The sequence below is a fragment of the Pinus tabuliformis genome, chromosome 2_2 (assembly GCF_031772625.1).
Source record: "Pinus tabuliformis cultivar Carrire ecotype Pingquan chromosome 2_2, CPIR1, whole genome shotgun sequence".
NCBI lineage: Eukaryota > Viridiplantae > Streptophyta > Pinopsida > Pinales > Pinaceae > Pinus > Pinus tabuliformis.
The window spans coordinates 309530492-309674670 of record NC_142300.1 but is presented as its reverse complement, the minus strand read 5'-3'; the positions used below and the strand labels follow the sequence as shown (position 1 = coordinate 309674670).

Below are 144179 nucleotides of genomic sequence, written 5' to 3'. Positions count from 1 at the left end.
ATATGGGTTGAACATCGCACAAGAACTATCTTGATGGTTGGTTCTATTCCTGTTCTAGCATGTATAAGGAAATACCACTTATAAGTTTATCAAGGAATGATCATGTGTGACTGAGTGACTTTGACACGTAAACATATCACAAACATCAATCGACCATGGAATGACAAATTGTAGGATCCTCTGTAAGTTACAAAATTCACGTGTAGATTTTTTTCAAGTGTGTTGATCATACGGTCAAAATTAGGATAAGGGAAGCCAACATTATTCAATAGAACTAGTAATAATCGGATGTTGTTGATTACCTTGTTTGCTCAAACTTCACAAATCTACAAGTTGATGATTCGATGATAAATGTAGTTGGTATGCATCATACATCTAAGAAAATATGTTAAATTAATCCTATATAAATTGACCTAGTGGGTATGAATATTTTAGTGAAAACACATATTAAATCTAATGAGTTAAGTCCCTTATGGACATAGGGTGCCTTTGTTGTCATGGCTAAATAAAAATTTCGATATCATTTTGAATTTGTTTGCATTACAATGTGTTTAACCAACAAAATTTTCTGTGATTGACTTCAATTTATTAATGTTTCATAATTATTGCGAATTGGATACATATGCATAAATGAAATGTCATTTCTCATGAATTAAAATTGTTTCAATTGGAAATGATCAGATTAGAATGCTTATATGTTTAAAGAGGTCTTATTTCCCTTAATTGTTGTTTTGGAAAACAACTTGCTGGGAAATTTATTTTCATTTTCTTATATATAGTATGGAAGAGGTATTCTAATTCTCTATGATTTCTCTTAAATGCATGAAATTGGTTATGAAAAAGAAATAGTACCCATACCTTTATACTATGTTGAAATAATGAGAACATTGATGGATGTGCAAAGTTAAATTGACAAGATGTTTTGAAAACAACAATATTTTGTAGAAGCTATGGTTTTATCTAAAGTAGTGGTGACTAATGTTTCTAGTGTGATTAAGGAGGGGTAGCTTAATGACGTCACTAAGATTCTAGTAACATGATATATAAGAACGAGTGAAAGGTAAAACGTTGCAATGTGATTTGCAATTACAAATACTAAGGTATAATTTTTACCATTATGACATTAATCCTTTTCTAAATTTCATGTTGATTATTATGTGGAAATTTTCAGATGAATGCCACCTGTATGACATGAGATTTCATTCATGGTTTCATGTAAAATATACTTTTACATAATATGGGGCCCTTATTGAGGGTAAAGTATGAATACATGATGTATATGAATATTCCTTATCTTTAATTTTGATGTGCATATGGTCGGTTATTCAAATTACAGTGAGAAAAGATGCTAAAGAGAATTTCACATCCAAGACAGTTATATGACAATTGGGAAAGGCCCAAGGAGGTATATGGGAAAAGGTATTTCTTTCCCTAATTTCATATCCCTAGAGATAGATGATATTAGTAAGTGAAAAATGTTTTCCAAGAAGGTGAGAGGCAAAATCGTAAGGCAGCCGTGTTGGTTTTGGATCATGTTGGAGGAGGACGAAAAGAGTTAGTTGTTGATATAAAATTCCTCAAGACAAGGAATTGTTAGAGGAATAGGTAGGATGTTGCAAAGATGAATCCTATGTTGGACCAAGTGTGGTCAATATTAGGGAATTGTATTGGATGGAAATTTGGCTCTATTTGGTTAGTGGAAAACAATTCCTATGGATTGGGAGGAGCATTTTTTCCCCAGTATTTTTTTCTTAGTAGAACAAGTTAACAAAATAGATAAGTGATGTGTTAAAATGAACTTTTTATATGATTGTATAAGAATTTTCCATATATCATGACAAGAAAGGATCCTAGTGCTCGGGATGGAAATATTGGAAGTGTAGTCCCATTATTGTATTACCAATCTTGTGGATGTCTTTAGGAGGGCCTAAGAAAATATGCACTTTGTGTAGTTATGATGACCATGATCATTATGATGATTAGAGAGCTAGGTTCTCTTTGAGTACTTGTAAAGTTACTATGATAAATAATTGATAGTCAAAAATATTGTGAATATCATTTGATTGAAAATGCTATGATAAAACAAAATGTGATTATGATTGAAAGGTACTAATTGGATATGTTGGTCATACAGATTGGGGTGATTTCCATGGAGGTTGTTAAACCATCCAAGGTTCTTATTATTGGGTGTTGGAAACAATACTGAGAGGGGGGATGAATCAGTATAATCAGACCAATAATTTAATTTTCAAATTGATTTGTATACGCTACTTCAGCTTAATGAACTAGCATGTATACACAACTCTACTTAATGCAACCAGCGTATATGCAGAGATCTTTTGATTTACCCAAATTATCATATATTAAACTTTAACCAGTGTATCAGGAGTTCATTAGATAGTGCAGTAAAAGCATAATAAAGCATCACAAATAGGCGACACACATGAACACCAAGATATAAGGTGGTAACCCAATGTGGGTGAAAACCACATGCTGCTGTCGTCTCTGTCTTCTTTTAATAATAAGAAAATTATGTTTACAATTTTGTACTGGTGCAGTTTTATACCAGTATGCAAGCTTCTACCTACAGAATGCTACAACCTTCTCTCACTCTCCAGCTTCTACTGGAAGGGAGCTACAACCCCCTAGCTCTTGTACTAGCTGATATGTTTACAAGTATGTAGGTGCTGGCCTAGAGAAGGCTACAACCTTCTCTTTTCTTCCAGGGACCATGTTTCATAAATTTTCAAACTGGATCCATCAACAACATCATTCAATCATCAAATATATCTACATCAACAAATCTCCCTTTGAACCAAGCACAACCGAATCAATCAATCACTTTGACAACCCATCAATTTGATCTTTCAGAATGCTGTCACCAGAATATAGTAACCAGAACCCAAGCCAGAACCCAGAACACTGCAGCAGCAAACAGAAGCAACTAAAACATATTTTATAAGGTATACGCTACTTGCATGTGTCGAACTTACGTGTACACATGCTTTTCTCAAAGCCAACCAGCGTATACATCTGCAAAAGTAAATTCAGAGTTATGCAGCTATTCCAAACTTTAGTTATACCCAAATCATATTATTTACATAATAATATATGCGTCAGTGTTCAGATATAGAATATACATGAGCTTCAACAAAAAAGATAGTTCATTTTACACCTTAAGTTCCCAATTCATCATTAGATTTGATTCCTCATTATTAGCTAAGGTTCATCCTTGGTTCAGATCCAGCCATGCATCATAACCCAATAACTTGCATACTAGGTCTCACACTTCATCAGATGTTCGATACTTGCACACCTTGGCCTAATGATCTTCTCCCCCTTTTATTGTTTGTAGGCCTTTCTTAATACCATGGACCAAAACCACTTAGGACCAATACCTTGGACCAAATATCTATGGTCAATACCTCAGACCTGATACCTTGGACCAATACCATTGTCAAAATACCATGGACCAAATACTTTGGACCAAAAAGCTTACTTTTCAAAGGTATACGCGCTTTTCTTTTTGTGAAAGTGTGTGTGTACATATACGTGACTTGTATATAGTGAACCTGCATGTATACGGGGCTTGGCCAATGGTGAACCTGCGTATACCTCTCTTTCTTCATTTTGCGAAGTCTGATTTGTGACTCCGTGCTGTTAAGATGTTGTACTGTGATATGTCGTCTGAGTGAGTTGCCATCAAGGACAACACCTGTGTCATAATTCCAACAATCTCCCCCTTTGGGCTTGATGTCAACATCAAGTCACTATCCCCCTTTGACATCAAGAGTAAAAGGTCATTTTGCCCCTGAGTACATGCTGAAATCTCTGATATGCTGGACTCTGTTGGTTGAGCTCCCATGATCGAGTCCATGATCCCCCTGAACATAAGCAAAATTCTACAAAAAGATGTTCTAAAAGAATAACATGACTCTATACATACATCTCCAATGACCTTCCTATCACCAATGGCTCATACATACATCCATCTCCTAACCAAGTGGGGATATACCAATTGTTTACACATGATAAAAACAAGAAATGTTACATCATTCCTCCCATGCATAGTGGGGTTACAAATTAGGTCTTTTCATGACCTTTACATTAAATGATAGACATGACATATATAACTGAGCCCAAATATCTGAAACAAGACCATGATAGTCATCAAAAACTATCATACACCATGTATGATCTGCTCCATAAGCATCTGTCAACAGCATCTAGACCAGCAACCTGTATATGTCCATCAAAAGAATCACCTGAATCAAAAACAACTATGTGGATACCAAATGCCAACAATGCATTATTAGAAGCATATGCTCCCCCTGAACCTGTGCCAGATGTTCACTGTCAGATCTGATCATTGCATATATCAGAAGAGTTATCAAGGCATCATCATCAATCAGACATACATCAAGTTATCAACAACTTATGAGAGCCAACATATTTCCACATGTCATCAACAGATTGTAATCATCATCAAGCAGAGCAGATAATTCACTGAACCATATCAGACCCCTTTCTCCTGAGTCTGGCTCACTTATTTTCTACAAACCAACATATACCTGATTTTACCCATAGAAGCCAACGTATATATGCGACTACGCTTCATGAAACTCACGTATACCAACCTTTCTTAAAAAAATGGATTTTAACAGCAGGATGATGCAGCAACTACTCCCAGCTTTTGTCCTAGATATTCAAATGTCTCTCTAGGCAATGGTTTAGTGAATATATCAACAACCTGTTCTTTGGAGGGAACATACTCCAATTTGACCTCTTGTTCAAGCACTTTTTCACATAGAAAATCATATTTGATGGGTATGTGCTTGGTCTTGGAGTGCATGGCTAGATTCATTGAAACACTGATGGTACTTGTATTATCACATATAATGGAGATGGGTGGAGTACATGTGATCTGAAGGTCTTGCAATGTTTGCATCATACAAAGTAGTTGTGTGCAGCAAGATGAAACAACCACGTATTCTGCTTCAGCTGTAGATAATTCAATTGAAGTTTGTTTCTTGCTGAACCAAGACACTAACCTAGAACCCATATAGAATGCACCACCACTAGTTCTTTTTCTATCATCAACACTTCCTGCCCAATCTGCATCTGTATATGCATGAAGTTTAAGATATGTATCTCTAGGATACCATACACCAAAGTTTTGTGTTCCTTGAAGATACTTGAAAATCCTTTTGACTGCCTGAAGGTGAGATTCCTTTGGATTTTCTTGAAATCTTCCAACTATTCCCACTGCATGCATGATGTCAGGTTGCGTACCTGTTAGATAAAGTAGACTGCCAATCATGGATCTGTAAGTTGGTTGATGTACTGCTACTGATTCATCATTTGAGCTAAGATTGCATCTTGTTACCATTGGGGTACATACTGGTTTAGAATCTTCCATGCCGTACTTTTTCAGGATCTGTTTGAGATATTTGGTTTGTGAGAGAAAAATGCCATATTTATTTGTTGAACTTGTAGACCAAGAAAATAGGTGAGCTCACCAAGCAAGGACATTTCAAATTCTTGCTGCATTACTGAAGAAAATTTCTGACTCATGGATTCTTCATTGCCACCAACAATGATATCATCAACATAGACAACAATTATTAGCAATTTACTAGTGTCAATCTTTGTATATAGATTGTTATCTGCTAACCCTTTTGAAAAACCCTGTTGGTGGAGATATTTGTCAAGACGGTAATACCAGGCCCTTAAAGCGTGTTTTAGACCATAGAGAACCTTTCTGAGTTTGCATACAAGTTTTGCATCATTTCCAAAAATGAATCCTTCCAGATGTTCAATATAGACTTCTTCTTCCAAGTCTCCATTAAGAAAGGCAGATTTTACATCCATTTGGTATACTTTGAATTTCTGAAAACTAGAAAGAGCAAGAAACATTCTTATGGCTTCAAGTTTAGCAACAGGTGCAAAAGTTTCCTCAAAATCTATACCTTCTTGTTGAGCATATCCTTTACAAACATGTCTGGCCTTGTTTCTAATGACTTCTCCATTTTCATTCACCTTGTTTTTGAATATCCATTTAGTTCCTATGATGTTCTTATCATGAGGTCTAGGCACTAATTCCCAAGTATTATTCTTTTTAATTTGCTCAAGTTCTTCATTCATGGCCTTGACCCAACATTCATCTTTACATGCTTCATTTACATTTTGAGGTTCGGTTGAAGATAATAATGCTAGATAGCTTGAGGCTTCTACAATAGTTCTTCTTATCTGCACACCTGCCCCTTTTCCCCTAAACTTTGAGTTTCTGGATGATCTTTCTGAACATACCTAGATGGAGTCTTTTCTTCTACCATTATCTCTTCCTCTAGTGCTTCATTGGTTTCTTCTTCAGAATTAGTGTGATTCGATGTGGGAAAATAATCCTCATATTTTTCATTGTCATAATCTTTGGTTTTTATTTGTTTTAGATTTTTGCATGTTTCATCAACCACAACATCAATACTTTCAATAATTTTCCCAAGTCTTTTATTATAACGTTTATATCCTTTACTTCAGGAAGAGTAACCAAGAAGAATACCTTCATCTGCTTTGGGTTCAAGCTTACCAAGTTTTTCATCAGTCCTTTTGATGTAACATTTGCTTCCAAAACTTTGAAGTATTTTACAGTAGGAGTCTTACCATAACAAAGTTCATGTGGAGTTTGAGTGTTGTTTACCCGAACATTTTCTTGGTTGAGAATAGTGACGGCGGCGAATGCATCTTCACCCCAGAAGGTTGCAGGAGTTCCAAATTCATCTAGCATAGCTCGAGCCATTTGTTGAATAGTTCTATTCATTCTTTCTACCACTCCATTCTGTTGAGGAGTCCTTGTAGTGGAGAACTGCCTTTTTATTCCATGTTGTTCACAAAAGTCAAAGAACTCATCAAAGGTAAATTCCCCTCCTCGATTAGATCTGAGGCATTTGATTTTACGATCTGATTCATTTTCAACCAAAGCTTTGAAGGATTTGAATTTTTCAAATGCTTCATATTTATGCTTTAGAAGACCTATCCAACACATTCTAGAAAAATCATCAATGAACAATATAAAGTATTCTTCTCCACGAGGTGACTTTTTCCTTGATGGTCCTGTTGGGTCCCTATAATACTAGTGATTACCCCATTACTATTGTAGTTATACCCCTTATTTATATTGTTGTGCCCCTATTACCCCCATATTGCTATTTCTGTGCCCCATAGAATCCCTCTATTGTTATTTTTGTGGCTTTATATTATTATTGTTAGGTCGGCTGGATTATATTGTGACTCCTTAGACTCCTATATATAGAAAGGAGGTTTTGTCATTTGTATCATCCAAGAATTGTTCATTTATGTAATGTAAAGGAGGTTTCCCCCTCGAAGAGGCTGAATTCTAAGGCGTTGATCTATCTTTTCTATCTTTTCTTGAGCTGGTTTCATAACATTTGGTATCAGAGCTTTGGATTCTAGGGTTTCGCTGCTCCAAACAGGTCATCGTGGCATTTTCGCTATAACTTTTTTTCTGTGACGTTTCAGAAGTCGCAAAAAAAACCCATTTGAGAAGAAATCGCGCTGAACCTTGGGTCCGAATTTCAGAGCTTTTCGCGCGATATTTGCGGAGATATGATCTGAGGAAGTTGGTCTTTTTGCAGACTCCTGAATTACATTCAAAACAGGTGACCTGGGGAAAATCGTCATAACTTTCTCTCTGGGGATCAGATTGAAATTTTGTAAGAAGGTACAGAAAGAGGACGGACTGTAGTTTCTTGTGTGTGTGTTTTAGATTCAAAGGTTGAAACAGTGACTCGTTGCATGTCGTACAAGTTCGCTCTACTGAACCAGTCTAAAAGCAAGTCACTGTGGGAGATTTCACATAACTCTTCCTTGGAGAATCCAATTTGGCTCAGACTTGTGGCATTGGAAAGAGGACACAGAAGGCTACTACAGGTAGCAATTTTAGAACTGGATGATTCGAAATTACAGAGATACATCAGATTCAATATCAGGCTTCTATAAAGTGAAAAAAGGTGTGTAGTTTTTTTTTAAATTTTTGTGTAAGCTTGGTTTAACAGAATTCAAAGGGCATAGTAAAGCATTATTATCGGTAACTGATGCCCCGAGGAAAGAAAATGCAAACACCTAGTAAGGAACCTGAAAGCTCTAGCATGACTCATGAAGAAGAGGAAGAAATGCTACATGATATATCAAAATTACAAGAACAAGTGCAACAAATGTCACGCTCACAAAAGCTAACAGAAGCTAAGATAAGTGGCGTGGAATCTAAGGTAAATGGCGTGGAATCTAAGATAAAGGGCATGGAAGCTAAGATGGATGATTTGAAGATAGATTTGAAGACAGACATGGAAGAATTGAAGAAGTTGCTACAAGAAAGGGTCACTAATGGTGAAAAGGTAGTAAAGGAAACTCATGATGAGAACAAAAGAAATGTTAATCATGATTCCATAGACGCTAATGTTGGATCGAAGAGTCACCATATTCCAAAAATCGATATGAGGAAGTTTGATGGCAAGGATCCCGCCACATGGATATTACAGATGGAGCAATTCTTCGATCTCAATAATGTGCAAAACACACAAAAGGTACGTATGGAAACTGTATATTTAGAACCAAATCAGTTTGTATGGTATCAATGGCTTTGCTCTCGTAAACAATTTATCACTTGGGCAATTTTTACGGAAGAATTGATAGCACATTATGAAGATACAAAAAGCAACACTTTTTTTAGCCAATTGATAAGTCTCAAACAAAAGGGTTCAATAATGGAGCACATTGAGGAGTTCCAAAAATTGAACATAAGGGTAAAAGATATTCCAGAGGAGCATAGGATTGATGTGTTCATAGGGTCTTTAAAGGATAATATCCAACATGATGTTCGCCTTTGGGAACCTGATTCATTAGAGAAGGCATTCAGGTTAGCAAGAAAAATGGAAAGCAAAATTATGGCAACCAGGAAGCATACCACTCACAACTATAAAGACGGAAGTGTTGTTGCCCCTAGTCTTCCACAACCTATAAGGTTGACACCACAACAATTGGAAGAAAAAAGAGCAAAAGGGCTTTGTTACAGTTGTGATAGCAAATACACTAAAGGTCATAAGTGTGCTGAGAAGAAATTATTCTACATAGATTGTGAAGAGGAAGAAGAAAAGGAGCAAGAAAGGTCAAAAGAAGAAGATATACTCCAGGAACAAAGCCTAGATGAAGAACAAATAAATCCGACCATATCTTGTAATGCATTGGCGGGAATTACCACTCCTCAAACCATCAAGATAGAAGGACAAATCAAGAAGAAAAAGGTAATAGTGTTGATTGATTCAGGAAGCACCCACAATTTTATTCATTGTAGGGTAGCAAAAGAATTGAATTGCTTCCTATATCCAGCACCAGAGTGTCAAGTGATGATTGCAAATGGAGGAACAATAAATTGCTCTGGAAAGTGCCATAATATCAAGCTATCCATGGGAGAATATGTATTGACTAGCCCAATGCTTTCCATTCCAATGGGAGGTGCTGATGTTGTACTAGGAGTCCAATGGCTACAATCCTTGGGTACAATAGCTTTTAATTTTCAAGAACTTTTCATCAAATTTTCTACGGAAGGAAAGGAAGTTGAATTAAGGGGTATTGCAGGGAAACCAGGAAAGATAATCAGCTCTAATGGCATGACAAAGCTTCTAAAAAAGGAGCAAAGAGGTGTAATTGCACAATTATGTTCGCTAGATGTTTCCACATTGGAATCATCTATTTCTCCAGATCTCCAAAAAGTCCTGGACAATCATTCCAAGGTATTTGAGACTCCCAAAGGTCTCCCACCTATGCGTGATCATGATCATGCTATTCATCTGATTCCAGGAAGTGTTCCTCCAAACATCAGGCCGTACAGATATCCCTATGTCCAAAAAAGTGAAATTGAACGTATGGTTGCAGAAATGCTAGAGGCTGGTATAATTCAACCGAGTCAAAGTTCTTTCTCAGCTCCAGTAGTATTGGTGCACAAGAAGGATGGATCATGGCGCATGTGTCTGGATTATAGGGAGCTCAACAAGCTCACTATTAAAGATAAGTTCCCCATTCCTGTTATTGATGAATTACTGGATGAATTGCATGGATCAATTTACTTCACCAAGTTGGATCTTCGTTCGGGATATCATCAAATCAGAATGAAGATTGAAGACATTCCGAAAACGGCATTTAGAACTCATGAGGGTCATTATGAATTTTTGGTCATGCCTTTTGGCCTTACCAATGCACCTTCAACATTTCAAGGTTTGATGAATTCAATTTTCAAACCATTCCTTAGAAAATTTGTGTTAGTATTTTTTGATGATATACTAATCTACAGCAAGTCTTGGAAGGATCATGTTGAACATGTTGACAGGGTGCTACAACTATTGGAGGAGAAACAATTATATGCAAAAAGATCCAAATGTTTCTTTGGAGTCCAGGAGGTGGAATATTTGGGTCATATTGTATCTCATGAAGGAGTTAAGGTAGACCCTAGCAAAATTAAAGCCATTAAGGAATGGAAAATCCCCACATCCATAAAGCATCTGCGAGGATTTCTTGGGTTGACAGGGTATTATCGCAAGTTTGTTAAGAATTATGGGAGAATAGCAGCACCTCTAACAACATTATTGAAGAAAGATTCATTTTCATGGACTCCGGAAGCAACAAAGGCCTTTGAACATCTTAAAGAGGCAATGTGCCAAGCACCGGTCTTAGCTACACCGGACTTCACAAAAACCTTTATTGTGGAATGTGATGCTTCAGGAAATGGAATTGGTGCTGTTCTAATGCAAGATGAAAGACCCATTGCTTTTGAAAGTCGTCCAATCAAGGGAAAGTTTTTAAGCAAAGCTATTTATGAGAAGGAAATGTTGGCAATACTCCATGCACTTAAGAAATGGCGACCCTACCTAATGGGAAGACACTTCAAGGTAAAAACGGATCATGATAGCCTTAAATACTTTTTAGAACAAAGATTATCCTCTGAAGAGCAACAAAAGTGGGTCACAAAGATGTTGGGTTATGACTTTGAAATCATCTACAAAAAAGGGAAGCAAAATGTGGTGGCAGATGCACTCTCAAGAAAGGATGAGGATGTGGAAGCATTGTTGTGTGCCATTTCTATTATCCAACCAGATTGGATAAACGAAGCAAGGGAGGAATGGAAGAATGACGAAGAAGTGTGGGCACTTATTCGAAAGCTACAACAAGATTCCAGTACTTCTGATACATTTAGCTGGCAAAATGATTCGTTATGGTACAAAGATCGCTTATACCTCTGTAAGAATTCCCAGCTAAAACAAAAGATTCTTATGGAATTGCACACTTCTCCCTTAGGAGGGCACTCAGGATTTTTAAAAACTTACCACAGGGTTAAGAAGGAATTTTTTTGGGATGGCCTTAAATCAGATATTCAAAAGTTTGTGGCGGAATGTTTGGTTTGCCAGCAAAATAAAGTTGAAACAATTAAGACACCAGGTCTATTACAACCTTTATCCATTCCAAGCCAACGTTGGGAGGAGGTTTCAATGGATTTTATCACAGGTTTACCCAAGTCTGAGGGAAAGAGTGTCATCATGGTGGTAGTTGACAGACTTACCAAGTATGCACACTTTTGTGCATTATCACATCCATTTAAAGCCAGTACAGTTTCTACTGCATTTATGGAAACAGTTCAAAAGCTACATGGAAACCCAAAGATTATTGTAAGTGACAGAGATCCCATTTTCACTGGAAATTTTTGGACAAAATTATTTTCTTGTCTTGGTACTCAGTTAGCTCATAGCTCATCTTATCATCCTCAATCTGATGGGCAAACTGAGATAGTAAACAAATGTTTGGAAGGATATCTTCGTTGCTTTGTATCTGATAAACAGACACAATGGGTCAAATGGTTGCCTCTGGCTGAATGGTGGTATAACACTTCCTTCCATACAGCAACAAAAATGACCCCATTTATGGCACTTTATGGGTATCAACCACCATCCATCACATCATATTTAAGAGAAAATTCTAAGGTTCAGGCAGTGGAACATCACATCGAACATCAACAACAAGTCCTCCAACTCTTAAAGGATAACCTCGTGTTGGCACAAAATAGAATGAAACAACAGGCAGATCAACATCGCAGTGAAAGAAGTTTTGATGTAGGTGATTGGGTATTCCTACGGCTACAACCATATAAGCAAATGTCCCTAAAGCAAGCTAAGAAGGATAATAAATTATCACCAAAGTATTATGGTCCGTACAAGGTGTTGCAAAAGATTGGTACTATGGCATACAAATTGGAGCTTCCTGCAGCTTCTCGATTGCACCCAGTTTTCCATGTTTCATGTTTAAAGAAGGTTATAGGTGACAAGCTCCCAATTCAAACAATATTGCCAGAACTTGACGAGGAAGGAAAAATTATATTGGAACCGGAAGCAGTCACAGAAACAAGAACTCGACAGCTACGAAATCGATCAATTTCAGAGTATCTTATCAAGTGGAAGAACTTATCCGCTGAAGATTCCACATGGGAGGATGAGAATTTTATGCAGAAGTATCCAGAACTACTCAAGCATTGAGGACAACACTTTTTTGAAGGAGAGGGGCATGTTGGGTCCCTATAATACTAGTGATTACCCCATTACTATTGTAGTTATACCCCTTATTTATATTGTTGTGCCCCTATTACCCCCATATTGTTATTTCTGTGCCCCATAGAATCCCTCTATTGTTATTTTTGTGGCTTTATATTATTATTGTTAGGTCGGCTGGATTATATTGTGACTCCTTAGACTCCTATATATAGAAAGGAGGTTTTGTCATTTGTATCATCCAAGAATTGTTCATTTATGTAATGTAAAGGAGGTTTCCCCCTCGAAGAGGCTGAATTCTAAGGCGTTGATCTATCCTTTCTATCTTTTCTTGAGCTGGTTTCATAACAGGTCCACATAAATCAGTATGAACAAGTTCAAGAGGCTTACTAGTTGATCCTTCCTTTTCAGGGAAGTGCGATCTGGTTTCCTTACCGAATTGACATGATTTGCATATTGTATTTTCAGGAATTCTAATATCAAGAAGGTCACGAATAGCCTGGAATCTGCATTCTTTTCTTATTTGAGAAAAGCTTAGATGCCCCAATCTTCTGTGCCACAGCTAGCGTTCATCATTTTTTCTTAGATAGCATTTTTTTTGTCCTCCCTTGAGTATGTATAAGTTGTTTGGAGTTCTTGTACCTTTGATCATGGTTTCTCTTGTATCAAGCTCACGAACAACACATTCATTTGAATGAAATACTACTTCATTTCCTTGATCAGACATTTGACTGACACTCAACAGGTTATGCTTTAGACCACCAACATACATAACATTCCCAGCTTTAACATTTTCTTTTAAGAAAACAGAGCCTTTACCTTTTATGACAGCAGGAGTGTCATTTCCAAATGAGACATTTTTTTCCTTTTCTAAGGTAGTATATGAGTGAAGCTTTTCATTGTCACCTGTCATGTGTTTTGAGCATTCACTGTCGATGTACAACTGATTTTCTTGTCCTTCTGCATACAAGGCTATGCCACATCTTTCTGTTTGTAGTTCTTTCTTTCTCCATATTTTGGGATTTAATGGAGTTTGCTCCTTTTGAGATATTTGTCGAAATTTACTCCCGCATTTAGATTCTTCATGGCCAAAGTTGTTACAAATTGAGCATTCTATTTCATTTTCAAGAAGAGGAAAGTTATTATAGGAACCTTTCTTGATCCCTGTCACATTCCTTTGATTTTGTGCTTCTCTAGTCATGATGGTTTTGTAAGCAACACATTGAGCAGCTTTGTGTCCAAAATTATGACATGAGAAACATTGACCATTAAAGAATTTTCTGTGATTATCGAATCTACTGACACGGTGATTGTATTTTCTATTGATATTCATTTTTGAAGCAAATTGAGTATGATTTACTTGAGGTTGGTTGTGGCTTCTGTTCATCCTTGAAGTAAATGGAGCCTGATTTACCTCGTGATTTGCTTTATGCCTTTGCTGACGATTGTCAAATTGTTCACTGCTCTTTGCTACATCAAGATAGCTTTTAGTGGAGGTTGACAGCTTTTGTGCTTGAGATGCTTCTTCAATATATCCAAGACCTGTCTTTATCAGAGGAGAATGCTGCACTTTGATAATTTCATTTAACTTTTCTGATCCTTTAGCAAATTTAATATTGAGAGCTTTTGTTTTCTCAAGATCCTTTCTTAGACCCACAATTTCACATTCTAGTTTTTCATTGTGTTTTTCTCTTTCAACAAGTTGGAATGTCAAGGTATCTATAATCATATTCTTTTCTTCTAAATAGATTTTGAGTTTAAAGATTTCTTCATAAAGGTCATCTTCATCTAAAGCATCCAAAAAATCATCATCTTCATAAGCCATCAGAAGTCTATAGTCATTACTATTTTCATCTTTATCACTAATTGATAAACCATCGTTATCTTCAAGAGTATAATAGCTCTTCTTACTTAGACATTGTTTTCTATTCCATTTTGCAGATTCCTTCCTTTATCATATTTATCTTTATGAGGACATTTGGCAGCATAATGACCAACTCTACCACAAGAAAAACATTTGAAAGGTAGTTTACCTCTGAATCTTCCGGAACCCCGTTGAAGCTTCTTGACAAAGTTTACTACCTCTTCTTCTTCTTAAAGATGTCCTGATTCATTGAGTTCTTCTTTTCCTTTTGTTGAAGCTTTAAATGTGGCTTCTCTCGTATCTAATGGACCTCATTTTCTCATCTCAAAAACAGTTAAGATTCCATGCAGCTGTGTCATAGTAATAGTCTGTATATCCTGCTTTTCTTCTATGGCAGATACTTTTGATTCAAACTTAGCATACAAAGATCTTAAAACTTTTTCAACTAAGGTAACTTCCTTTATCTCTTCACCCAGATTCTTCATGTAATTAACAATCTCATCTATACGAAAGAAGTAACTAGCTATACTTTCATGATTGTGCATCTTGAGAGTTTCATATTGAATTTTGAGAGTTTGCAGTTTAGCACGTTTTACCTGAGAGTCTCCTTCGTAGCTTAGAATGATCTCATCCCATATTTCTTTGGCGGATTTTAGTTGCATAACTTTGACAAACTCTGATTGTGACAGACTTCCCAATAATGTATTGACAACCTTGGCATTGTTTTCATATTGCTTTTTACCTGTCGTGTCTATAGGAATTGCTGATGGAAAGGTATATCCTCCTTCCACGATTTCCTAGACATCTGTTCCAAGTGATTGAAGATATGTTGTGGTTCTTGCCTTCCAATAAAAAAAGTTGCTCTCATCAAATATTGGCAGTCTAATGGATCCCCTGCTTTCTTGATTACTCATGATGATGGATCTTACTTCAAGTGATCAATCTTCTTCTGAATGACCTACTCTAATAGCAATTGTTCGAAATAATACTGAGAGGGGGGGTGAATTAGTATTATCAGATCAATAATTTAATTTTCAAAACTTATTTGTATACGCTACTTCAGCTTAATGAACTAGCGTGTATACACAACTCTATTTAATGAAACCAGCGAGATCTTTTGATTTACCCAAATTATCATATATTGAACTTTAACCAGTGTATCAGGAATTCATTAGATAGTGCAGTAAAAGAAAAATAAAGCATCACACATAGGAAACACACATGAACACCAAGATATAAGGTGGAAACCCAATGTGGGTGAAAACCACCTGTTGTTGTCGTCTCTGTCTTCTTTTAATAATAAGAAAATTCTGTTTACAATTTTGTACTAGTGCAGTCTTATACTAGTATGCAAGCTTCTACCTACAGAAGGCTACAACCTTCTTTCATTCTCCAGCTTCTACTAGAAGGGAGCTACAACCCCGTAGCTCTTGTATTAGCTAATACGTTTACTAGTACATAGGTGCCGGCCTAGAGAAGACTACAACCTTCTCTTTTATTCTAGGGACCACGTTTCATAAATTTTCGGACTAGATCCATCAACAACATTGTTCAAGCATCAAATATATCTACATCAACAAATATCCCTTTGAACCAACCACAACCGAATCAATCAATCACTTTGAAAACCCATCAATCTGATCTTTCAGAATGCTTTCACCAAAATACAGTAACCAGAACCTAAGCCAGAACCCAGAACACTGCAGCAATAGACAGAAGTAACTAAAACATATTTTATAAGGTATACGCTACTTCCATGTGTCAAACCTAGATGTACACGTGCTTTTATCAAAGCCAACCGGCGTATACATTTGCAAATGTAAATTCAGAGTTCTGTAGCTATTCCAAACTTTAGTTATACCCAGACCATATTATTTACAGAATAATATATGCGTCAGTATTTAGATGTAGAATATACATGAGCTTCAACACAGAAGATAGCTCATTTTGTACCTTAATATCTCGATTCATCATTAGATCTGATTCCTCATCATTAACTAAGGTTCATCCTTGTTTTAGATCCAGTTATGCATCATGACCCAATTAATTTGCATACTAGACCTCACACTTCATCAGATATTCGATACTTGCACACCTTGGCCTAATGATCTTCTCCTCCTTTTATAGTTTGTAGGCCTTTCTCAATACCATGGACCAAAATCACTTAAGACCAATACCTTGGACCAAATACCTAGGGTCAATACCTCGGACCAATACCTTGGACCAATACCATGGATCAAAATACCATGGACCAAATACTTCGAGCCAAAAAACTTAGTTTTCCAAGGCATACGCGCTTTTCGTTTTGTGAAAGTGCATGTGTACATATACAGGAGTTGTACATAGTGAACATACGTGTATACGTGGCTTGGCCAATGCTGAACCTGCATATACCTCTCATTCTTCATTTTGTGAAGTCTGATCTATAACTCTAAGTTGTTAACCTCCTGTACTATGATCTGTCATCTGAGTGAGTTGCCATCAAGGACAACACCTGAGTGATAATGCCAACATTGGGGTGATAAACCACTCTTAGAGTGATTTCCACACCTAATAAAAAACCTATAATAAAAAGTATTGCATGATGCAACCATAATTTACAAGAGTAATTGGAAAGTAACAATAAGTTTCTATAAAAAAATTTATTTTATAAAATTGAACAATATCCAAATGATTGAAATTTTTTTTGAATATATTTGTAACTGTAAAGGCTTATGATTATTAATAAAACATTATTTTTTTACTTGTTGGTATTTCCTAGAAATAAAATCCTTCATTTTGAGGGGGAAGTATCACATTTTTTTATTGTTCCCAGTTAGATGGCATGATTCAAAGATGACCTAAAAAGTAGATTGTGGAATATAAAAGCAATCTAAATGAAATTATAGTTCTAGTGGGAGATAAATGTTGGGAAAAAACATAATAATGATGAAATAAAGAAGATATGACCACTAAGGAAAGTGTTATATTTAAGGTGGCGAGTATGTAATATCCCAACTATCTCATATGCAAGTTCAAGTTAAAATGTATATAACTCAATATGTTTCCTCAATTTTAAATTTCCATGGGCGTCTATGATCTGAATTGGATCACTATATTATTTTTCATCCATCTCAATGCATTTGGAGTGGAAAAAGTTGAGGAATCAACTCATGAGACCATGTTTAGCGATGGGACCAAGTTTAATGAAATGAGGTTTAAAACCTTCAGGGAGCGTTTTGAGGTAACAATCGATGTTTTATGGGATTTAACGTGCACCATCTATGACATTAGATATTATAGGATACGTAACTATTGGATCACCTGTAGGTCACGATAAATTCAGGATTTTCTCGTACAATGTTCCATGTTGGGTGTAGACTAAGTCTAAATACAGTAAAGAAGAAATTACCTACTCTTTTGTGATGACATGTCCGTTAGCAACATCCTCAATAATAACAGGAAGAAGTGACTTTGTAAACAATGCAACTAAAATATGATCTGAAATAAAAACTTTGACTAGATGAAGGTTATGTATTCATTCATTTATATGATCAAAAATATCAGTCGAGTTTGCTTGTTTTAAAGAATTCAATAGTTCAGTGCCAGTATCATATCGAATTGGTTGCTGGAAATTGGTTAAAAATGTTTTTTCTCGAGATTTAGAGTTATGAAAAGATACGTGAAGTAGCTCAATGTACCATTTGGTTGACAAAGCATATAAAGTTCATTGGAAAAGGAAAACATGGATAGAATCACTGATTAAAAAATTGGATGCACACCAAAGATGATATGTCTTCACATGATTGGATGGGTCTTCTCCCAATTTGCATTCAAATTTAGGTATGTCACTTTGTAACTTGGTAGGAACCACTCACCAATAATGATAATAATAAATGGGACTGTTTATTAATCGTGATAAATAAGGTAAATCTCGAGTTTCAATAAATGATAATTTTTGTTAGGGACTTGCGGTAAAGTTATATAAACTTGTGGGTTAATACCAACCCTTAGAGGAGGCTACCAAGGATATGCTGAAATAGCCTCTCTAGTTGGAATTGGAATTCCACGAGCTTAACTACGGTGAACAATATGAGGTTGAGGTTGAACATGGACTTAATAAGTATGGCCATGGTATAGTTGACTTTGGAAATGTTGGTATTGACCCATTTTAACTAAGTATATTGCCCCTGTACAGGTTGAACGTGAAAAGGTAGACTTTGAACGAATTGACTTTGAATAGGTTGACTTTGAATAAATTGACCTAGAAAAAGTGGGTTTTGGAAAGTTTGACCTTGGAAAGGTGGACTTTGAAATACTTTTCCTTGAAAATGTGGAAACTGATAAGCTTGACCTTGGAATGGTGGTCTTTCAAAACCTTGACCTTGTGAAGTTGTTTTCATTGTTCCTATAGTAGATTTCCTCATAGGAATCTAGTGTATAGAATGGATTGTAGGAACGATTTGATAATCAATAACCCGAGGGATTGCATGAGTTATTTGAGGAACAATTATTTGAGTGGTAACTAGGACAACGATACTCTTGGTATAGGTGTCTGAGGAGAACTTGGAACCAACTGCAAAACAAGTGTTTGAACATGTGTTTGTGGTGCACTCTGAACAAGTTGTTGAATCGATTGTTGAACAGGTGTTTGAGGAATTCCTTAGGGAGGTCGTTGAATAACTGTTTGTGGAATCCCCTAAATAGGATACTAGATAAGTATGATGATACTTGGAATATGTATTTGAGGAATAGGTTGTCGAGTAGGTTGAACAATTCCTAAAGTGGCACTTGTGGAACAACTAGACCAAACTGTTGAGTAAAATCAGGATTCCAAATAATGTTCATCCCAGGGTAAGAATTACCAAGAAAAGGTTAAGTTACACCAGGTTGACCTATACTTGGTTGAGGTATCTGACCATAAGTTATGGTAAAAGGTTTACCCTGAATGGTAGAATATGAGCTGACAACGTGTTTTCCTCGAGGTGGAATATAAGGTGGTTCCCCCCAGGCAGGTAATAAACACTAGTTGGGGTTACTTGAGGGTTACTTGAGCTACCAGATACCATGTGAATTTGTTGGTTTGATGTCATAGGTGGTTCAAGCATGGATGTCATGATATTAACATTATATGTAGATAAACTGAATAAGCAAGTACAATGTTGACGAGAAGAAGCAACGTGTGAAAAATTCCCTGTAAGTGACTGGTCTCTAGGAGGAACTAATGGACCACCATAAAATAGTGATTTCGGGGAGATGGTAAACATAGATGAATCAATGGGTTGTCCCCAAATAGGAATTTTTACATATTTCTTTCTTTTGAATAAAAGGCAATGTGTGATGGTGACAAATTCTAACCTAAAAGTCTCAATGTGGTAGAATGCGAAGGGTTACGTCGGAAAGGAGAGAAAGGAACTCTTGGGTCAAAATATTAACTACTGGTAAATGGAAAATGAGGTGTTTCTGTCTATTTATTTCCAATAATATATTCAATGATAATTAACGGAGGAGCTAATCTAGTTGTAATTATCAACCTCCTTCGAGGTGAAGGTGGGTCATGAGTAGGAGCTATAACAACATAAGGTGATCGAGGTTGAGAAATTTTAGACTCAAGTTCTTCTACATGTAGTTCAGTTAGTTAAGTATCTGAAACTTCACCAGTATCATATTCAGTCTAAACTACTTCGGTAATCTCTGGGCCACAGTGAACTACACCTAATTCTGCTTCTTATGTTGGATTCACTTCAGTTTCTTCTGTGTTAGATTTTAAAATTATCAATTTTTTTGGTTCTTCTGAGGCTTTAGATCAGGTTGAATTTGACCTTTCAGTTTTTATCTTTTCCAATTCAATAGGTGTGTATTTAGGAGGTTTGCGTTGGATTCTACGTGACTGCCTTCTTGATTCAACCAAGATGGAAATTTATCATAAAATCAAACAGTAGTCACAATCCAATCCTAAGTTCTCTAAAAAGTAAAAACAAACAATTAACACATGCTAAAAAATCTATGAATTTGAAACCATGCAAACAAGCTTGTCAAAATGAGATCACTAGTTCATGATGAAATCCAACGTTGTAAAAATCAAAGTGAAAAGTGGCTATTGATAGAGAAGGTAAAACCAATTATGTTGAAAACCTGATTAATTTACATGATCTAATGCAAGTAAACTTCATTTATTCCATCTTGAATCAATAATACCCTCTAGAAATTTCCAGGTGAGTCTAGCCAATGTGTGTTATCAGTACAATAGAGACTTCCCCTCTACCATCACCTCAGGTAAAAGGCGTAAGCATACGGTCACTAAGGGTTGAGTAACAAATCTCAATCCCCTTGAAAGTTTCTCAACATGGTTAATATGAGGTTTACTTCCAAGTGACTCCAAAGTACATTTTAACACCATTCTTAGTTCGTGTAAATCACTCTACTGTACTAGGTCTGATATGATCTCATTCTTGACTCCTTTGTAAGGGCATATTTCGGAAGAAAAATTATAGTAAATGGATTTTTCTCCCTATCACAAGATGCTAATGTTTGCTTATAGCTTTGGAAAGTTAACTCACTTTCCTATTCCAAAGCCCTACAACACGGTCTACTTTAGGTAGAAAAGAGCCCTAAAAATAAAACTTTCTAGATGATTTTACTAACATTGATTTTAAGAGTTCCTATTCACTCAAACGTAATGGATGTGAAACTGATGAAATTATGACTTGATGCAAATCCTAATGTAGTAAAAAAAGAAAATGTAGTCTTTTCATTTCAATGAAAACCTATCTCAACTAAGGAAAGAGTCTTTCACTTTTTCCACTGAAATGTAAAAAAAACTCTAAATCCCACTATATCCCTTTTCCTAAAATGCAAATATCCAATTTCAAATCACCCAAATATTGAAAATAATTTCAAACTTTCACTTTGCCTGATAACACAAGAAATTAAGAAATCTATCTTTTCATACAATCACTCAGAAATTCACCAAATGCAATAAGAAACCAATAATCACTACAAATGATTTTCCCTAATTGAATGTTATGAATTTAGTTGCAGCAAAATTACAGTTCATGAACACTTTAGCAATAGAAGGAAAAATGACTTTTCATTTCAAAACTAGCGCAAGAAGTATTTTCCACAAAAAATTTTGAGTCTTGTAAATTGTTGATTTTGACACACAAAATAAATTTTCACAAAACTAAAAACTTGACTCGAAACATTATCTAATCGAAAGAAGAGAGATAGATAGTCAACATACAATACCAATAGATATCTCTATTAATAGATCGAACATTCATCATATGAGACTTTACGCTAATTTAGAAAAACAATACAATCACAAGCAAATCTTAACATAACACTGGTCAAGAATGACAATCATTCAAATAATGTACAAACAAGTGTAAATTATTAGGAAAAAACAAAAAATTTGGACTAGATGAGGAAACTAGTGTGCATACACTCTATTATTAAAATATGGGTGCCTATATATGTGAACTATACCTAAAACCTAAGTGCGCACAACAAGGGCGTTTGGAAAATATAAAAGACAAGTCAAATCCAACCCAAAATCCAAAATTTTAAGATTTTTGAACACTCGAGAAAGGCTTGTATAGAAGGTTCAAAAGTTCAAACAAGAAATCTAGTGTAGAGTGAGATGAATCCCTATTGGAATTGCCAATTTGTTGTGTGGTCTTATACCTCTTGGGAACAAGAGCAATCTCCCTAGACTTCAAAGAAACCTAGTAACAAACAAACATGAACTGCTATGATTAGGTGAAATAAATTCTATGATGGAGGCCACTTACTGTTTAAATGAAATGATTAATGAATTCCCCTTCAAATATTTTGCCATTTTCTCCATGATGTTTTATGGATCGTCCCATCACTCCCCACAACTTCACCATGATGTCCTGAAGGAGATCTGTATAGACATAAATAAACAAGAGATCAAAGCATCAAGTATATAAAATAAGAGATAAATGGAATAATTAACCAAACTTATCAATATGGAATCACAATCTGTCTACGTGGTTAAGGAATCCTACAAGTTATATCAACAAGGATGTAATTAAGAAACAACATTTCCCTTTATATTAATAAATTGGAGAATAACCTTACAACCATTTAGCATTGCGATTGCAGGTCCCTTCCCAAAATCTCCAACCCTCTCCTTGAATGAATATCCTTCCAACATTATTCTTGCATCATAAGCCTACTTCCAATAATCCTCCTCAGTCCTTATGCCTGAGTTAGGTTTAGAGTCCAACAGTGGGAATTTTGGGATCCATTTTCCAAGGGATGAGATCCACTAATGGTGGGATAGGGATTCCACAAAGAGATTGAGCTTCTACATGTTGGGATGGATCATGATTGAATATGGAACCATTTGAATCTTGATGGTTGGGATAGATGCTACCAATAATGCTTCTATACTTTATTTTTTATTTTTGCATGTGTTAAGTCATGTTCATAGGTCATAGTGTAATATAATACATACTTATTCATGGTTCCTAATGGACTCTTTTGCATATGTGCATAAATTGACTAGGGAAATGTGCAGGCAGCCAAAAACATGGCTTTGTACCATGGGATCCATGAATCCCACTTTCTTTGGGATATTTTGGATTCCTATTTTTCAGGGGAATGCTTTGGGACATGTTTGTGGATAGCGAAAGATCCAAATCGGTTGTAATTTTCCTAGTGCAACAAAATGACGTATAACAATTTTGTTCTATAGATGAGAAAAGATAGCCAGGAGAGATAGGAGGTAGGGAAAACACAATGGATTTGTGCACTAAAGTAGGCGACAGGTCACATCCATTACTTATTTGTACCTGCAACCATATTTCCAGGTAAAGAAAGAGAGAGAAGTGGCCTCACATTCCAACTCTGTTTTCCCCCAAAAGGGTTTCCCAAAGAGCATATCTTGTGTATTATATGTTTCTGTGTGTGAGCTTATTTTTTTGTTTTCTACTTTTCTTCGTAATCTCCATTCACATGCATGCAATAATTACAGTACAATCTACAGATCTAGAAGTTTCATAAAACTATAATAATGTAAAACTATGGTATTTTAATATATTATTATGATATCTCTTGTGACAAACAGTCCAAATGAATATCCATAGTAGTTTACGAATCATTTGTCAAACATACATATCACATTTCCTGTTTTTCCAAATGGTTAACATCATGAATTAGTTATATCCATGATTTGTAGAACCTGTGAGAATCAAAGAACTGTGAAAATAACATTTTTTTATGTCAGTGGGGTGGTTGTCCTACCATATACAAAATCTATTTCAAATCTTGATAAGATGAGATTACAGTTGGTGAGGATTTGAGGTGAAAGCACATGACACAGTTTGGTTCATTGTGTATGTGAGTTATGTGAGAGGTTGTTGCCAAAAGTGGAGGTTGTGAACTCTCTCTTTAGGCAAAGGGATCAGATCATGTGGATATGTTTTTTTCATGTTAAGGATTCTTAAGAGATAAAGTTATCAATGCTAGATCTCTAGAATTATGGTTCCTCAATCTTAGATAAGAACCTAGTTCATTGGTCTCTTAGATGTGACCATGTGATTGTCCATTGACCCATCCATCTCAGATTTACTTTAGAATAGAAGAGAATTCCCTTCATAATCTCTCACCAAAATACCGATAGAAATGATTGAGAGATCTTAGATGTTTCATGTGTAGTAGCAGTTGGTTAATTGAAATGTTAGAGAAAGTGAAAAATAAGTTATTTGTGCATTAAATTCTTCAAAATATTGCATGGATATATTAATTGTGTTAATTGCATGGTTTATGTGCATGAAAATTTAAGATTATCTTGTTATTGTCTTAAAAATGTTTTCTTGGTTTTTAGGATACAAGCTTGGTTAACTTTGATATTTTCTTGAAAAGAATGCACAAGAACCTTCCACATAAAAAGATAGAGAAACCATGTTATTTTTTTGAAAAATATTGTATGAGAATCATGTGCATGGAAGGAAAAATGGCCATGTTTTACTTGAAAATAATATGTAATTATTTTACTGGTTTCTTGAAAAAGAATATGTGTTTATACATGCATAAATAATAGTTATTTTGCTAAATTTCTTAGAAAATAATATGCGATCGGGTGCACAAAAAAATATCTATCATGTTATTTTTCTTGAAGAGAATATGATTAGATGGACAAATATAATGGTTGTTAGGCTAGTTTTTGTTGGATAAACATTATGTATTTTCATGTGTAAGGGTAATTGTTATTGTGTTAGTTTTTCTTAAAAACAATATGTGTAGTTGCAATGGTTTTTTTTTATGGAAACCAATGTCTAGTGTGCAAATAAATAATATTTATTGTGATATTTATCTTTTGAAAAGTTTTCCCTCTTCTTGTGTGAAGAGATAATGATCACAATCGAGTTTCTTTTAAATATTATCATTGTACTTGTGGGAAGTAGTATGTAATTATTCCCCTTTCTTATGACACATGTGAATAAGGGATAAATGAGTATGCCTTAGTGATATTTCTGAAATTTACTTTATGCATGGTGGATTTGGATGGTTAGATATGTTGCATAACCATACACATTCATGAATAAATAGACATGTTTTTTATTTATATGTTTTTCATTAATAAATGTGTGATATCAATAAAAATGCATGCCTCGATACTCATTATACATTTTTTTTATGTATGTGTTAGAAATAGGTTATGCACTTGAGGGTGCATGTAGAGGAAAATATCAAATACATGTTTTAACGTTATTATGCATGTGCAAGAAAGTGGAACATGAAAATATGTTTAAAGCATAACTTGGAAAGATTCATTATTTGGGCTTGATAAATTGATATTATATATAATCATGATGTTAGAATTTGTTGACAGTAGTAATTGGAGGAAAGGATTATGACTTATGCGAAATACAAATTATATTTGACATTATGGAAGACAATGAACTAATGGCCCATGAATATTGAGGGATCATCAAACATAGGATAATCTGCTGCATGAAACAATCAGGTCACAAAGACACATTGATCTAGGAATTGTGGGGTAAATGATATCATGATTAATGTAATAGAATATAGCTTGTTATGTTCAAATTTAAGATGATATTTCTCTATAAAAAAATTAGCAATGGTCAAGGGATGGACTCCCTTGCAGCAATTGAGTGAGGGTTGAACACCCTCATGAAACATTTAATAAAATAAGTGTTTGTTGGTTTCTCCCTTGAGGTTTTACATTATATATCAGTTTTCAATGATGCATTTTCCTATTATTTCATTATGATGATATTGCTTCCTTGCATGAAATTGACACATACATCATAAAATATTTAATTAACTAGCCTAATTAACTTAACAATGATAATGATGTAAGGATACAACATAGAGATTTATGTTAATATGTTGCAACAATGGTTGTTACATTATGTGACATGTTATTCCATTTCTAAAGTAATATTATGTAATGAAAATTATTTTATCTAATGGGAAATTAAGGAATATTGAATAAGTGATTGGGAATATTACATGCTAGTGAATTCCATTAAAAAAATTATATTCCTACATATTTTTATAAGAGATTCTCTGAGGGATGTTATAGATATTAGATGAAGATATGTACGATGTTATATGTGATCAAAGAATATGGAAGAGTTGAAAGAGAGGAAAATACTTTTATTAAGAAGGAAAACATATCCATGTTAAGTCTCCATCTACAAAAAGCCCACATGAATTAAATTTCTCATGATGGAAACCATTCTTCAAGTTTTGTACTAAAAAAATATGTTTGTTTTGAGAGAACTGATATCGCTCCGAGCTTGGAACATATAGAGTTATGATAAATCCTTACTAATATATATATTTTTTTCACTTGATATAAATTGAAAAATATTTTTTTAAGAACTCATTTTAATTTGAAGATTATTAAATACAACAATATATTTATATATTTCACTCTTTCTCTTTAAATCTTCAAATTTATGTATAACTCAATTCAGATGGAAAATAATTTTATTTGCATCTATATATTGAGAATAATTTAAAATTTTTATACTCATTATTATCATTTACTGTAATGAAAATCATTTTCATTTTGCATTCCTATTATCATTAATTTTAAACTTTTCATTTTTATTAATATCATTTATTAATATTTTTGTTTCTCTACTAACATTTTTGTGTAAGGAAAAATTATCTTCTCTTCATTTAATTAAATTTCCACATTTTTCTTTACTTAGTCAAAATTTTAAAATTTTATTGAATGAATTGGACCATAGGCTTTATAATATATTACACATATAAATAACTCGCAACATCTTTAAGATATTTTATGGTCCCAATAGTTTTATTAAGCCTTATTATACCCTGAGTATGGTATGAAGATTTGTTTATATATACTCCTAATATATTTTTATGAACTTACTTATTTCATTTCTAATAAAAAGTTAATTGAAATGTGAAACAGTATATCGAATGAGTTAATATCATTTACTATATGAAATAGTTCGAATAATCGATTTCAAATTTATTAATTCTATAATTATAATGAATTAGACCAATAAAAAATTCCTGAAAAAATATTTAATAATATTAATTTAATCATGTCCATCAATATAATATCTTTTATCCGGGTTAACATTCAATAATAACACTTCATCAATATCATTGCATTTTATTAAATGACACTTCTATTAAAATGTCTCGATATCATAGGTCTTAATATCATAGTTTATTACTAGATGACATCATTACTCTTTATTAATATGCTTTATTATATATTAAAAGTTAAATTATTTATTAGGTTGATAGTTGTAAATTTAGGTTGACTTTTGGTTATTAAAGGAGAAGGTGGGGGGCAGGAGAAGTAGGTTGAAGTGTCCATAGCTTAAAATCAACGATATATTGATGAGGTGTAAATCACAAAACAAAAATGACAATTAGTCACTCATGAAAGTGCAGAATAACATTCTCTTCCAATGAAATATGGCTGAAAATTCTTTTATCTAAATATCAAAACCACAAAATTAAGAATGACCATTACAATCTAAATATCAAAACCACAAAATTAAGAATGGTCATTATAATATTAACTCATGAAAGTGAATAGTGATATTCCTTCCAAATCAAATATAGATGAAAATTATCTTATTAGTCCTTACTTAAGGAATTGCAGAGACTATAGCGATCACTCTAACATTGATCATAGATTAATTCATCGTTTGACCAAAAAAAATCACTAAATTTTTCTCTTCAACCAAAGTTCACGATTAGCAAATTCCTTCAATGAAATTTTTAACGAATGTTTTTAGTTTTTCCTCTTATTGCAAACATCACATCGCCCGAGGTTATTTGAGATGGGCCAAGTTATTTTATCCAAAGTAGTATTTTAAACAAACTTTGGAAAGTTCTTTTGATCCAAAGTTCGTTCATATTATTTACTTAAAAATTGTATCGAATGTTTTATTCAAATGTTTGGTATCTTTTTTATCTAAAGTAGATGGATATCCCATTTATTTTAGTTGACATCCCACCTCTTCCTGGCAAGCTACATGTAATTGCATTGGCAGAGCCTCGGCCACTTTGAAATAAATATAATAGTGGTTTTGATTAGGGTTTTAATGCCAAACAAATGGGGTTTTTCTCTGAGTTTAAATATTGTATCATCATTTTGCTGTGTTTAAAAACACTATGGATTTTTGTGTTTCCTTTTTTCTAAAAGATTAGTTACGTGGAAATTATTTCACTTAAATATTTTCCTTGTTTGCTAGCACTCACAATGTGATTATATTCTTTTTTTAATTTTTTCTTTTTCGAGTTACTCTCTGCACAAAACCCTTGTTAAAGAACGATACTAACTTTCTACTTGCACTTATTTTTGGTTTCCTATTATTCCTGTAACTCTACAAGGGTTCACTAGGATAGTATACAGTGCACCTAAGGATTGTACCAATCGGTTGGTCCCTTCAGGTACTAACCCTAAGTGCACCTTCGTTCACATTAAGGATACTTTATCTATGTGGGTCTGAATATATATATAAAAAAATTTAACATTTCCCATCGCAAGCAATATCAATTTTATCATTCTTATAGATAGATGAATCATTCCATTTCTATCTTAACACAATTATCATTGTAGTTTTATTAACACTTATATGAGTCAACCGAGTCTTACCAAGAAAATTGCATATTTGGGGTGATTACACAAACGCCACTATTCAATGAGTCCTTACTCTGGTAACGAAAGGGCGCACACGATTCTTTCTTTTTCATTTTTCTTTTGTCTTTGAGTGGAAAAAAATATAATCTCTTAAATAAAACTTTGAGATCATGGTACCCAAACCTCTCTCTGTATCTTCTGATTGTCATCTTTCAGTGAAAATCCAACTTCTAGATGGAGTTTGGTACAGTGTCCTCTATAAATGTGCGCACTTCTTCTGCAACTAGCAGTATATATTTTTTTTCATTCTTACTCTCAAAATTTTAGCTTAGTCAATCTAAGATTTCTCCTCTAACTATATAAAATTTCGTTGGTCATAACCCATGAAATTACGTTCATGAAATTGTTTCCATTTGTTCTATTGAACAAAGTACGCGCATAATATGTTGTTTTTGGTAACTTAAGATTGGTTGGTGGTGGTTATAATGATCTTTGCTCCAATTTTCCTTTCTTTAAACTTAACATCTAAATTTTCAGTTGTTGGTTTTAGAAATATACATTTAAGTTTCCTTACTTACCAATTTCCAGAAATCGTTAACTCAAACTAAATTCTTCCATAATTAGATTAGAGATACTAGTAACGAGTATTCCATTTCAAACGTTGACGACTTTCATGATGTAGTATTGCATATTTACTTGGTCCCCAAATCATCTAAATCGTATTCGTAGCGTTCATGAATATTTCTCCTATGGATTTGTATGTAGACACCTTATGATATTGGTGCTGTTCTTGCAATCTACGATTGAGAGATTTTCTATATAAATATGGATATTCCTTTAGAAAAAAATTCCTTCACAAATAATAATAACAAGTGCGATTAAATAATAATAACAGGCACGATTAACCATGCACGCATGTAAAATTTTATATGGTAAAATTTAGTCTCCCATACATACATATGGGAATTCATACTCATAATCATTTACAAATAAAGGAGAAATTAAAACTTGTATTTAGCTTATACTATAGGATACTATATACAGATACGCATCACTTTACCTAATCACAGTTAGCCCATATTATTGCATGTTAGTGTACCATTTAGATTTCAACAATAATACATAAACAAGAGTTCAATACTAACCATAACTAATTCTTAAGAAGTATTCGGGAGTGAAACACATTCCGCACAACCTTGAATTAGGTTCTACATTCGCCCCGGAGCCAAGATATTCTTGCCTCCCCGAAATCCCCTCCCATTCTTGTGTGGTTTTTTTTACTTATATATTTTTCTTATCCGAACAGATTTTAGCGCCATCTTTGTTTAAATGATGCCAACATTTTTCTTATGACTTTTGGTTTTAGTTTTTTAGAAAATATATTTTTATTTTTCTATAAAGCGTTATTTTCTCTCTCTTGCTCTATTCCACACCACTTAGTATTTCTTTCCAATTAAGAGATCAACATAACTTTTCTATCCTATTATGTTGATTTTATTTTATTCTTTTCCTAAAGATTTGTTTGGAGACCTCTAGAGGAAGGTCTATCATGTGGATTTGACCACCACAGGTTTTAGGACCAAAATTCTTATACACTCTAGTGCTCCTCCTCAATATTCCCAAATAATTTATTTATTAAATTAATACAATTTCATCACAACCTAAGTCTCTCCATGGCCTCCCTTGTCATTAAACCCCATAATACTTCAATGTTTAGAGACAGTAACTATCTAAAAAGAAAATCCGTAGGGTTATTAGATAAGTCTATAGGCCATAGAAAACTTTGTAGACTCCTGCAATTGGGTTTTTGTATACGATACCTACAAAGCCACTATTAAATATGAGCAAGGATTTCTTGCATTCAAAGGTCGATGAGATTTTTTTTTTTGTCCCCGACATGTAAGCATGTTAACCTTGTTTCAATCTCTAATACTTACTCTAGTTACCACTTATTTCATGCTTTGAAATTCTAAGAGCATGTGTCCTTGTGTAGGCAAATATATATGTATTCTAGGTTTAATTACAATTCTACTAAACCCCTTTCTTTATTTTTGGTTTTATGTTAGAGTATTGACTCACTCTAGTTTCTCAAAGAAGAATTAGTGTTGCTCGCTCTTGCTTCTCGTTCCGTGGATTGTATTTTTTAAAAGAGAGATACCTAAAGTCTAAAATTTTAGAGAATATCCTCGAGTTTCCTCTGTATGATTTCTCTAGTTTTGATGTCGTATTCAGTATACAAACACATATATATCTTTCACAAAGAAGAACAATGTTAAACAAGGTGACTCTAACTCATTAATAAGGAACAACTTAAATAATACTCACTCTGACACAATAAACAAAATATTTTTATTTCACACAATTCTCATTCTGGTTCATACCTCAATCTTAAACTAACTTTGAGACCTCACATACTTAATATAAAATCATAGCTAACTCAAATACTTATCTGAAATTTATGATAAGATAATAAAATCAACTGCATTCCCCAACCATTGTGAAGGTGAGGTAGCTTCCTACTAGTTCTAGGCACATGTCCCGCTTTTATCTCCCATTGTTTTTTAATTTAGAGTCTCTTTTTGTCCTACAATATTCCTATAAAACATCTTCCATGGATTACATTTATCTCCTGTGATTATAGCTCTAGTGGTGAGAATGACTAAAGTAGGTCATGTACCTTGACCCTAGTCAGAGCAATATGTGCGTTGACGCTGTCAAACACAAATTTCTCAAATTCTGCATTTCAACGCATCCCACCTCTATCTTGAAACACGCTGATGGTCGTTTTACAAGCGAATCAATTTTCAAAGGTGTTGACACAGAGTTTAACAAAGGGAACATTTTTCAAAGGTGTTGTGTGCTGTAAGTCGTAGTGATGTGTCTCTTAAGTCATTCTTTAATTCCCTAACAAACGATCGGTGTTTTATTTAAAAATTCAAATTCAAAGTACTATTCATTACTTGTTATTCATTGAAGTTAAAAAAAAACGTGAATTCCAATACTTCAAAGTTTTTGGAATAAGACTTTATTACTATGTATTAAAGAAAAAAGGGAATTTCATATTTACAAGTGTGGCTCAACTTAAATATGTATTCAACGGTTTAAGTGGCATGAAGATAAATAAAATCTTTACTTTATTATGCATATGTGAGATGTGCAGATTAAAAGGTGCATATGAGATATTATGCAAGTTTGGTAAGTATGCATAAATTTGTATCCCTTAGATTATAATATAAATTTAATATAAATTTGTAAGATTAAATCTTTTTTGGGCCTTTAAGTGGTAAAGATGAATCTATGTTAGGTTTTTCAGTGACTATTGTTGCATGTCATCACCATGAGTCATAATTACAACTATTATTGTTAGAACTAGAAGTTACAACATAGAAGTGGTTATGTTTGTAATTGAATTTGTTTATTGAGGCACAATAAATGGGAAAAGTCAAGGGGCTAAGAATGTTGAAGAAACAACTAGAGGTGTATGAAGCTTATTTGAAAGAGTAAGAAGTGAAAAGGTAAAAGGATGTCTTTGCATTGAAATTCATAAAATAATTTGTAGATGACATCATTATTCCTATGATTTGAGATCCCAAGACATCCAAGGAGGCCTAGGATACGCTTGAAAGGTGTTTTGGTGTAAGGGGGAGCATTGAAGTTGAAGCTGAAGGTGGATCCATAGCAGTAGATGTACAATGAGATGAAAAGTTTGTTAAATCCCACTATGTTCAGCCAAAAGTGCATGGTGTCTATGAATATTTTGCACAAGAAGTAGACAAGGGGTACATAGATGCTTGTGAATAGTGTGCACAACCATAAGTTGACCAAGATTTGGTGAATCTAGCAACAAAACTTTCGGATGACAATTTGGTGAATCAAGAAATTAATGTTTCTCGAGTTAAATTTGGTGAAGACTTATTACCTCACGATTTATTGTTGTAGATAATGCAACCAAAACATAATATCGACATGATGTTATTTGGTGAGAGAAACCCACTTGAATAAGTGGAACACAACCTATATGCATGTATTACCCTTGTGTTTCTACATAAATCACCCCTGTGTTTCTACATAAATATTTTTTGAGTTTTAGAAATTCATAGTGGATTTGACTTGAATAAACAATAAAATATAATAATGTAATAAATGAGTTTTTATTAATAAAAATAGAAAGTGAAAATTGTTTGTCAAAGAAACACTAGAGTAACAAATTCTTTGCCCCATGTGGTCGATAAGATCAAGCTCATTTTTCCCTTAAATCACTAAGATGTCAAAAATTAGTAAGGAAGAATAAAATACTATGGGAGATAAAAGAAGTCTTTAAAGTAAAGGAACAACAAAAAAAACCTAGGCTAGTGGGCTGGCATACACATGAAAACGGCTAAAGAAAAATATAATGGGGAAATAATCTATAAAATACATTGATTCCAGAGGTTGTTGATTCCAGGCAAGTACATCTCAGCTTGGGCGAACTAAAGGATTCACTTCAAGGTTAGGTGGAAACTCTTTTGTCATGTGAATTTTAAAGACAACAATCGGTTAGAAATTTCCTTTATTTCTGCAGTAATAATTTTGTATTTAGGAAATCTGATGAATAAATAAAGGGCTAGAATTTTATTGACTTCTGGTAATATAGATTTAGGGTGTGTGCGTAGTTAAATGAATCTCCTTTATTGATTACTATTAATTTAGATCTGGGGTGCAAGCATAGTTAAATGAATTTGCGCAATGGAAGAAATTTCAACGATTATTATATGTATAGTATTTTATCTGTATATGTATTTAAAAATAAAGTGTGTAATGTTCCTTGATGATAGAATAATATTTGGACGCAATATGTGAAATCGTGTTATTGTGAGTCATCTCTTAGTGAGTAGATCCCTTACATGCAAGGATGGAGATATTCCTGATAGTTCCAGATGAATGAACGTGTGGACATTTTAGTGAGTTATTGAGCCTAATTTATTACACCAAATTTTCTTTAGTATATACGTCGACGCTCAGATCTAGTTAAAGAAGATAGCACATCATAGATAAGATGAAATTAAAAGGAAACCATTCTCGAGAAAAGTATAACACGACAATTGACAATTCAATAGTGCGCTGGTGATAAACTATTATGGTGGTTGTAGATTAAGGGTAGTAAATCGAGTTGGTCATGGTAGCATACAAATTTCTTATGGAGATAAATTCCAGAAGAAATGGGAGGATTCGATTGGAACACAACGAAGGGGATTTACGGTAAATCCCAACACATTATGCCTAGAGAGACTTTAAGCTCGTGAAGGATGCGGTGCTGGGTTATTAACATGGATATCAAAACTACAAATTACCCTACGACAGATAGTTTAGACCGAAAGTAATTATCCTATGATAGACATTTTAGACCGAAAGTAATTACCGAACAACATATTATTCACTACCTGCAATCTAAGTAGAAGACTAAAGATAAGTATAATAAGGTCAAGTTAGGATAAAGGGGTTACTTTAGTTCTTAGAAAATAATATTATCAACCACTAGGTGGAATGAGTATGGGCCCTCAACAAAACCTTTAAATGGTGTAATTATAGTGAACTCATAAGTCTTAAATCTTAAAAATCTACTGTGAAACCATAACCTGATCTACCCACTAACGCATAATAAGTGTAGAAACTATGACAAGGTATATTCTTCTTTAATCAGTAGAAAGGAGAAAACAATTATAGAAGAAATCAGAATTATATATACCATAATTCAAAATGGAAGAAGCAAGAGTAAAACAAAAATATTCCCATTTAAAAAGCTAATGCTATTGATTGACTCGAAGTTATTATATGTAAATCATATATAGAGACAGTCATGACCTATTATATCTCCATAACACACCAGAATAATTAGACATCAAGAAGCATTGGTGGTAAGTGAACTATCCAACTTATTAAAAATTAACAATTAAACCACTATAAATCAATAAGGATAAATAGAACCACGAACATTGGATGCTAGTAAACAATTATTGCCATAAGTCTAACCTAAATGGATAGAAAATGTAATGATAACTTATATATATATATATATATATATATAGACTTATACTTTGGAAATAAGTTAAGTACAGAAAAGTAAATATCCATAACCTTGGTTTTCATTTTGGAAAATATAACCACTATGAGAAAAACAAAACGAAACAAAAATGTAGGTTTTAACCCTGTACATAAATTACTTTTAAGCAAATTCTTAAAAAATAGAAAATATACAATGGCCATTACATAAATTAATTGCAAGCAAATTTTTAAAAATTGGAAAATATACAATGGTCAGAAACAAAAAACAAATACACAGAGATTTTCCCCTATATCCCAACAATGGAACTATTAGATCGATTTTTCATTATATTCCTTTCAATGTTACAACACATATATACATGCAGAAAAATTCATAAACCCCAATCCATTAACCATGGATTAGAACATAATTGTAGTTCCCTTAACCGGATCTACAAAATACCATGAGAAGAAAACCATCATGCCCAAAACCATGAGCGAAATCCATGCACAAAACCATAAGTAGTGATTTCCACCTAATATAAGGTCCAAAAAAAAAAATCCTCAAGGCATGTGCGGCTAGTCATGGAAAGAATAGTAGTTTTTAACCCCGTACAAAAATTACCTACATACAAATTATAGAAAACATAAAATAAATAATGACAAGAGCATAAAACATAAAATAGATATACATAGAGATTTTCCTGTGGATTCCAAAACCAAGACTACTAGATTGATTTTTCATTATATTCTTTTCAATGCTACAATACTTATATATACATGGTGAAGCATCCATAAACCCCAATCCATTAACCCTCGATTTGAACATAACCATAGTTCCCTTGAATCGATCTACAAAATACCATGGGGAAAGAAACATCATGCCAAAAACCATGTGTGAAAGCCATGCACAAGACCATAGGTGGGTCCGCCCACCTAATATCAGTTCCAAAAAATATTTCCCCATGGCGTTGCCCCAGATCCCATAGAGGGGGGCTACTGCCCCCTTCAAACTCCTCTACAAGGGGTCTTGTTGCCACCCTTATCACCCCTTCACTTCAACCGCCGCAATGAAGGGGGGCCTAGTCATTCCCCCTCTAGTCCCTCGGCTTCACTACTTAGGTTAGTCGTGGAAACAATATAACACACGCCCAACATTCTCCCACTTTTTGTTTTCTTTCCATAGGGGGCCATAGGAGAGCTTAGCTTTGGTCCAGCCCTACAACACCGAATATAACACACACCCAACATAAGGGTAGATTTTAAACAAAAAGAAGTTCCAGAGTATCACCCTATTGGGCTACAATGCCTAAAAATTAATTATCATGGTCATTTTAAGAATAAAACCCCATTCTCGAGTACTAAACACATTTATCAGTTTCCTCTCAATGCAACCATTACTCGGGAACATAGAAATAAAAACCCCTTATGGAATAGAAGAAAACAACTTCCGTAGACTCGATAACTCCAATTAGTGCTTCATTGCCCCAAACCACATGACGGCATGGCTTATTACCCAAGAAGATTCCTCTACGGGAAAGCATAGATCACCAACCTAGAGAGGGGTAATGTAAGCTAGGAATTGTCGAAAGCGTTGCGTGTAGTTAGCCAAGGGCTACCAACGGTGTAACAGGCATACCTAGAAAAGAAATTAAAAAGAGAGATTGAATTAGTTAATGAAAAATAAATATGAAAAATAAATGATGACTAAAAGGAATAATTTAAAACCCTAGGCATTGAGAAATAGAGAGTATTTACGTGAGTCATTTGGGCGCTATATTTGTTTCCACTCCTTTACATAGTGATAGGATGGTGGTTAGAAAGGAAAAATATACTCGAAGACAATGAAACCAATGACTCAGACTAAAACAAAGCTAAGGCCTATATTTTCTTGGAAAAATTCTTGTTGCTGGGTAAAAAACCACCAAGAATGTGAGAACAACTCCTTCCATTATGGGTTGCCTATAGAACAATGAGTTTCCCCACTATTGTTAATGAAACGATGGAATAATATCAAGATGTGTCTTTTTTTTTTTTGTAGGGAATCAAACCAGAAATAAAAATATATTGCTTCCATGATAGGGGAATAGGTAAGAAAATCTAGAACCTCACCTGAGGAAGGAAATGGGGAAAATTTTCCTCAACCAAGTCCGCTACTCTATCACCATATTATTAAACTTGAAACAAAAGTTACGATAGTAACTAGACTTTACCACATGAGGATTGAAAAGGATAAATAAGGAAAGGAATAGAACAAAATAAACTGAGAGGGTCAAGTGTACCTAACACAACTCCATTATTTCACCACGAGGCTAAGCGCTTCAATGATTTCGTCTAGGCGCTAGCAGTGGGAAGTCAAACCTCGCCAAGATTTCGCTGGAAGACACCTCCAATACTATTGTAGGTGCAAATGAGAAGGAGAAATGGATTTAGGACAATTTAGGGTTTGCAAACCTCAATAAACTCTTGGATCGATACGAAATAATCATGACCGTCCACATAGCCTGTTGGTACACAAATCATCCCCACATATGAATAAAATGAATATGCATTCACTAAGGACTAAAGAGTCCTCCTGCTTTAGGTGTTGTGGCTGACTTCCTATGCACCACAGGGGGTATCCCTGATCATCAATTATTTAATTTTCAATAAACAAATAATGTATAAGGTTAGATATATATATATATATATATATATATATATATATATATATATATATATATATATATATATATATATATATAGATATATATATATATATATATATATATATATCTATATATATATATATATATATCATTGTTCGTTGTAGTAAGGTAAGCCATTAACATAAGTGAATTATAACAATTTAATCGATAAAAATCTCATAATATGATCCTAGCAAGGCGGAGAACCTGATACACAAAATGAGAAAGGGCTAGGTTAAGAGTTTGGAGAAAGAAAATAAAAACAATAAAAATGAAAGTAAGATAAAAAGTACAAAATACCAAACGTTTCAGTATTAGATAATACATATGCAACAAGTAGATACATTCTTCTAATTCCACTCTGAATATTTCTATATAGATCTCCTCAATCGTAAATAGTGAAACTAAATTCACATGGACAAAGTAAAACTTTATGTTTTCTAAAATGTTACTACCATCACATAAAACAAAGCTAAGAACATAATATGTTCACAATTTCTAATGTAAAACACTAACCATCACTAAATCAAAGAAATCCTTTCAATTAACAACAAACAAGAAAGGTCATTCAACCCTAGATTCAATAATATATATATTGGAACTTTAGAGCTAAATGTGTAAATTTCTAGATGAGGACAAGCCTCTAACTAGTTTATGCAAGAGCGAACGAGGACTAACAATACATAGAGACACGAATCTTCCTCGAAATGCAAAGATCAATTTCAGAGATGAAAATCAAAATTGTGTAACATGTATAGGGAGTTCAGAAATATTAGAAAAGTTTACACTTTTGTTAACCACCCCCCCCATAATGGAAAACAAGGTTCTAAATAAGAATTTAAAGGTAATTATTTGGAAATTGTCTAAAGAGAAAATGATTCAAATTTAAAATGAAAATTAGATAAAGTAATTTTCAATGGAATGACTATTCATGGTGTCACCTTTGTGGTTTCGATAACTTGATTTTATTCTCCAAGCATGTAGGAGAGAATGAGTGATCCCCACACATCTCGACAACTCATGCTTGTGCAGTAATTAGAGGGATTTCGCTCCAGTCATATGTTTTTTCCATCACTAATTTCATCGACTACATGGGGTGGATAGCTTGCGACATGGAAGATACTTGCTCCCTCATAGTATATTGTTCAAAGTGTCTCTTCACCTTAGTGAATTTTTCCCAATCCATAGCACACAATGAGGGAACTTTCTTATACTTAGTAATTACAACTACTAGATGAGACCTAATTTAATATCATGCAGTTGGAAGGATTCGTATGATTTTATCAATCTTGCCCAAGATGATAAAATCTATACAGAGCTCGTTTACCACTATATATGAAGTGATACTTATTACCCTGCATAGGCAAACATCCCACGTCTCACTCTATGTTCTTTAGTTGCTCGCATAAATTTTCCCAAGATACCATCCAATTGTCATTTCCCCATAATTAAGGCATGCCAAACATGCCGAGATAATTCCAGTCAGTTCATAAATAATTCATTTATTTCAAGGCCTTGTTAAATTCTTCTTGCATTACTTTGATGGCTGTTGATTTCTCTCTTAGCACACAGAGGGAAATAATACAATTGTCCCTAAAAGGAAGGTCTACTTCTGCAAAGTTATCATATTCCAAGGTATTGATGAGGTCAATGAGGGAATCAACATCCTTTAGTCTTTCATCAAGTTTTCTGGTAATTCATTTTTCCTCTAGGCTTTCTTTCTTCATTATGCCCCTCTCATAGTATCAAAGGATATCTACATAGGGTTTATCTGTGGTAATTTTCTCCCACATCTCTCTCCATATATCATCCTTGCCATGTAAAAATATTTTCCTTCCCAGTACTAAAATTTGAAGCACTTCTTGAACGGACTTTACTTCATTATGCTCATTCTTCAAGGGATATTGCATCTATTCGATTTATGCATTCTTTCATTCTACTAAAATGACTTCCCTACATTCAACTCTTCCTTTCTCTTCTTGGGCCTAGTTTAGCTCGTGCTCCAGTTGAGTTAATTTAACATCTATCAATTTAGAATCTTCAATCTCTGATTTTGGGGAAGAATCAATAGCTTGATCAATCGAAGCCTTATATTTTTCCAATAGCTTCAGATAACATTCTTCTTTCTCACAATATTCCACTGTCAAAAACTCCATTCGCTTAAGAGCATCCTGTCATTCATATTCCTTGACACGTGAGGCCACTTCCATCTGCTGGAGGGAGGATTCAACCTATTCCTTCCTCTTAAAAGTCTAAATCAAAATGTGGGGATCATGATCAAGAATCTTAAGAATGTATTGAAGGGCTTTGATCTCTATATCCTTTTACTCTACCAAATTTTTTATAGGTGTTGTATCTTTGAGTTGGGCTGATTGCCGAATTATTATATCTTCTAGCTCTTTTATTTGATTAGTTTTTGCTTTTAATTCCATGTGTGCAACTTGTAGCTGTTCTGACACCTTTTCTAACCTCTCTTGCATTTTCCTGTTACCAGCCACTGAATCAAGTAATATTCTGGCCACAATTTCTCTTCTCTATCGATATAGGTTGATGACATCCATCTCCGACACTCATCCCAAGTTGATAGCGAGTGAAGAGGTGCCAGTGTGCAACATCTATTGGTATTCCTAAATATAAGGTTGGACGTCTGTAAGGTTTAAAACATTTGTATCAAAGTCAACAACAGAGCTAAATTGGGGACCATCCGTGTGAATCATATCTTTAACTGCTGAGGTGTAAACCAATTGAGATTCTTTTGAGAATAGTGCCATGTCGGCACCAGTTGTCTTTATATTCTCCTGCCCTGTAAATGTATCCTTGATGTCAAGGGTCTATATTCCTGAGTCTTTGGGTTTTATCTCCTCTATGGTCTCTTAGATTTGTTTTTCCAGATGTTGAATTTATTGCTCGACTACATCTGTGTCAACATTACCTACCGTCGGCTTCACCTAGCATGACATCTCGAATAGAATTAAGAACTCTGAATTTATCTTAGATGCAGTGGTAGCAGGCACAAAAAATATCCTGTCTCCATACCCTTCAAATATTTGGAGTGTCGTATGGCTCGAACCAACCTATGTAGTGATTTCTGTCATTTCCATAGATGTTGTTAAGTTTATAGAATGACTAACAAATGTTATGACATTGGCCAAAGTTTCTACTTCTTGCCTCCTTTCATGGACAAAGTCTGATTGCCAAGCACTACAACAAAACCTTGTGATTAACATCCATTTTTGCTTCATGTTTTTCATATGGAGCCCAATATTGGTTCTATTTGCATCCACTTATCAAATATGGTGCAAAACATGATGCAAAATTTGTACCAATTTTTGCACCAAGCCTTGCACAAAGTTTAGCACCAAGTGTTGCACCAGGTTTTGCACCAACATTTGTGCCAGGTTTTGCGTCAAGTTTGGAATCTATTTTTGTTTCACATACTTTTTCATCCTCTATTGCATCCACTTATTTGGGCCTACACTTGCATCAACTTTTGAATCATTTTTTGAATCCCCTTTTGCATCATTATTTGCTTCTTCTTTTGCATCATTTTTTCCATGCCCCTTTGTGCCAAGTTTTCTGTCGAGGTTTGTGCCTAGTTTTGCATCTACTTTTGTTGCATCCACACGTGTATCTTGTTTTGAATCCACATTTTAATCCTCTATTGCATCCACTATTACGTCCTTTATTGCATCGACTTTTGTTGTCCCAGAATTTGTGCCTAGTTTGGCCTCTACCTTTGAACCCACTTTTCCTTCTAATTTTGCATCCATGTTTCCATCCTCATTGGCATCTAAGTTTGCATTTACTTTTGCATCTATTTTTTTTTGTATCTAATTTTGTGTTTAGTTTTGCATATCATTTTGCATCTACTTTTGCATCGACTTTTGTTGCATCCAATTTTTCATCCAATTTTGGATTCAATATTGCTCCTATGTTTACATCCATTGTTTCATTCTTTTCACATCTTCTTTTGCATAAAAATTCACTTCATTTTTTGCTTCTATCATTGCACCCACTTTTGTTGTGTAATAATTTGCACCATGTTTGGCACATACTATTGTACCAACATTATCTTCCACTTTTTCATCCACATTTGCATCCTCTTTTACATCAAAATTTGCATCAAATGTTGCATCTTTTTTTTCATCCACTTTTATGTCGGGTTTATGCATCAAATTTTGTGTCTTGTTTTCTATCTACTTTTGCATCTACCTTCATTGCGTCCATTTTTGCATCGAATTTTGTGTCCATTGTTTCACCCATGTTTTCATCCACTTTTGATTCCTTTTTTGCATCCTTTTTTTGTCTACTATTGCATCTACTTTTGCATTCACTTTTGTTGCTCCGCAATTTGTGCCATATTTGTGACTACCATTGTAATCACATTTGGTTCTACTTTTGCATCCACGTTTGCATCCTCTTTTGTGTCCAAGTTTGCATAAAATATTGTGTATGTTTTTGCATCCCCTTTTTGATCTACTTTTACAACAGGTTTTGGATCAAGTTTTGTGTCTAATTTTACATATACTTTTGCACCTATTTCTATTGCATAAACTTTTTTATATAATTTTGTGCCCATTGTTGCACCCATGTTTGCGTCCATGTTTACATCATTTTTTGCATCTTATTTTACTTCCAAGTTTGCCTACCTTTTGCATGCAAGTTTGTGTCCTTTTTTGTGTCAATTGTTTCATCCAATTTTATTTCATCACAATTTGCACCAAGTTTTTCACCTACTATTGCACCCATGTTTGATTCCCCTTTTGCATCCATGTTTTCATCGTATTTTGTGTCCAAGTATTTATTGAATATTGCATCTATTTTTGCATCGAATTTTGTAACCAGTTTTACGTCCCTTGTTCCACCCATTTTTGTGTCTGCTTTTGCATCCATTTTCCATTACTCATCAATTTTTTTGCATTGATGACATTTCTTATGACATTTACATTTATTAACAACTGATGACAATGCCAATAATCATTATGAATATGATAATGAAGATGATGATGATGGCATGAATGGTGATTATGATGGTAATGAAAATGATGATAAAGATGATGGTGGTTACAATGACAATGATGATGATGATGATGATGATGATGATGAAAATGATTATGATGATAACAAGGTAATGACCATGGAATATCTTCCCAAATTTTAAATATTTTCATGATCATAATCATAATTATTATCATCAAAGTCACCATCATACGATCATCATTATTATGATTGTCATCTAGGTCATCATCAACAACAATAATGACATGAAAGATGATGAAAATTCCAATGATGATGATTTCAATGATGACTATGACAACAATGATGATATAAATTACATTAATGATTATGATGGGGACGATGACAATGATAATGAATGTCATGATGGTAGTGATGATAATCATCATCATCATCATCATATATAGTGTTGTTATTTCTCATGCATATATAACATGTGTCCTAAACAACCATTTTCTAACACTCAGAACAATTTTTGGGTTGATGATATTTCCTATGGCACCGATAATTATGAACACATAACGACAATGTCGATAATCATGGCGATGACAATGATGAAGATGATGATGATGACATGAATGATGATTATGATGATAATGGTAATGATGACAATAACGATATAAAGGATGGTGATGTTGATGATGATAATGAATATGATGGCAATGATTATGATGATGTCAATAACACTACAATATTATGGATTCGTGAACATACTAGTTTCAAGACCATATTTTGCATATGTATTACACACAATTTTCATGTATCTAAATTTAAGTACAAAAGAATATTTTGTAATATAGTATACAATAATCACTCTCCAGATGGGAAATACATGACTTATTTCTTGTATTTTCCTAGTCCCTTGCACATTTCATGGTCCTTAACATCTCCTTTTAACAAGTTTTCCTTCTGCTTCATGCTACATGCTATACATCTCCTCTTGTTCGAAGAAAGGTGATTCTCCATATGACTTTTTGATGTTTAACCAAAAAACCTTAGTTCATTTATGTTAGGCATATATGGTTTGATAACTTTCTCATACTATATGAATCCTTTTGATCTCATATAGTTGTTGGAAATATATCATATGATATAACACATGGCATTATAGCACACTTCCCACATTTATACATGATTAAGATGGCACATCACCCTTTTACCTTGGGTTGTGGTTTTTATGAAATAAGTGTGCACACATATTAGGGGTTCAATTTTTACTATGATGTGTTGCTATGTTTTGATTTTAGTTATTAATATATTGTTGACACCTAATCCTCCATGATTCAGAAAATATGGTGTAAATACGGAAATATAAAATAATAAAATGAAGAGACCTTGGAATGTGAATCCCAAGGGTCTCTCTCCTATGTGTATATATTAAAGTTCTTCTTAATAGAAAATTTAATATTATGGAGTTACCATATACCTAACTTGACATGGTATCAAAGCACAGGTTTGTAGGTGCCAAATTTAACATCCTTTTTCCTTTGTAACTCCTTTTGCATTAGTCTAGAATGTCCCTCTGCAATTTCTTGCCTTGGTAGAACCATTTTCATTGTGGAAAATTGAAATTCATCCACATGGACCTTAACAGATTCTCTTTTTGTTGCCTAACTATAATGCTTTCGTTGCCATTTTAAGCACTATACACACTCATCAAGGCCATCCTTCAGTTGATACACATTGTGCATGTTGTAACAAGGTTACAAACAACATTTCATCACTCAGTTCCAACTTGAAATGCCATGGTGGTACTTAACTAAACCTACATATACTTATATTTACACATCTTTGCATTTAACTGTGATTATTCGTTAGTGTTGGCATTGGTGTTAAGAATTGGTGTTGTGATGTTTGTTGAGTGTAATGTGAATTTTGGATATTGCATAAGGCAATATCTAGAGATGATTTGAATACTCCCTCAATATCACAACTTCCTTTATCATGAATTTTTGTGTAGGTATCACCAATAATATATGCTACATGTCGTTGAATTATAATTAAGAATTGGTCCATTCATATATGGAGTGATAGTCATTCCATAGTTTCAAAAAATATATAATGCTGAGAACATATGTAATCTATATATATTTTCATATTTGTGAATGGAAGACCACATTGTTTTATATTCTAATATTGTGAGCATTAATGAATAAGGGGAAGCCTCATCAAAGTACTCGATCTTCATCTTTAGATGTCCCTAAGAGACAAAAAAATTCCCAATGGTCATAGCTATTTCGAGGATATATATGGTTTTCATGGTAATTGTAATTTTGGTGTTGGTCGATTTATATCTACGTTGAATGCTCATTCGTGTGTTGAGTTGATTTATTTTAAATGAGAGTTGGCTTACATCAAAGTGGCTATTTGAGATCAAGAGGTAGCATCATTTTTTGGGTTATTTTGATTAAAGAGAATTGGGGAAAAGTTGTATGATGAGTCTCTATTGTTTGTAGAGATATATTACATTTTTTATCGAAGACTATTGTTGCAAGTATTTTGACTATTCAGGGCCCAACTTAGAATTTTACAAAGATTCTTTCAATCATCTCCATTGTTGGAGTAGTTCTCACTAACAAAGATAACTACAATGAATAGTCGAAAAACATAAAGCATACCCTCATTTTCAATGAATTATTGAAAGGATTATGTGAAGGATAAGATGATAATCTGTGTACAAAACCCACATCAGACAAAGAGCTTGCAATATGGGAGAACAAGAACAACAATTCCTATGACTTGATTCTTGCATCAATAAATGAATTGGTGAGTCATCGCATTGCACCAATTACATCCAATGCTTTTAATGACTTAAAGAATTTTAAAGACTTATATGACTCACACTCTGCTCTTAAGTTATTCCAACTAATGATCAAAATTTTCAACCTATAATTGAATGATGATGATCCCCTTTCCCCAGCCTCTTTAATCAAATCTATGTTGCATGATGTAGAAGCCACTAGAGTTAATATGGATGTTCCTCTCATAACGTTTTGAAGGAAATATATCCCACATATTCTCACTATCTTAAATCATTTGAAGTTAGTGTCCAACATGAAGAGATTATTTTTGACACTCTTATGGAGAAGTTTGTAGAAATAGAGAAATATTTTGGGAAGAGGAAGATAATTGTTGAGTCTTCTAAAGAAGTTGTGTGCCTTGCATAGAAAGAGAAGAATTAGACACAAGATTCTTCTAGAGGAAGAGGTGGTAGAAGAGGACATGGAAAGAATAATAATAGAGGCAAGGGGGACAAACATTACCAAAGAGGAAGACCTGATCTTGATTGTATATCCTGCAATAGAAATGGGTGTGATGCATCCACATGCAAGCTCTCTTCGGATATAACCAAACAAGAAGGATATGAAGAGAAATGTAAAACACTAGATCCAGGGAAAGGTAAAGCACCTGAATCTTCTCATTATGTTGTGGAACATTGCAATATTGGAGTAACTTAAGACATCTTTAATAATTGATTTGCTTCATGAAAAGATGCAAGGTTGTTTGATATAGGTGCAACCTGCAACATGACCTTTCACAAAGATATTTTTGAAGATTTTAGTGACAATGTAGATGGAGTAGTATATTTTCTAAAAAAAGTCAAAACTCAAGCCATATGGAATTTGTACCATCATTCTCAAACTCCCTCAACTCCGTGACTTTATTTTCCATGATGTTCTCTACGTACCATTGACGCAAAGAAACTTGTTTCCATTGGTTCATATTCACGAGTAAGGACACTCGATTCACATGTTTGATGGAAAATTTGAAGTGAGAAAACCATTAGACAACTCACTTGTCATGATAGGAATAGAAGAAGGAAGAATCTTCAAGCTGTAAGGAATGTCTGCTCGTGCAGAGAACTATGTATACAACTCTCAGTATAATGAAGGTACATTTCCATTTAGTATTTTATGGCATAGAAGATTTGGACATTTGAACTATGCCAATATTCATTTATTAAAGAAATGGTATTGTTACTGGTTTGTCAACCATTCCTAGGAAACTGAAGCAATGTGATGCTTATATCTTAGGAAAACATAACAAACAACCATTTCATGATTATGTTTCTAAAGCACATAGAAATATTGAACTGATTCATTCTGACTTGTGTGGCCCTAGGCTTACTCCTTATGCAAATGGAAATAAATATATGATGACTTTTATTGATGATTACAACAGAATGTCTTGGGTATATCTCTTGAAGAATAAATCTGAATCTTTTGAATCTTTAAAAAAAATCATGCATGGATTGAAAATTATACATAATATCGTATTGGCTCTATTTGTATTGATAATGGAAAATAATATACTTTAAACGACTTTGAAAACTATCTTCGCTAGCACGGGATTCAACATAAAACCACTATGCCTTATAATCCTCAATAGAATGGTGTAGCTAAAAGAATGAACATTAAAATCTTAAATATGGTTTGTTCAATGATGTGTTTCAAAAATGTAAAGTTGATGTTTTGGGTTGATGTAGTTCAATGTGTAGTGTATATTAAAAACAAATTCCCATATTATGCTCTCAAAAACAATAATCCTCATGAAATTTGTTAAGGCCACATTCCTTTAGTGAGGCATCTTAGGATATTTGGTTTCACTCTTATAGCTTTATTCCTAAGGAAAGGAGAAACAAACTTGGTGCAAGGATTCAAAAGTGAATCTTTGTGGTGTACTCAAATACATCCAAAGCGTGTCATCTTTATGACAAAGTAAATTAGAAGTTTATACTAAATTCCCTATCCTCTTAACTCCCAAGCCATAATCCCTTAACCCCTACACTCATAACACATAACTCATCAACCCCTTTACCCATTAAACCTTAAGCAACTAGCTCCTAACCTAGAATCTGTGAACCACCTAAGCCTTTGCCCTTTATCCTCTTAATTTTTGACCCTTAAACCTTAACCCCTATCATCCAAATTTAAACACAAACACAAAAAATTAGAGATATAACAGAGATGTAGTAGAAATAACACTTCATTCAATTAATAACATAATTGTCAAATATGACCATAAACATAATCGAAATAAACTAGCTTGGGTGATGGTAGCTTATCTCTGAGAAGAGATGTGGTGGCTACATGCCTTTAAAATATGTTACAAATGAGGCTTAAGGATCTATTTATTATTTAATAACTCGTGAAAACACTAAACAACCAAAACCCTAACCCTAGGAGATGTAACACCATGAGTTTGTGGGCACCATTGGGGTTAGTCGGGTAACCAACTTCCTCGAGTTGTAGCTTGGTCATATTATCTCTGTTTGGCGCATACAATACCTTATTTGAAAGGTCTCACTTAGAAATATAGGATTTGCGGCTAGCCACAATGTACCTCTAAAAAATCTCGTTTAGGGGGTCAAAATTGCTCTGGAACTTCAGTACCTGAAAAAATTGCTAAAAATAGTAAATGTTGAAATAAACAAGGAAATAGATGAAACCAAGTGGAGCTCTAGGTGGGATAGGTAGGTAGACACCAATATGCACGTGGATCACACTAAAACCAAAATCCTATGACCCTTAAGCCCTTAATCCCTAAATCCCCTAGCCCCTAAGCCCTCTGTCCTTAACCCTTAACTCCTGAAGCCCTTAACCAATTAAAATCCAAGGCTAAAAATGACACTGCAAACCAACAAACTAGCCTACTAGGAGAATTCTTCACCTCTAACTAAGAATATTGGCACCATTTGATTTTTAGAGGATGGGGTATTGATCTTGAGGGTATGTGTTTCTGGGTAATATCCTTATTACCATGTATACTAAATGTGCAATAGTTGGATAATTTGCAAAACCTCAATGAGAATTGCTAACAATATCTACACTTCATGTTGAGATGGAGCTTATAGTACTCTTCCACATAGGGAGTTGATAATTAATAGATCACTCATCATGACAAGACCACTCTAGTTCTAATGCACAAGAAGTTACTCCTCGATACAAATATTTTGTTTGCTAAAAAAAGCTTAATTGTGCAAAACTATAATACTCTACATAACAGAAAATAAAATGATATTATCCACATCAATGCTTGAAATGGCTTCACATTTTCCATGAGTGGTGAGTGAGGGGGTGAATGTTGGGCATTATTAAATTTACATAATGTTTAAATTACTTTTACTTCACAAGTTTTTTATCCATTAGGGTTTATGCATCATGACATATTTTTGTGGGCAAGTGATTAAAGTTGTAACAAAATTTAAGTGACATACACCTCCAATGTGAATGGCATCATTATATGTTTGTGTTAGGTTGTCAAAAAGGTTATTTATAGAAAATAAATTTAATGTACTTGGAGTTAATCTTTTCATGTCCTCAACTCTAAGATGGATTTATGCTAGGAACACTTCTCAAATGGCAATGGGTCTTATTGTTTAATCGTTTTTCATGTGAATGCCTTGCTCCCTGGGTTTTTTTGGTATCTCACAATTTTGTTGATGGATGTCTCTCAGGTGTTCTTTTGGTTTAGTATTGAACCCTCTTTTGATGTATGGGGTGCAAGGGCCAATTTTTTCGTTATATTTTTTGCGTGCTTTTGGCCCAAATTAGAACATTCTCTATTTATTCTAGAATCATGTCACCCTTGGTGCACATGCAAACTAGGAGATTTCTCTTAATCACTATTTTTATCTCTTGCATGGGGGTTCTTGTTCCTTCTCCTGATTTTAAGAGAGGCCCCTCTCTATGGTTTGAAATGGGGAGGGTTTGTGAGGGTTCTCTTGGCCATAGAGATTGTCTCCTATTTATGGATTTATTGTGACCTCCAGGATGTTGCTGGTGGTTTATCTCATCGAACACATGTCATTGGGGTGGGGAAAGCTCAGTTTCACTGGTCTAATGTTTATCATCCTACTGTATATTATTTTCTAACTCCTATAGAGTTGTTTTTTCACCATGCTCATTGGGACCCTTCATTACATTATCTTTCAGTTAGTTTGTCTCCAACCTCGTCAAGGTATTTGGTGGTGGCAATTTTTGTGTCCGATAATTTGTGTCAATCTCATCCTTGCGACTTGCAGCAATATCCGATGGCTTAACCTTCCTCGAACAAAGGGAGTAATGTAAGGGGTAGTCATGGCCATAGCAAGGGCCAAGTTCGTGGTTGTGGTAGACGTAAATATCAATCTTGTCCAACCATAAATCAAGGCCATGGAAATAACAATGAATTAATCCTCGAAGTAGCCAACTCCTATCAGACTCATACACACCCTTTGGACGACTAGATTATCTAGTGTTGGGACAATGAATTGAAACAACCAACAAAGGCCAATGACGTGGAGCTCGATGAATGGAGAGACCTCATCCTAGACCCATCCCATCACAAAGGTCGATACACGCAATTTCAATAGACCCTTTATCTCTATTGGATGATGAAAAACCTTTTGGAAAAATATTTGACCACCTCCACTTCCAAAACTTCGAAGTCAACTATAGAGATATAGGATATCCACATGGAATTTCAGCTCATAAAAACCAAATAGGACAACAAAATGCTCATATAAGTCACATTGAGAAGCATACTCCCTCCCTTCCACAAACTAAATTGTTGGGCTCCAGTGCCGAAGACGCGACACCAACATAATTTTCTGATGAGTAACAACTCGATCAACATACATTAGATACTTAAATTTTGCTATGTATAAATGAATGGTACACAATCTTTGTTTTCTTGTTACAGTCATATAGTAAATAGGAGAGTCAAAGATAAGCAGGTTTATATAGCCTTGGATGGTTTATAATGTTGTTAGATGGCCAACATACCTAGTTTCACAATGGGTGGGTTGAGTTCATTTGATCATGAATGATCTTTATATAATACCTATACGTTTTTGAAATGTAAGAGAATGGAACTTGCAAGCTTACAAAAAAAATTATATGACATGAGGGATGCATTAAGCCGTCAATGCATTCATGAGGGGCTAGGATCAACGTACCAATAAACCAATAGTGCAGGCTAATATCTAGCTATTAATGCCTTAAATGTCTATCACAAATTACAAAGCAATGATAAATAACATGTCCAACTTGCTAACCAATCACATTGAAAAGAATTAAATTAAAATATTTAAAAAAATAAAAATTTCTAATTTCTAATGTTAAGCTATAGAAATATTACATTGGGTTTTTGGTCAAAACCAAACTAATATGCTTCAACAAAAAACACAATGCAATTTCTACTACATGCGAGAGAGAGATTATAGAGATTATAATGAACGCATTTGTTAATATAACATTGACATGATTGTTGCACCATAAAAGACATCAGTATGAGTTTTCATTATAAAGAAACAACCTTTGTGCTATATCATAGTTTTTTGGTTAACATGAAATACTGCGTGCGTTTGCAAAATCATAATAGAAAAAAGAAAAGGAAAAACAAAAAATAGAAACTTAGTTGTATCAAACAGCACTTAAATAATTTTGGGGTTTTATTTGAAAACATGACATCAACATGACCATGATGACATGTATTATATAATGATAAATTTTTTTTAATTCGTTTTATGTTAAAAAGACAAGGTACATCTTGTTATATTATGACATGACCTTTATGATGTTAAAAGACATGCATCACATGAATATTTATTGATATATCATTCATATGACTATTGTGGCATAAATTATTGCTATATCATTGGTATGACTATACCGATGTCCATTATTTCAAAAAAAAGAATCTAGAGATGCATATTTATCGCTATACAATTAGCATGACTATTATGACACGATTACATAGAAAATAAACAATTCACATGCATATTTCTCGTTATAATGTTGGCATGACTACTATGAAATGAAGCACTTAAAAACAAACAATTTAATTAGGTATATTTCTCATGATAATGTTGGGATGATTGTAATGACATTAATTATTCAAAAATAGAAAACTTGAGTTTTTTACATTCCATGGGATTATGCATAGCTAGAATATTTCTCGTTATAATGTTGACATTATCACCATGCCAAGAGTGACTTAAAATACAAGTAGTTGTAGTTTTACACCTTTTAAAAGAATTAGGATAATTCCTTCATGTAAAACTAAAATAACTTGAACCCATGTAATCCCCTTTAATGTAGTTAATGCAAGCCCAATAAAATTGTAGTGTTTTGCATATGAATTGTGGAGTTGAGAAAAAAACATGCGTTTGAGCTGAAAATGCAAGGTTGAAATGAAAATATAGATCATAAGGACGGCATTAGGGTTATCATTATGCATGTGAAATGTAGAGTCCATATAGAAATACATAGTTGAAATGTAGCATAGAATTAGGGTGAGAAAAATACAAATTCAAAACAAGGAGAGATAAAAATGCAAAGTCAAATTAGAAAAAGGCGAAAATACATTGTTGAACCAATTTAGAGGAGTGAAATGGTTCACACAATTGGACATGCCAAAGGGTTTACTAATAGATTGCATTAATGTTCATATCCACCACACCCTATAAATCCCTCATCCAAAACTCGACCCAAACCAAAATATATTCTCTAACAATTGACATATTTTCCAATTGTCTATTTCACGCAATCTTGCCTAGAACACAATGTCATTAGAACAACACGACTACATAACTATGAAATAAACATCACTTAAATTCCCTTCAAATGATATCACAAATTTGAATTGAGTTCAATTGTTGGCAAGATAACTTTATCCATAAAATTAATCCCTATTAATTTAAGGAGTGTCAACTAACCCCACTAATGCTATGGACGACAAAATGTTGGGGTACATAAAGTTGGGAATCTCACTCTTTTTTTCTTAAAGTTGGGGAATCTTACTCTTTTTTTTTCTCAAAAATTGTCAAAGTAGCACTGATTGAATCTTGGTTTTGATGGTGGAAATGGATTCAACACCATCAAAAACCCATGAAGCACTCAAAATCTAAAAACTTAACAATTATAGCCTAGATTTCCTAAAATTTCTACTAGATTTTAAATTTCCATTATTTTCCAAACAAATTTAAAACAGTGTTAAACTACGTAATAATTTTAACCCTTTCTAAAAGCACCGAAATCTTCGATTAACAAAAAATATACAAAAAGAAAACTCACCCAAAAGGGTGAAAAAAATGAAGTGATCGATGACAATTTATCATCGCTGCTAAAACATGAGGCAACGCACATACACATACAAGGTTTGTAAATTTGCATTCCAACAATGATGTTGTGAGCCCGTAGTAAACTTTATTGGCTTGTTTCTAACCTTTTGGCAGTACATTTGACATTATTGGTTTGCTTCATCTCCGTTTGAATACTTGCATCCAAACGTGTATCCTATATAAGCTGCAACATTCGAGAGTAAACCTCCAACAAGAGTAGAAGCAAGAAGAAAGGAAGTATAATACAGATTCTCGTGGCTTTCCTCGTACCCAGATCAGGCGATGCGATCTTCACAAATGTCAAACGCATGGTAAACATTTCAAATCCTGCTCATTTTTGCTCAAATTTCATTAAACATTTCAAATCCTCCCCATTTTTGCTCAAATTTCATTAGAATGGGTTCAATTCATCTCAGAAACTAATGTATACAGTCGTGGAATAGAATGCGGAGCTCTTCACTCTCATTTATGGAGCCATTGTGTGCTAGCTGCTAACTGATTTTGAAGTGTTTGAAGAAGCAGCTTGATCAAATGTGATATTCTCTCCACCATTTACCTTTTTTTGGTACCTTCAATTCCCTAAAATGTAGAGAACAAATGATTGCTTGGACTACTCAGGAATTGAACTCTTGACTTATGAATGGTGTATATTAGATGGTGGCATTTATAACCAAACTCGATTTGTCTTTTATGGCGGAGGCATATACTGTTACAAAAGGGTTAGGGTTAGGGTTTGCTTTCTTTTCTAGCTTTCTATTGGGCGTCTACCGAGACGACATCGTTCTGCTGGGGCATATTAGGATGAATTTTAACAATGCCATCTGCGATCTAAGATATCTGTTATTATCCACTCGAAGAAGTTGACGCAGAGTAATGAATTAGTTGTCTTGTGTATTTGTTTTTTTAGTTGAAAGTGCTTTGAGAAACCTGCTATGAGATGCTAGATCACATGGAGCGGACTTCCTTGAGATTAGGTGCCTATAATGTCCCTAGAAAGCTGTAAATATTTTATTTACCGCTGTAAGAATAGACTGAATAATTAGGTGTTATTATCTATTTGAATTAAATAATATTTTTATTTATTCAAAATGTGGAATGATTTAAGTATCAGCAGATCTTGCAACTTCCAAGGGAAGGAAGTTAAAAGAAAAAAAAACAGTTGCTGGAAAAACCCTAACTACCTCCCCTAACTGTACAAGGCTTCCAAAGAAAAGAAGCTAGGGGGCGAGGAAAAACTATGTTGTAGGGATAGGCAGGACGAAAAGGGAAAAACTTGCTACGTCTCATGATGACTAGATAGCAAGATCGCTATGCGCAAGCAACTGATAGAAGACTGAAGGTCTTGTTAGCAAGCCAGGGGGAGATTTGTTCTAGAAAGACAATCTCACAGATGGGAGGTTTAACTAGCAACAAAACCAGGGGTGACCTCTTCCATTGGAGTTCCTTACTTAAAAGGAAACTCAGGTATGAGGTACCTTCTAGAATTTGCATGGTACACCAAGCTGAATTACCTAAGGCTACGGTGAATGTGGAAAGTTAGTAGTAGGACTTAGTTGCATTTTCTTTCCTATTTACTGTTAACGGGAGAACCTAAAGATAGTAATTATCTTCCAGAAAAACTAGTAAGCTGCTACTGTCCAAGTGAAATATATTTATTTTCCTGTAAACTCGTGAAAATCTTAATTGCGTAATCATAATCTTTACAGTTCTATTAACGCAGAAAGAATGACCAATATACTATTTACAGAAATATAATCTTTTCAGTTCTACCAGCACAGGTAATGACTATCATAGAAATACTCATTAAACATAAACTATAAAGGCATTTTCTTTAAGAATTTTGCAAAGAAAAGATGACTAATGTAGGCATACTGTGGTGTTGCATTTCTGCACTCAAATTATAACCCAAAAGAAAACGAAAGAATTAAAAGATCTGTGTGAAACTTCAGATAATTTAGAAAAATAATTAAGAGAGCGTGGATGCCACTATACGAAGATAACAAGCAAAAATATGGGGTCGTTGAAGCAAGGTTTTAGGTATAGAAACCTGAATGTTGACCTGGTTAGATTTTCCAAGAATGGTCAGTCTTTTACCAATCTGGAATCTTGCCTGGTCTTCCTAAAACCCTACTAGGTAACCCCTTGACTACAACTCATAAATGAACCTATGAATGAATAAATCTTAAGCATGAGAATAGTTGGAACAATAAAATATTCACATTTGATCCATGCAAAGAGTACAACCAAGCAAATTCGACACAGTAACGAGGATAAACAGTATGAACTTTAATAAAACCTCTGAGTTGAGCTTCCACCGAAAAGCCTATTTAGACAATTCGGAATTGAAATATTAAGAAAAATTTGGCGTGAGGGTTTGAGGAGCCTCATCGCAAACATAAACCATAAAAACACATTCGATTTTTGATTTCATAAAAATAGTAAGTATTATACTTTGAAATAGGAAACAAAATCAATAATCCAGACATCGGCATATAGCTCGAGAAGTCGATAAACTCATTACATAAACAGGAAACAAAACCAATAATCCAGACATCAACATATAGCCTGAGAGGTCATTAAACTCATTACATTCAGAAACGCAGCCGTCTACAAGACCAAGAAATGTAAACCCCCATTATTATACACAAAATTTAAATGTGAAGACAATACCATTGCAGCCAAATTCATAGGACCTACAAGCGGTAGCAAAACCCTCATTCATATTGAGGAAAATACACATAGATACCTCAGAACAATGTAGGAGTATCGCCTGACAAGCTTAAGACTAAAACCCATAACCATACAATGACTGCACTATTTGTCAACAGGGAAGAAAAGCTTTAAAAACTTCAAGCAGCCTAGAGATAGTATTCCCTTTGGGAAAAAGCACCGTCTCGGAGTTGAATCTTACCCGGAGACTCTTGGTGATATAGGCCTGAGAAGAATCTCTCCATCCTGAACCTGGAGACGAGCTTCCTACAAGATAAACAAACCACAAAGCTAATCAAGAAACAAGGCAACAGAGATTTGATTTAACCATCGACTACAAAGGAAATTTTAACAGAGAAAGATTAGCAATCAAAGCTCACCCGATGAATACTCGCTAGGAGGTGATCCATGATCTGTATGTGCATTTTTTGGCCACATCATAGCTTTGGTTCGATGGACCGATCAAGCTTGCAAGAGGAGAAGTGAACCAGAGCAGACTTTGAGGAAGGATACAGAGGAATGAGACCATCCTCTTCGCAAACCAGGAAAGTGAAAAACCCCAGATGCAGTCCAACCATCGGATCATGGAGCGGGCTCTACATCGTCGATGAAGCGGGAGTCCTGAGTTGTGTAGACATGGTAGGATAGCCTGCCCATGCCACGTACCGGGACGGAGCAGGGGAGATTAATGACTGAAAAAAATATCAAACCAAAGCAAAAGGAATCAACGAGAAGCTAAGTGATTGACCACATGAGCGTGTACTGTGGTGGGATGGTTGAATGCCGCGTGGTGCAGGAAACAATTATTCTAATCCTCAATAATATAAAGCCATAAATCAAACAATAAGTGTTGACACCCGAACTTCAATTACAGATCAGATATCGTGACACGAAAGTACTTAACCCATATATGTATGTACAGTTCTATGTCAACTTTAATTTAGAAGCTTTATGACGCTATTATGTAATAAAACAGAAATTTCACTTTACATTATTCGTATATGTAAATGGTGGAGTTGTTATAAGTGGTATCACTTGGCTCTAGAAAATTTGTGAATTGGGAATACAACAGATAATGTGCTATTTTAATTTTATTTTTTTAAAAACAGTTATTGTGTTAACCTTTTTTTGTTTCTCTCCCTGTGTTAATCTGAGGAAACAGATGACAACCAAGTATGAGGAGAACAGATAGTGTTCCACACAGGCTTGTGGTGGGTCAGGGACCTACAACAGGCCCTGAAACTAATCCTGAGATATGGGTACAGCTAGGAGAGGAGGCCCGTAATACTAATCTTGTGATATTAGAGATAGTTCAGGAATTAAAGAATGAGATGGCCCGCCTGTGGGAAGACAATGTGAGATTAACTATGGAACAGGAAAATATCATGAAAAGCCTATCTGACAAGCAGAATCAGTGCCCACAGAACCCCAGCCCTGAGCAGCAATGAGTGTCAGAAGAACAAGGCTACCACACAGATCAGGAAGAGTCAAAAGGAAGGGAAGAGAATCGAGAAGAAAAGTCGGATAATGCCTCTGAGCACCAGACATCGAAAAGGCAGTGGATAGAATTGCAAGGGGAGTTCTGTAAAATAAAACCACCACACTTTGACGGAGAGTTGGAGGAGGCAGTTGAGGCTTGGTTGATTAACATGAACAAATATTTTCAATTATATGAATATGATCACAACCTCAAGGCGTGGCTGGCCATTTTCCAATTGCAAGGGAAGGCCACCCTGTGGTGGGAAGAGGTCAAGATTGTACAAGGGGTAAGCGAGCAAAATATAACTTGGGAAAAATTTCAAAAATATTTCAAGGAAAGATACTTGACTGAACGATTTTATGATGAGAAAGCAAGGGAATTCCATGACCTGCGACTTGGACAGCAAACAATGGATGAGTTTATCACCCGATTTACCTCGTTACTCCATTATGTGCCCTACATATGAGAGGAGAAGGCTAAGGTACAACAGTTCATCAGTAGTTTACCCTTGGTGATGAGGGAAAGAATTGAGTTTGATAACCCAAAAATGATGGATGAGGTGATACGAAAGGCCAAGATATGTTATCAGCAAAGTAAGTAGAAGGGAGAAATTCTAGGAAAGAGGTGGGTTGACAAGAGAGGTAATAAGATGGTTGGGAACACTAAAGGAAATCGTGGCAGTGTTAACAAAGGATTTTCCAAAGGGCAAAACAACAGAAATTTGCAAAAGAACCCGCTCAGATTAAAGCCACCCATTGAATCTAGAATCAGCGAGAAATCTGGAAAAATTGACAATGAAGGGACAGCAAGGCCTCCAGTACAATGTTGGGGATGTGGAGGGCCTCATTATGTTAAAAACTATCCTCATCGAAAGGGTAATGAACAGGTTTCATAGATCCATGAATCATCTATATTTGGCAACGTGGGATGGAGTTTACCAAGAATTAATGCCGCTCTAGAAGATCGTCAGGTAGATTACCAGCGGACCATGGTGGAGTTTGAAGGTAAGATCTTTGATTATACTGTAACTATTTTAATTGATCCCAGTGCTACATTAAGCTATGTTAGTCCTAAGGTTGTGGAACAATGTAAGTTACAAACTATTAAGTTTAAAGACCCTTGGCCAATATAGCTAGCAACGGGGCCAAAGAGACGTGTGATAGCAAAGGTCAATAATTGTCCCTTGAAGATAGCAGGTCAGCCGGTGATGGTAGATTTAAACATACTTCCCCTTGGTTCATATGACATGCTGATAGGCATGGACTTGTTGGAAAAATGTTGGTCCATTATATACTATAAAACAAAAACTATTTGCTACAGGGATGAGCTTGGAGAAAAGCAGGAGATGCAAGGTATTAAGAGGCCAATGCAGATTTAGCCAATAACTGCTTCTCAGTTGGCAAAATGTATCAGGAAAGGATGTCAGATTTATGCCATCCAAGTGGGTTATGCCAACTCAAAAGACAAAACTACCACATTGGAAAGTATTCCAGTGATACAAGATTTTGCGGATGTGTTTTCAGAGGAGATACCAGGACTGCTACCGAAGAGAGACATACATTTCACTATCAAATTGGTCCTAGGGGAAGCCCCAGTATGCCAGGCTCCTTATCGAATGAGCACACCAGAATTAACAGAATTGAAAATGCAGTTGCAGGAGCTATTGGACAAAAATTACATCCGCCCCAGTGTGTCACCCTAGGGAGCCCTGGTGTTGTTCGTTAAAAAGAAGGATGGAACCCTTCGTATGTGTATGGACTATCATCAGTTGAATAAATTGACAATTAAGAATAAATACCCTTTACCCCATATTGATGAACTTTTTGATCAGGTGAAAGGGGCAACGGTATTCTCAAAAATTGACTTACGATCAGGATACCACCAAATCAGAATTAAAGAGGAAGACATAGCCAAAACTGCTTTTAGAACACGATATGGACACTATGAGTTTGTGGTATTACCCTTTGGGTTAACCAACACCCCCACAACGTTTATGTGTTTAATGAACAACATATTTCATAAGTATTTAGACAAGTTTTTGTTAATTTTTATTGACGATATACTAATATATTATTGGAATACGGAGGAATGCAAGGAGCACCTCAGATTGGTATTGCAAACTCTCCAAGAACACCAACTATATGCCAAATACAACAAGTGCGACTTCTTTAAGGAACAAATTCAGTACTTGGGACATATAATCACTAAAGATGGGATCGTTGTGGATCTCAAAAAGATAAGGACCATAATGGAATGACCGGTGCCAAAGGACGTGGCGAACATAAGATCCTTCATGGGACTAGCAGGTTACTACAAGCAGTTTGTGGAAGGATTTTCGAGAGTGGCTTACCCTATCACTTCTTTACAGAAGAAGGGGAAAACTTTCAAATGGACCGCAGAATGCCAAAAGAGTTTTGAAAAACTCAAGCATCTACTCACCACTGCACCTATTCTAAGCATAGCTGATCCAGGTAAGGACTATGTGGTGTGCACAGATGTGAGTAAGGAAGGGGTAGGAGGAGTATTGATGCAAGAAGGAAAGGTAATCGCCTATGAGTCTAGAAAATTAAAAGAGCATGAGCAGAAATATTCTACCTACGATCTGGAGTTGGCAGCTGTTATTCATGCCTTAAAGATGTGGCGCCATTATTTGATGGGTAAAAAGTTTCTATTACTGACAGACCATCACAGTTTGACTAGTTATTTTAGTCAGCCTACCTTAAATGCTAGGCAGGCACGGTGGGTAGATTTCTTAAGTGGTTTTGACTTCGAGATTAAGCATTTGAAAGGGAAAGAGAACCAGGTGGTGGACGCTTTAAGTCGAAAAGTACAATGTCTCTACGAAATTTCTTGCAGCGAGGGGCGAAGTACCTTCGATGAAATGATTAAAAAAGTAGCAGAACAAGATGCAAGATATCAACAAATAGGACAACAAGTTCAGATTTCTACCAGCAAAGAAAATCAGCAAGGATATGCTATGGATGTTGCTGGCATGCTGAATTATAAAAGGAGGTTGTATGTACCCAACCAAAATAACATTAAAAGCTTGATTTTAGATGAATTCCATAAAAGTCATTATGCTGGGCACCCGGGGTATCAGAAGATGATTACTGCACTCCAGAAGGAATATTATTAGTCGGAATGAAAAAATATGTAGCAAAATATTTGACACGCTGCCTGGAATGCCAGCAAGTTAAAGCTAAACACCAACACCCTTATGAGTTATTACACCCGCTACCAATTCCAAAGTAGAAATGGGAAACCATCTCTATGGACTTCATAATAGGATTACCCAAGTCAAAAACAAACAATGATTCCATCATGGTGGTGGTGGACAAGTTAAGCAAATCAGCTCATTTTATACTGGTACAATCTACTTACAAAGCAGTGCAGAAGTTAAAAATAATCAATATTATTTTGTATTAATGGAGAAATGGTTACATAGTTGTAACGTATCTCCTTAGTTTAGGATTTGTTCTTAGAGTTTACGAGTTTGTTTACAACTACCTAATTTCTAGTGATGTATTTAATATTGTAATATTCATTTGATGGAATTAGAGTGAACAGAGAGAGAGTCTCTTCTTTATTTGAGTGCAGTCTCCAGGTGCGGTACTCACCTATGCGCTACAACTCCTTCTTTTAATTCAAGTCTGATTTTTATCTTGGTATCAGAGCTTAGGGTAGAGATAGCCTTAATTTTTTTTTTTCTTAGGGATGCATCATTAATTACATAGCTGTAGTGGCAGTAGAGCATGCTAGGAGTATTTGTAAGATCAGGTGGACTGCAGTAACACCTGGAATGAAGGGTCTCAGATGACTGATCATCTCTGAGCCAAAGAAAGGGTTGGCGCGGGTTTTTCGCGCACATTCGTGCCATAGAAGAGCAGAAGCATGAGCGAGCGCGAGTTTTTAAGGAACAGTCGTGCCATTGGCACGGATTCGACGGAGATAATCATGCCAGCAAGCCAGAAAACTCCATTGGCGAGGATTTTTAGCTGATAATCGCGCCAGAAAATGTGACACACATGGATTTTTTCCTGGCGCAGATTCTTAGCTGTTGAGTAGCACCTTTGACTGGAAAGAAGCGCCAACCTCTTTCTCTTTGAGAAATCTGTTTTTTTTTTGCAGATCGGTCTTGGCCGGTGGTGGCACGTGGAGATTTCTACTCGGTGGCAGCAGATTTGATTTGCCCGGTGGTGGCGAATTGGGGTTCCTTGATCCGCTCGGTGGTAGCAGATCGGACCTGCCCGGTGGTAGTGAATTAGAGCTCTATGATCTGTTCAGTGGCAGCAGATCGGATTTGCCTGGTGGTGGTGCATTGGAGTTGCTTTTGATTTGTTCGGTGGTAGCAGATCGGATTTTCCCGGTGGTGGCACAGTGAAGTTCCTGATCTATTCGGTGGTAGTAGATCGGATTTTCCTGGTGGTGGCACAGAGAAGTTCCTGATCTGTTCGGTGGTAGCAGATCAGATTTGCTCGGTGGTGGCACATTGAAGTTCCTGATCTATTCGGTGGTTGCAGATCAGACTTGCCCAATGGTGGCCGATTGAAGTGTTCAGTTGGATAGAAATGAATAACAGTATAGAATCATATCTCCACGAGTCTGGCAAACTCGATGGATCAAATTTCTCCAACTGGAAGTTCAAAATGCAAACTTTGTTGGAAAGTGTAAATGCATGGTCGATCGTCATGGGAGATGAGTAGAGATCTGGAACAGGTACCCAAGAACAAGATTGGGATAAAAGAGAAACAAAAGAAAAAGTTATGTTGAAGATGTCCGTTAAGGACAATATTATCGCACATATCAGAGATTGCAAGTCGGTTGCTGATATATGGACAACGATCAAGAACTTGTACGAGACACATAATACAAATCGTGTTTTGTCACTGAAAGGCAAGTTGTTTGCATTGAAGATGGAGGAGAGTGAGTCCGTTGTTGGATTCATGGCCAGAGTTAAGGACCTGAGCGACAAATTGGGAGCTATCAGAGAGAAGGTATCCGACTCAGATCTGGTCACGCTCACATTAAACAGAATGACTGATGAATACCAGACGTTCATCACAGGGCTGTTAGCAAGAGAAAAAGCCCCTTCATTTGATGAGCTGACAGTGATTCTGCTCCAAGAAGAGGAGGGACGATAGAATTTAAAAACTCAGAGCAATGACCTTGCTCTAATGACAAAAAGGAGATAGTACAGAGGGAAGCAACACCAACACCAGCACCAGCAACCGTAGCAGCAGCAGAACAAAGCCAACACATTTCAAAAGAGATCATTTAAAGGTATGGCTGATAATTATGTTAAGAAATATTTTTATTGTGGAAAACCTAGTGATCAGATTAAAAAATGCTATAAGAGGCAGGCAGATGAATGAAGAAGAAAACAGAGAAAACATCAGGGTTGTTATGCTGGGGAAGAGGAGGACCACAGCCACGAACTTCGACTATTTACAGTCGATTGTGCTCTTTCAGCTTCAAAAGGAGATGAGGACGACATATGGTATGCCAAATCTGGCGCATCCTCACATATGACTGGTAAGAAGGACTACTTTGAATTTCTTGAAGAAACTGCATGTGGATCGAAAATTTATCTAGGAGATGATAGTGGGTATGAGATCAAAGGATATGGTGACATTTCTATGAAGCTACCTAGTGGTGACATTAGACACCTTAAAAATGTATTATATGTTCGAGGAATTAAGAAAAATTTGGTCTCTGTCTCAATGATTACTGACCAGGACATGCAAGTTCAATTCTTTAATAATAATTGTGTCATTAAGGATAGCCAGATGGAAATAGTTGCAACAAGAGTGCATGTGGGGAGCTTGTACAGATTAGATGCAAAGAGTATGCCACGACAAGCAATGGTTGTAGCTGGATCAACAATCGAAAATCTTTGGCTTCAGAGATTCGGCCATCTCAATTTGCAAGACCTCATCTTACTTCAGAAGAAAGGTATGGTCGATGGACTCCCTGTTTTTCATAATGTGAAGCTAGAATGTGATGGATGTGCATTAGGGAAAATGCATAGATAAGAGTTCCCTTTGCATGTTAACAGAAAAGAAAGAGACATCTTAGAACTGGTGCATACAGACATTTGTGGACCTATGCAAACTAGGTCTTTAGGAGGAGCATATTACTTTCTGTTATTTACAGATGATTGCACTAGGTTTTCATGGGTGTACTTTCTAAGTAAAAAGAGTCAAGCCTTTCAGTACTTTAAAGAGTTTAAATCTATGATAGAGAACCAGACAGGAAAAAGGATCAAAATTTTGCGCTCGGATCAAGGGGGAGAATACAGGTTGGGAGAGTTCATGAATTTCTGCAAGCATCATGGGATTGTGCAGCAATTTACAGTGCCACATACTCCACAGCAGAATGGAGTGGCAGAACGGAAGAACAAAACTCTTGTGGAGTGCGCGAGGAGTATGCTTCAATGTAAGGGTCTATTAAATGGTATTTGGGAAGAAGCTATTAACACTGCTATATATTTAAAGAATAGGAGTCCTACTAAATGTATAGGCTTCAAAACCCCTTTTGAAGCATTGTTTGGACTCAAGCCAGCAGTTAGTCATTTAAGAATATTTGGGTCAAAAGCTTATGCTCATATACCTAAGGTAGATAGGAAAAAGTTAGACCCCAAAGCCCTGAAATGTATATTTGTTGGATATGGCACTGAGTATAAGGCATATAAGTTATATAATCTTGTGACTCACAAGGTTTTTTCAAGCGGAGATGTTATTTTTCATGAATAGGTTGAAGAAGGAAAGAAGGATTCTAACAGTGATTGCCACATTCCATTGCTAATATAAGTAAACAGTGAGGAAGATGAAGAGCAGGAGTAGAAACAAGAAGAAGAAGAAGTAGCAGACAATGTGATCAATGAAGATGCTAGCCCGGAAAGCACTGAAAAAGACAGAGTTGAGATAAGTCCTCTACCAAGGAGATCAAGTAGGAAGACTCGACTACCTGCTAAATTGAGAGACTATGCTTTAATGTGTAAAATATTAAACATTGTAGAACCTGCAAATTATGAGGAAGCAAGTAAATCAGATGCATGGAGGGATGCAGTGCATGAGGAAATTGAATCGATATATAGAAACCATACTTGGGATTTAGTTGAGTTGCCTGAAGGAAAAATCCCCATAGGATGTAAGTGGCTGTATAAACCAAAAATAAATGAAGATGGGAGTATAGAGAAATTTAAAGCTAGACTGGTAGCAAAGGGTTATTCACAGTAAGAAGGAATAGATTTCGATGACACCTTTGCTCCTGTAGCCAAATTAAATACAATTAGAATGCTAATTTCCTTGGCAACAAAACATAAATGGCAGCTACACCAGCTAGATGTTAAGTCTGCATTTCTGAATGGTGAATTAAAGGAAGAAATTTATTTAGTACAGCCTCAAGGTTTTGTGAAAAAGGGGCAGGAACATTTAGTGTGTAAATTGAATAAGGCACTTTATGGTTTAAAACAGGCACCCAGGTTGTGGTATGAGAAAATTGACTCATTTTTTGTACAACATGGCTTTCATAGGAGCTTGAACTATCCAAATCTGTATACTAAGTTTAATAAATAGAGGCAAATCATTTTGATTTCTTTGTATGTAGACGATATGATCATAACAGGAAATGCTAACAATCTTATCAAAGAAATCAAGCAGCAAATGTCACAAGTGTTTGAGATGAAAGACCTTGGAGATCTTCATTATTGCTTGGGATTGGAGGTATGGAAAGATTCTGGACAAAATTTTCTCACTCAAGGGAAGTATGCCAGAGATTGTTGGAAAGGTTCAGAATGGAGTAGTGCAAATCAACAACAACACCATTACAGCAGAATTTAAAGTTAAGCAGTGACGATGGCACTAAACAGGTGGATGCCACTATGTACATATAGCTAGTTGGCAGTTTGATATATCTGACGACAACTAGACCAGATCTGGCATATTTTGTTAGTGCGTTGAGCCAGTTCATGTCAAAACCACTCGAAAGTCACTGGATTGCAGCAAAATGTGTGTTGACGTATCTTAGTGGTACTTGTAATTATGGCATTTTGTACACTGACATTTCTGATGTTATTCTAGCAGGTTATTCAGATTCCGATTGGGCAGGTAACCTGGATGATCAAAGATCTATCATAGGTTACGCATTTAGTATTGGATCCGGGGTTATAGCGTGGAGTAGAAAAAGCAAAGTACTGTAGCTCTATCTTCATGTGAGGCTAAGTACCAAGCATTGTGTGCAGCCACATGTGAAGCTATCTGGTTGAGAAGACTTCTCAACGATGCAGGAGAAGGACAAAAAGAATCAACTAGTATCAAAACTAACAACCAAAGTACCATCAAGCTTGCATACAATCCAGTTTTTCATAAAAATACCAAGCATATTGACACTCAGTTTCATTTTTTTCGAGAAAAGATACAGTCAAAAGAAATACGTATGGAGTATTGTAAAACTTGTGATAACTTAGCTGATATTTTTACTAAACTTCTAGGGCGTGTAAAGTTTGAATTATTTAGAGGGATGCTAGGAGTTCAGGATACTCCTTTCTCCATTAAGGTGGGGGAGTTAAAAATAATCAATACTATTTTGTATTAATGGAGAAATGGTTACATAGTTCTAACATATCTCCTTAGTTTAGGATTTGTTCCTAGAGTTTAGGAGTTTGTTTACAACTACCTAATTTCTAGTGATGTATTTAATATTGTAATATTCATTTGATGGAATTAGAGTGAACGGAGAGAGAGTCTCTTCTTTGTTTGAGTGAAGTCTCCAGGTGCAGTACTCACCTGTGAGCTGCAACTCCTTCTTTTAATTCAAGTCTGATGTTTATCTGCAGATTGCCCACATCTTTATGCAAAATATTTTTAAGGTGCATGGGTTACCAAAGACTATAATCGCTGATCGTGACGTAAAATTTACGTCAGTCTTCTAGAGAACTTTGTTTGGGGAATTGGGGACTCAATTAAACTTCAGTACCACTTATCATCCTTAGACTGATAGACAAACGGAATGGGTGAATCAGATTGTAGAAGATATGCTAAGGTCGTATCTAGTGCAGCAACCATCCAAGTGGGAAGATTACCTGCATTTGGTCGAATTCGCATACAACAATGGCTATCATACGTCCCTGCAGATGAGTCCGTTTGAAGTGTTGTACAGACAAAAATGTCGCACACCCTCAAGCTGGGGGGGACCAGAGGACAAGCTGATGCTGGGCCCCGAAATGCTTAAAGAAATGGAGGAAATGGTCAAGAAGGTACGATCCAATTTAAAGGCAGCCTAGGACAGGAAAAAGAATTTCGCCGACCGAAAGAGAAGCTTTAAGGAGTACCAAGTAGGAGATCATGTGTATGTGAGGATTTGAGCTAAAAAGAGCACACTACAATGGAGTGGGAGCGCCAAGCTGGCACCCCAGTTTTGCGGACCTTTTCAGATCTTAGCTAGAGTTGGTCTGGTGGCATACCAGCTTGCTCTGCCAAGTCATATTTGGGTCCACAACGTCTTCCATGTGTCTGTATTAAAAAAATATGTTTATGATCCTAAGCATGTAATCAGTTGGCAGGACATTCAGGTAAGAAAGTATCCTGGGTAGACCAATCAGATTTGTTGACTGAGGAAAGACTAACTTAAATTATTGTGTGTTTCAGGTCGAGCCAGAAGGAGAAATCTTGGTCGAGCCGCTGAATATACTAGATCAGAGAGAAGTAACACTGTGGAAACGAGCCATCACCCAGGTTAAAGTGCAATGGCAGCACTTTCGACCGGATGAGGCCACCTGGGAGGATGAACAACTCATGAGAGAAGCTTGTCTAGGACTATTTGCAGCCAGAAAACATTGGGACGATGTTTGGTTTTAGGAGGGGGAGATGTAATGTCCCCAAAAAGCTATAAATATTTTATTTACCACACTAAGAACAGACTGAATAGATAGGTGTTATTATCTGTTTGAATTAAATAATATTTTTATTTATTGAAAATGTGGAATGATTTAAGTATCAGTAGATCTTGTAACTTCCGGGGAAAGGAAGTTAAAAGAAAAAAACAGTTGTTGGAAAAACCCTAACTACCTCCCCTAATTGTGTAAGGCTTCCAAAGAAAAGAAGCTAAGGGGGGAGGAAAAACTATGCTGTAGGGACAGAGAGGAGGAAAAGGGAAAAACTTGCTACGTCTAGTGATGACCAAATAGTAAGAGCGTTATGTGCAAGAAACTGACAGAAGACTGAAGGTCTTATGAGCAAGCTAGGGGGGGAGATTTGGTCCCGATAGACAATCTCACAGACGGGAGGTTTGACTAGCAATAGAACTAGGGGTGAACTCTTCCGTTGGAGTTCATTACATAAAAGAAACTTAGGTATGAGGTACTTTCTAGAATTTTCATGGTACACCAAGATGAATTACCTAAGGCTCCGGTGAGTGTAGAAAGTTAGTAGTAGGACTTAGTTGCATCTTCTTTCCTACTTATTGTTAACAGGAGAACCTAAAGATAGTGATTATCTTCCAGAAAAATTAGCAAGTTGCTACTGTCTAAGTGAAGTATATTTATTTTCCTGTAAACTGGTGAAAATAGTAATTGCATAATCATAATCTTCAAGTTCTATTAACGCAGAAAGAATGACCAATAGACTATTTGCAGAAATATAATCCTTTCAGTTCTATCAACATAGGTAATGACTATCATAGTAATATTGATTAAACATAAACTATACAGGCATTTTCTTTAAGAATTTTGCAGAGAAAAGATGACTAATGTAGGCATACTGTGGTGTTGCATTTCTGCACTGAATTTATAACCCAAAAGAAAAAAAAAAGAATTAAAAGATCTGTGTGAAACTTCAGATAATTTAGGAAAATAATTAATAGAGCAGGGATGCTGTTATACAAAGATAACAAGCAAAAATATGGGGTTGTTGAAGCAAGGGTTTAGGTATAGAAACCTGAATGTTGACCTGGATAGATTTTCCATGAATGGTCAGCCTTTTACCAATCTGGAATCTTGCATGGTATCCTAAAACCGTACTAGGTAACCCCATGACTATAACTCAGAAATGAACCTATGAATGAATAAATCTTAAGCATGAGAATAGTCGGAACAAGAAAATATTCACATTTGATCCATGCAAAGAGTACGACCAAGCAAATTCGACATAGTAACAATGATAAACAGTATGAACTTTAATAAAACCTTTGAGTTGACTTTCCACCAAAAATCTTGTTCAAACAATTTGGAATTGATATCTTAAGAACAATTTGGCATGAGGGTTCGAGGAGCCTCATTGCAAACATAAACCATAAAAACACATTCGATTTTGGATTTCATAAAACTAGTAAGTATTATACTTTGAAATAGGAAACGAAATCAATAATCCAGACATCGGCATATAGCCCGAGAAGTCAATAAACTCATTACATAAATAGGAAACAAAAACAATAATCCAGACATCAGCATATAGCCTGAGAAGTCATTAAACTCATTACTTTCAGAAACGCAACCGGCTACAAGACTAAGAAATGTAAACCCCCATTATTATACACAGAATTTAAATGTGAATACTGTATCGGTGCTACCAAATTCATAGGAGCTGTAAGTGGTAGCAAAACCCTCAATCATATTGAGGAAAATACACATGGATACCTCAGAACAGTGAAGGAGTATCGCCCGACAAGATTAAGACTAAAACCCATAACCATACAATGACTGCACTATTTGTCAGCAGGGAAGAAAAGCTTTAAAAACTTCAACCAGCCTAGAGATAGTATTCCCTTCAGGCAAAAGCACCATTCTAGAGTTGAATCTTACCCAGAGACTATTGGTGATACAGGCCTGAGAAGAATCTCTCCATCCCGAACTAGGATATGAGCTTCCTACCAGATAAACAAAACATAGAGTCCATCAAAAAACAAGGCAACAGAGATTTGATTTAACCATTGACTGCAAAGGAAATTTTAATAGAGAAAGATTAGTAATCAAAGCTCACCTGATGAATACTCACCAGGAGGTGGTCCATGATCTGTATCTGCATTTTCTGGCCGCATCATAGCTCTGGTTCGACGGACCAATTAGGCTTGCAAGAGGAGAAGTGAACCAGAGAAAACTGTGAGGAAGGATGTGGAGGAATGAGACCATCCTCTTCACAAACCAGGAAAGTGAAAAACCCCAAATGTATTCCAACCATCAGATCGTGGAGCAGGCTCTACCCTATCGATGAAGCGGGAGTCCCGAGTTGTGCAGATGCGGCAGGACAACCTACCCGTGCCACGTACCAGGATGGAGCAAGGGAGATTAATGACCGAACAAAATATCAATCCAAAGAAAAAGGAATAAACCAGAAGTTGAGTGACTAATCGCATGAGTGCGTACTGTGGTGGGATGGTTGAATGCCGTGTGGCATAGGAAAAAATTATTCTAATCCTCAATAATATAAAGCCATAAACCAAAAAATAAGTGTTGACACCCGACCTTTAATTATAGATCAGATATCGTGATATGAAAGTACCTAACCCATATATGTATGTACAGTGCTATGTCAACTTTAATTTAGAAGTGTAATGATGCTATTATGTAATAAAACAAAAATTTCACTTTACATTATTCGTATATGTATATGGTGGAGTTGTTACAGTGCCCTAGTTCCAAAATACCTACGGATTTGCACACTGTGTCATTTCTTTGAAACTCATGTCATTTGCTAGCAGACTACCTTGAGTTTAGGTGCCCTAGTGCCAAAATACCTGTGGATTTGCACCCTGTGTCATTTCTTTGAAACTCATGTTACTTGGGTGGCGTAGACCACAATGAGAATGAAAGTGTGGTCAACGTCAATTATCCTCATTAGTGATTTTATGGGCATAGTGGTAGTAGAGGATTTGGATTTGAATCTCACAGTTTTTGGAGAATCTAATACCAACCACCTGTTAAGTGTCAAGAAAGTCCCTCCAAATGTCCTACTTCAGTTTCACTTAGTTTAGTTTAAGTCGATTTTAACTCCAATCATTTATAACTGATATTTCTAATTAATCTTATTTGTTTAGTTGATTACTAATACTCAGAAGAGAAAGTCCTATCCTCCATAGTTTTGTTATCTTCAATTTTTTTTCATGGTATCAAAGGTTACTCTCTTGGTATCAAAGGTTAGTCTGTGTAAGGCTCCCAGAGAGCAACAAAAAAGAGTTTGTATAAGACTCCCAAGAGAACAAGAACATGATGAAGCGAAAAGAAGACAGAATAGGTGGGCACACAAAAGGCTTGCGAAGAAACAGCCATAGAACCAAGAAGCTAGCTATGGCTAAGCCAGCGAAAGCGAAGGCGAAAGGGTACTTCCTTGAAGACAAGGTATTAATGCCCACACAAAGTACCAGAGGCGCGTTAGCATTACTCGATGCCAATTCAATTCAAAAGATCGTGTTAGTTTCAATTCCTTACAACGATTCCCATTTAAGGCAGGCCTCTACTCATCCCACATAGCGTTACCTGTAATAAAAAAAGCGTCGATGAGGCATGAGGAATAAAGGGTGCAAAAGTCGTGGAGGAATGAAAAAGGCTAAGTCAACAACTTAATTCACCATTAGTTCAGTTTAATTTATCAAAAATGTGCAAAATCATTTGCATGCTTTTGGTTTGAAGAACTGACCGTGCCTTTCTTCTTAAAAGGTTTGAAGAGGGATCATTTAATTTGTCCTGCATATGATTTGAAAAGCCTTATGATTAAAAAACAAATTGCCCATGTGATATTTTAAAAGGGCTTATGAAATTATTTAAAAGAGTTTTTTTTTTCCATGTAATTACATAGGTTCCACGGATTTGGCAAAAGGAATAATGTAATGTTTATAAAATGTAATTATATTATGTAAAATAATTTTTTTAGAGAGGGAATTAAATATATATATATATATATATATATATATATATATATATATATATATATATATATATATATATATATATATATATATATATATTTAATTTTATTAAGAAATGGGAAAAGAGGTCAAAGTGACAACAAGATATGTTTGAGATCTTTTAGATAGGGAAGTGAAGAGGAAAAAGGATGCCTTTGCATTGAAATGCATAAAAGAATATGTAGATGACAACATTCTACCCTTGATTTTAGAAGCCAAGAAAGCCAAGGATGCATTGAATACCCTTGAGAGGAGTTTTGCTGCAAGAGGGAGAATTGAAGTTGAATTTGAAAGTGGATCTATAGAAGGAGATCTACACCAAGATGAAAAATTTGTTGAATTCCACTTTGCTGAGCCACAAGTTGATGATGTTTGTGAACAAGTCACAGAAGCAAGAGAGAAGGAGCACATAGATGCTCATGAACCCTAGTGTGCACAATCACAAGTAAATGAAGATATCTTGTTTCGAGCAATAGATCTTGTTGATGAAAATATAATGATTCGAGCAAGGGAGCTTGCTGATGAAGATTTGGTAAATTGAGCAACAGAGCTTGCTCATGAAAGTTCGGTGAATCAAGTAATGGAGCTTGCTCATGACAATGAAATTGCCATTATAGCAGTCGATATTATGGTGAATCTAGCTATTAATATTTTTGATGTAAATTTTAATGAAGAATTATTGGCTAATGATGAATGATTGTAAGTAATGCAAGAAGAACATCATATAGACATGACGTTATTCAGTGAGAAAAGCCCAATTAAGTGAGTGGAGGACAACATGTTTGTAGCAACACAGGTTATTAAAGAAGTCAAAGAGACAGAGATAGAGTGTTTCTGGGAAAATTAGTGTCTTGTCGAATGACTAACCTTCTAGGTTAGGCAACTACCCTAGAAACAACAGTTTAAATCAATTCAATGATTTTTCCTATGTGTAACAGATAAGAGAAAGATAGTGGAACCAACCTGGAACTTTCACTTAATCCCTTGCTTGATCTCTCTCTCCTTTGGCAGATCCTGCAACTCCTCCCTGTACTTAACATGCTTGGAGAGTACCTGCACAAGTACAGCAACAAAGAACCATCAAAGCATCATGATCTATTACAACATAAACATTACAGAATCAGATATATAATGAACAAATGATAGCATTCACAATTGTACAATCATATGGGAGAAAACTTGAAGAGCTTTATTAATAGAAAGGAGAGTTACAACCCAGTTGTCTAATCCAGCACCATCCTCCAAACTTCAACCCCTCTTCACCTCACAAAATAGCAAGATCACACCAACAAGAATACAATGCTCTCTCCTCAATTACAAACCATCAACACTTACTTGCAATTCACAACATTCTAGCCTTCTGATCTCTTGGATTGGAGATCCATTTATAGATATTTTCAACAGTGTGAGTCATCCTAGGGGTTTGATTAGTGTCATTACACTTGTTACAATTGTTTCCACAAGAGAGGGGATTGGAGATGGTTTCCTAGTTCCCTTGTTCATCCTTAGGCGAATTCAGAGAGGCAAGTGGCACAGGAGAAGTTTCTAGAAGATTCCATGAGCACCCAACTAACAAACTGTCTCGGAAATTTGTCCATCCTCACCCATCAAACCCTATGGAAGGCCTAAACAGTATGCATCACAACGTGATAGTGTAGCAATCAGCATGCATCGTACGTTGATAGTGGAGCAGTCAGTATGGTTCAGTTTAGGCAGTTTCTGGATGATTTCTGAAGTGGAGCTTTTGGGGAATGATGCACTCAGATGACTAAGTTCCTTTAGGGTATGAAACAACTCTTTTAGGGGTTGATGAGCCCTAATACATCAACATATAAGTTTGGGGTTGATGTGCCCAAATATGTCTATAACAGTTGCCCCCTAAAGCATGAGGTCATAAAAATTCATGTCATGTGAAATGCTTTATCATGAGGATCTGAAGTTTCGAACTAGAAGGTGACCTGCATAAGTTACAATACAATACATCATCATAATATGATTTTCATGATCTAGCTTAGGGAGGCATTCCCATGCTCAACTTTATAAATTTCATTTCATGTACATATATCAGATAGTCGTCTACAGATACAGACTCGTGATTTTACAGTTATAGAGTCACAATCCATGATTAGGATGACCATCTGTGTAGAGCCTTTGTACATTTGCTGTTTTTATATTCCTGAATATATCGCAACATAGATGGATGAAACTAGATCCGGGGTCTTCAAACTCATTCAATCTTCGCTCAATGTACAAATCAATCCATGTGAAGAGATGTTCTGAAGTCGAACATGGAAAGACATCACCCGATTACCAGCCAAACATGTGAGCTGTTAATAGATGCAAGAGGGATCACCGATAATGAAAATGATCCTCAAGGTACTATAGTACATTTCATGTGGTGAATACATGAACTGATGTCAAACACCACGCAAAATCTTTCGGTAGAAGGACATTGATGTCAACCTGTCGCCAGAAGTGAGAAACTTGCCATTGATGTATGCAAGCTTCAAAGCACTGAAAAGGTTGTTTCTAAGTCAACTTCTTTGATAATGAGTTGATGTTGACAAGAAGTGACTCATCATAGGAGGGCCTTGATGTATCCCACACCTACGACACGAAACAAAGCAAATGATTTCCGGAGGATAAAATGAACTGACGACACAAGGTTCAGGAATGGCGGTCATGAAAAAAATGAAGGTTGGAGGTATTGCTGTGTATGAGATGTTAACTAGATGATGACTTCTCAACTGAATGACTTCTCTTGAACATGTCGGCTACACTGAGATGAATTGGTAGCGTTAAGCCAAAAATATGGATGGTATGAAAGACCAATGGTATGATGACTGGTGAATGGAATAACCCAACCCAACTCAATCATGGAGATGAAGTGAAAGTGTCATGTCCAAGAGCGTCTTGCTACCATAAATTCTTCAAGTTCTTTCCCCTTTTTCCCCAGTCATTGCTGACTAGTACGTCTTTATTTTTGTCAAGCTTGGTGAGGATAACATATGCTTGTTCTATAATCTGCCCTTCCGGCAAACTTGTCACTATTTGATGTTTTAGCGAGTCTAGCGACAGTGAAACTCGGTCTCGTCTAGATAGACAAGTTTGTTGCTATTATTTTAACGAGTTTAATGACAAGGATAACTCGGTCCTTTTCATGTTTAGAGAGTTTGAAGAAAGGACGAAAAGAAAACTCCATAAGTTATTTTTCGTAAAGTAATCCCTCAGGTCCGAAAAAGGATAAAATAATACAGGAGGGATGACAATTCCAATACTTTAACGAACTGTAAAGGACAAGCACTCGACAATCTTTTCATGTTTAAAGAGTTCGAAAATAGTTTAAAGACGACTCCTTTTTGAGGAACGAGTGGTGTCTAGGGTAGCAACTGGCTCTGGTGATGTTGGAACTTCTCAAAACATGTTGGTTTATGTGAAGAGGTTGGCTAATAATACCACTCATTGCAACTGTCCCTCAAAAATGGTAAAACAACCAAGTGAAAGTGTATGATCGGCTAAAGAGATGGTGGTGATGGAAAAAAACAACCAAGGCTCATCTGATAGAAAAGGCTGATAGAATAGAAATCACAAGGGTTAAAAATGGAAATGGGTTCATTTTTAGACAAGCTTGAACCATAGGGAACTGTGCTTGGATTCAGTTTCATGTTGACACAAGCTTGAAATGAAAAATTATGCTTGAGTAGGTTTGCATGCCCCTAGCTCGATGAAAGGGAGAGTCTCCTGTAACCAGATGGAAGTCACTGTGATGAAGCAGGACAGTTATCCAACACCTCTTTGGCTTCATCTAGATAGACAAAGGTTAATGGTGTGATAGACCAATCACATAACCTATAGGGAAACTTATCTTTACCACTAGGTGCATGCCCCCCCTAGCTTCATTACATTCACCTAAGTAGACTACTCATGGCTATCAGGTGGATGGAATGTAGGTTCTTATATGAGATCAAGTGAAAGACTCGACTGGGATTTTACGAGATATAATCAAAGACTCGACTTGGAATTTTTCTCCAGGGATCCCTGTTTCATTTTTTAATGAGCTTGAGAGAAAACATAGAAATCTACTTAGATTCCTTGTTTCATTTTTAACGAGCTTGACACAAGACAAGGAACCATGCTCATTAGCCTGTTTCATTTTTAACGAGGTTGACACAATAAAATAACCATCCTCATAGACCCTTGGTTTCATTTTTTAACGAGGTTGACCCAAGACAAAGAACTATCCTCAAACTCCTTCTTTCCTTTTTAAACAAGGTTGACACAAGACAATGAAATATCCTTGGAGACCCTTGGTTTCATTTTTTAACGAGGTTGACATAAGAAAATGAACTATCCTCGGAGACCCTTGGTTTCATTTTTAACGAGGTTGACACAAGACAATGAACTATCCTCGGATAACCTTGGGTTCATTTTTAAACGAGGTTGACACAAGAAAAGGAACTATCCTCAAATCCTGGTTTCTTTTTTTTACGAGGTTGACACAAGACAAAGAACTATCCTTGGAGGACCTGTTTCATTTTTTAATGAGGTTGACACAGTAAAAGAACTATCCTCAACACCCTTTGATCACAACTCATAAGTGGTCATGAGAGAGAGATCTGGTTCCAATGCCCCAGTACATAATTTACAACATCAATGAATTGATCATCAGTCAATGTAGGTATGGAATAGGTTGCCACATAATTAACTCGTGGCGGGGATGATACCATTGATATGAATGGACCATTTAGGGAAGATCGTTGACTAGGAGCTATATTTGGACCGGGAAATGAAAGCTGTTCAATGGTGACAATTTTGCCTTCATGCAGGAAACAAATCACTCGAAAGAGTGTTGAAACAATAGATCACATGCCATAAACATAGTCACGCCCAAGAAGTAGATTGTAATCTAAAGGGCCTGGGACTACCATCACATTCAGATAAATGGTTTTCCCTCCCAAAGTAATAGGTAACTGAGGAAGGATCCCTAACAGTTGACTGGTTCCTCTGTTAAAGCCCAATAGATTCTGTGTAATAGTTAAAAGTAATGGTGAACCAAGCTCTTGCCAAGCAGCTGAGGAAAGGATACTCACTGATGCACCTTCATCTATAATAGTGCTAGATACAATAATTTTACAAACTTGTACTATGATCTGGAAAGGCACATAAGAAGGAAGGCGGAATCCTGCCAGTCGATTCCAATCAAAGGAAGTGACTAGACTACTTGGAGGGGGTACTGTAGAAACGGGAGAATTAACCCCTTGAGTTACGAGAACTGGAGGATTTCCTCCTATCTTTATGGAACAGGTGGACTACCCCCAAGCTCATTTGAATCTGAGGTAACAAAAATAACTTGAATGGTATGATTTTCACTCTCTTCGAGAAAGGTATGATTAGCTGAAGGTGAAATCGGGTCAACCATTACCTCGACCTATTGATTTGGATCAGGTATAGACTCATAGGATTCACTTTCAGAGAGAGTGATTTCGACTGACGGTTGATTTTGGCCAGTTGGTTAATCAACTAGTGAAGGATTTAGGGAGAGTTTCCTGTAACGAAATGGAAGTCGCTACGATGAGGCAGGATAGTTATCCAACACTTTCATGGCTTCATCCAGATAGGGACAAAGGTAAATGGGGTGATTCCCTTCACATAACCTACATGGAAACTTAACTTTTCCTTTCTTTCCATGAACTTTACTATCACAAGTTGATGGTGTGTCACCAACAGATCTCCATAGGTTGATGACACGGAATGATGTGATTGTGAAGACCATTCTTCTAATATTTGAGGAATATTAGGACAATTTCAAAGAAGATGGTCCCCTGCACAAAGTTTGCATGGATATTTGACTTTGTGAGGCTTAACAGATGGATTTTCATGAGATGTTGCATTTAAAGCAATGGTTGCTCAGTTGCCCCCTTGCTGAATTGGCTTCTTCTTCTTCTTCTTCTTAGCCTCCTGGTTACTAGTACCAATACTTTCACCAAGCGAAGAGGAAGAGGGGGAGGGAGAAACAAACAAGGAAGAAGGCAAAGGGTCAACTTTAGGATCAACTCAAGGTTGATTTTGTCCAATTGGAGATGTAGTCGGTTGCAGAGAAATCACGACATTTTGAACCAAGAAGGTTGAAAACAACCATACTGGAAAGCTAATGGTAAATCCCAGAAGGGACAATGTAGCCATATAAGGAGCACCAATATTTTTGAAAGAAGGAAAAGGACTAGGATTCCCATCAAAAGGCATTCCTTCATTGGTGGACTCCGGATTTGTAGCCATATGTTTCAACCTAAGATCAACTAAGGAATAGGAATGTTATTTGCTGTCAATTAATTTTAACAACACTTTGATACAACTTCACTTTTTCAGTTTTAGAGAGTCGAGAAAAAGCTAAAGATGACTCTAGTCGTCTTCGATTTTTAATGAGCTTGAAAGGACAAGTGCTCAGATGGACCTTTTCTTTTAGAAAGTCAAAAAGGAATGAAAGTGACTACTCTATAGAGTCTAGACAAAGGGTTTACCAAACCAATCGAAAAAATTGCAATATACACCTTGGTGATAAATTAAAGAGAAATTACCAAGGACTTATGTACAACAGTCAATCTTCCTGAATGCTGTGTTCAGTGCATTGCAATCAATAAGGTGGCAGACTTAGCTTCCTATGGATAAAGGATTTAAGCCTATTGTGGTCTCCCAATATATATGCGACGGTACGGGGAGCACAAGTCCGTGCTAGCACTTGTGACATCAAAGAGGAGGAATCACCCAACCATCAATGAAAACGATAGCCACTAGGTTTAATGACACCAGAACACATCTCTAGCCTAGACCTCTAGATGTGTTGCGTTAGATTCCAAAGCGTTGTTAAGTTAATTGAGGTTCATTTTAAAGTTGATCTTTCTTAAAGTTTACCTTTCAATGGTTCGCCACATAATGATGATCTGAAATTCCTAAGATGCAATCTACAATGATAAACAATCTTTGTTTATTTGAGCAATGAAAATCCTAGCTACTAGGGAAAGAAGATTTAAAGTGCTTTTAAGCAAAGAGCAAAGAGCACACACTAGTGTATTTCCCTAAATCATCTTTTCACACACAAATAAAAAAATTATAAATGAAAATGTATGTATTTGTTTTCGCTTTCCCTAATGTGAAAGATGCAATAAGGAAAACTAAAATAAGCAAAGATCTAAAATATTGCACTCAAAATGACATTTTCGACAATTTTTCCTTCAAAAGGGAAAGGAGGACTCAAAAACGACGCTTTAAATTTTGAATAAAAATGCTTCGACACTTTGAATGTAAACAAATCAAATCAAATGCATCAAGAAAAGTTTAATTGATTATCAAGGGAAGGAAAATTTTACGACACTTCTCTTTTTGACAAAAAACAACAATTACGACACTCTTTGTATCAAAGCGACAAATCAACTAAGACAAATTTTCGACAAAGGATTGTAAATGAGGAACAAATACAAAAAAACATTCACTAATCCTAATGTATTGAGGCTGATCTAAATGATGCAAGTAAGCTTTAGTGAAGAGGAACTGTTCATATGCAGCAAAACAATCAAACAAAACAGAAAACAAATCGAAACCCTCAAGTCCTAGATGGGAACAATGAGTTCAGTCAATCACTGCACCTGAGCTTCACAAAAAATAATATGCATCGCACTTTCTACACTCGAGAGGTGGGATGCATACTGGAACATAGTGGAAGACAGTGCGATGGTCTAAAGAGCGCAACTGAATGACATTTTGGCTCAAATATGGAGCAGTTTTCAATGAAATCAAGCTTGGTTTTGATGAACAATAATGAGCAAAGTATGATGGAATGTCTTGAGAGGTTACTAAGCTACCAAAAGGGCATCTAGATGTGCTTGCAAGTCAAATGTTTATTTCATAGACTAAACTAGAGATTGACTGAAGCAGCATTCATCTACTATGCAATTGCAAAGCAAGAGCAGTTCGAAATCTACCTGGTTGGCTTCAGACTCTCTCTATAGCTTATAGAATTGAACATAAAACAAACAATAACAACAAACAAACATCTGTTCATTCCCCATTGGAGTCGCCAATTTGTTTCTGGGAAATTAGTGTCTTTTCGAACGACTAAACCTCTAGGTTTGGCAGCAACCCTAGAAACAACAATTTAAAGCAATTCAATGATATTTCCTATGTGTAACAGATAAGAGAAAGATAGTGGAACCAACCTGGAACTTTCGCTTAATCCCTTGCTTGATCTCTCTCTCCTTTTGCAGATCCTACAACTCCTCCCCATACTTAACACGCTTGGAGAGTACTTGCATAAGTACAGCAACAAAGAACCATCAAAGCATCGTGATCTATTACAACATAAGCATTACAGAATCAGATATATAATGAACAAATGATAGCATTCACAATTGCACAATCATATGGGAGAAAAATTGAAGAGCTTTATTAATAGAAAGGAGAATTACAACCCAGTTGTTTGATCCAGCGCCATCCTCCCAGCTTCAATCCATCTTCACCTCATGAAATAGCAAGATCACACCAACAAGAATATAATGCTCTCTCCTCAAGTACAAACTATCAGCACTTACTTGCAATTCACAACATTCCAGCCTTATGATCTCTTGGATTGGAGATCCATTTATAGATATTTTCAACAGTGTGAGTCATCCTAGGGGTTTGATTAGTGTCATTACACTTGTTACAATTGTTTCCACAAGAGAGGGGATTGGAGATGGTTTCCTAGTTCCCTTATTCATCCTTGGGCGAATTCAGAGAGGCAAGTGGCACAGGAGAAGTTTCTAGAAGATTCCATGAGCACCCAACTAACAAACTGTCCTGGAAATTTGTCCATCCTCACCCATCGCACCCTATAGAAGGCCTAAATAGTATGCATCACACCCTGACAATGTAGCAGTCAGTATGCATCGCACTTTGATAGTGAAGTAGTCAGTATGGTTCAGTTTAGGTAGTTTCTGGATGATTTCTGAAGTGGAGCTTTTGGGGAATGATGCACTCAGATGACTAAGGTTTTTTAGGGTATGAAACAAGTCTTTTAGGGGTTGATGATCCCTAATACATCGACATATAATTTTGGGGTTGACATGCCCAAATATGTTTATAACATAGAGGGAGAGACATAGAAGGAAGTCCACAGAGAGAAAATAGAGTCAGAAAAAGAGGGAGAGAAAGAAGCGCAACAAGAGGAAGATCTCATTGCAGAGCAGAAGGAACATAACCAATGTGGTTATGCAAATATTTTTAATTCTAATGTTGATTTTCAGTGTGCACGTACACAAAATGATTTTGAATAAGAGTTAAATTTCCTTGAAGCATGGCTTGCAACACCATGTCTACATGAGGTCTCCATAGAAGTTGCAGAAATGAACATTAAAGACACCTTGGACGATGAACAAATTTAATGAAATTTTCAAGTATTGGAGTCATGAAGAGATGAGATTGTTTTATGGTCTTATGTTGGAGCAGATTGATGATGAAAATCTCACTACATAATATAATATGTGGGAGCATCACACATACAAGTCATTTTTTGAAGAGTTCTATGATATGCTTAGACAGCGTGGAAGAATGGAATACCTATGCCATCAAATGAAGAAACTTAGGTTTGAAGGATACAACAAGAAGAAAAAGTTGAAACAATTTAGAGGCTATAGGATCTAAAAAAAGAGAAGAAGAAAAGTTGAAGTAAATTTTTAAATTGTAAACATCACTGAGACATAGACTAGGAGGTATCTTAGTTGAAATCTTATGTGGTTGTAATTAAGGGGGAGCGTTGGAGAATCCAATCCCAACCACGTTTTAGGTGTTAAAATCATCCCTCCAAGTGTCCTTGTTCACTTTCAATTAGTTCAGTTTAAGTTGAGTTCAACTCCAGTCATTTATGACTCATGTTTCCAATGCAATCTTATTTAACTGATTTGTAATACTGAGAAGAGAAGGTCCTCTGCTCCATCGCTTTGTTCTCCTCAATTTTTATGAAGACTGCATTGTCTTAACAATGTAGCTTATTGCCAGCTAATATACATTGCAAGCCAATTGCACACATCCTTCCACAAGGAGAGGCATCTGACTATTATCACCGGTAGTCAAGGCTCACATAGACAAAGAGACTGAAAATACATCACCTTCACGAAGACTTTGTTACCAAAACCCTCACCAAGAGACCAGTTTCTCGTTCCGTTTTGGTTTCTCTTTTCGTCCTCACACAAAATTAGTACATTTCAATCAATTTTATATGCACAAGAAGTGTAAGCTTAGTGAGGTTTAGATCTCTTATCTTCAGTCAACCCTCTAGGCCAATTTCTTGTTCCATTACCATTTCTTCTTCGGTTTTGCCATTCCCATTTCTCTTGACATGTTACCAGAATACCAAGCCTTGTTTGTTGCTTTTTTGTTTAGTTTTAGACAATATAAACAAATATTGTTATGGCTGGACCAAAAGAAAGTGAGAATACACTTTGATACCTTACTCAAAATGAACTTGATTAAAAGAGATGAAGTTGCAAGGAGAAATCTCGACTTTTATTGGTTATAGGTCTCGTACGGTTGACCTTGTCAGCTTTATTTTGGTGTGCCATAATCATAAAATTTCCTCTGCCTCAAAGTCAACCCATCTCTTCCAAATCAATGACAAGAACTTCAATGCTACACTGCCTCAAAGTCAACCCATCTCTTCCAAATCAATGACAAGAACTACAATGCTAAGTTCTTGAAGAGGGAGTTTGATCTTCTTTTCATGTTCTCTTCTGAATTTTATTTCTTACTTGTAATGCAAATTCCTTTTAAATTTTAAGCCATACTTTTCCTTTTAATGTGCTTTATTGGGATAATTGTTTTTGTCTATTTGTATCTGATGTTGTGTGATTGTATTAATATGGTTTGTTTTTAGTTGTTTGGGGAGTGGGGGTGTGGGTGTTGCTAGAGGTGACTTTTATATTTACCTTCTTTTGAAGACCTTTCTCTCCACTACAACTCAATTTTATCATCTAATTTAATGATAGCAATGGGGGATCATATCAGGCTATTCAAATGGTTGGATTTCTACACTTGGATGGGAATTGTAAATAGAGAGCTGTGGTAAGACAAATTATACATGTTGATGGATAACAAGGTTCATTGTTTTAGAATATATTTTCCTATATTGTCGTGGCTTATATATGCATGGAAACATTTGGCCTTTTAACCATATTAGCTTTCATTTCAGTTGGATTTCTGAATTTTAATGGGCAGTGTGAAAAGAGAACTATAGTAATCCAAAAAAACTCATTGTGCTAGAGTGCAGAGATACCTTCTTATCAAATATGTTTTTCTAGGGTTATAGTCTTCAAATTTTTCTGTAAAAGCAATGGGGCTCTTCGAATTAAACTTGATATTATGGAAGATGCTTTACATTTGAGGAAGTGTTATACCATTTTTTTTTTTCCCATAGAGGTTGACATATATTTAAAGGGGATGAATGGCTATAATAAATGAAGATAAATGTTGTTTTGTAATCTCTCAAAAGTTGACCACTAGATAGTGTTGTAAATTGTAATATAATTATAGTTACCTAGTTAGCATGCTTAATATATGGATTATGTTCCCTCTGGGAATGGTTGTTACAATGATTTGAAATTTCACTTTCAGTTGAGTCAAGAGGTGATGAGAATTCACTAAGAAGTTTTTAAGTTTGCGAGTTCATTTCCTAACAAAGTCTCTTGAATAAATATATATAATGTTTGCACATTTTCGTAGCAACTCGCACTATGAAACTTGAAACCTTTACACATTTTCAATTTTGTTTGTAAAAATACGAGTAAAGAGAAAATCATAGAAATAGAAATAAACCTCATGTATCTTCCATAGTTCTTGAACATGGATGTTTCAGGAACAAAAATAGAGAACCATAAAGGAAAAAGATGATCCAAGGAGAGGAAATCCAGCTTGCAACCTTTACACATTTGCAATTTTGTTTGTAAAAATAAGAGTAAAGAGAAAAGCATAGAAATGGCAATAAAGCTCATGTATCTTCCACACTGCTTCAACATGGATGTTTTAGGAACAAAAATAGAGAACCATAAAGGAAGAATATTATTCAAGGAGAGAAAATCCAGCTTGCAACCTTTACACTTTTGCAATTTTGTTTGTAAAGTAAGAGTAAAGAGCAAAGCAATAGAAATGACAATAAAGCTATGTATCTTCTACAGTGCTTCGACATGGATGTTTTACGAACAAAAATAGAGAACCATAAATGAAGAAGATAATTCAAGGAGAGGAAATCCAGCTTGGAAGACAGATGAGACAATGACACATTAATGGTGTTGGTTATACTGAGAAAAATCCAGTAATAAAGAATCATACTACAATTTCGTTCACATAGTCAAAATTTTGAACTTGACTAACTAATTTACCCACTTACTCATACGCTAGTAACATGACTTAAAATATGTGTACTTTAGATTATCGAAATTATAATTATAATTTTTAAATTTTAAAACTCAAACAAGTTAAATTGGACATGACATAGCATAAGTTATAATAAACCACATTAGTAAATGTGGTTGATATATGCTGATAGGCTTATATTAACCACATTAATAATTATTAAGTATATAATATTTAAGTGACTATCAAAAATTAAATATTTGTAATTGTTAAAAACTATATGAATAATAATATGATTATTATATCAATATTATACTATATATTAATATAATACTATGTTTTATATAATATAATATTAATAGTTATATTTCAAACTATAACATAATTTACATAATATTCTAAACCAAGGGATTAATAAACCCAACGAATTTATATTATAAACTCAATAGATTATAGACCCAAGATATTTAAATTAGACCCTATGATTACTATTATCAATCTATTTAATAATTTTATACCCTTGGAATATGAACCATTAGATTAATAGACTGATTGGATTGATATAATAAATGCAACGAGATGATAAAGCAAGGGATTATAAACCCTAAAATAAACCATAAAGGATTAATACTATAAATACAAAGGATTATAAACTTAAGGGATTAATATTAAACCCTAGGATTAATATTATAAACCATAGGCTTAATATTAAACCCTAAGATTAATATCATAAACCCAAGGGATTAATAAACTCATTGTATTAATATTTAAAATTCGAGGGATTATAAACCAAAGGGAATAGCATTAGACCCTAGGATTAACATTAAATCGTAGGAATATAAATCATATAATTAATATTATAAACCTTAGGATTAATATTATAAACCTAAGGGAATAACATTAGACCCTATGATTAACATTAAACCCTAGGAATATAAACCATATGATTAATATTATAAACATTTTATAAACCCTATGATTAAAATTATAAACCCAAGGGATTAATACTAAAAAGCCAAGGGATTATAAACCCAAGGGAATAATATTAAACCCAAGGGATATAGACCTGAAGATAAATATTATAAACCCTAAAATAAACATTAAACTCGAATATTCATATCATGAACCTTACGATTAATGTTATAAACTCAATGGATTAATAAACTGAAGGGAATAACATTAAACCCTAGGATGAATATTAAACCATAGGAATACAAACCCTAAAATTAATAAACCCAAGGGATTAATATTGTAAACCTAGGCTTAATATTATACTAGGTTACAGAAAAATATTATTTATGATTGTATTAGGTCTTAATATTAAAAACCCAAGGGGTTATAAACCCTAGGATGAATATTAAACCCTAGGACTATAAACCTTAAAATTAATAAACCCAAGGGATTAATATTGTAAAACATAGGCTTAATATTAAACCCTAGGAATATAAACACTATAATTAATATTATGAACCCAAGGAATTTATATTAAACCCTGGGATTGATATTTTAAACCTTATCAATAATATTATGCCCTAAGAATATGAACGCTTACATTAATAAACCCAAGGGATTGATATTATAAACGAAAGACATTAATAAAATCAAGGGATTAATTCTAAAAACCAAAAAACCCAAAGGATTAATATTATAAACCCAAGGAATATAAACCCTATGATAAATATTATAAATTGGAAAACGAACATTGTTGACCATGGTTGGTTTTCATATTGAGACAATATTTGTGACAACGTGACGCTGGACCATGGTTGATAAACATAAGGGATTTATATGAAACACTATGATTGATATTATAAACCTTATCAATAATATTATTCCCTAAGAATATGAACCCTTACATTAATAAAACAAAGGTATATAAACCCTAAGATAAATATTATAAATCGTAAAACAAATATTCTTCACCATGGTTGATTTTCATATTGAGATAATATTTGTCACAATGTGACGTTTGAACATGGTTGACTATGATTGATTTCCATATTGAGATAATATTTTTCATAATGTGACATTGGACCCTGGTTCACCATGGACGATTTTCATATTGACAATACTTATCACAACGTGACTTTGGACCATTGTTGACCATGGATGACCATGGTTGTGACAATGTGATGTTGGATAAATATTATAAGATGTAAAATAAATATGGTTGAACATCATTGACAATAGTTGATTTTCATATTGATAGGATATTATGAACCCAATGGATTACAAACCCAAGAGATTTAAATTAAACCCTAGGATTAATATTATAATCCTTCTAAATAATATTATACCCTAGGAATATGAACATTTAAATTAATAAACATAAGGGATTGATATCATAAACGCAAGGGACTAATAAATCCAAGGGATTACAAACCCAAATACCCAAAGGATTAATATTATAAACCCAAGGAATATAAACCCTATGATAAATATTATAAATCAGAAAAAAAACATTGGTGACCATGGTTGACCATGGTTGATTTTCATATTGAGACAATATTTGTGACAATGTGACATGGGACCATGGTTGATAAACCCAAGGGGTTTATATCAAACACTATGATTGATATTATAAACCTTATCAATAATATTATGCCCTAAGAATATGAACCCTTACATTAATAAACCCAAGGTATGTAAACCCTAAGATAAAATTATAAATCGTAAAACAAACATTGTTGACCATGGTTGATTTTCATATTGAGACAATATTTGTCACAATGTGATGTTGGACCATGGTTGATGATGATTGATTTCCATATTGAGAGAATATTTTTCATAATGTGACATTGGACCATGGTTCACCATGGATGATTTTCATATTGACAATATTTATCAAAATGCAACGTTGGACCATGGTCAACCATGGTTGACCATGGATGACCATGGTTGTGACAATGTGACGTTGGATAAATATTATAAGCCGTAAAATAAATACGGTTGACCATCGTTGACCATAGTTGATTTTCATATTGATAGAATATTATAAACCCAATGGATTATAAACCCAAGAGATTTAAATTAAACCCTAGGATTAATATTATAAACCTTGTGAATAATATTATACCCTAGGAATATGAACCCTTAAATTAATAAACATAAGGGATTGATATCATAAACACAAGGGACTAATAAACCCAAGGGATTATAAACCCATAGGAATAATATTAAACACAAGGAATTAATATTATAAATTGAAGTGATATAAACCCTAAGATAAACATTAAACCCTATGATTAATATTACAAATCTTAACATTAACCTTATAAACTTATGTGAATAAAAACCCAAGTGAAAATATTAAAAACCCAAGTGATTTTACACCCAAGGGATTTTAAACCCAAGGGAATAACATTAAACCTTAGGATTAATATTAAATCACGGGAACAAAATCCTTGAGATTAATAAACCCAAAGGATTAATTCTATAAACCCAAGGAATTATTAACTTAAGGGATTAACATTAAACCCTAAGATTAATATTATAAATCATAGGATTAATATTAGAAACGCTAGGATCAATATTATAAACTAAAGGGAATAATAAACCCATTGGATAAATATTAAAAATGTGAGGGGTTATAAACTCAAGGGAATAATATTAGACCCTAGGATTAATACTAAACCATAGGAATATAAACCCTAATATTGATATTATAAACCTTAGGATTAATATTATAAACCCAAGTTATTAATACTACAAATCCAAGGAATTAATAAATCTAATGGATTAATATTATAAACTTAATGGATTATAAACCGAGGGGGATAATTATAAACCCAAGGGATTAATATTATAAACCTAAGGGATTGATAAACCCAAATGATTAATATAAAAACCTAAAGGATTAATAGTAAACTCTAAGATCAATATTATAAACCCTAATACTACAAATCATAAACCCAATATTAAATTGTAATATTATAAACCAAATATTAAAAGGCCCTAATACTATAAACCTTGTATTAAATCCAAGTTTTGTAATTCAACAATGCGACATTAAATAAGTTACAATGTAATGTAACATTTCAACAATGATTGTTAGAATTATTTTCATATTGAGACAATTTTTGTCACAGTGTGATGTTGGATACTTTTTTGTACTATTCAAATGTAACAATACTAAACCCTTTATATTATAAGCTCAAGGGACTCATCAACCCAATGTATTAATACTAAAAACCAAAGAGATTATAAACCCAAGTAAATAATAGTAAACCCAAAGGATTAATATTATAAACCAAAGGGATATAGACCCTATTTCCTAAAATAAACATTAAACCCAGAGATTCATGTCATGAACCTTATTATTAATATTAGAAACCCAATGGATTAATAAGCCCAAGGGCTTGATATTAAAAACCCAAGGGAATAAAATTAAACCCCAAGATGAATATTAAACTCTAGTAATACAAACATTAAAATTAATAAACACAAGGGATTAATACTCTAAAACATAGTCTTAATATTAAACCCTAGGAATATAAACCCTATAATTAATATTATGAACCTAAGGAATTTATATTACAATCCGAATAGATTGTAAACCCAAGGGATTACAAGACCATATGAATAATATTAAAGACAAGGAATTAATATTATAAACCGAAGCGATATAAAACCTAAAATAGACATTAAACCCTACGATTAATATTACAAACCTTAACACTAATATTATAAACGTATGTGAATAAAAACCCAAGCAGCAATATTAAAAAAGCAAGGGATTTTAAACCTAGGGGAATAACATTAAACCTTAGGATTAATATTAAATCATAGGAACATAAGCCCAAAGGATTACTACTATAAACCGAAGGAATTATAAACTTAAGGGATTAACATTAAATCCTAAGATTAATATTATAAATGATAGGATTAATATTATACCCTTTGAATATAAATTCTATGATTAATATTACAAACCCTAAGATCAATATTATAAAAGAAAGGGAATAATAAAACCATTGGGTTAATATTAAAAACATGAGGGATTATAAACTCAAAGGAATAACATTAGGCTCTAGGATTAATACTAAACCATAGGAATATACACCCTAAGATTAATATTATAAACCTTAGGATTAATATTATAAGCCCAAGATATAAATACTACAAATATAAGGAATTAATAAATGTAATGGATTAATATTATAAACTCCATGGATTATAAAGCGAAGCGGATAATTATAAACCCAAGGGATTGATAAATCCAAATGATTAATATTAAAAACCTAAGGGATTAATAGTAAACCCTAAGATTAATATTATAAACCCTAATACTACAAATCATAAACCCAATATTAAACTTTAATATTATAAACCAAATATTAAAAGACCCTAATATTATAAACCTTGTATTAAATCCAAGTTTTGTAATGCAACAATGCGACATTGAATAAGTTACAATGTAATGTAACATTGCGACAATGATTGTTAGACTTATTTTCATATTGAGACAATGTTTGTCACAATGTGATGTTGGATACATTTTTGTACTATTCAAATGTAACAATATTAAACCCTTGATATTATAAGCCCAAGGGACTAATAAACCCAATGTATTAATACTAAAAACCCAAGGGATTATAAACCCAAGCAAATAATAGTAAACCCAAGGGATTAATATTATAAACCAAAGGGATATAGACCCTATGATAAATATTATAAACCCTAAAATAAACATTAAACCCAGAGATTCATGTCATGAACCTTATTATTAATATTATAAACCCAATGGATTAATAAGCCCAAGGGCTTAATATTAAAAACCCAAGGGATTATAAACCCAAGGGAATAAAATTAAACCCTAGGATGAATATTAAACCCTAGGAATATAAACCTTAAAATTAATAAACCCAAGGGATTAATATTGTAAAACATAGGCTTAATATTAAACCCTAGGAATATAAACCCTATAATTAATATTATGAACCCAAGGAATTTATATTACAAACCCAATAGATTGTAAACCCAAGGGATTTATATTAAACCCTAGGATTGATATTATAAACCTTATCAATAATATTATGCCCTAAGAATATGAACCCTTACATTAATAAACCCAAGGGATTGATATTATAAACCAAAGGCACTAATAAAATCAAGGGATTAATTCTAAAAACCCAAAAACCCAAAGGATTAATATTATAAACCCAAGGTATATAAACCCTAAGATAAATATTATAAATCGTAAAATAAACATTGTTGACCATGGTTGACCATGGTTGATTTTCATATTGAGACAATATTTGTCACAATGTGACATTGGACCATGGTTGATAAACCTGAGGATTGATATTATAAACCTTATCAATAATATTACACCCTAAGAATATGAAACCTTATATTAATAAACCAAAGGTATTGATATTATAAATAGAAAACACTAATAAAATGAAGGGATCAATTCTAAAAACCCAAAAACCCAAAGGATTAATATTATAAACCCAAGGTATATAAACACTAAGAAAAATATTATAAATCGTAAAACAAACATTGTTGACCATGGTTCATTTTCATATTCAGACAATATTTGTCATAATGTGATGTTGGACCATGGTTGACGATGATTTATTTCCATATTGAGAGAATATCTGTCATAATTTGACATTGGACTAGGGTTCACCATGGATGCTTTTCACATTGACAATATTTGTCACAATGCAAAATTGGACCATGTTCGACCATGGTTGTGACAATGTGACATTGGACCATGAGACAATCTTTGTCACAATGTGACCATGGCTATTGACGATCATTGACCATGACTCACCATAGTTGACCATGGTTTCTTTTCATATTCATAGAATCTTTGTCACAATGTGATGTTGGACCTAGCACAACCACATTGACACAATATTATAAACCCAATCGATTATAACCCAAGAGCTTTGAATTGAACCCTAAGATTAATATTATAAATATTGTGAATAATATTATATCCTAGGAATATGAACCCTTAGATTAATAAAACCAAGGGATTGATATCATAAACGCAAGGGACTGATAAACCCAACATATTATAAACCCATGGGAATAACATTAAACACAAATATTATATAGCAAATGGATAAAAACACTAAAATAAATAGTAAACCCTAAGATTAATATTATAAACCTTAATATTAACATTATAAACATATTCGATTAATAAGCACAAGGGATTAATTTTAAAAACCCAAGGGAATAACATTAAACCTTAGGATTAATATTAAATCCTAGGAACATAAACCCTAAGATTTATAAACCCAAAGGATTAATATGATAAACCCAAGGGATTATAAATTTAAGGGACTAACATTAACATTATAAATGATAAGCTTAACAGTAAACCTTATGATTAATATTAGAAACCCTAGGATCAATATTATAAACCCAAGGGATTAATAAACTCATTGTATTAATATTACCATGATTCATTTTCATATTGAGACAATCGTTGTTACAATGTGACATTGGATCATGGTTGACCATGAATGACCATGGTTGACAATGGTTGAACATGGTTGATTTTCATATCGAGACAATCTTTATCACAATGTGACATTGGCCACTCGTTAACCATGGTCGAGCAAGATTATAAACTGAAGGGATTTATATTAAATCATGGATTTAGTATCATAAACCCTATGAATAATATTATAGCCTAGGAATATATGAACCCTTAGATTAATAAACCCAAGGGATTGATATTGTAAACCAAAGGGACTAATAAATACAAGGGATTAACACTAAAAACCCAAGGGATTATAAACTCGAGGGAATAATATTAAACCCAAGGATTTAATATTATAAACCCAATGTATATAAACCCTAAGATAAATATTATAAACCCTAAAATAAACATGGTTGACCATTATTAACCATGGTTAATTTTCATATTGACACAATCTTTGTCACAATGCGACGTTGGACCATGGTTGACCATGGTTGATTTTCATATTGAGATAATATTTGTCACAATGTGATTTCACACCATGGTTGACCAAGGTTGATTATGATATTGAGACAAACTTTGTCACCATAGTTGGACCATAGTTGACCATGGATGACCATGGTTGTGATAATGTGATGTTGGACCAAGAGACAATATTCATCACAATATGACCATGGTTGACCATGATTGACCATGATTATTTAATGTTATTAATATTAGTAATTAATGTTAAAATTAATATTTGTAAATATTAATAATATTAAAAGTAATATTAATATTTGTATTCATCTTAATTAATATTAATATTAATATTAATAAATAATATCAAAAGGTTATTGACATAAACGTTAATGATATTAATGTTGAAATATATTAATTAATATTAATATTAATACTATTAATAAAATATTAAAAAATTAAAATAATATTAAAAAACAATATTATTAATCTAAAATTTATTAATATTATTATTAATACTAAATGTTAGTAATATTTTTTATTGTAATAATGTTAATGTCGTTAATAATATTAATAATATTAGTTAAATGGTGTTAAATTTTATATTGTAACTTAAATGTTATTAATAATTTTAATGCTATTATATTAACAATTTTAAAGATTTATTATGATTCATAATATTACTAATATTAATTTTCTAAACATAATTGATGATAATGATGATGGTGGTGGTGGTGGTGGTTAACGTCTGCTGAGACCAAACATTGGTCTATTAGACCTAAAGAAACAAATTATTTATTTTGATTTAAGATTTTATTCCTATGCTCAAAAAGCTTGGAGAGAAGCCTCCCGAGCTCACTATAATTCTGACATTGTAAAAGGCTAGGAAGGTGAGTATTGTAACAAAGGTTGTAAAATTGAGATCTAATGTGGTTGTACGTGGGGCACTCTAAGAGGAAATGGTCTTCATCCTTGATGTTCCTATTCTCACATATATGGTAGATCCTTTCCGTCCATGGCGTTTTAGGAACTGCCCATATTATATATCAAGTCTTAATCATCACTATTAATATCATTTAATTTTATTAATATTGATAATTAACATTAAAAATAATATTTATAAATATTAATAATAATAAAAATAATATCAATATTCATATTTATATTTATATTAATTGATATTAATATTTAAATTAATATTAATTTTAATGTATTAAATTGAAATTGAAATTAATAATAATGTTAAAATTAATATCAATAACTATATTAAAATATTATGAATCTTAATAGTCATTAATAAGGTTATTAGTGATTAATAATATTAAAACATTATGAATATTAATAGTCATTAATAATGTTATTAGTGATTAATAATATTAATAGTTGTTAATAATGCTAATAATATTAACATTTCAAATAATTAATATTACTTTTATACCTACTAGCCAGAGGATTTTTTGAAGGATTCAGTCTCGCACTTTTTCAGTGATCTTGGATTATATATACAATCAGCATTCGAACTTGGTTGTGAGGCTTGCTATACACATTCGGTGATCTGGGCTCTGAAGCTCACGATCTATTTAAACGCATTTGATCTTGGGATATTGTGTGAACTCTTTGGTGATCTTGGATTATATATACAATCAAGTATGCGAGGATTTCTTGAAGGATTTCGGTGATCTATTTAAACCTTCTATTTAAACGCATATATTCGGGTGATCTATTTAAGCATTCGATCTTGGTTGTGAGGCTTGCTATACGCATTCGGTGATCTTGGCTCTGAAGCTCGCGATCTATTTAAACGCATTCGGTCTCACACTCTTTCGATGATCTATTTAAACGCATTCAGTTTAGCTTTAGTTCTGAGGCTCTAGTATTGCATAAATTGTAGATATAATCCTCGCATTCGATCTTGGTTGTGAGGCTTGCTATACGCATTCGGTGATCTTGGCTCTGAAGCTCGCTCGCCCTTCGGTGATCTTGGTTCTGAGGCTTGCATTCTAATAAGGGTCTCTCTGTTGATCTTGGGTCCATCGACAGCATCTTCTAAACTTGAATCAGTTTTGCAGACTGTGGTGAGCACGTGCGATCTATAGACAGGGCTGATATCAGGTGCACACTTTCCTTTCCTTATCTTTCTAATACATATTTTCTCATATATTTTCAAATATGAATATTTCACCACAGCTTCCAAAGATTACCAAAGGCAGACCTAGCACAATTACTCTATAAGGCCTCTATGAGTATATAGAATCTGTAGAGAAACGTAGAGAAGAAAGAGAAGTCAAACTACAAACAGAGTTAGAAGCCATGTTGGCAAATAAATTTGCATCTCTTGAAGACACAATCCAAAAACAAATAGAAAACACAATAGAACTATTAGAGAATAAAATGGTGGCAATAGAGACTAGGTTGCAGGTTATAGAAAAACAAAACCAAGATACAAACCAAACATCCCAGCAAGGAGATGCTTTAGAGAGCCTTAAGATGAAGGACATGATTAAAAATCTAGAAGAAAAAGTTAATAGCCGCCTCACCCTAAATAATGTGGTAGATAAATTAGATATCAAACCAGTTGAAGATGAAATGAACAAACTAATAGAATTAGACCATGAGCGTAACAAAAGGGCCTTGAACCTTATAATCTTCGGTTTAAAAGAGGAGGTAAATGAGGATACTTTAGCCATAGCCAAGACAAAACTATATAATAAATTACAAATTGAAACAATGTGTCTCACAGAAGCAACAAGGTTGGGGAAAGTAACTGAAAATAAAGGAAGACTAATTCGAATAAAGGTGAGCTCTGCAGATCATAAGTATGACATACTTAGCAAAACCTCAAGTCTAAAAGGAACAGGAGTACTTATAAATTAAGATCTCATCCCTGAAGATCAAGAAGAGTTAAGAAAGGAGGTTCAAAAGGTAAAAGAAGCTAGAAAGGAAGGAAAATGGGCAATAATCAGAAATAGAAAAGCCTTTATTCGAGATAGAAACCAAAAAGATAGTACTAAATAGCAATTCAACATGCTCCAGATTCTTTCTTGGAACTGTCGAGGCTTTCCATGGAACAAAGGCCCCAAGCTAAGCTAGATCTCAAATGATGTTGATATTATTTTGCTTATTGAAACTTGGGAGCACGAAGAATCTAAGGTCCCTAACATAAATGGCTTTACGCTATGGTCTACATGGAACAAGCGATCCTCCCGTAGAGGCATTGGGGGAATAGCTTGTTACATTAAAAAGAACATCTCCCCCCATGCTAGGATTTATAAAAACGACCCTTACAACCAATATAGTTGGATAGAGATCACTGACATTAATAATAAAAAGACCTACATAGCAATATGTTATTTCCCCCCATCAATTCTAACTTCTATAAGAAGAAGAATCTAGATAAAAATAATCCTTACATTGGTTTGGAGAATGATATTTCTAGCCTAAGGAATGAAGGTAGTATCCTTTTAATAGGTGACTTTAATGCTTGAACTTCAAACAAGCAAGCTATTATCCTAAGCAATCATTCCAACCCTAATCCTCTTTGGTTGGACGAAGACCCTACTCTGGCTAGTAGGTACAAAAGAAGCTCTGAAGACCTCGGGGAGAATCTGTTTGGGTCGGAGCTAGTCAAGCTTTATAGTGCTCAGGATCTCATAATTTGCAACGGTCTAAAGAAGTGGCCCAATTCTAGCCAGATGACCTGCATCCATGGGCTTGGTAGCAGTGTGGTAGACTATGTTATTTCCGATCTCCCTTTATACAACAAAATAATAAATCTTGACATCTTAAATGACCACGAGCCTGACTCTGATCATAGGCCTTTACTTATAACTCTCAACTTTGTCATGCATAGGGATCCCATAGAAAATAATACTTATAGCCACAGGAATTTAATATTTGATAAAAATAAAAACGATCTCTTTCTAAAAGAATTAAAAACTAATTTGCATCCTTTATCTAGCATAGGCAACATAGAAGACCTCTACCATAATTTTACTACAACCCTCATATTCTATTAATAAGTTCTCAATTGAAGTTTCAACTAATAAAAAAAAAAATAGCAAAACCAACCCATGGTATGACAAAGACTGTAAGAATGCGAGGAGAGCTATTAAGGAAGTTGTTGATGAATCTCTTAAAATGGACCAGATAAAAATATACAAAGCCCTAACTAAAAGGAAAAAGAGGCAGTACATTCATAAAAGACAAGAGAATCTCCTACACCTCTCTAAGGTAGATCCTAAGAAATTTTGGAGGCAAATCCTGACTAGGAAATCTAAAGATAATAATAAAATTGCTTTACACGATTGGAATTCCTATCTTAAAAAGCTCTATGAATCTCCAAATATCAGGAATAACTTTGAAACCCTGCCCGCAACGAAAGAAGTCTTCTCTCTAGAAGACATTGATTTTGGGGTTAAGCGCCTGGCTAATGGGAAAGCTAAGGACATTGAAGGTTACCAGGCAGAAATATTAAAAATTGGAAGCCCTGTCCTCATCCCCCACATCCACAAGCTTTTCAATCTAGCTGTCAAGCAAGGGTTCCCTAAGTTATGGACTGAGAGCCTCATTATCCCTATTTTTAAAAATGGGGACACAAATAACCCCTCTAATTATCGGACAATTATGGTAAACCCTCTCTTAGCTAAGTTATATGGTAGTATTTTGGAAAAGAAGTTGAGCATATCGCTTGAAAGTGAAGATAAGCGGGCTAAAGGCCAAGCAGGTGTTAGAGGGCATCACTCAACAACATACCACCTCGTTACGCTTGGAATCATTGTGGAGGAATGTTGCAATGATAAATCCAATCTCTTTTGTTGCTTTGTGGACTTTAGAAAGGCTTTCGATATGGTTCCTAGAAACAACCTTTGGAATAGATTAGAAGAGCTAAAGGTTCCTTTTGAGTTGAGAGCTGCCGCTATTAGATTATATGAGAATGTAATTGCCAAGCTAAAAAGCAATGAGGGGTGGTCGAAAGATATTAAGTGTAATATTGGAGTTAAACAAGGTTGCCCCCTCTCCCCTACCCTATTTGGCATTTACATTGACAAGCTCGAAGGTTATTTAGAGGAAGCAGGATGTGCTGGCACGCTCTTAGTTGGGCTAGTCGTCATCCTTCTTCTCTATGCTGACGATATTGTTCTCCTCGCAAGGTGTCCATCTGATCTTGATAAGCAGCTTAGACTTCTTAAGGATTTCTTCTCTACCATGGGTATGATTGTTAACACTGACAAAACAAAAGTTATGATTATCAAATCCAAGAAGGACACCTACGCTAATTTTATATATGACAATAATAACTTGGAGGAAGTATATTCTTACAAGTAACTTGGAATTGATATTCATCACAATCTCAACTAGAACTATAACATTGAGAAAAGGATTAATGGGGGGTGGAAATCTTACTTTGGTCTTGAAAATAATTGTAAAACGGAAAACCTCGTAATGTGGGATAAAAAGAAGTTCCTCTTTGAAACTTTAGTCACTCCTGTTATCTTACATGGATGTGAGGTTTGGGGTTGCAGCATCTCTAGAGAATCATGGAGAAAGATTGAGCAAATCCAGAAGCGCTTTATAACATATAACCTGAAAATTAAAAGCAATACACCCTACCCTATTCTCCTTATAGAAGTAGGTCTTTCCCCTATCGAAAGCCTAGCTATGACTAGGCTTCTGTTGTACAAGCACAAGCTCAATAACATAGGAGATCATAAACTTCCCAAGCTAGCTTTAAATTCTAGCCAAAACCATCTAAGGCTCAAACGGGGGTGGTATAAAGACACGAGGGCCTGGATGAACCATTGGGAGATCAACGAGAACGATGCATTGAAAAACATTAATAACATTAAAAATATTGTTATTTCTAAGTTCAAAGAAAAAATGTGGTGTGAGAAAGATTTAGTGGCTAAAAGAAAATTGAGTTATTATAAGAAGGTCATCAACCCCACCCTAGAAGATCAAAAGTATCTCTCTGTTTTAGCTAGCTCAAAGAAGAAAATTAATTTAGCAAAGTTTAGAACGAACTCTCATGAGCTCCATAGTGAAACAGGTCGTTGGACAGTTCCTAAAACACCATGGACGGAAAGAATCTGCCATCTCTGTGATAATAGGAACATTGAGGATGAAAACCACTTCCTCTTAGAGTGCCCCGCATACAACCACATTAGATCTCAGTTTCATAATCTTTGTCGCAATACTGACCTTCCTAGCCTTTTACAATGTCAAAATTACAGTGAGCTTGGGAGGCTTCTCTCCAAGCTTTTTGAGCATAGAAATAAAACCTTAAATCAAACTAAATAATTTGTTTCTCTAGGTCCGATAGACCAAAGTTTGGTCTCAGTGGACGTATCATAATAAAAAATATTAGTATTTAAACTATTTTAATATTAAAATAAAACTAATATCAATAGTCATTATTTATTAAATATAATGTTAAAATAATAATATTTATAATGAGAACAGTCATTACTTAATATAAATATTGAATTTAATACAAATTATATTAAGTTTAATATTATTATTAATTCTAATATAAAACTTAATATAAACATATTATAACCATTAACTTGAATTAAAAAAAAACGTTAACATAAATGTATTATTATCAATGAACTTACTATTAAAATGTAATATTAAAAAAAAATGAAAAAAAAAATTTAAAAAATAAAACCAAACCTTCAAACCTTAAGGAAAAAGTGGCAATGACCACATTTACCACAAGTATTTCTACAGAGATGGAATAAAATCAGCGCAAACGGAATTGATGTAGGGTTAATGTAGGGAGTTGCCCCGTTAATGTTTCTTTTCTACGGCTTTTCATAATTATTGAGGCTCTCGCCTCAATAAACTCAAAAAGGCAAAGAAGTCGCCTCTGCTTCTATAATGAACAGATAAAATTGATCTGCAGGTTGCTGAGTTGAGGTTTTGTACGCATCTTCTGAGTGACCGTTGGCTGTTAATTTTCTGTTAAAATTTTTTGGGACAGCTCTCTTCGACTCCATTGCTGAAAACAGATTCTACTGGGCAATAAAAAGCAGTTTAATGAATAGTTACCAAATTTGGTCGTACCGGTCGAAAAAATTCGAAAATTCGGTGGTTCGATTCTGTTCGTGGAATAATTCGCTGATTCGAAGTTCGGTACAGGGAGAAAAGTACCGATTGCAATGAAATTTTGGAGCGTAAATTAGATGGCAACTTTTTAATGAAATGCGGAGTGATATATATCAAAAGTATCGGTTATGATTTATATGGCTAAGTTTTCAATGGTTAGTATAAATAGGCTAGTATAAATAGGCTAGGGATTATGATATATATATTAACTTACCGCTTATGATGTATAAATAGGTTAGGAATTATGAGAAATAGTGAAAAGCTACACAATAGGTTACACAATAGGTTAACTAGAGAATGGATGTTTGTAAAACATAATATTGATATATGTTATAATTTACAAATTATATTGTAAGTATTTGTGAGATATATTTATTTAAGTTAAATAAAAGGAATTTGATTTGTTTTGGTTAATTGTTAATTAATCATTTAAATTTTGGAAAAATATTTGATTTTCTTTTAAATATAAAATTTATGAAAATATGAAATTTGTATGATTTGTAATATGAAATTTGTATAGAAATTTAATTTTTATTAAATATCATATTATATAATTTTAATAGTTTTAAAGGTTAGCTCAATTTGTTTCTTGGTTAAAATATATATTTAAATAGTTGTAACATGTATATTTATTTAGTATTGAATTTTAGGTAATTAAATTTTTTCCATACCGAATTGAATTCAAACTCGAATTCGAATTCGAATTTGGTAACTATGGTTTAATGGCCGCACTCTAAGTTGTCTTTGCTAAAAGAAAACTCACATAATAACAATCATGCTACGAGAAGATGAAATGGTATTAGCATGTTATTATCAAAATAGTTCCTTGCAAGCAGAACTATGAGTGATTAATAATCTTGATTGAAGAAATACCAGTCAAAACCATTTGGCAAACCCAGCAATGCCACTAGGTCATGGGTATTTCGCTATATAATTTTAATGTCATTTTCTTCGATTTTATTATGTTTGTTTGTGAAAACCTAATTTTCTTGTATTTTATTTAGGGCAAATAGAAAGACTTTACATAGCCAAGGTGCGAGGTTGCAATGACCCATTGCTTTTATTTTGTAATGTGTGAGGATGAGATTTTTTGCAATTTGTTTTTAATGCTAAAGAAAGAGAATTCCAAAAGGTTGAATGCCAAGTTGCTAATAGCAATGGAGGAGGGAGTACTTTTCATAAGTGTAGCACCATGTTCATTTTTATTGATGGTTAGTGATGATAAGTGACTATTAATTAGTGGTATAGTAAATTTTAATTTTAATGTTGTAGTTTGATTCATTTTCTATATCATTACAGTCTTTGTTAATCTCTATAGCTGTTAATTAATAAATGGTATAGTAAATTTTTAATCATGTTTTGTAAAAAAATAATTTAAGTATGGTTTAAACATGTGATTTAGATATGCAATGAAGTTAGTGATGTGAATTTTATCCATTGATCTAGTGGCAATGACGAGAATATACTAGCATCTTTAAATTTAGTCCGTCAGATCAAATTTTTTAATTACTAAAATCATTAAAGTACCCAATTCCAATAGGGGGGACACCTATCTGCGTAAAGATCAAACTTTTTAATTAGTAAAAGCATTAAAGTACCCAATTCCAATAGGAGGGATGTCTATCAGCGTAATAAACTCAATTGGACATGGCATAGCATAAGTTATAATAAACTCTTGCTGCTAGGCAAGGTTGTCATGGTAACAATAGCAAGTTGCAAAGCACTTTCTTGTTGTTGATAATCAATTTTGGCTACTACAAATTTTCTTTGACCATTGTATGCCATAGCTTAGAATATTGTGTCACGTCTGTTGATCAATAGCATTGGCCTTCACCAAAATATAAAGCCAAATGATAACAAAATGATAAGAGTGTCAAACAACTTCCAGTAGTTCAAGGCTTGAATCTCACCCAATACAAATCTAGGAGTCCCTCTCTTGATGCATGGGAAAATACCTTCTCTCCATGAAGAAAAATGAGGCATATCAGAGAAGTTACAATTCCTGTACCTAACATCCTCAATAATCAAGGTGATCAGATGACTAATTAACTTAAAACATGATTGTGAGTGACTTTGTGGCTCCAAACTGAATTAAACAATGTGGCAAACATGCTGCGACTGTCATGTTGCAGCATCAACATGACATATTAATACGCATATGTCATTAAATGGCTAATTGGCTAATGAAGTCAACTATTTTGTTCATTGTAGATGTTTTTTGGAATGATGCTTCCTTGTTACTCTATAGTGACGAGAAAATGATGTCTATCAAGAGGTGGGATTCTCTTTACGCTGTTGGGTGTCCACCCAGCCTCATGTAAATGTTGACTCAACAAAAAAAATGCCCCCCTTGCTGAAGTGCACCAACCACTTTTTTTGAGGATTTGAACCCCGGTGGGGACTGTAATGGCACCCTGCTTTCATCGACCTGGATATCCTCTCATGGCCTTTGTAGATTGACATCGCATCATTGTACTGGAAATAGAAATATTTAGAAGGTTGGGTTGACCCAAATCTATTGTTAATGATAGGGATGTAAAATATGTAGGTTATTTGTAGAAGCAACTCTTTAGATTCTTCGCAACTGAATTTAATTTTGATAGGGAGGTGCATTCTCAAGATGAACCGGATCATAGAATATATGCTATGATCATATCATAGCTAAACAAATGACATGGGAAGATAGGATTGTTTTTGTGGACTTCTTTAAATATGATAATAAGAATTCTACAGTAGGTTTGACACTACTGAGTTATACATAGTTATAAATCATTGACACACATTGGATTTAGTTTTCACAATTTTAAGGGAAGAATTTGAGTTTTATTAGAGATTGTTGATGCTGACAAAATGAAGGAATGGTAAGATAGATGTCAAAAGGACATTGATAAAGCTCAAGAAAGGACAAAACTATCTGCAGATAAGAAGGGATCTCTTTAAATCTTTAAATTAGGGTAAGAAAGACAACTAGTTGCCTTCTGTCTAGGAAATGCAGCAGGTTATCTCCAAGGTAGCATAGTCTTTATTGTATTTGAGAAAAAACTATTGTTATAATTTACATACTAAAATCGCCAACTGAATTTTTCATGTTGGCTTTTATGAAAAAATTGACTAGGTGTCATATTGCACTGCTCCCAATTGGTTTTGATTTGAAGTGGTAGATATTTGCACTACACCACATTGAATGCAACTCTCTTTTATTCCAAGGAAAAAGAGCTAGTAATTTTATTAAGACGATAAAATTACATGCAAAGATGTTGAAGCCTTAAAAAATGGTTGAACAACCCGAAATATAATGGCTTTGAGAGAGGGCTTATGAAGTGTCCAAAAAGGTGTCATATAGAGCCTCACTATACATCAATGTTCATCACAGAAATTCATTTAAACTATTCTCAAAAGAGCATTCAAAAATATACATATAGCATCTCATAAAAACTAAATCAAAATTAGTATGATCTCAGTCTCGAGTGTCCATGATAGAATTCTCCTGCTGACCATCTAAAGATTTCGTCCTTTGAGCTTGAAAAGCGGCCAATTCCAATCCAGGATTTGATAGGATTTTCCGTGCATGTAGATGTGTTCAAATGGGATGTCAAAGAACTGATGTTTGAGATATAAAGATTGTTGAAAAATGGGTTGTAGAAGGATGTTTTGCAAATTGAAGGTGCCATTTATCCAATTTATAAATAGCTTAGAGTCACCATAGATGTGAAGGTTGCTGGTGTTATAGATTTTAGCCAAAGATAGTAAGATCATGAGAGAAAAGAGTTTGGGAAAATTATCTGTGGCTCAACCCACATTTGCAGAAAATGAGATGAAGTGGGATTCAGTAAAGTAAAGAATTTCCTCAACCCCTTGAAAGTTTGGTGTCCTTGTGCAGCCCTATCATAAAAATCCCAAGGCATGTCCTTCCTTATAGGAGGTTCCTCTTTATTCCTCAGATGGGGCCTAGTTTCTGAGGCCTTAAAGGAGTTCAGAATAAAGAAGATTTTAAGTGGCCACTTTTAAAGAAACTAGAGGTTTGTCTTCAAATATAGTTTTGTTTCTTTTCAGTGAAATACCCCAAGAAAAATACCACAAGCAATAGTAGAATCAAGGGGAACAAATTATTTTGAATTTTTTATGAGAAAACTAGTTGTCTAAGTGACTTTCAATAGAGTGGTGTACCCAAACCAAAGATGGTCCCACCACCTTCCTCATTTCATCCCATACCTGTTGTGTGAAAGAGCAGTCCAAAAGGAGATGTTATATAGATATTTGGTCTTGAAAATAGAGAGATCATCTACTTGGACCATCGAAATATCTTTTTTTGCAAATTGTCTCAAGTAGGAGCCTTATACTGAATAAGGGGCCACATAAAAAGACAAGATTTTGCTTGATGCTTTACTTTTGACATTTTCCCCCACCAGTGGCCTTGTTTAGGGTGGATATCCTAGCTCAGAAATTTATAGCCTTCTTTTGGGGTGTTGGATGTGCCCGATTGATTTCTAGACCATAAGAGATCATGTGGTTTATCGTTGAGCATTATGTGAGAAGAAGAGAGATATTGAAGAAAGGGGTTCCATACATTTGTGAAGATTGCGGGTAGCTCCAAAACATGACTAGTATGTGAAAGTTATGGCCCAAGAAAATTTTCCTTGAGAGAATATCAGCTAAGGTAAAGACAACTCTCATATTGAGAAATTGAAGAAGAGGCTCCGACAAGTGGAAATTATTTCCACAGCCCACCCAATGGTCCCTGTTGATCCCTGCTGATAAGGATACTTCCCCATTCCCTCCTTACCAACAAATATTATTGGTGATAACTGGCATTGCCTTCACTAGGGCTTTCTAAAAAATAAAGCAATGATGATGTGGTTTTATTGGATTCCATACTCGGTTTAGGAGGGGAGTGGGACTGATATATTTTGAAAAAATAGCTTTTTCCCATAATCATTGTTCCATTGAGAGTTGCGACGCACCCTTGGAAACCAGAGCCTTTGAGAAGAGTGACATATCTTTTAACCCCTGGCGCCCAAGAGCCTTTCGACTCCTGGAATTGCTATGGACATCCATGAGGTGAGGGCAGACGATCTGATGTTTTTGTAACCTACCCATAGAATGCAGCTCTTTAATAGATAAGTTCTAGCCATTTAGAGATTTCTTTCCAAGAAAAATGTGTGACTTACTGATCTACTTGAAATGTTCCCAAGCTATTATGCTATCAATTTCTTGTGATCTTGGGAGAGACATTTGACACGCTAAGAACTAAATGGTAAAAGAAGATACATCCCTTTAAGGTGAGTAACGATATAATTCCAATGATAATAATCTACATGGAAATGAACAAAGAGGTAGTGCAACTGATCAATTCTATTACCCACATTGAAAATGACACCGAGCTTTATTCGATTTTATGCAGGGATGCTAGCAGGGGAAATCTTCTATACTGAGACTAGTAATTCGATGCATAGTCATCGGCTTCCCATCATTCATGGAATTCCTACGGTATCCTTTACTCCATTGGCTTATTCATTTTTTGTGATTTTGGCAACTACACCAACTCGATTGTGCATTTATTTCCAATACGATAATGTTTGTTGTTCTTCGCGTTTGATGTTCCAAACCATTCAATCTTTGATTTCTTTTGTTCTGAAAAGGAGCAATTGACGTGACTAAGAACTAACTGGTAAAATAAGCTGTATCACTTAAGGTGAGAAAAAATATTATACCAATGATAATTTTCTACTAACAAGGAACAAAGAGGTGGTGCAATTGATCAATTTTATTCTCCACAGTAATAATGAGACAGTTTGAATCGATTGCATGCAGGGATGCTCGCATAGGAAATCCTATATTCTAAATCTATAATCATTCTAGGCATAGCCATTGGCTTCCCATCACTCATGACCTTCCTTCCTGTTGTTTCAGTTGCTCATTTTTTGTAGTTTTAGCACCTGCATGGGCTTGATTATGCATTTATATCCATAATATTTGTTTGGTGTTACTTGTTACTATGTTCCTTTTCTTCTGCTGACGCACTTCAAATAAATTGACTCAATGAGGCTTTCAAGTTTGTTTTATGTTGTTTGTAATCATCTGTCTGGAAATGTATTAATTTATGGAATCCTAAGCTTACTTATTTTGGCATATGCATTCCGTTGCAAGGGTTATAACATTGGCATTCAACTTCTAGATTCATTTCTAGCGAAATCAAATATTACAAGATGTGTTGATTTTAAAGAGACAACAGAAGTTATTGCAAAGATATTTCCTTAGCACACAATTTGATGCCCTTTGTTAAATTTAATTCTGTCCATTTTGTGTGACAAGCCTCTAGATAATGGAAAGGGTAAAATGGAATAACTCAACCTTTACGGGACACACAAAAGAGCCAGTATCAATCAATTACTTGCATCAGTCAGGACGCTATCATGAAGTTATACATCATACATTGCTACTTTCATTCCTAATTTTGTATATTTACATTAGAGCTTGATAGAGAATATCTGAGTGAAATTTGTATATAATATATAATTTTATCATGTATATAGTATATAATGTTATCCACATTTCGGTTAAGAGCTCTATGACCTCTGCATGTTATGGTTGTTAAGGATGATTGGATGTTTTTTGAGTTGTACATTTAAGTAAATTTTGTTCTCTAAACTAGTTTATAATCATAAGAACACTCTAGGCATGATACATTTGTCACAGTGATCTCAAACATTGCTTACCTACATTTCTATGGACATATTTTCTTAAATATCCTACAACTTCTCTATGATCAAACTGTTGTATGGTGTAAGCTAGTTGAGATTGATGATAACTTGAATTAGTTACCAACTTATTTCTTAAGTCGAGGTTGATTGTTTTCCTTTCAAATTACGAATGGGGTAATTGTTTTGATCTTGATTCTTAACCCAATAATGATAATCTAAATCATGGTGGTGAATTCCTATTGTGAGTCTATTGTGAAGAATGTTCACAATTTCCGATTAAAAAGATTATACATTTCTGAATTAAAATTGTAATTTGATCTAAAGATTCTATTAACTTTAAATTTAAATGGTGCATGTAGATCGTAAGAAACATTCACAATATAATATGAAGAACAATTGGTAACTTCTTCATATGCATCAAAATTTGCTTCTACTACTTTATGTGAATTACAAACACAATCTTAGTTGGATCTCCCATATATCTTAAACCAAATTTTCATTTTATTTTTTTCTACTATTATAGGTTATTGTATCCTACCTCATTTTATTTTTAACATTGTAACCAAAATATGTGTTGTGTTATGGAATTAATACTAACATGTAATATTGATTTTTTTTTCAAGAATGCTATAAGTAATGACTATGGAGATGATGATGTAGACTATGTTGAACATACATTATATATAGGAGACGGTGATGATGAGGATGGTGATAACATTGGTGACGATTATTATGAGGGTGATAGCATTGGTGCTCCTGATTCACATGAAAATGATGAGGATGGTCAATATGATGATGACGTTAATGATCATGAGGATGATCTTTGTCGTGCTAGCTAGTGAGCTCTTGTTGATCCTCGAAATTCCATTTTTTAGATGGATGCTATGAATTTAGCTTACAATAATGATATCTATGAAACATTTTTATTTGTTTATAATACATTAAATTTTAGTTGATTTGATTAAACATGATGACAAACTTATCATTATTATCTTGTTACTTTATGTATATATTGAAAATTATTTTTGACACCTAATCATAAGGATTAGGTTAACAACTGTAAATAGTGTAAATAAATAATAGAGAAAATGGAGAGTCATCGGGAGATGAAACTAAATATTCACTCACTCAAGTTTATAATAATGAACAACCTAAATGAATAATATAATCTCATTTGAGGAGTTACCTCCTCGTGTGACATGGTATCAGAGCCGGTTCTAATTTTAGCTTTCCTCCCTTTGTAACTCCCTCATGTTCTGTCGAGTTTTGCAGAACTCTCACCTTCTTTGCATCCTGTGCACCTGCATTGGTGATTTCTCTATCTTATTCCTCCAAGATTCTGTGCATTATTGAATTCACTAGTCTAAAGGCAGTGGGGGTGTTGAAGGGTCAATTTGTTGCATTAAGGCATTTCTTTGCCTATTGTGAAGACTGGAGCTAGTTGTTGTGTGGAATGGTCATGTGATGCCAGGAAGTGCTACGACTGTGTGTTGGAAGGGTGGCATAGTTCGAAGAATGGTGTTATGGCCAAAACCGTGACTCCAACTACATTTGAGTCTATTATTCCCTCGAGCGTGGTGTTGGAATGAGTACGCTCTAAGTTTGTTAGAAGACCAAACGACCCTCCATTATATCAATATTTGGAGACTGCACAAAAACGCTGCATGCTGCTCCTGCAAATTATTTATATGCATTGAATGATTGTGTTGCTGGTGTGATATAAAAATGTTGTATACACTGATACTTCAGTATGAATATTTTGAAAGTTTGCATATAAATTCTTATTCCTCGGGTCCACTCCCATAGCTCTCGTTGCCACAATGTCAAAGGCTGTTGGGGTATTTTTCAAAATGGTGGCAAATTCACAGCTACAGTTCCGTAGACAAAAGTTCAAGGTATGGTGAATGTATATGGTGTGAAGTGCACTCAACTCCTTTGAAAATGGTGGTAGTATTAAAATTCGTTGAGATTTTTGAATGGTGATAATAGAATGAGAATTTTGGATGGTATTTTTTTTGGATATATATTATATGGTTTATATGCTGAAACCATCATATAATATATTTGTGAGTGGAGGAATATATGCTACATTAAAAGTATTAATATAGTGAATTCTTTTCCACCTAAACAAAGGATATCCAGAAAGGTTGTGTTTGTTTTGGAAAGCAAAAGAATATATTTTTCTTTGGGAATGCATTCACTAATATCTATTGTTGGAGTAGTTCTCTCTCAGAAAGAGAACTATCCAGAATGGTCAAGAAAAATTAAACACACTCTCATTTTTAATGAGCTATGGAAAGGAGTGTGTGTTGGAGAAAAAGACAAAGAACGAGAACAACCTATCTCAGACAAGGAATTCCCCTTTTGGGAATATAAGAACAACAAAGCTTATGCATTGATTGTAGCATTAGTAAATGAAGAGGTGAGTCGCCATATTTCTCAATTTTCAAATGCTTTCAAAGCCTTACAAAAATTGAAGGAACTCTATGACTCACACTCTGCACTTGAAGTTGTTCAACTCATGATTAAATTGTTCAGCCTTGAATTATAAAATGATGATCCTCTTGCTCTTGAATGAGAAACAAAATTTATTATGCATGATATCATGGTCACTAATGTTGAACTGGACATTCCTCTGATATCTTTTCTCAAGTTACTTTATCCCACTTACTCAAATTATCTTGAGCCATTGCAAGAAAATGGAAACCTAAAAGATATTACCTTTGACTCCCTTGTGAAAAAAATTGCTGAAAGAGAGAAAGCTTTTGGGAAGAAGACAGCTCCTCAATCTTCTGAAGAGGCTATGTGTCTTGCACATAGAGACAAGAATCTTGGTCAAGATTCTTTCAGAGGAAGAGGTGGTCGAAGAGGAAGGGAAGAAGAAATTTCAGAGGCATGGGGGGCAGACACTCTCAAGGATAAAAATCAGATTTACATTGCATATGTTGCAAAAGAGATGGATCACATGATGCATCCACATGCAAGTTGCCTTGGGACATAATTGAGCAGGAAAGAAACCAACCCAAAGGTAAAAGTAATGACAAAGAGAAAGGTAAAGCACTTGAATCCACTAACTATGTTGTGGAACACTGTAATATTGGATTAAATGAAGACTTATTTAATGCTTCACTTGCTTGTTGGAAAAATGATTGGTTGCTTGATTCAGGAGAAACTTGCCACATGACTTTTAGAAGAGATTTTTTTGAATAATTTACTCACAATGTTGATGGAATAGTATACTTTGCAGATAAATCAAAACTCAAGCCATCATGGCTTGGAAAAATCGGGCTTAAATTTCTTGGTCTTCGAGACTTTCTTCTGCATCATGTTTTATATCTCCCACAACTGAGGAGAAACTTGTTGTCCTTGGTCCACATTCACCAGCAAGGACACTATATTCACATTTTTGATGGAAAGGTTTAGGTAAGAAAAGCATCATACCACTCACTTGTCATGACAAGGATAGAAGAAGAAAGGCTTCCCAAGTTGTACAATACCTTTGCTCATTCACAAAATTTCTCATATAATTCTCATTATGATGAAGGTACATTTCCATCAGGTTTATTATGGCATGCTATATTTGGACAGTTGAACTTTGAAAACCTCCTCTTGTTGAAGAAAAATGGTGTTATTGGTTTGCCTACAATTCGTAGGAAACTTAAGCAATGTGATGCTTACATTCTAGGAAAGAATAGAAAACAATGTTTTCATGATTCACATTCCAGAGCACATAGAAAACATGAACTCATTCATTCAGATTTATGTGGTCTAATGCATGTTCCTTCTGCAAATGAAAATAAATATATGATGACATTTATTGATGACTACACCAGAATGTGTTGGTTTTATTTATTGAAGAACAAATCTGATGCTTTTCAAACATTCAAGAACTTTCATACATGGATTGAAAATTATGCACAATCTCAAATTGGCTCTATTCGCACTCATAATGGAAAAGAGTACAATTCAAATGAATTTGAAAACTATCTTTGCCAACATGGGATCAAACATCAAACAACTGTGGTTTATAATCCCCAATAGAATGGAGTAGCTGAAAGAATGAATAGGACAATCTTAAATATGGTGCGTTCCATGATGTTTTTCAAAAATGTAAAATTGATGTTTTGGGCTAATGCAGTTCTATGTGTTGTATATGTAAAGAAAAGATGTCCATCTCATGCTATTAGAAACAAAACTCCTTATGAAATGTGGTATGGACACATTCCTTCGGTAAAGCATCTCAGGGTCTTTGGTTCCACATGTTATGCCTTGATACCAAAGGTACATAGAAACAAACTTGGTGCAAGAAGTCGTAAGTGTATCTTCTTGGGGTATTCAAACACCTCCAAAGCATACCATCTCTATGATGAAGTCAATAAAAAGTTTGATGTATGTAGAAATGTAATCTTTCTTGAATCATCCAAAACTGACATTGTTGTCAAGCACCAACTTGATTGCTTGGATAGATTCACAAATGCAAAATCATTTCAAGAATTTGATAATTAAATTCCACATATTGAAGGGGGGATTCCTATTCTAGATCAACAGGTGGAACCTTCTTCTGAAGCACTCTCTCCCCCTCATGAAACTCCAATAACGGATGATACCTTGAGTGATGTGATTGATAGAATTGGGAGACTCAATCTCGATTCAGTCCCAACTCAATCAACTGAGTAGCCTGGACCATCTTAGAAAGGTACCCCAAAGTGGCTGACAAAGACACTTGAAAATGTTCCTCATGATGAGGTTGGAAAGACAGGAACTAGAAATTCAACCCGACAGAATGGAGGTGATGTAGGTGACTTTGATTCACTTGTTGATATGGATGTTTCTTATGATTGTGAATTGAATTTGTCTACATATTTTGAACCAATTTCCTTCATATAAGCTGCTTCTCATGACAAATGGAAAGAAGTAATGCAAAAGGAGTATAATGCCTTCATAAAGAATGGCACTTGGAAGCTGGTTGATCCTCCATTGGGAACCAAACCAATTGGCCGCAAGTGGGTCTACAAGAACAAGTATAAAGCTGATGACTCACTTGACAAGCACAAAGCCAATTTTGTGGCAAAAGGTTTTTCACAGAAGGAAGGGGTTGATTCTGAGTATACTTTTTCTCCCACAACAAAATGGGCTACCATCGAGACATTCTTTGCCCTAGCAGCTCAAAATGGTTGGAAAGTCCATCAAATGGATGTAAAAATTTCTTTCTTGAATGGAGATCTAAAAGAGAATGTTTTTATTTCCCAGCCTGAAGGATTTTTTGTGAAAGTACATGAACATAAAGTATGAAAACTTGTGAAATCCTTGTATGGCCTCAAAAAAGCACCACGAAATTGGTATGAAAAACTAACTGAGCATCTTCTGAAACTCAATTTCAAACATTATGATCTTTATGATGCAACTTTGTTTGTTAAGAAATTTGGCAAAATAGTTGTATATCTTGTGGTATATGTAGATGATCTTTTGATGGCAGGGAACAACGAGAGATACATTGCATCCATAAAGAAGGAATTGAGGAAAGGTTTTGAAATGAATGATTTGGGCTACGTTCATTACTATCTTGGTATTGAAGTATTTCAACATCCGAAGTCCATATTCCTTTCTCAAAAGAAGTACATTGGAGATCACTTGAATAGCTTTGGCGCGGCTGAATGCAATCATTTGCCTACTCCAATGTAACAAAACTTAAAGCTCACATCCACTAAAGGAAAAGAATTTGAGGATGCAACAAAGTATAGACAGCTTGCAGGAAGTCTCAACTACGTGCCTACTACCATACCAAATTTTTTTTTTGCTATTGGAATCCTCTCCAGGTTTATGCAAAAGCCTTGTCAGGGATATTGGTCTACTGAAAAAAGAGCTCTAAAGTACTTTAAGGGAACTCAAGACTTTGGACTTAAGTATACACAGGTGGGCGACTTGAGCTTGATTGGATACTCTCATTCAAACTTTGATGGAGACAAAGAAATTGGGTTATCTACTTCTGGTTATGCTACGAGTCTTGGATCAGGATTTGTCTCCTGGAGATCATGCAAACAATCAGTTCCAATAGATTCCACAACAGAGGCAGAACATGTGGTAGCAATTGAGGCGAAAAAATAAATTATGTGGCTTAGGAAAGTTTTAGAAGATTTGCAAGTAAAGCAAGTACATTCAACTCCACTCATGACTGAAAATACCTTAGAAATAATGTTGTCCAAGAACCCAAAGTTCCATGATCGAACGAAGCACATCAATACAAAATATCATCTGATTCGACATCATGTTGAGGCCAAAACAATGCATCTTCTCCATTGTTCCACTAATGAGCAGATTGCAGACATCTTCACCAAAGAGCTTGGAAGAGAAAAGCTTGAAATATTCAGAACGATGCTTGGACTAACCAACATCCCTTCAGATTAAGGGGGGGAATGTTGACACCTAATCATAGGGATTGTGTGAACAACTATAAATAGTGTAAATAGATAATAGAGAAAATGGAGAGTCATTGGGAGATTAAAATCAACAGTCACTCCCTCATGTATATAATAACTAACAACCTAAATTAATAATATAATCTCATTTGAGGAGTTACCTCATGGCCCGGCAATTATCAACCTTAATTTGACAAAGAATTATTACGTATGATGATATTACTATCTTTGGATGGATGTTGTGAATTTACCTTAGAATAATGATATTCATGAAATATGTTGATCTAGTAATCACACATTTGAATTTTAGTATATTTGATTTAGGATGATGATGATATTATTAATATTATCTTGTTACTTTATATATGTGTTGAAAGTTGTTAATGTTTTCCGATGGAGAATCGTTATGTACGATGATATTACTATTTTTGGATGAATTTTATGAATTTACCTTCGAATAATGATATTTGTGATATGTATTGATTTGGTAGTGATATATGTATATTGAAAATTTCTAATGATTTTTTGATGGTAAATTATTATATATGCTGATATTGCTATTTTTTGGATGGATGTTGTCAGTGTCCCTTAAATTTCTTTACAAACACTATGTTATCAATTTGAATTTTCATATTTTCTTTAATGATATTTAGAAACGGTAATCTCCCTCACTATGAAATTGAAATTAGTAAAATGAACCCATAAAGGGGGTCATAAATGGAAAGAAAAATACACTCCAAACAAGAAGCCAAATGTGGATGTAAATGTGGTGAAACCATGGATGCAAAATTGGTAGTAGAATTGGATGTTAAACTAGGTGTCAAAACAAGATGCAAACAAGTACAAAAAAATGATTTTAAACTAGAAGTGATAAAGGGTGTAACACTAGACACAAAGAAGGGAACCAAACATTGCATACAAAAGGATACCAAACTGGGCATAAACAAGCACGCCAAAATGGACACCAAACTATATACAAAAAAGGACAAACAACTACATGTAAAATTGGATACAAAAGAAGATGCCAAGTTGGGTGTTAAAAATAAGCAAAGAGGATGCAAATTTAGATGCCAAATGAGGATTCAAAGAATGGTGTAAAATTGGGCACAGAAAAGGATGTAAGAAAACAGACAAAGAAATAAATGGGGATAAGAGAAGGGTGAAATCAATGATGCCATATTGGATGCTAAAAATAATCCATAACTAGATGCAAATTTCGACTCAAACCTAGGCACAAAATGAGATGTTAATGTGCACACAAAATTAGATAGAAAAAATGATGCAAATTTGGATGCTAGAAATGATGAAAAATTAGACAACAAAAAGGATGAAAAAATTGATGTAAAAAATTGGAAAAATTGGACACATAAGTTGACACAGAAAATTGTGTAAAAATGCGCATGAAAATGTCTCAGAATTGGATGCAAATTCAGATGCAATGTTGGACGCATAATCAGGTCAAAAAAGTAGTGCAAAAGAAAATGCAAAAGTAGATGTAAAAAGTGTCTCAAAATTGAATGTAACATTAGACACAAAATGTGATGCAAAGGTCGACAAAACACATGGTTCAACTTAGGATGCAAATCTAGGTGAAAATTTGGATGCTTAAAAGGATGTAAAATTTGATGCAACAAATGATGCAAAATATGGTGCAAAGAAGGGAGATGAATCAAATGCAAAATTCAATATAAGAAATGGTACAAAACAAGATGAAAAAATATGCACAAAAATGGATGAAAAATTTGGTGCTACTTGATATTCAATATATGGTGCAAAATTGGATGCAAAAATACGTACAAAATTAGAAGAAAAAATTGGTGTAAGACTAGTTGCAAAAAATGTCACAAACTGAATGCAGAAAAAAGTACTAAATTGAATGCAAAATATTGTGTAAGACCAAATTCAAAAGAGGGCGTAAAAGTAGAAGGAAATAATGGAACAAAATTGGAGGCAAAACACGATGCAAAGACATGTGTACAAATTCAAGGATAATTAGAAGAAAAATATGTCATAAAACTAGATGTAAATCCTAGTGAAAAATTGGAAGAAAACATTTTCGTGAAACAAGGTGCCAAACTAGATGTAGAAAGTGGTGTAAAATTAGATGCAAAACACAACGAAAAACTAGATGCAAAATTTGATGCAAAAAAGGATGCAAAATTTGGTGTAAAAAATGATGCAAAATATGACACAAAAAAGGATTCTTTAAAAATTTTAGAATAGAATCATATTTAGTGCGAGGATTCTCATCCCATCTAGAAAAATTTTCACTAAAATCTGGCGATAAATCTGGCACAAATTTCCCTTTTTGTTGTAGTTCAATCTGCTTCTTTAGAGCTCAAATGATTCCCATAGGATCATAGTGCTAGAGGTCATCCTCGAGAAATCCCAAAGGCATCATCTCATCTTCCAACACTTCTATTGCATTTTTATTCTTAACATTAAAAGGATAAATAACATATATGGATAACTAAATATTGACCCCTTTTTCTTGGAAAGAAAATGCAATTCATTTACTATAATTTTTTTTCTTAGGAACTCATCAACCAATAATAATGGTGATACATACTTAGAAAACTGAAAGTTCTTCCTATCAAATCTATATAGGCGGATGAAAGTGTAATCATGAAATAAAAACTAGCTTCCACTGCTTTGTTCCTTTGTCAACATCAAAGTTCTATTTTGTTCTTCTTAGAGTCTGTTTACATGGGATTTTGTTAAATTAACGCTCAGAGGGTATGAAAAATAGTCAGTGTAATGTGAATATGCATGGGGAACGTGCTAGGGATATATTACATCAGAGCAACAAAAAACTTATTTTTCGTAATGTTTGACATTTGTAGTGCTTAGAAGAAGCCTAGAGATAAAAAATACAAAGTATAATTAAAGACAATGAGGTGAATGAGGTATGAACAATGGTGGCATGAGCTAAAAGGAATAGTTGTGGAAAAATAAACTGTAAGGACCCAAGTCAAGTATTTAGGAAAATTAATGGCTTGGAGGTTGGGTGGAAGAGTAACGAGCCATGTAGCCAAGAGAATTGACTCATCCATTTTTCTATCATTGGCTATACAAAATATGACCGAGGAAAGAGAGGTTAGATTCTAATAGAAAGGTTCTGAGGGACTGTGTCATCATAGGGAAAAACAACATTAATTCGGGGGATGGTTTTTGAGTAAGGTCGCGAATAATTTGAGCTTGTTACCCTTTGCCCACATAGTGAACTAGTGGTATAGTCCCTTATCAGTTATATTGATTTCCTTGGTACGAATACATAACATCTTTGCGATAATTCCCTCATCCAAGTTTAGGAAAAGATGGTGGCTAGAATTACAGAATAATGCCTGGTGGTCATGGTCATACTTCTCAGCTAATAATCGAATTGAATTGGATCGAAGTGAACAGGACAAAGAATTGCATGCAAAACCCAAGACTTTAGTAAACATAAATTGTCACTAGACTTGGCATAGGAGAGGGTGAGGGTTCTTTTTAAGGGTAACTATGTCTGTGAGAGTTACTCTCATTTCTTGAACCCCACACTGCTCATAAACCAAGGCTTCCTTCCCCGATGATTGAGACATGGTGTAATTTTTCTATTAAATCACTATTTACATAAGAGGATGAGATATGGTAACTTACCGCATAGAGGAACGTAGCTTCTAGGATTAGATATGCTTCACACCTATTCTTGACCATGGATTAACTTCTCCAGGAAACCTATAGTAATGAAGGAAAATGAACGAAATCACGAAACATTTGGTGGTAATTAAGGTTAAATGGGAACTACGAGGATAATTAAATGACATAGAAAGATGTCATTCGGCCATTGAATAACTCACGAGCCAAGGAGAGAAGGGCCCCATCATCGCACAATTGCAAATGGTTGTATCGCGTGCAACTTATAATGCGACCACCATAGATATGTGATTTGTGAATGACCAGGATTACATCGGGCTAGAAGAAGGGATGTAATGGTCATGCAAGTCCTCATGCGTTGAGACCTAGTGAACATCCAATCAACGTGAAGAGGACAATGGAGATCCATCGGTGAAAAGACTGTGTTAACTCTCGCGCTAGTTTTAGTGAAACGTTGATGTCTCATGTTTCGGATCTCCGATCGCATGACTAACTCTTCGCAACTCGAACTATGGTTAAGGTTCTCGAGTTTTTGGTAGCATGTTAACGGCGTGGCAAGACTAACTGCGATAAGCCCATCATGACTGTCGATGTTCCACCTGGGTAAGATCTTTGTTCGTTTTAGCACATTGGATAACACTTCCCCAAAATATATATATATATATATATATATATATATATATCTGATCGATTTTAGCTATGTAATAAAATTGAGAAGGATGGGGGGATTTTAGCACCTAACATAGGCACAATACATTATTACATAATGACAAGGTGAAGGGGTGAGGGAGATCACGTGGGAAGGAAAAGTGGACTAATGTGGTTGGGTGCTCAGCTGAGAAAAATTACGTGTGGACACCATTCATGACATCTCATCTTAGGAAAAGTTTATATCCATTTATATTATTGAAAAGACTACGAGCGACATATCAACAGCTCAGGACATAGGCCGAAAATCACATGGTTTAAATGTCAATTAAATCAATATGGTCACACGAGGCAATACAAATTTTTCTATTCATTTTCCGCATAGCTTTCGCCTCATTATGAATTTATTATATAACCTCACTTATTTGGTGGAGAAAAAAGGAGTTGATTCTTATTTGGTGGAGAAAAAAGGAGTTGATTTTGTTTTAAACCATTCACCAACATATAGGTCTATTGAGCAATTAGGAATAGGTAACCCATAACTCTTGTATACTAGATATGAATAAACAAATATCAAAATTTGATAATCAAATGGAACAAATCAATATAGGATATGTTACTAGTTTGGGTTAGATGGTGATGCTTTGTTATTAAAACTCTATATCATTACCACAATTTGTAGCATATCAATAAAGTAAATTCTCTTTATATAGAGAAAATGTTTGGCTACCTAGGCACGTGACACTACAAGTACACATGTTCATACATAAGTGGAAGAGATAAAGACACAGATAGAGACAAATGTAGAGATAGAGGCAAAGAACGAAGCCCACAAAGAGAAAATGTACGCTGAGGTGGAAGAAAAGATGGAAGTTCAATAGGAGAAATCTCTCATTGTAGAGGAGAAGGTCAAGAAACAATGTGGTTCTACAAATATTTTTAATTCTAACATTGATTTCGAGTGTGGAGGTACACAAAACTATTACGAAGAACAATTCAAATTCCTTGAAGCATGGCTTGCAACACCATGCCTTGATAAAGTGTGAATAGAAGCTCTTGAAATGAATGTTGAAGACACCATACATGATGAACATGTCAATGCAATTTTTAAGTATTGGAGTTTTAAAGAGATAAAATTGTATTCTTATCTTATGTTGTAGCAGATTGATGATGAAAAGAGCACTGCACAAGATAATATTGTAGGAATTTACAGGGTAAGTTCCTCAGAAAGAATACCAAAAGGACACCGCTCACAACCAGATCTCAAATCAATACACCAGTATTTTTGACGTGGTTAAAACCCTCAGAGTGCAAGGAGGGAAACAGTCCACGGCCTGTCCCAACGTGGGTACAGACAATTTATTAATCAAAGAATGAAAATTTACATAAGCTTCTCTCATGCACGGATTTTCCGAACAATGACCCTCCATGCGCTTTAAATAGAACTCATGGACCAATCGGGTGTCAAGCCACGGATCAAGTGTCGATAATACCGAGGTGAGAGTGAACCGTCGGATCACTACATATCGTGACCGTCGGATTGTAAGTTACAATATGTACAACGGTAAAGAAACACACTTTACCTAACTCTATACCTAACTCTATACCCACTTTCTTGGTGTAGACAGTATTGTCAGAATGACACCTAGAAAAGCCAGATTCTAAAAGAAAGCTATCCATTTTGGCATACCAAGCCCGAGGAGCTTGCTTGAGACCATAAAGGGATTTCTTAAGTCGACACACAAGGCTGGAGTCTGTTTGTATGAAGCCAATGGGTTGTTCCATATAGATTTCTTCCTGCAAGTCCCCATGCAAGAAGGCAGATTTAACATCCATCTGATGGACTTCCCATTTTAAAGAGGCAGCAAGGGAAAGAACAAGGCGGATAGAGTTCATTTTGGCAACAGGGGCGAAGGTTTCAGTGTAGTCAATGCCTTCAACCTGTGAAAAGCCCTTAGCAACTAGACGAGCCTTATGTTTATCAACTTTCCCATCTGGTCCATACTTGGTTCTGTAAACCCATTTGCATCTATCAAGTTTGCGTCCCTTTGGTAGAGGAACAAGATCCCATGTATCATTTGTCATCAATGAATGATATTCTTCATTCATAGCTGCTTCCCAATGTGGATGGCCTGAAGCTTCTGCAAAAGTGTCAGGATCATGATTTACTGAAGCTTGAGCCAGTAAAGAAGAGGCTCTTTCAAACTGAGAACGGGTACGTCGCTGATCTGTAGGATCACCGGCAAGATCACCTGCTGCATCCCGAGTAGCACGGATTTTCCGAACAATGACCCTCCATGCGCTTTAAATAGAACTCATGGACCAATCGGGTGTCAAGCCACGGATCAAGTGTCGATAATACCGAGGTGAGAGTGAACCGTCGGATCACTACATATCGTGACCGTCGGATTGTAAGTTACAATATGTACAACGGTAAAGAAACACACTTTACCTAACTCTATACCTAACTCTAAACTAGACCAAGTTGAACTTAACTATATCCTATGTGTCGGAATATCCTAACAAATATGTGGCAGCAACCATCATACAAGTTGTTTTTTGAAGAAGTCCATGACATGCTAAGATAATCTCAAACAATGGAAGACTTGCAACAACAAATGAAGGAACTGAAATTTGAAGCCTACAAGAAAAAAAAAACGTTGAAACAATTTAGAGGCTACAGGATTTGGAAGAAGATAAGAAGAAAAGTAAATATAGTTGAAGTCAATTATTTACATTGTAAACCTAGGTGATGCATATACCAATAGACATCTTAATTAAAATTTTATGTGGTTGTAATTAGGGGCGAGTGTTGGAGAATCTAATTCCAACCACCTCTTAGGTATCAAAACCATCCATCCAAGTGTCCTTGTTCAATTTGAGTTAGTCCAATTTAGTTTAGTGTCACTCAAGTCGTTTATTATTGATTTTTTCAATGTAATCTTATCTAACTTATTAGTAATACTGAGAAGAACAATCTCTGCTCCACATTTACTCTTGATTCTTTGTGTAAGGAAGAATGATAACGTCAATAGAGAAATGATATATTAGGTTATTTTAAGGTTGGCTTCTTTATTTTTAGTCAATTAAGTGTATTAGAGTTGCTAGCCTCCATATTGGATGGAAGAATGATCCGTCTAACTATGTAATGTTATATTACATTATATTAACTTTGGTTTTATGTTTTAGTTAAGTAAGTGTATTAAAGTTGCTAGCCTCAATAGTAGATAGATTTGATTGGTCCAACAATGAAATACTATATTACATTATATTAATGTAGGCTTCTTTAGTTTTAATTAATTAAATGTATTAAATTTGTTAGTTTTAATATTGGACGGAAGAATGAAATTAAATTGAATTAACTTTAGCTTCTTTTGTTTTAGTTAAAAATGTGTATTAAAATTGATAGCCTCCCTATTGGATAGAAAATTGATTGGTCCAATATTGAAATGCAAAATTAAATTATAGTACTATTGGCTTCTTTTCTTTTTAATTAGTTAAATGTATTAAAGTTGTTAGCCTCCATATAAAATGGAAGAATGATTTATCCAATTTTAAAATGCTATATTGCATTGTATTAAAATTGATAGCTAGCATTGTATTAAAATTGGTAGCTTTGATGTTAGTTAATAAAATGTACGAGGGTTCAGAAGAATTCATGTGATTGTTGATTCAGAGTCGAGAGCAATCATTGAGTATTTGGCTAAGAAATTCCAACGTAGTAAAGATGATCTGTTGGGGAGAACAGTCGCAGTGCAAGCGGAAGTTGAACAATGGTGCGAAGTAGAGTCGCAACAATTCGATCCTCCATTTCATGAGATAATGGAGCAGATTATCGTAAATCCGATGAAAGGATTAGGCCCCATGGACGAACTATTGCTGGATAAGAACGTGGAGAAGTTGCGTAAAGTATTTGATGTGTATGAGGAGCGACTGTCCAAGAGCAAATATTTGGCTGGAGATTCCTTTAGCTCAGCGGATTTTCACCATTTTCCTTACCTCGATTATCCTTACCTCTATTATTTGGTAAATCTTCACCATCTGCCTTACCTCCAATATTTGGCTGTAGATTCCTTTACCCTGGCGGATCTCCACCATCTGCCTTATCTCCATTATCTGGTGAAGCTATTGCAAAGGGCCGTCTCGTTTTGTCCAGAAGCAATTTGCAGGCAGGGTGGGAAGATATCTCTTCTGGCCCCGAATGGAAAAACGTACCCCACAATATGAAAATCCTTTCCCTTCCCTCCATACCATACCATTACAGAAGTAATTTCATTCAAGTGAATTGAATGAAATTACTTTTCACTATGAAGTAATTTTTATATATATTCTTTTCGTTACGTGGGGAATCAAGGAAAAGTCACCATATAGCCTTGTTTAGGAATGGATTTCGGGACATGTAAGGACCTCACCACCTAAAACAAGATTAGATTAGACCGTAGCATTATAAGTGACTCATTGTAATGAATAAATTATGTGTCTATTGTGCATGAAGTTGTGATTTAAGTACGTTACGAAGATTCCCATCGGTGTTGCATTGGTTCCGTGATTCATAAGCGTTTCTTTGCATTAGTTTGTGTTTTAATTATACCTTTTTGTGATTGGGATTGGTAAGCCTTTTATTCATAGCATTATGTTCTAATAATGGGATTTCTTGTATAAGTTTGCATATATCTTCATAAGTTGTCTTTCTTATTTATAGAATTTGAATTTTTCCCTAAGTTTATTTGATTAGTATTTTATATAAGTATTTTATATTGGTAATACTTAATATATTATTTAATTAATTTTATATTATAATTTTTTTCATTTTTTTAGCTTTAAATTTAATTTTTAATTTTATTATAGAATAATTCTGTTACACTTACTATTATTCAATTATCATTTTAGTATAACAAATACATCTAGTTGTATATATGTTATATTTAAATTAAAAAATTTATAAACTAAAATTGTTTTTCTTCACTCATAATAAGGATGATAATACGAATAACATAAATGGAATAAGAATGATAATAAGAATAACATAAATGGAATATTTGTGTTTAGGTTAATATGATAATAATAATAGAGATTTAATATATTTATTTCTTTGTGTTAGTATATATATTTTTCTAATATTATTAATACATTTTAATGATAAAAAATGATATTTTCAAAATCTTATTTTTTATTTTTAATATTTTAATAAATTTAAATTTAAATAAATATATTATATAAAATTTATTTATATTAAAAAATGATTTTTAATATATAATTAAATTTATTGTATATAAAATAAAATAAATTATATATATATTATGATAAATGTCTTATACAAAATTTCTAATTAATTTCAATTATAATACTTAGTATTTTATTTTCAAATATTTCTTCACACTTCCAACTAATTTGAATTATAATTAGAGTATTCCACGTTTAAGTATTTCTTAAGAATTTATTTAAATATTTACATTTTTAATTATTAAATGTGTTTTAAATATCTCTTTTCCATGTACTAATTTCATTATCTCTAGTGTGTTTGTATTTTACTTTGTTTTGAGTAAATTCTAAAAGTTTCTTCTAAATTTATTTTTGTTTGAAGATTATTTATATAAAACAACAATTTTAGATATTTTAATCTTTCTTTTAAGATATTTTAATTTATATCAATCTATGCTAAATAATATTAATCAGAAAAATATTTCTGTTTTGCATGCATATATTGTTAATAACTACAATATTTTTGTTTGAGCTAAAGATATTTTTATTTTATATTCATATTATTATTGGTTTTAAGTTTTTTATTTTTATTAATGTCATTAATGAGTATTTTTCTCTTATAACTTTTTTTTATAAACAATTTTTTTGTTTTATTTTTCTATTAAGATTTCCACTTTTTATATACTTAATTAAAATTTTATTTAATAAATTTTATCATAAAATTTAATAAAACTTTAATATATAATTAACTCATAATAAGTCTATTACAATTTACCCTAGCCAATTTTTTTTTTTTTGTAAATCACGCTAATTCTATTATAGTACAAAAAAGATTACAGAGAGAGTTACATCCGCCACAAAGAGTTGGCTACATGAACAGTTTGACATTCTGAGACTGAAACTGAGCCGGAGAAAAAGAGGGACTATGAAACTGTCCGCTGACCCCAAGCTAGAACCAACAGAGAACTGGACCTAGGTGCTATACTTCCACTCCCTGCCGAGGCGAGGGAGGAGTTTACAGACCTTGCAAATCCCACATTCAAAAAACCCGACATGACAGACACAGACATTATAATCGACACGTAACCTCTTACGCGGCATCCTGTAATCAACAAATAACCAATTCTGCCCAGAGGCCGTGAGTGCTTTGCGCCACCGAGGATTCTAAACCCGTGCAACAACTTATACAACAGATGAGAAACAGGTAATGGAACACGAATTCGAATAGCAATGCTTACCACACAGGTCGAAATCTGAGCCTTTTCAGAAGATGCACGGGGTAAATTGCTCCTAGAGAGCTGAGCAGACCAGAACCAGGTATGACCAAAGCGCCGAAGGGCCAATTCTCTAACAAGGGCGCAGAGGAACTGAAACACCGCGACATTCAGAGCTTCTGGAGGTCGAAGGCGCTCAGAGACTTTGCTTAAAAAGAGCAGAATGACACTCAATACACTGAACCATAGCATAGAGCCGTAAATTCTCTGACAATCCAGGGTTGAGACCAGGGCCTCCGTAGCCGAGGGTCGAGGTCTGAGTCTTGGCTCATGCACCCACGGTGCAGTCATCCAAGAGCCGAACGCACCATTCACAATTGAGACCATACAGAGCTTCCAACAGACAATGGCGCTTCCCGCACCTTCCAACGGAACACCTCTCATCGGCAAACCAAGGCGAACAACCAATATACCTCTGCAGCTAGCTGTTCTCCCCCTACCATTAATGCTCGCGTAACTGGTGGCCGGACCGAGGTGATGGCTTCTCGAGGCTTCAGTCCATTTGGCTGGAGCGAGCAGCCACTTGCCATTTAATAAGGCCGCCTCCTCATTCATTGCGCTAATTAACACCCGCAGCCGGGGTACCCTAACCAAAATTATTTAATAAATGTTAATTAATTATTTCTCTTCTCTGATATTTTCAAATAATATATTTTTATTTCCAACAAAAATCTATTTAATACTTTTCTATCGATTATTATTAAAATATTAATCAAACAGATATTATTGGTTTTTTAATAAATATTTTATTTATTTATTTTAAACTAAAATATTATTAAACTCACTCACTCATATAACACTTTACACTTTTATTTTAAATAAAACTTTATTAAAATGTCAACACTTATATAAATTACTCTACTTTATAATATTTAGTAATATAAATAACTCATTTTAATTTATCAAATTATTACTTTTATTAACTTAATTAATTTTATAATTATCCTTAATAATTGTAATACGTCATTATATATACAAATTTCGTAATATAGTAATACGAAATTAATGATATCCATCAGTGCTATCTCTTATATATAGTTAACATTCTATAATAACATTCCATTCTTTCTCAGGTTCCGAATATCATATTCTATTATTAATTGATATCTTTACTTCTATGGACATGCTACCTTATAGATTAATTTTTTTTTTTTAATTATGGTAATACGTTTAAATTTATAATTAGAGTTTTGAACATTAGCGAAGGAAGTAATAGAAGGTCAAAATATCGAACCATATAACAACACTTCCAGTCCTCACTATCACATTCTTTTATCAAATGAGATGTTTATATTTTATTAATATGTTTAGTTGTATATTAAAATTAAAATTACTTATTATTGGTTTTACGTGTAACTTTACAATTAAAGTTATGGCCATTATATGAAGTGTACATATAATAAATTCATTCATTTAAACGTCGACAAAGTGTAAGCCATGAAACAAGGATGGAAGTTAATCACTCATGAAAGTGGACATTGAGATTTTCTCCAATTCACATATATTCAGGTTGATCACATATAAAATTCAGAATGACAAATATAATGGTCTTATACCATTACACAAATAGATGAACCTGCGAACATTGTTGGAGCTAAATCGTCTCATCAACATCTAGAGGCAATATACATACAATATATATGTTGCAAATTTGATTTGTTTCGGAGTAGTGGATAGGGTAATTTATTTTATTATAAGGAAATATATATTTTTTTAAATAATAAATTGTTTTATATAATTATAATTTAATTTACAATATTTATTAGGTGAATGATAGAGATTTAGTTTTCATAATTTTAATTTAATTATCAATACTTATTTATTAGGTGGATGATAAAGGTTTAGCTTCCATAGAATATTCTATAATAATGTATTTGAGATTTATTTCCACAATAGTTATCATTTTTTTCTTCTTAATTAAAAAAAAAAGTCCTATAAACAAGTGTCATTTGAAATGATCTATGGTTTTCTAGGAATGTGGTAATCATAAGCCATAGCGTTGGTACAAGATGTTGTGGAAAAACATCTTTATATATTAAGAATCTCCATGGTTAGAAATAGTGTAACATGTTTTTTCTAAAATGTATATGTGTTTAAATTTTCTATTAATTCTTTATATATTAAAAATAATACTTTTAAATAATGCTATAACTTTGATTAATTCTTAGTTTTTTTAATCTTAACAACTTCAAATGTATGATGAAGTATGTGTTTTGATACTTATTATGGATTGATTCCTATTGGCATTTACTAACCATTTTATTTATATAGTTGCGCTAGTTTGTTGAAGGTAAACTAAACTTGTTAATTGTTTCTAGGAGCATAATAATAATATTCATGATGGATCACAAACTTAGATTTTTCATTGTTAGCATATAACTTTTTTGTGCACCACAAGATTTCATTATGTTGTTCTTACATTTGTATCTTGATGTTAAAAACACCTCAAATTCACCACCACATATGTTAACTTTCAAGTGGTTCTAGCCAACACCCGAAATATTTTTTTTTTCAAAATGAAGAAAAAGGGACCACATATGAATCCATTTTCACTATCTAAACGGACTCAATGTTTTTTACTCCAAATATAGAAACACCATAAAACCTTGCAAGGAGTTGTGGACTAATATTTCATTTATTTATCATTTATTAAGTTTTCATAGATTCGAAATGAATATATTAAATATAACAAATAATTAATAAAATGGTTGAAATATTTATATAGGCATAATTGTCCATATAAGGACAAATGTGAATAGGAGGATACCCTTCACATAAACTACATGTAAAGTTAACTTTACTTTTTTTCCCATGGACCTTACTATCTTTACGTAATGGTTTATCAGGAGCATGATCTCAAGAGGCTCATGACAAAGGCTAATGTGAGCACATCGACCAAATCTCTAATACCTTGGGAATAATTGGATAATCTCCAAGAAGGTGGTAAACCTTACATAACTTGGAGGGAAATTTAACTTTGTGGGGTTGATTGGAAGGCTTATCCATATTAGTTGCATTAGTAGCAATGTTTGCTTGGTTAGCCCCTCCTTATTTTTTTTTTATTTTTCTTCTTCCCTTTCTTCTTCTTCCTAGCTTCCTCATTACTAGAATTAATACTTTCACCAACCTAGGCTGAAGAAAGGGATGAAGAAACAACATGTGAAGAAGGAAAAGAATAAACTTTAGGATCAACTTGAGGTTAGTGTTGTTCAGGTGGAGGATAACTTGGTGGTGAAGTAGTTTGGACATTCTGAACCAAAGCGGTCTAAAATAACTAAACTTGTAAACCAATGGTAAATCCGGGAAGGGACAACATTACCCTATAAGGAGCACCAATATTTCCAAAAGAAGGAAAATGACTAGGATTCCCATGAGAGGGGTTTCCTTGACTCGTAGACCTAATTTTTTTTTCCATTACTCTCAACCTAATATCTACTAAGGAGTTCTTAGACGGTGAGGATGTTGTTATGTGGTCAATTAATTGATTTTAGAAATTAAAGGCACAAAATAAAAGAAAGGGGTAACTAGGTAGAAGGACTACCACATCATTGTGAAGTGCAATATACCAACATGTTTAACCAAGGATTTATGTACGTGTAGTAAATATCTGTGAATGCTATGTTCGGTGTATCACAGTGTGCATGGTGACTTACTCTGTTACCTATGTTGGGACAACAACCTAGTGGGTATTTAAAAATATGCCCAGAGGTACATGGAAGTGCAATGTCTAGTAGTGTTGTTTAATGCATAACCATTGGATGACAGTGTTCCCATATACATATCATGCATGGAGTTCCATCTGATATACTTGAAGGTACGTGAGAGTGATACTATACACTTACGTACGTGGAACGGTATATCACCCCTTGAATGTAACAATGAAAAAGATCCACAAGTCCTATGTTTAAATAGGTTGGAACACATATCTAACCTATAAATCTAAATATTTGTGTTAATGTTCCAAATGTTGCTTAGATTGATTCAATAAATTTTAGAGTTGATCATTAATTAGGTTCTAGTTTTAGAGGATCACCACAATTTCATCTAAACACACATATGATGCCGCTAACATGATAAAAAGAACTCTACTAATTTTCCTTTTAACAATTAAAGGATTAATTATGTAGGGTAAGAAGAAACTGATAAAATATGTAACAAACAAGTGATGAAACAATTGATCTTCTAAACTTCACTATTCCAATCAAAATCAGAGCCCTATATGCAATGCAAATAATTATTTTTCTTTAATTTTCTTTTAATGTTTCAAATACAAAGAAACATATGAATGCAACTTGATCGATGATGAAAAGAAACCACATATACTTTAGCTATAATGTAAAATTTATGTTTCAAATTCAAAAATCAACCTATGCATACAAAACTAAATTGACAAGAAGAAAAAAATAATGAAACAATACCTTATCAAAAAGATGATGACACTTAGAGGTGGTTAACACTCATACAAAATTCACTAAAATTGAAAGTAAAAACATGCCATTTCGCACAAGGGATTGGATTTATAGAGACATTGACAAACTCATAGACTTAATAAAAGTTTCTAGAACAAAGCATAACAAAGAGAAAGGGAAAGAAACACAATTTTTTGCATCCTACGGGAACCAATGCAGGTGTGAAATTGACACCAATGCACTGGGGCACACGAACTAGAGTGTAGGCATAGAGAGGACAGGTGCACTGAAGCACTTTTTCTGAGAACAGAGGATGTGCTTAGGAAATTTCAGTCGTAACAGAGCATAAGAAGCCGATCCAAACTCAAAATAATGTTTTCCTAAGGTCAATTAATGTTTGAGTGCATCAATTAAGTTCGCTTTAGGAGGTCAAAAAGATGATAAGATCAAGGAAACTGCTAAGGGAAGAATTTGTCCACACTGGAGTCACCAATTTGTCATGTGAAATTTTCACAATTACAAAAAAAGGCGAGTTCCCTAGACCTAGTGGTTCGATCTAGAAGAAAAAAGGCAAAAATATTTGAGTTTTCTTTAGAGAAATTTGAATATGGGAAAAAAGCCTACCTAGAATCTGAAGCAAGCATTCCTTTCCTCCTTGCTTGTAAGCTCCAACTCTAGCTCCAAGTGTTATAATTAGAACTGACACACACAACTAAAACATGAAAAGAAACCATAATCAATGTAGCATATTCGAAATTTATCTATTCAATGAGCCAACAAGGCCTTGAAATACATGCATGCAAACATAACACAATAAATATAGGAAAATAAGATACTTTTCTATTAACCAATATAGGGGAGATTTTACAACCATAAATAGAAGGAGACTTTGTTGATGTCTCCCTAAGTTGTAATGTCTTTCCTTGGCATAAAGAACACCTTAACATAAACCATAATGCATGAATCTGATGAATCCTCAGGCTCTAAGAAGCAACATAAAGGCAAAAGAGATCTATAGACTACGAGAAAATGTCATGTTAGTGTTGTGTTACCTGGTAGATAGTTAAAACTAAAACATTAGTTTCTATTGCAAATGGTTAGTTTTCAATGGGAAATAATACTTCGAACTAGGAAATAATAATATATTATGATGTCAAGCCATTGTGATATGAGTAAACTAAATACAAGTAAATATATAAAAATCATTATAACCATGGAGGTTAAAGGATAATAGCTTCAGCGGTAGTTGGGGGGTTTAATTTTCTTGCAAAGATTGGTTTTGATTGGAAAAATATTTTGAACTCGGAAATAGTAATATATTATGATCTGAAGCCATTTGACATGAGTAAACTAAATATAACTCCATATATAAAATGTAATATTACCATGGAGGTCAAAGGACAATAGCTCTAGTGGCAGTTAATGGGTTTAATTTTCCCTCAACCAGGGGGTTCTATTCTACTTAGACATGTTAGGGTGTATGGAAAAAATTATAATCCCTAAGGAGTAGGAGAAATTTCAATGTCAAATTGGTATTGAAGTTGTAAACTAAATACAAGTCCATATATAAAATGTATTATTACCATCGAGATGGACAATAGCTAGAGTGGTAGTTATTTGATTTAATTTTGTCTTAAGAGAGGTTAGCTTATATAGAAAAGATTATAATACTTAAAGAGTAGGAAAAAGTTGAATATCTTGATATTGAAGTGAATAATGGTAGCAGTTTTGATTGGATATTGATTCAAGTGATATTGAGTGTTACCCAATATAATACTTAGAAGTTATCTATTCACCATTTACCATGAAAAGAGTAGTATTACCATATTGATTCAAGTGATATTGAGTCTTACCCAATATAATACTTAGAAGTTATCTATTCACCAATTACCATGAAAAGAGTAGTATTACCATAAGAGATTGACACGTTCCAAGTATAAAAGCTGTTAGTAATATAATAGCAACTGAAAACATGGTAACCAAACAATTACATTTTTCCACGAGCTTTCTTAGAGGATTAGTTAGAAAAATATGATAATGCATAATTCCTTTCAATGCATACGAGGTTACAGTGATTTGACATGGCCTTTTGCATGGTATTTTTTTGTCGAGAAATGTTCATAATTTCCTTGAACGACCAGAAGTACATTCAAAAGTCCCAAAATCGTACATTCAAAAGTCCCAAAATCATGTTCTGGAGCTACTGTTTGTCGAGAAATGTTAACAAAATACATTTTTTATTAATAAAATGATAATTGAAATAATGAAAACCAATCAGTCATATTGTTTTACGAGTTTTATTAGAGGATTAGTTAGAAAAATGTGATAATTCATAATTCTTGTCAAGGCACGCGCATTTGCAGTGATTTGAAATGACTTTTTTAATTCAGAAATGTTCATAGTTTCCGTCAAAGACCAAAAGTACATTGCAAAAGCGCCAAAATACTTTTCTACAACATAGGGTTTTCCGTTGTTAGCCGGATGGAGAAGGGAACTTGTTTTTCTATAAAAAGAAAATATATCTTCAATTAATTTACAAATGGTAAATAAAGGAAGAGTTGCGGATATATCCATTTCCAGTGGCTCTCGATTCCTTATAACATTGTAAACCTCCGCAAATATTACATTTCTACAAGTGCACTTACAGATGTGCATATGGCCAGGAATATTTTTCTCGGGCACTTTATTTAGTAGGGCGTCCTTCAAAAAAGTTTACCCTCTGCCATGATAGTCTTTTTCTGGTTGGTTGGTAGTTGTGGCTCCACCAGCAAATAGAAGGAAAATGATGGTGTCGTAGCACTTACAGTTTTTAGCATTAGCCAGTGTTTATTTTGACAGTTCTAAGATTGTTTTTACTCGTCTCACTATTCAGATCAGATTACTAGCGGCCATTAAACCAAATGGTATTTTTTTTTTTTTTAAGAAATTTTGGAACTTAATAAAAAATTGATTTTTTTAAATTGAAATGTATTTAAGAAAAGATATGTAAATGGATTGAATATCGTGAAAAAACTCCTTTATAAATAAAACCATTTATAGTTTTCTAAAATCTATATAAAATTATGGATAAAACTAACCAAATAAAATTATCCAAAAAAATCATTTAATCTATTAATATAATAGACTATACAATTTGTTATTATAATTTATTCCGACAGATTTCACACCTCTCGTTCCCATCATTAGTTCAAAATTCTTCATGACAATGTGGATAGTATGAATAGCATTATGCTTCCCAATCGTGTCATGGTTTTGGTCCTAAAGTGTTATACCGTGAAATATGATTTAGAACTAGCTAAAATCTGTAAATTAATTCGTTTTTTAGTGCTTTTCTCACATGGGATATTAATCACAATAATAATAAGATGTAATTTATAACGAGCCTCGTGGTGAATCTAAAATTAGAGGCATTGATTACGTTGGTTAAGTGAATATAGGTTGAAGAGAAAGTTTTTCTTCTTCTCGACACAATGCTAATGATTCAAAACAAAGCAAAATGACATATATACTAACGATTTAACATAAATTTAAGAAACAAATAATTTATTTATTTGTCTTTATCATAGAAAATTATTTAGTATTTAAATTTTAAATACACAAATTATGCATGAAATTTAGGTCATATTTTGATATACTTAGTAAAACAAAGAAGGATGACTGAATTATGCCATGGCGTTGCAAAAATAATATACTTTTTGTGTGTAGGAAAAACCATTCAAGCTAGAACACTACCATTAATGAAATTTTTGCCACATTGGACTTTGTTATATCAATATGAATGAAAGAGTAAGCATAACTTGGAGCATTTCTAAAACTAAAACTATAAAATTACTATGTTTATAATCCTTCTCTCAATCTATGATGTGTACTTGGTTGCATCGTAAGTTTAAAAAAGATTTAGGTATATTACACTTTTAGCCAAACAACATTATTTTTCTCTTAAAATTTTAACTTCCTAATTTGAGTAGGTATTTCTAATGTTGGAGTGCCTCTATCAATTTTGTGAAGGTTGATTGAGTTTCTTATATGAAGCACTTGATTTTAGTTTATGTCCATGAACTGTTATAAACCCGAAACTCCCTTATTATCGAGGAACAATGGGGATAACCAAAACACTTAGACATGTTTCTAAAGTTATAAAGTTCTTTCTCAAACATTTTGAGAGCCCTTTAGGATGCCTTGTATAAGTTGATGATGTGACATATTAATTTAGGACTTATTAAGTTGTTTGAGACTAAATTTGTTTTTCATTTTATAATTTATTTCATTATGTCTAGTTGATACTTTATTTTTAATAGTATCACTCCAAGTGATTGTCATTTGACATTTTTTTTATATGCCTAGAATGATTGTTTGCATTCATGATCTGCTAATCATTAACAAGATTATGATTTCAATGAAAAAATTCTAAGTTTATAAATTCTTACTATCATAGAATATGATTTTCAAAATTATATTAACGCCAATATAAATATTTGAAAACTATGAATACTCAACATAATGAATGTGTAACACCCCTCCCTTGTGTGTTAAATTATTGTAAACCTAAGTTGAGGAAAGCTAGGTGTGATACCCTCCTTTGTGGGTCAAACGATTTTAAACCTAAGTTGAGGAAATGAAAAGAAAATATGTTATTAAATAAATTAATAAAATAAATCACTTTGAGGGTGGAGCACCAAGAGAAGATATTTTTTGCCAAATCCCATTGAGGAATGACATAGAGATAAATATTTCATGATAAATCTTCTAGATGTGATTTTAGATAAACTTGGATGGATTGGAGATCCATCGGATGGATTGGAGATAAATATCTGTCGAACATAAAAGCTTTGCAGGAGATAAAGGCAAGATTTTATCAGGAAAAGCGTCGTGGGAGATAAAGACGAAACTTTTCAAAAAAAGACTTAGGCAAATGGAAACATCCATGAAAGTGGGATGCCGATAATGGAAACTAAATCATGAAAGAGGGTATTAAATACTGAGTGCATTGATCAATTGAGGACAGTTGATCCTTGGGAAGAACCAAGGCTCGGGGGGAATCATAGGTGATACATGGTTGGGTGGTGGTGCTCTATTCTCCAAGTGATATTTTAGATGGTTTCATGAAGCGTAGAATGACTGTACGTTGTTGTCTTCCCTTCTCTGTTATAATTTCAGTTGTCTAGGAGAATGTTTTCACCATAAGAAGGACTAAATGAATGGTATGGAATGCTTAAACATAAGTGGTTTATTAATGTTCTCTGGTCAGTTATTACTTGTATGAATAATGGTGTATGGTTACTCTTGACATTTTTATGTGATTGAAGTGCTAACTCATACATATAAATGTGGCATAATCGGTAAGCATGAGAATAGCTAAATGAATTACTTGAGGTAAATATACATAACTGGACTTATCTATGTTATGTTTTTTAGAAGTTGGCTTACTTATGATCGACTCTGCATATGACCTTTGTGTGTAGTAACAGTGTTGGTACATAGTAATTATGTGATAGTCTTATATTAAGGTGGACGATTTAAATCTAAACTTTATCATTGGTAGATGAAATGAAGAAATTGCATGTGAAAATTAGAGATTATCTAAGTTAATGAATTCTAAGAGAAAATTTTGTAGAAGCATGGAATGATTGATATCCACTGTGGGACTGCTACATTTCGCCATAGGATTTAAATGATGATATTGTGTATTTATGTTAATGATGAATAACACTATTGTGAGATCATCATTATTCGTATTAAGATAATTAGGGGCAGTGGATATGTGGGTAAGTAGACTCCTAGGTAATAATGCATTTAATCATGGAAGTCAAATGTTCTAGTTATCTATGCAATGCATGTCATCCGATTTCATCCATGGAAATTAGACTAGTGATTCATGCATATGAAACAGTTATGAAGGAGGGTTCTTTGTCATACATAATGAAGTTGAATGCTCTTACATGTTGCATAAGGAATTGATGGTGCGCCTAGTTAGTTATCCATGATGAAGGAAAGTCTGTAATCATAAGGTATTACCATGTAGAGTTAAATTACTTCCTTTAATGTTAGGTGGATTAATCAAGGAATTACTATGGGTTGCATGCTATGGTTAGTCCCTTCTTACCTCTAACCAATCATGCTTATTAGTAATCTAACACATAAGCCTTGAAAATAGACTTGAAAGTCCACATCATAACCACTCTGTAGTCAAATTGATAATGATTATGGAGTCTGCTATATAGATAGTAATGATGATATAATGGCCGGCTAAAGATACCCTTGGCAAGTGTTCAATCTTAGTGCTTAAATAAAGAAAAAATTTAAAGAATGAGAGCCTAGGAGCTAAATTCTAGGGTAGGCTAAGGAGGTTCGTTAGAAATGGTATCGGAGCATCAAGTTCAAACCTTGTGGCCTATGGACCAATACGCCCCCATAGGGTATGCAAAATTTTAAGGCTTAATTTGGCCTCACTACCACAAAGTCTAGTAAAGTGTCCTCGTATAAGGTTAAAGTTGGATTTATTAAGATTGAATCTAAATAGTAAAATTTTTAGGGAAAGAATGGGGAAGCACATATGCATGCAACAAGAACTGTGCATCATGAAGGAGAAATATTTATGTCTGCCATAATATTAATTCATTAGGAAGGGACAACATATATATAGGTTGAACTGTTAAAGGGTTTGATTTCAAAGAATATGGCCTTATATAACAAAGATCTTAATTTTTTAAATTGGGGCATGAGTGCTGTAAAACATGAGGCTTGAATTGTGTGCTAGCATTAGCATATAACACGAATGTGGAAAGCGCTTGGTCGCTTAGTGGATAGTCACATGTTGATTTGTGCGGGAAAATGATTTAATATTACTTTATACCCAATATATATAAATATTTAAATTTAATGAGGAGTATTCTATGCATTTATGGTATATACGGTAGCATGATAATTAAGACATGATTGTTCCACTATTTTACTATGCGATTGGATTCACCTGGTAATGGGTTTCTTTTCCATCCTGCATTGTATATCTTGAAGTAATTCAAAGAGATGTTTTATGCCCCCTATTATCATGTGTCGGGGATTGGAACCTTAAAGATACCATAGATGTTATTGCAAAAATTATCCTTCAAGGCAGTGGTGGCAATAGAAGGCTTTCAGCAGAATTCTGGAAATCGACCCCTGTTAAGTAAGAATGTTTAAGTGGCACACATGGCCACACATCGATGAAAAGGAGGGGATTTGTGGGTTAGATTTGCTTGAAAATCCCACAAAGTCACCTCTGTAATCTCCATAATTGTAGGGTAGAAAATCCCCATGGCCACATGTAGAGTCTGCGATCATAGATTAGTGGCCAAAACTTTAGAGGGAATTGGTGAAAAGGTGGCCATAACAGTGGCCGAATCTCCATGGTCCACATCATCCCCATGGATTCTGAAATCTTTTGCCATCAATCGACAGGAGCGGCACAAAAGTGGATATTATAGCATGACTGTTGCTACACTTCATGAGCCAAAATTCACGCCTTCCACCTACATAAACACCAAGATCATGTGCCTTTTGTTAATGAAAGGCTACAGAGTGATTCTCTGAGTGCATTGAATTTGTCTCTGACATACTCATTCGGTCGAGTAGGTGAATGAGATTAGGTTTTAGAAAACAAAAGGGGCAGCAATGCAAATCAAAAATCAGAGAAAAGGCCGCATTGGTAGGAAGTTTGAAGAAAAGCCATAATTTGGCTTGGAACCGTCTGTCAAGGAGGAGTTGAATATGTAGGTGGGATAATAATTATCCTCACCCTATCAGATTAAGCGATAAGCATAATGTTTTTTTTTAAGAAATAAGCATACTGTTACCAGGTATACGTGACGGGCTAAGTAAAACTAGGCACGATGTTTCTAAATAAGGATATGGATAGGATGAGGATAGAGATTAGTGGAATAAGATGTATTGATAAGGATGTGTTGGAATATTTTTTTCGATAATGTTGCATGAATAATCCTCGAAAAATGTAGCGTTGTTTCCTGGATTATACTGTTGTTTTTCTTTTTAATGCTTCTTATCACCATGTACACGCAAAAGAAAATGATGGTGTTGGTTTCCGATAATGTTTTTTCTTTTAATAGATGAAGTCCATATCCGTTGGCATTAGGATGATGATTATCCTCACCACCACTTGTATTCAGATTAAGATACAGAATGAGATGTCCATACGGATAAGACCGGGAAGAAAGGATAATGTTTATCCTTACAGTCAACTGTGTGTTAACACTCCTATGCATTAGAGTAATGCATAAATAAGCGAGCTTGGTCTTGGATGAGCTATCTCAATCTCAAGCTGTGAGAATCGAGCCTAAATGTGAGACTATAAGTAGAATAATGCTTACCCTTGACCGTAAATATGAAATAAGGAGGACCGTGTCATCAGTCCTGTGGAGATTATAACGTGTTGACTAACATATGGTTGATAAGTATGGGACATCGAACATCCTTCATAGAATTAACTCACCGTGAAACCTCTCAGCGGTATCACCTAGTTGCAGCCAAAGAATGTGGGGTTTCTATGTACATAATAGGTAGCACAGTCTTTGCAAATTTTAAAGATTATCCGCTGACTCACATGGAATGAAAAATTTCATAGTGTTTTGAATGCATTTATTTGGTTACAAATAGTGTAACAATAAATAGCAAATCATTTACTTTCCAAGACTTCATTGAGATGAGAGCTGGCAGGGGATTTTCTTCACTTCTAGTTCGAGTAGTCTGGTTGGCTGGTACACGCTCACCCATTGTTGGATTGACGGGTATGTGGATGCTGAGCATATTCTCCACATTATCCTCCTTCTTAAAATGTCAAAAGTTGAAATCAGCTTAATGTTTTCTCTTTGAAGTGATGGTATTATTGGTACTTTAAAGGCGTTCAAATCGAGTGATAGAGTAATAAATTTATTGTATTTACCTTATTTTGTTCTTTCTTTGCTCTCTAAATTTATATTCAAGGGCATGCTTAGTTTTTTAGCAACTAGCTACAAAGAGGTTCATTTTGACTAAGGATTTGTAAATTTATTGAAGTTGCTCTGGTATACTTTTTTCCTTGTGGAAATTTAAAACCAGAAATGTTTAGATTTATTCCTTGTGGAAATTTAAAACCAGAAATGTTTAGATTTAGTTTCTACTGGGAATGAAATAAATTAATTATTCCAATAGATAAATAAAAATTGATGAAGCTAATGATATAGTCATCATGTTATCTCAATTATAATAATAGCAAATTGACACTGGTACAAGTGCTATGAAGGGAATTGGCTAAACAAAAGGATGATTGTATAAAAGAAGAAATGTTAAACCCTAATAAGGTGTTATGCAATGAAGAAGGTTCACATGAACAATGTTAATAATATAAAGAGCATGTAATGACAAATTGTTTTCAATTCTGTCCTCCATACAATGCATTTTGGAGGAGGATTTGATTAAGGGGAATCTAGTAATAACATGACCTATGCATTCGAAGTGCATATTTGTACCTTAATACACCGAGAAGATGATACACATATAAGGAATGTGACCATCCAAAAAATTCACGGGTAATAGTAGATATGATTTTAAACCTTAATGAGTAGCAACAGCCAAAGTTTGCATGTATCTCTATTGCATCAAAGATTAGAGTTAGTGGTAAGAGGCATAGTAGGTAGTTATTATTGCTTGGGCCATAGAGCTATCCTACTCATGATAGCATCTACATGGACTATGATGTATAAGCAGAAATACTTATATTTATATTGTTTATTTTTTTCTATGAGCTGAATGTATATGGATGGGTGAGACCTCTTTTAAATCGGAACTTGATCATCACTATGTTTAGTATGGAACATAGTATGCTTCTAACAGATAACTATATAAATATTTATGCATGAGAAAATAACTGCTTATTTGGAATTGCATAGAAGAGTTAAATCCTTATGTATAATGATTTCCATATATGAGAGAAGTTAATTTTCTACCTATAGTTCTAGTTTATATTAGTGTGTTGATTTTTCATGTAAATCTCTAAATTAGTCATGCTTGAGCATGTGGAGATTATGGTTTCGGAAGTGAAGGTAAAATACATATATATGCATGATAGAAACTAGATGTACATAAAGAAAACTTGGGCAAAAATGGGTATTATGTTTTAAATGAATGACGAGGAGGAATTAGAAGGTTTTTGGTTAAACCTCTAACACAATTTGTACCAAGGGACCAAAATCCCAAACCATGACATCCATAAGATGTACCGGTTGATGAGCCAGGTGGAAAACTGTAGTGGAATAAAATTGGTTATTGCAATATGTAAAATTCTAAATAGTGATTGGTACGATTGTTGGGGAGATGGAGGGCTAAATAAAATCACCTAGTACTCGAAAGGAGGATTATATAATAGAGAGAGGCCATGGTTGTATCATTGTTTTATTGTTTTGTAATGATACATATACCCATGCATTGTCATGAATTGTTTTGTATGTGTTACCATAGTCTGGGTGAGTGGTCACTTAGAAAAACATGTTTTAAAGAGGATCATGCTTAATATCCATGCATAGTGATGAGTTATATGAATCTTCCATGTAAGCACATGTGTGTGCAGTATTATAGCCTTGTAAGAATATTGTATTTATCATTTTTTTGATGATAGAAGAGTCTTTGTGTCATGCATCGATATAAGAAAGAGTATTGAGTCTAAATCGAGCTATACATGCATAGGTTGTTATATGAAAATACTAGATAGGCAAAGTATGCATGAATAACTTATGACTGTGTTTAAGAGTCAGGTTGGACAAGGAAACTAAATGTAAAAAACCTCCTTAGCCTACCCAGGAAAATAGACTCTAGGCCCCATAAATTTAATTATTTTAACTTAGTTACAGTTAATATTTCACCATCATCATGATTCGAGCGAACCAAGGATCATAACTACTATGAAATATCAAGGTAGAGAATCATATACCCTAGGCGTAATATCACATGCTCTCTTGACATGCAACCCTTACAACAAATTTAATGTCTTCATGTAATATTCCATGCAACATTAGCAGAAGATTTTCTTACATCTATTTCTGCTAACATGGACATGCATCATACTTCAGGCACAATCAAAGCTACTACTATCTTGTGTATTATGCACATGCAAGAATACCTACATTGTCCCCAACCGGTACCAGGATGAGGGCGTTTAGATCTAGTTGTCAGAGTTTATAATTCAAATCAACCATTTACATTTTGTAGGAAAAAGACAAATCATAGCATACAACCATTAAACTCTTTGACAACCCCCTCACCAACACGTAATAGGATATTTCTTTGGGTCTATTGCATCTAATATACTTATGAAGAAGATTATTGATATAGCTCATGCAGGGCATAGATAATACTACATCATTATACAACTAACAATATTACTCCATAATTGTTCGCATGCACCAAAGTCTTAATGTATAAATAATATCACATGAGTTAGAAGCACAATATTTTCCTTGACAATGGAAACTTTATTAGGTGTGCTTTATCACAATGCATATATTATATAACCGATACCTTATCCTCTATAATTAAAAACTTATAATCAAAATGATTCATCATGCAAAGGTATCATTCTCTTACACAATTAAAACAATAAACTGAAAGCATTGCAACCATTTGCAAGACAGGGAGCAACATACATTGCAATCCATGGATGTGATACCGACTAAAGACTCACTTGGAGGGAGGATCACCACCACCCAACCATGAATCACCTCTGATCCCCCCCGAGCTGAGGTTCTCTCCAGGTATCAACTGTTCTCCATTGACCAATGCACTGGGTATTTAATACCCTTTTTCATGATTTAGTTTCCATTAATGGATTTTACCATTTGCCTATGTCTTTTTCAGAAAAGCTCATCTTTATCTCCCCCGAGGCTTTTCCTTATAAAATCTTTCCTTTGTCTCCCGCAAAGCTTTTATGTCTTATGGATCTTTATCTCTCATCATTCTGATGGATCTCCAATCCATCCAATCTTATCTAGAATCACATCTAGAAGCTTATCATGAAAAATTCATCTCTATACCATTCCTCAATCGGATTTGGCAAGAATATCCTCTCTCTTGGTGCTCCACCCTCTAAGTGATGTATTTTATTAATTTATTTAAGAACACATTTTATTTTCATATTACATATCACCTATATTTCCTCAACTTAGGTTTAGAATAGTTTAACCCAAAAAGGAGGGTATCACACCTAGATTTCCTTATCTTAGGTTTAAAGTAATTTAGCACACAATGGAGGGGTATCACTACATCATGTCCTCGTTCACAGGTAGCTAGTTTCTCAATCAACATCTCTCATGGTTGTACCATCTGATGTAATTTTTTCGATGTACATCAGTCACAAGGAGTGGTTCTCTTTTATAGATACATTGGTCATGAAGAGTGCTCCTCTTCCATAGCTACATTGGTCACAAAGAGTGCTCCTATTCCATAGATACATCAGTCTCAAGGAGTGTTCTCCTTTCATCGTTATAGTAACATTGTTTTCAAACCATTTGTGAGAATTTATAGATGCAGGATTTTAACTATGATACATATGATAATGTGTTACTTTAATATTACTAAAGAAGCTACTGTTCATTTTTCATTTTATCTCAAGAATGCATGTTCGCTTTTGGCATTCCTCCAAGCCTTTGTGTTCTTTGTTGAACACCTACTTCTTGTAGTTTCTCTGCATACAACACATTTGTTAGCATATTTTCCACATCAATATTATTGCAATGTCATAACAGATTAGTTCACATAACAATATATATATTCATCATATATTGTCATCATATATATTCTTCGTAATCGTATGTATGCCAAACTTAACCATGGTTACTTATCCTTGAACCACTTCTTACTTTCCTTCTTTTGTGGAACCATCCAGTTGGTTGTCCTGCCAGACATCTACCCAATGTCTTCATGCATATGTGAACACAATGTGTATTATACACATCGATATACATATCATATTTCAAATATGTAACATATGTAGTCATACGGGTACCATATGTACTTCTGTACATAGTATACTCCATGCTATAGCCCATCCTACCATTCCCATGGTATCACCTATATGAAAAAAATTTGTCCATATAATTTTCTACCATGTTAGTATCATGTCAACATTATTTTATATTTTTCTAGCAATTACAACAATTGTGCTCAGTTGACAAGGAATTTGTATGAGAATGGTTCATTTTTGTAATCAGAGAAAGGTTTGTCAAGTGTAAATTGTTTTCAGATTTCATGTGGTTGTAACACAATATCAGTAATATAGTATGTATTCATGCATATTTTCATCTTAATAACATTATTAACTCGTAGTTTACTATTCATTAAATCAATACTTCATTCTTAAATCATTTATCTTGGGTGATTTACTATTGATTTTATGAATTCCTGTGTGAATTAGTTAACATTTCTTATGTTGTCGAGAAATATTATCCATGCAGTCCAATAAGTGAATCTCCCAAAATTTCTTGGCACAATTTATGCATTTCAATTTGTATGATAACAATCTATTTAAATATATTTTTAGATACCATTTAATTGACCCAGATTTCCATAATCTTTGTGCTACTTCATTGATTACTATGGTTTGTATTCAACAATACTTATAGGTTCCATTATGCATATCTGCCGAAAGATGCATATGTCCTGGAAATCTATTTAAGTTAAGTTTCCCCTTAATCATACATTATTCCAACCAAAGAACAAATCACATTGTATATAGATGCATTGATCAAAGGATGAATTTGAACAATAATTTTTATAGTTACATAATCTTCTACTATAACCTTCAGTTTGTCTAGCCTGACTCTTAACATAATCATATGGTTTCCTTGGCTAGCCTCACTCTCAAACATAATCATAAGTTATTCATGCACACTTTACTTATTTATTGTTGGTACATAACATCCCATGCATGTATAGCTTGATTTAGACTCAAGACTCTTTCTTATATGGATGCATGACACCAAGACCATCCTATCATTAACCAATTGATAAATACATTATTCTTACAAGTCTATAATACTGCACACACATGTTCTTGCATGGTAAATTCATATAACTCATTAATATGCATGGATATTAAGCATGATCCTCTTCAACATGTTTATCTTAATGACTACTTAACCATACTATGGTAACAACATGCAAAACTATCCATGACAATGCATAGGTATATGTATCATTACACAACAATTAAGCCTAGATACGACCATGGACTTCCTCCATTATATAATCCTCCTTTCAGGTATTAGGTGAGATTTTATTTTATTCACCAATCCCTATTTAAATCTCTTACCTATTGGAACAATCAATTCCAATATATTTTTCCACATGGTTCATCAACTGGTACATGTCATGGTTTGGGATGTTGATCCAATGGTAGAAATTGTGTTAGAGGTTTTAACCAAAAACTTTCTAATTTCTCTTCGTCATTCATAATACCAATTTTTCCCAAGTTTTCCTTATGTACATCCAGTTGCTATCATGCATATATATGTATTTTACCTTTACTTCTGAAACCACAATCTCCACATGCTCAAGCATAACTAATTTGGAGATTTACATAAAATAAACTAGAATTGCAGGTAGAAAATTGTGTTTTCTCAGATACGGAAATCATTATACATAAGGATTTAACTCTCCTATGCAATACCAAATAAGCAGTAATTTATCATGCATAAATATTTATCAAGTTATCCATTAGAAGCATACTATGTTCCATATTAAACATAGTGATGATCAAGTTTCGTTTTGAAAGAAGTCTCACCCATCCATATACGTTCGGCTCAGAGAAAATATATATATATATATATATATATATATATATATATATATAATATATATATATATATATATATATATATATATATATATATATATAAGTATTTTGGCATATGCACCATAGTCCATGGATATGCTATCACGAGTAGGATAGCTCTATAGTCTAAGCAATAACAGAAACCTACTATGCCACTTACCACTAACTCTACTCTTTGATGCAATAGAGATACATGCTCTTTATATTATTAATATTGTTCATGGGAACCTTTTTCATTGCATAACACCTTACTAGGGTTTAACATTTCCTCTGTTATACAATCATCCTTTTATTTAGTCAATTCCTTTCATAGCACTTGTACAGGTGTAATTTTCTTGTATTATAATTGTGGCAACATGATAGCGATATCATTAAATTCATCCATTTATATCTACCTATAGGACTAATTAATTTATTCCAATATAATTTTCTAGGAGTTCTCTTTTCCCCTTGCAACTTAGTTATTCAAAACTTAATTAGTTCGACCTTGCTTATTCAAAACTTAATTAACTCGACCTTTCTTAGACCTATAATATTAGTTTCTTACCCTTTTTTTGGATTAAAGCTTTACTTAATGTTTGGGTGATACCCATATTTCAAATTTTGAGCCTCCATCATCGAGAGATGATATTCTTTTTGAATTTTTATATTTTACCCATGGATGGGATAACATTAATAGAAGATGTCCCCATATTCATTTTTATGTATAAAACAACAGACATAACTCATTAAAATATGTATGATCTGGTGTTAAGCTTCATCCCTACCTTATAAAGCGATTTTATAATCCATGGTAGGTCTTTATAAGTTTAATGTGTGCATGATTTCTCACAGACAGGAAAAAAATAAAAATAAAAAATAAAATGTTCATGAGTGATATTCAAAATTAACCCATGTGTAAACAAACAAGAGTAAGTGTGAATCAACAACACATTTCAATGTTGAAATGATGAAATGTTTGAAGGCAGAGGGTGTATACCAAATGAGAGTCTGGCATATCAGACACAAGTCGCCCATAACAACAACATGTTATGCTAGATCAAATCAAACAATCAATGCAGTTTTCAACTTCTGACTATGCATGCCATTGTCATGCTCTCAATCCCTTTTTCGAGTAGATAACACCTTCACAATAAAACTGACAACCTACAAGTATTCAACTTAGATTAATCTGGAGTTGAATTAATAATAGGTTCTTTGGGTGTCCAACCATTCATCGGATGCAAGTGATGGATTAAATCTAGAAGAGAAAACACCAGACTTTGGCTAAACCTTTCGGTGTATATATGAATGGCACCACTATGTTGGTTTGTTAGAATATTATTGTGAGCAACATTTACAGCATAAGATGAACCTCGAAATTTATAATTTAAACATGGAAAACTTTCTGACAAAACATTTATTTTTCCATTCGAGATCTGCGATCTCATGGGCATTCATCTGAATTCCACACTTAATATCATCAACCAAAAAGAGGCGCATATATATATATATATATATATATATATATATATATATATATATATATATATATATATATTTTAGGTTTCAATAACCCTCAGAAGGGAATGAATCACCACTGCATACTCTACATATTTGTCACAGCCGTTATCAAAGCGATTCCTGGGACATCAATCTCCACACATTGATTCCCTTATCTCGACATTCTTTTGCTACAACTAATTGATACAGTTGAGAGGTTTCACGGTGGATTAATTCTACGAAGCATGTGTGGTGTCCCCTGCTTATCAACTACATTCCATTCAACATGTTATAATCTGTGCATATCTATATATGTATGTGTATGTATTATATATATATATATATATATATATATATATATATATATATATATATATATATATATATATATATATATATATATATATATATATATATATATATATATATAGATATATATAGATATATATATCAATCCCAAATTCAATCCTCATAAAATTATTAGGATACAAAGGAAAAAATACTTATAGAAATCATGGCATGATCCTCCCTATCTTACACTTACTCCCTTAACAGCATCCTCCTACAACCATCAAACCTGACTCTCACAGCTTAAGAACAAGACATCTTGTCCAAAGACCGAGCTGACTTATTTATGCGTAGCTCTAACGCATAGGAGTGTGAAACACTTGCTTGATTGTGAGGATAAACATTATCTTTTCATAACACAAGGATTGATGTATTATGATGATGATTATTGTCATCTCAACCTTATTGCCTTCAACCCATCAGCTCAGTATTTCCAATTAGCCAAGGAAACAACGAAAACTATTTTCTCGGTGATCTTTCATGGAACAATATCTTTGGTTTTTGTGATCATCTACCTTCCCTCCTTCCTTTCAATAGCGAGTTTTACTTGCCTATCTACGAAAGGAGCACATAGTTAAAATTTAGATAAACCTTATCTTCGGGCTTTTTCTTCCCACTCATATCCTTTCAAGACTCAGGGATAAGGTAACGATGTATGGACATCTTAATCCAAATACAATTGATGATGAGGAAATTCATCCTCCTAATGCCAGTAGATAGGTACTTTCCAATACTGTTTTGATTTTACGCTTACATTTTGATAAGCAGCGCGTTTATTTGTTTGTTTTTTTTTTAATTATTGTTAAGAAAAGAAAACAACAGTCTAATCTAGGAAACAATGCTACAATGTTTCGGGGATCCTTCATGCAACATTATCATAAAAAAATCATTCCAAACTCATCCTTATTGACTCGTTGATGGTAAATCTTGTCCATCACTTTTTGTGGCACAGTAGAAACAACAACAACAGAAGTTTTGATTTACACCTTCCTTATCGGCGTTGATGATTTCTTTCTATTTTCTTGAGCATTCATACTATTATAGGTCCTTAAAGTCCTCGCTCGAGGTTTTCTTTACCTCAGCCACTGATCAGCTTGGCTTGGTGCTCAGCCCCCCAATACTTGGTATTGCTCGATTATGGATTTGGTTTTGGCTCTTGACTTCTGGCTGTGGTATGGAGATTCATCCAAGGGTATTTTTTTATTTACATATAACTGTACTTAGTTACTTTAGCAATCCCCTTTACATGCCTCATGAAGGTAAGTGGCTATCGGTCTTCATTTACAGTAAATAAATTCTCTTATTCCCTAAGTTCTCTCTCA

At 34.2% G+C, this 144179-nt stretch overlaps 1 pseudogene; it reads left to right on the top strand.

The window, feature by feature from the left end:
• Positions 1 to 65640: 65640 nt before the first annotated feature.
• On the top strand, positions 65641 to 119577 carry LOC149192522 (glutathione S-transferase F10-like; annotated as a pseudogene).
• Positions 119578 to 144179: the final 24602 nt, after the last annotated feature.